General features: G+C 39.5%; 3 protein-coding genes across 15 annotated transcripts; all 3 read left to right on the top strand.

Annotated features, from left to right (window-relative positions):
* Positions 1-34,009: 34,009 nt before the first annotated feature.
* On the top strand, positions 34,010-128,074 carry EXOC6 (exocyst complex component 6). 9 transcript variants are annotated; one of them, XM_074907471.1, is made up of 24 exons: positions 34,010-34,128; positions 51,691-51,862; positions 53,138-53,185; positions 53,307-53,397; positions 54,304-54,349; positions 62,897-63,101; positions 64,296-64,451; positions 65,062-65,130; positions 68,291-68,374; positions 68,467-68,513; positions 68,916-69,036; positions 70,952-71,023; positions 71,684-71,781; positions 72,886-72,991; positions 76,513-76,622; positions 77,644-77,755; positions 79,366-79,500; positions 84,594-84,773; positions 87,847-87,876; positions 93,725-93,866; positions 101,937-102,010; positions 125,931-126,043; positions 126,479-126,490; positions 126,963-128,074. In XM_074907471.1, the coding sequence occupies exons 1-24, from the start codon at positions 34,046-34,048 to the stop codon at positions 127,093-127,095; spliced, it is 2,439 nt and encodes an 812-aa protein (XP_074763572.1). In that variant the 5' UTR covers positions 34,010-34,045; the 3' UTR covers positions 127,096-128,074. The 9 variants fall into 9 exon arrangements, 8 of the variants coding, with proteins under 8 accessions (XP_074763572.1, XP_074763567.1, XP_074763568.1 ...); XM_074907470.1 differs by lacking the exon at positions 34,010-34,128 and adding an exon at positions 34,939-34,964; XM_074907466.1 differs by lacking the exon at positions 126,479-126,490 and having other exon boundaries at positions 34,035-34,128; positions 76,516-76,622.
* A 763-nt stretch (positions 128,075-128,837) lies between these two features.
* On the top strand, positions 128,838-136,791 carry CYP26C1 (cytochrome P450 family 26 subfamily C member 1). 5 transcript variants are annotated; one of them, XM_074908392.1, is made up of 7 exons: positions 128,838-129,033; positions 129,109-129,333; positions 129,466-129,741; positions 131,415-131,570; positions 134,997-135,136; positions 135,353-135,491; positions 135,774-136,791. In XM_074908392.1, the coding sequence occupies exons 1-7, from the start codon at positions 128,842-128,844 to the stop codon at positions 136,134-136,136; spliced, it is 1,491 nt and encodes a 496-aa protein (XP_074764493.1). In that variant the 5' UTR covers positions 128,838-128,841; the 3' UTR covers positions 136,137-136,791. The 5 variants fall into 5 exon arrangements, with proteins under 5 accessions (XP_074764493.1, XP_074764492.1, XP_074764490.1 ...); XM_074908391.1 differs by having other exon boundaries at positions 134,997-135,142; XM_074908389.1 differs by having other exon boundaries at positions 134,997-135,179; positions 135,351-135,491.
* A 3,048-nt stretch (positions 136,792-139,839) lies between these two features.
* CYP26A1 (cytochrome P450 family 26 subfamily A member 1) lies at positions 139,840-143,268 on the top strand. Its single transcript, XM_074908387.1, has 7 exons — positions 139,840-140,183; positions 140,370-140,594; positions 140,696-140,983; positions 141,109-141,258; positions 141,591-141,725; positions 141,935-142,087; positions 142,273-143,268. Exons 1-7 carry the CDS (start codon positions 139,995-139,997, stop codon positions 142,612-142,614), a joined length of 1,482 nt encoding a protein of 493 aa, XP_074764488.1. The 5' UTR covers positions 139,840-139,994; the 3' UTR covers positions 142,615-143,268.
* Positions 143,269-144,179: the final 911 nt, after the last annotated feature.

Raw genomic sequence — 144,179 nt, 5'->3', positions numbered from 1 at the left:
TTAAGGAAATTGCCTTTATTATATTGTTTATGGTATGGAGGAGGTGCTCCTGCCTGAAAGAGTTTGGTTGTGTTAGATCTTTTAAGCATTCCCCAAGTCTGGCCTCAGGATGTTCTTCAGTGGGTTATGTTCTGCTCTTGGTCATGATAGTGGAAGCACAAGGCTCTTCCATTGTTTCTAGGTTGTTTATTCTGAATTCTGAATATTCTGAATTTGTGCTAATGCACCTGAAATCAAGCTGTAGTGAATATCTGTAGAAATTGCAGTTCAACCAACTTCAGAGCATAAAATCACATACGAAATTTTACAGTGTTTATTTTATATTTTATTTTATAAGGTTTCATGATGAATACGGTTTTTTTTAAAATTATTATTGTGACTTCTCTCATGATGTTTGCTAGTGCCTGTGTCTGGGGTGTATGCAGTGGGAAGCTTAAAGAAAAAGAGCAGCTGTTAAACCCTGTGGCACCAATGAGATGTTACGGCCTACATTTCCAGCTCCTGTTCCTGTCTGGGAAAAGCCCTCTTAACATACATCACTTCCAATGGAAATCCATGCCCCATGAATGGTTTTATCATTGCTCAGCTCCCTTTTGTGGCCTTATTTTGTCTAAATGTCATGGGTCAGTTCCATGCATGTCCTGGTATTGGAACTGAGAGGAAGCACTTGGCATGGCAGCTGGTTGGAAAAGACTGTATAGCATTAAAATCAAACATCCAGATGCTTCCTTGATTAGAATCTCCAGACTGGTGTTCTCCTGAAGTCTGGGAAGCGGTGAAGAACTGACCACAGGCCACAGGTTTCCCTTCTCCTCCAAAACACTTTTGTCCTATCCTTGTCATTGCTCCCACCTCAGGGCTTCTGCTGAGGCAGAACAAGAACGACCATGGAGATGCACGTCCATGGCAAGCCCCTCTGAATGAGCTGAACACAGAGACCCTGAAGCAATGCTTCACCAGAGCCTTTGGGTCTGTTGCGTGGCAGCATCCCTGTCCTCTGTGGTTGCCATCGCTATTGTTCTGCTACATCATCCTCAAAGCCAAAATACCTGATTCTGATGAGTCTCTTGACTTCCTGGCTCAATAAAACAGCTCCTATATTAGTGGCTAGCAGTGATTCTGGGGAGGCAAAAAAAGAAAGTAAACCTTTGCATAGCATCAACTGGACAACTGGTGAGACCAGATATCTAAGATATGTTGAGGCAGGCAATTGTGGTCACATTGGGGAAGGCCTGCCCACTCATACATGCAGCAAAGGACAAATGCCAGGGAAAATAAATCTGCCAGCAGTGTTAGGGGAAGGAACTGCATTACGTATTTTTAGATTTAGATGCTTCAGTTCTGCCCAAGTCTTTCTTGTACATGATATTTTTCAAAAATGAACAGTAGACATTGCCAAAAGTCTGGAGGAATGAAACCTGGCTATCTGGAGTTTGCTAAAGGAAGAGTTTGGACCCTTTTAAAAGTTAAACGTATGTTGTAAATAACTGGATTATCAGCTGGAAATTTATGAGAGGTGAAAACAGAATTTAGTTCAATCTGTGTTAAGATGACTTCTCCAAAACAAAATAAATATTTATAAACACCATTATTAATACTTAAGACAGGTGAAAATGAGTCAGCACACACCAAATCTTACCTGGTGGACCCAGTTGCTTTGTGCTCATCAGCTCTTGCTACCTCTCTGATGCCAGCTCAAAGGCTCATGTTAACTCTGCAGTCTTCATGGTTTCAAGGGCAGAGGCATCTCGTTCACTTGTTGTAGTGGAGGCTATAAAACCACAAGATAAAAATACTTAACAGCCAACTAGCATCTGCCTTTTGGACAGGTGAGATCTGAATATCCATTACCCCAGAGTGTATGCCATCATTCTTGCCAATACATAGTGGTATAAAAGAATGTCAGAAGTGGAGGGTCAGAAACTATGCTAAATTGGGTGTTAATCTGATTTTTACTTCTCTCTACAGTGAAGTAAAGCATTGCTTTCTCCATAAGGCTTACAGGAACACTGGAGGCTGCAACATATATTTTTGCATGGCTTCATACAGGCTCTGAAGCAATGACCAAGATTTTTCCACCCTTATGTAATGTGTGTTTTAAAATGGAATAAGATCAAATACCTCCTTCCTCAATAGCATTATAGTTGTGGGTTGATTTTTTTTTCCATCTGGGAGTGATATAACTTAACAACAGGCACATGGGGCTATGGACACTCTTGACTTGCTAGGGACAACAAAATAGTTCCTCTCTCCTGCACTTCATGCCCAGCAAGATCCTGTGCAGGGTGCAGAGCCCCAGCACGGATGGGAGAGGGTCAAGACCAGCCAACACCTTGCACCCCCAAGAACCTGCTGTTAAAATCCACTGGTTTTGTATCCATGTCTAAATCCTATCTTGTGTCTTTCCTGGGTTGCCTACCCTTGTTCTCACCAGGCTTCCAGGCCACCTCCTCTGGAAGAGTGCACAGCCCATGGGTGCTGTTCCTGCGTGCTCTGCCGTTCCCTGTCTGTGCAGCCGAGCAAGCGCTGATGTGGCTACACAGCTGCTCATTTGCCTAACACACTAGCAAATGCTCAGGGAGCATTTCTTAATGTTCTGCGTGTTGGTCACAATTGATTTATTAATTAACATAGTGGTGGGAATCAAGGATCAGTGGTTTTGTTTTTCCATGTGTCTTCCACTTCCTTGCTTTTTCTTCAGGTATCCAAGCTCTTCCAACATCCTTATTCCTGTAAAACTGGAGTGATAATGCCTACCAAGAAGCTGTTTGAGAGGTTTGCTGAGCTCTTTAGCATCCTCAGCAGGAGGCATCACAGAAATATATGGCTAACATACTATTTCAAAACAACCCAGTTTTAAATCATTGCAAAAACCTCCTGCTAGCCCCATAGTAGTTCGCAGTCCCCCCTCGATGGTTCTACCACTGCTTTAAGAAGTTGCAGCCAAAGAGGTTTTCTGGCCCTTCTCTCCCCAGTCATTGTGTCCACATGCTCTATGAAAACTTACACTAGTGAAAACGAACCACTTTATTTGTATTTTTTCAGGTTAATTTTCAGCAGAAGTTCCCTGATCTAACTGGCCGCATAGTTTCATGACTGCTTGTGTGCAGAGAACACCGTAAGAACACTCATCTGAGTAAGGGCAGGACTGCCTCTTTCCCTCACAGCATGCATTTAGATTACCTTAAATTTATTGGGAAACCCAAGTTTCAGCAAAACTTCTCCAGGTAACAGTAGGTAACCTCAGTGAGTCCTCTGAGGCACATAACCTCACAATATTTCAGCTAACCATGCATCTTGCCCTTTAGCACAGATAAAAATTTGATGTTATGGGTTAGGTGAAATTCAGTGACCTATTTACTGCAATCATATAGTCAGTCTTTTCCTGGCTATCTGGCTAGAGGTAGCAGAAGTGAAGCATGTCTGGCTTGTGCTCTGACCCCATCATCTTTGTATCCCTGCCTGAGCTGTGGCCTTCCAGGGGAGGAGCAAGCTTGGTATCTCAGCTGTGTGCTCTGTGTAAACTTATTAAAAACTACAACTCAGCTGAGGTCTTCTGTAATCCCCAGGTGAACTGGAAGATAAATGGGATATACAAGTTTGTGAAAGCCACAGAGTTAAGGAACTTTCCTGGGATAGTGACAGACTTCACTTAACACCTTGGAGACATGGTAAAGTTAGTTAAACAGAGTATCAAGAATGTCTCACATAGTTTTCTCTACTGTTGAGGACCCCACTCCCAGATAAAAGGGTAATATAAGATCAGTACTTGAGTCAGCATTCCTGGCTGATAAAGTAAAAATCTAGTAATAGTGTCTATTACACAAAGTGGTATTTTTGTCATAAAAGGTTGGAAAAGCATTGAATTGTGTTTTTTATTACTGAAGTATCTTAACACTTTCAGATTTTTTATTTGTTTAAAAATATATATCCCAACAGCAGTGGGTAATCTGCATCATAAAGTAATGCACCATTAAACATATGTAAATGTGGAGAAAAAATTTAAACAAATGCTAAGAGGTTTCTGAAAATGAAATTGATATGATGGGTTTAATAAGTAAGTGTCCTAATTCAAATAGATGTTAATGAACACTCCCTAGTAAAGGAAGAGAGAGTGCTAAGGGGTTTTTTGTTCCAAACAAGTTGTGTATCCTGTAAGTACCTATTTGTGTGATGCTCTCTAGCTTTTGTTCAGCATACAGCTCTGAATAAAACTACCAAAAACAGTGGGACCTAGAAAGAAAGAGGTCCATGTCTGATTAAAAAACACTACTTATGCTGTTCTGGCTCAAACTGCTCCTGGGTAGTGATGGCTGTTTTCCATAGTTAAGTGTGTCCATTAGTGTGCATAAGAAACAGCTGAAGGCATTCAATTATATTGTTGAGGGACTAACCTCTGTGACGGGACTAATGTGGTGCTTGACCAAGAATTGATTTACTTCAGGTTCTCTTCAGGTTTCAAAAAAAGAAGTAAAAAGTAGTAGAAGATGACTCTTATAGCAACAGTTGGTAGATTTTCACTGAAGTTTAAAGAAATTACACTTGACTGATCAGTGTCCAGAGAATCCCAGAACTTTTCAAGTAGGCGTTAAAAACAAACCCTGCCACTACTTTTGGCTTTATCAGGGTAAGTCTGTAATAACATTATCAAAGTCACTGCTTAGGAAGTATAGACAAATACATCAGTTTTGGAGTATGCTTTTCCACTGTGCTGAATAGTTCCCTAAAGCCACTGGATTTATGTGGTCCTAGACGTCTAGCTTACTTCAAGGAAGAAGTTCAAAAATTGTCTTTTACTTTGTAGTTATCAGGAGATCCTGCCATGTCTCCCAAAGTATGTGAATCTTACTCAGACTTATTTTTAAAATATATTGTTCCCTTTTCTCTACATATCTGATGGGAAGAAAGCACACTCAACTCAAAGGTCCTCTTAAAATGACCTTTGGAAAAGTGTAAGATGCTCTTGTTTCTTTGGTATGATGTAATTAGGTTAGGTTTTAGTCCTGAATGAAGATACTGGAGAGACAGGTTGTATCACAGTTGTCTGCATTGTTCTTTTACTTTCTTGATTAGGAAATAGAGTGTGTCCCCTGGGAGCTTCAGACAAGAAGTGCTCTGGTAGAAAAATACACTGAATCCTCTAGATGGTTGGTTTTTTTCACAGGTAAAAATATGTGGAGAGATGAGTCACTGGAGTAGCTGATAACTTTTTTAAAAAAAAAAAACTTGTACACAAGGCACAGGTTTACTGGATTTTTTAAAAAGCAGCTTATTCAACCGTGAAGATTTGGGGTTGCAGTTTAATTAACTGGTTAGAATTGTACACTTTGCATAATCACTATTTGACTTCAACTCTGAAAAAAGGAAGTTCAGTCTATTTGTTACTCAACTAAAACTATCTAAAATGCGAATCATACTTTCCGATTTCTCTTCCCTGTGCTGAAGTTTTGAGGTAACTGATTCTTCCAGGGAAAGACACTGTGACTTCTGCCTGATCAGTTGTTATTGTTTCAGTCTTGTGCATAGTCTTAACTTTCAAGGAGAATTTTCCATAAGTAGAAGTCAATACATTCCAAGATGCTGGGATGTGAATAGTTTATTTGACTTGGAGTGGTAGAAACTGTAATCTGCTCGGCAGTGTTAAATATAAAAAATCAAAACACAAACTGATACATGAGTATGTATATGAGCTTTTCATATCCAAGATTTTCCCATATATACCCCCCCACACACACACATAAAAGTGTATGTGTATTTATGTATATAAAAACCTCTTTAAAATGTTTTGTACATGTTACTTTCCACACTGCAGTAGGATCCGAGCATGCTTGTCAAAGTTCTTATTCTATCATAGCAGAACAGAAAATGAAGAATACTTTTCCAAAAAGTTTTAAATGCATACATATCTTTTGTGACTGATAGCATAGGTAGCTTTATATTATCGGCATTACTCCTGCATTCCCAGGGGCTCTGAAATGTGCAATTAAGATTAGCAGGACAGATCTTGCAGTCCATTCTGAAATCCTCTGTCAGACTGTATTTGAAAGAAGAACCTTCATAACTATAAATGCCAACCAAAATGGTCTGGGGGTGTGAGATAGGCATTTCCAAGAGACATCCTAGCAGAGCTCTTTTCCTGCCATCCTTGCACCCAGAGTCCCTCTCAACCTCATCTCTCTTCGTCCTTCCACTTCCAGACTCATTCAGTGCCTCCTGCTTGGCCCTTGCTTTCCCCAGAGGGGTGATACCAACTGCCCTCTGCTTTGCTCTTGTGAGCATTCAGGGTACTGGCACTTGCTGAAGACATGAACTGAAGGGGGACATAGGGGTGGTACTGGGTCGCAAGCACTTCCAGGTAGGTGCTCATAAAGTTTGCAGCAGTATTCCTGAATTCCTGTTTTGACTGTTGTCTATAGATATTGATGAAAAGCTCCTTTCATGACAAAAGCAGGAAGCTTTTAACATGAAAACGGTCGAACTGTTGTCACAATTCAAAGCAAATATGAGGCCTGGATAGAAACACAACATAAACATTCCCAGGAGATCTTCTTGAGACTTGTTATGCAGAGCAAAGCTGGCACAGTGTCCCATTTGCAACACTAAAAATCAAATGGGTTTTTTGTTTGTTGATTTTACAATATTTAAGTGACATTTTATTTGTTTTAAGAATCAGTTGCTGACGCAAAAGAGTTCTCTGTCCACTGATTCACATCAGATGAGCAGTCTTTCTGCAGTCACAAGTGTCTGCTCAGCAGACTTGTTTTTGCCATTGAAAAATCAATAATTCATTCATAGCCAAGATAAAGAGCACAAGCCAATTATACGATTACCACCACTGTGAAGACTTTCAGTTGTACTCATACTAAAACAAGAGGAGACTGACAGTATTGACTACTTAGAGTTTAGTCTACTACCTATTTTCATTTTATCTAAGGTGCCTATCACCAAGCTATCTAAGTAACAATAAACTAGTCACTCGAGTGTTATACTAAATATTGCTTTCAAGATAACTTAGTATAATGAAAACCAAACTTGTTTTGACGATGATAAAAATGTTTGTTCAATAATTTCTACTGTGATTCCCAAGTGAACAAGCAGCTTTGTATTCATGAAGAAAAGTAATTTCATTAATTGTTATTCAGTAACATCTGAAAAATACAAATTGCTGTCTAACTGATTACATTAATTTATCTGCAAGAGAAATCCCTCTAGGGGAGGGAATGTACAAGAGCTCAGAACAAAACTAGCAAATGTGTAAGATTAAAGGGAAGGCAATAAATTTTGAATTAGATTACAAATTAACAAATTTTGCAATATATTGTAGAAACAATGAAAATAGGCCAAAATTGACAAGCATTTCTGTATTTTATAATTTATTTTAAAACTTTTTAATTGCTGCTGCCACCATGATAGTTACTGTCTCTTAAATCCTAAGAAGGCTATAGTCATCCATAGCATTCAATTCTTTGCCTGAGTGCGTGGCTGAGAGGCTATCAGAAAAATAGCCTTTGTTAGCTCCTGCTATGGTGAATCTATGGAGTGTGTGAAAGACCACAGTTTTAGGCCTAGTATTTTCTGCAGCCTGTTACTCTGACTGCATAGTCATCAGCAGGCACTGGGCTGTTTCCATTTACAGTTTCTTCAGTCAGATCTGATTCTCCTCTTCTTCCTGCCTGGCACACAGATTACTGCTGTGGCCACTCCCCTGTTGGAGAGGCTGTGCTCTAACCCAGCCTTCTGAAACAATCCAATTAAAAAGACTGCTGAAAAGGTGTTTTGTTTTTAATAAATTGGTATTTCACAGACTGAGAGCACTGATTGTGCTGGCTTGGTTTGCCTGGGCTCAGCACAGTTGTCCTAATGACATCTTCAACACTGCTCTGGTCGTAGCTCACTGCATGGCTCAGGGTAAGGTTTAGGTCTGACCAGCAATGTGTGGAGTCCAAAAGGGACCAAAAGAAATGCTCATCTTACAGTTCTTTATGTGTCAAGAAACACTGTACAGGGCAAATATCTGGGACTATCACCACATAGCAGTCATATTGATTTAATCAATCCTTGTGTTTCCTCTGTTAATTCACAAACTTGCAACAGAAGCAGAAGTTCTAAAAGTCTTCAACAACGGGTAGCATTTGATTGCTTTTTAATACACTACAGTTGCTTCTTTCCTGACTTGTTACAGTCTGAGCTTCTCAAAAAAAAAAATATAAACAGCAAGTATAAAAAGAAATGCAGAGAACAGGCAAAAGTTAACAAAGACCCTTTCTTTATATCAGAGTAGTTTGTCATGTGCTGGTTCTAGGACATCATCACGTGAAGTTAGAGTAGATGTCTGCATAGAAGGTGAGCTGTTGTAGAAGTACCTGTGGAATCGCTTCAGTGATTTGCCTGTGCTTTTGACAATGAGTAAGTCTATTTTGCAGGTGTTACTCCCCCGCTACCCCTTAACTGAACAGTTTATTATGAATTCTTTATATTTTGTATTAGAAATTGCATGTGCTTTGGACCTTTAACTTTCATGTATTTTTATTTTGTGTTCTAGTCAATTTGTATATGAAGAAATACTTCTATGTTTCAAACATTTTCTAAATTCTATTTCAAAAAACCCCTTTCGGTGCATGTTAAGTACTCACATTTGAAGCTCATTTCCCCATGACTTCCAGTGTGAGGAAAACTTGGCTGCTCAAGCATTCACAATCTGAACTCGAAGTAATTATAAATATATTAAATTTCTTGGAGTTTGAGGTGACACTGATGCAAAATTGAGAGGAAATTCCATGAGAAGGAATTAATCGTGTTTCCTACAGGATTTTTTCCTCGTTGGACACAATCTAGCCTTATTCTTTAAACAATCCCTCCTTATTCCTTCATTTTGACTAAACTTTTTAGTTTAGCTTTCTTCAGAACTTTCTTTAAAATTTAAGTAAAAATATTAGCTGGGAGGTTTCTGAGTTTCAGAGCTCCAGCTGCAGCACAGGAGCCTTTGGGAGAACATGGATCTGGAGCTAAGAATTAAGTGTAGTTCCTCAAAGAATCACTTCAGAAATGTGTGAGTAGAACCACTCTGCAGCATACTGAATCTTAGTCACTTGTGCTTATGCTTTTGCAATAGCCACGTGAAAAAGAAAGGGTTATTTATTAAGAGCAGAACAGTTCCCTTTTAGTTCTGTAGCAATCATGTCTCTTTTTTTCCAGTCCATGGAAAGTGTTATCTCAGGCAGCTTTGTGCAGGAAGTTCTGTTTATCACTTCCTCACAGTTGCAGTTTGTCTAGGACTTAAATATATGATATCAGATTGCATCAAAATGTGGGCCTTTGTGTGCTTAACTCATCAAAGGAGTGGACCCTCAGGACTTGATATCACTTCGCTGCATATGCAGTCATGTAGCAAAACAAAGTCTATCTAAACAGGACAGGACTATTTCTGTTGGTAGTGTAGCAAAGCTAGCAAAATTGGTGTAGTTTCAGGTATCTGCACTGTTTCACTTCTTGTTTTTAAATTTATCACTTTTTTTAAAAGTGACACGGTTTGCCTGTTTTTACTATGTAAACTACAACGAAAACCAAAATATTGCTTGTACAATCAAAAAAACAAAAACCCAAACCCAGCTGGGATTCACTTGGTGTACGCTGCTGCGGTGTCTGCTTATGTTACAAAAACACCCTAAAATTTTGAGTCCACATGTTTTCAGCTAGCTATTGTTCCAGCAAATCTGTAATTTTAGACAACTATGTGTCAAATAAGCTTAACAGGACTATAACAAATAACAACCGCAGTTACTGTAGGAGGTTGGCTGCAGCTTATGAACCTGCTCTCCCACCTTTGTGGTTATGTTTCTATTTTCTGTGCCCTTGATAAAGGAGTTCCCTCTTCAGTATAGCAGGCTGCACTGCCAGATGTTAGTCTTTCTGGGCAGCCACAGGAAGCCTATTCAAACTGTGTAGCAATACTTCTGCTCTAAGCAACAGCTCCTCCACGCTGACTCTGGTTTTTAATACCAACCTCTCCCACGCCCCTTGCAGTATCTTACTTAACTGTATTGGCCCTTTTACTCAACACAAGTTGGTTTCGTGTTAGTTGATAAGTGTCCAGCCGTTGCAGAGCCTGATACCCGCTTGCCAGTCTGGGAAGCTGCAGCTTCAGGTCCATTTCTGCTTCTTCCCACATGCTTCTGGTGCACGTTTTAACCACATGATAGACGCAAAATTGAGAGTATGAAGTTAAGCCGGTAGCCACCCTCAGATCCATGATGTAACATGCTCTCTGTTTACTAAAATCTGTTAGTACTATAAAAAGGGGGGAAAAAAAAGTTTCAATTACTCGGCAGTAAAAGACAAAGTAAAAGTCTATTCTTTCTTCATATGTCTCTTCTTACTTGTGAAAAAATATAGAACATGGACGGAAACAGGTTGAAGTTTGTTTTTTTTCCTTTTTCTCATTTTAACTGCTGTCTGAGCTGGCGAACATGATGAAGAGATTATTCCAAATCCCATCAAGTAACTGCTGGGGGAGCCAGTCAGCAATGTGACCTAAGCAGAGCCATTCCACCTGAAGGAAGGAGCCCAAGAGTCCAAATCTGTAGGGATGACTTGAGCTTCTGGCAGACCCTGGCGGACTCTTTCCTGTCAGTCCTTGAGAGCAAGCTGGGAAAGAATCCAGTTTTCTAATTCCACTGTTTTCCACTCTACCTTGCTATGCCAAGGAAACCCTGAGAGGCATTTTACTGTGTCTTCCTGCCTTCAACTGCTGCCTCTCACCACTTTTTCCACAGGAGGGGTGGTGTGAGCCCCAGCAATCACTCAGTGGAGCTAAGGAAAATTTTGAAAGGCATAGGACATGCTGCTCTGTGCTGTAATTTTGAGCACCGTCAGTCCTTTGCGGGGAGCAAACTCTCACTGTTGACCAGAAAACAGGAAAGCGCTTAAAACCAAGGATTTTATTTTAAAGAAGCTGAACTTTCATTCCCTTCTCTTTCAGTTTGATTATATAGCAAAAGTGAAAGTCACAATCCCACCTCAAAAACTGTTCTGTTGCTCCAAAATAGTTTTACTTTGAAAATAACAATACTTTGCAGGAAGCAAATGCATGCTGCTGCCTCATGAAGAATACTTCCATTTCCACCGTGGGGGGGAAAACCCCTGCTTTTGTTAGTCAATACGGATAATCAGGGCTGTGAATCAAGTTTACAGGTACTAATCAGCCATATAGCTTTTTACATGAACGCATTTGCACAGTGAAAACTGGAAGTTTTGTGTAGTTCTGCTTTGTGGAACCTCGCACCACCCTAAAACTGCCCTCTACAACTCAACTGCCCTTTTTGGGGGGTGGGGGGGTGGGATGACAACGAGGTGTTGGCAGTTACTGTCTTAATAATTGTAATTACATCGATGTTTGTAATTACAGATGTTGCTATTGTCTATATTGATTAATGCAATACATTTTTATTACATTTTAATGTAATAATGTAATGTAATTAATGTAATAATGTTACATTATGTTATGTAATAATGTTACATTATTACATTAAGTCTTAAATGTTCAAGTAGGTGATGGTACCCTCAGTGTCACTGAGGATGTCAAGAGGGTCCACCTCTCCTAATAGTCTATGGCTTGTGGACTCTAGTGGACATGAAAGGTCTAATCAACTGAATTACTAGATTCACTTTTTCAATTAAGGTGATGCTTTTAAACAGAATTCCTTCAGTTTTTTCCTTCTGTTTTGTTTGTTTGTTTATTTGTTTTTCTTCTTTCGTCGTGATTCAAGGTCCTTGTGTCCCTGCTCAGAAAAGTATAGTGAAAAGATGGTGTCCACTTTAAAGTTCTCCTTAAATCCAACCAAGGTCAACCAGGATGAGGAAGCATCAGTTTAATGATTTCTTGTCTTGGGGCTGCTACAGGACTCCCAGGGTTGCTAATGAATATTAATTTAAACTTCTTATCACCACACTAGCAAGACGGTTCACACATTTTCCAGAGACACCACAAGATTTAGGCTGTTGTCCTAATTGCTATTGTTCAGGCTGCTAGCTATTATATTTACCACAAGCTGTTCTCATCTTGTTGGGAGCCTAGTGCTAAACTGAAAAACAACACCTATTTTAGCGATTTGTTGCCTTCTGGAAGCTGAAGTAATTACACTGTAGTATGCAGACAGCTTCTATACAATGTGTGTAAATTTTTGTCTGTGGTTCCAGTAGATGGTTTTAGGGAATCTTTTACCTGATTAGAAATTGAAGGCTCTATAATATAAAGCACAGAACACAGTCTTTCTGTATTTTATTTTGTTGATTTTTTTTAAAGGTTAAACATAGCTGATTAACCAAGATGTATGTGATCATGGTTTTTATGCTTGATCAAGTCTGAACTTATCCTACGAGATAGTCTAATAGTGCATCCACAACCTCATTTTGTGTCTGTTTAGCATGAATGACTCTGTCAGAGGTGGGTTTCTCTATCCCATAGAATTTTGGCTGCTCAGAAGACCACAACATTTGTACAGTTATGGTGGTACCAATCTGGAAAAACACTCCAAGCAAGGAAGACCACAGGAGAGACCCTTCTTCCTCTCAGACCAAAAGAAATGGCTAGTTTAATCTGTGACCGAATTTTTCTCATTTAATGTGGTTTTATGTTAGATTAGCTTTGCTGTGGCAGCTATGCACAGTCCCACTTCTCTCTCTGTGACATAGTTTCCTGCCCCTTTTCTTGTACCAGGAGCAGTGGTTGTCTGACCTGGCAGTCAGCCAGATAAGACAGAGCTAAAACAGAAGAAAACTAACTCTATCAAGAAAACTAATCAATTTTCTGCTGTTCTCATTCCTTGATCCAGTCTGGGGAGAGGTCAGAACTTGTGTCCTGGGCAGCAGATCCAACTTTTTTGGGAAAAATTCTCCATAACACTATACTCAGCAGTAAGTTAAGACTGAACTTCAGATGACTGACTTTCTAAATTGCTTTATTCTTTTTGTATTTTAGGTACAGTTATTAACCTGCTTTAAAAAGGAAATTCAGATCAGAAGTCATAGACTTTTAGTTAGAGATTGATTATTTGGAAAAAAAAAAAAATCCTAAGATTTGTCCTCAATTTAAACCCAGTTTGAGGTTGCAAAAAAAGTTTGGTTATACTTTTATTTGTTTCATTTTTCACACTCTTCTCCACTTCCTTCTTTTACTGGAATACTTCCAGCCCCGTCAGAACTTGGAAGTACCAGAAATAAACCAGAGGCACCCATTTTTGCAAAGCATGGGTCTTCTTGTGCTGAATGGCCTAGGCTGGGATTTGGGAAATCTGGATTCAATTTTCTGTTTTGCCACTCATTTGCAGTTTAACATTGGGTAAGTTATTTAGTAAAATAAGTCTCCACTTCAGACTCCCATCTGTGAAACAGCTGACATCTCCTTACCTCAAAGGAGCGCAATAAGTTCATTTGTGGTTCTGTGATGCTCTGATGCTGTGGCGCTTGGAGTCGTTTGCAAGCACAGAGAGGCTTTTAGAACAACAACAAAATGCTGTCATGTTTAAATAAACATAGGATTTGTTTTACTTTCCCAATTCATTATTTTTATCTTGTTTTAACCTGCTGGAGAACAAGCTGTTGTGTTTGTTTCTGGAGACATATTATTCCAGTCCTAAGCAGCTTTGGACAGTGTCACTCCTGGCCAGCTAATCTGGCATGGGATGTGCTAGACACCCCATCTTCAGTGGGGCTTTTATAAGGAGTTGCTGAAGACGTACTGTTTTCAGTAAGGCATTCATAAATATTTTTTTTTCTTTTAGAACCTAAATATTAGCAAATCTTGAGCAATAAGCATAGTCATGCTTTTATCTAACAGTGTGACCTACTGGGCAGTGCATGTATATACTCTATGTCTGGCTTCATATTTAAGCAGGGAAGGAAGGATTTGACCCTAAGTTTAGAGATCCTGGGTCTGTAGATCAAGTTAGCATCTCACATACTCAGTTTCTGATGACCCACTCTGACTCTTTTGCACATACAGAACTGTATTCCAAGATGCACAAGAGGATGGTGCATTTGAAAGATGGGACACAAATGACTTATCTGAAGGGTAGCCACAGGTCTAACCAACCTTGGCTCCAGTTAATGATTTGAAGACTATGCTTGTTAAGATGGGGAATGGTGAACCAATTCACTTGTCAGTTTTAATGAGGGATTTTTGCTCTCTAGATCCTTTATTTACAAAAATGAATAGAGTAAGAGTAGCACAGAGCCAAGTGTTGATGAGGATTCTTCAATGCTATAAGAATCCTCAGCTATTACATTAAGACCACACAAGTCCCTTAATGTTGCTTCAGTCAAAAGATATTAGGAGTCAATGATGTAGTTTATCATACCGTTACAGATAGTAGGTGTGAATAACAAATTATTAACCCATTACCCCTTTTTATGATTTAGCATTTTGAATATGCTGCAAGATTTCATGAGTCAAATTTTTGAAGTACAAAAATTAAAATATTTAATCCCGGATTTGGCATATGTGCCATTAGTTAGAAATGCAAACCATACAAACAGAACTATTTGTGGCAAACTATTCAGCAAAATACATTGCAAAAGAAAGCCCTACAAGTAATTAGATTCCCAGGAAAAATTTCATCACAGCTGCCTCAGCAGCTGTCAGATGCCAGCTCAAAAAAGACAAGTATTAAAGTCTATGAAAGCATTACTAACTAATGGTTTATATATTGGCTTCTCCATTGTGCTTAACAGGAATCCAGACTTTTAAAATTATTCTCAAGCAAATGACTAAGCTTTTTATTAAGTAGCTGCTGTATGCACTGAAACACAGTCATTTTTCTTTGCCATTACACAATGAGTAAGCTGTCTTTTGAATCATAGTATATACCTGTGTAAATGTATTACTATGATACAGATACTATGCTATTCTATTTTTATTTTTTCACAGTATTCTCTGCTTTTATATTAAGTGGTCTTTGAAAAGACTATCTACAATCAGAAAGAACATCTGTATTCAAGTGTGAGTTTAGATAGAAAGACTGAAATTTAACTCAAAGGCATTGCAGTATGCTCTATGAATTATTTTGAACTTGAAGCCAAATTAACATCCAAAATTAAGTATTTTTCGTTTTAGATGCAAAAACTGGGAACTGAAATTGTTGCTACCTGTTTCAGAACTTCCAAGAGATGCAAAAGCTGGGTGAGTTGGAGTAAGATGTAGATTTCAGTACTTGGCACATTTATTATTCTTAGATGAATGTTTGCCAAAGGCAGGTATGGTTATTGGTTACTGTGGTGTTAAGACATTGCATATAATTGACACAAGACTTTTGAAAACATATGCAAGCTTGTTTTAGGTATGACTGGATATGTTATGTAGGCACAGTTTTCTGAACAGCTGCACTGGATGAACAAAGTATATTGAGTATTGAATATAAGCCAACTTTAAGGAGTTCAAAGACAGTTTGAAAGAGCTAGACAGTAGTCCTTATCTAAGTAAGTTCATGTCTTTAAGTCCTTGCTTGGTGAACTTTGTATTTGATTTAGATAGGCCAGTTCTGTTTCAAAGGACTGATAGAAAGAAGACCTATGTCTGTATGGTTGTGTAGAATCTGATTTATGAAAATGTGAGGTTTATGCTGGGTGACATACAGATGTTTTTCACACAAATAATTGTTTCAAAATCTTCTTGCAAAGTTGTTTTGAGGGATTGGGGTGGGGTTTTGGTTTGATTTTTGAGGGTTCTTCCCATGTTGGAGTAGGACTCTCAGCTTCTGAGTAGGATGCTCCTTAGTCTATAAAAGCCAGGACTCACACTTCTACTCCCTTCTTTACAGCCTCTCTAGACCTCTAGAAATTGGGAGTGTCTAGTGACCTCTTAGCACTTTAACAACTGGTGGCTGAGTGTATGAGTATAGGCCTTGGTTAACCACATAAATGCCATAAGGAGAGACAACCCATAACCCTCAACTCTGAATTCTTGGCACTAGTCAATGAGTGATTGACTCTTAAATTAACCATCAAGTGCGATGAGGAATATCTCACCAGGTCTGATGTACTGTGATGTACTGCCAGAATCATGTAATTGTCTTTTGCTATGCTTCATTATATTCAGTGTAGGACTTGCTTTTTTCCCTCCAGCTATAAGATGGGCTGCCCAGGGAGGTGGTGGAGTCCCCATCCCTGGAGGTGTTTAAGAGTCAGGTCGACATAACGCTGAGGGATCTGGTGTAGTTGGGAACTGTCAGTGTGAGGTTAATGGTTGGACTAGATCATCTTCAAGGTCTTTTCAACCTAGATGATTCTTTGATTCTGAGATACCAGTTATGTCCCCTTGCACAACTGTTCTCAAGTATGATATCAAAATTATCTAATTAATATATGCTCATGGGTTACCTGCAAGGGACTTTAGCAGAGTAAAGTAGTTCTGGTCTGGTCTAAAAGATGTCAGCTCTACCTATATACCCTAGCCTGTTTGCTAAACGCTACCTGGAGAGAGCTGAACATAATTTTTAAGGACAAGTGCTTTAATACATTTGAAAATAAGTATAAACTTTCATTTTTGGAGTCTGTGATTTGTGATTCTGTATGCTGTGGTGTATGGGGAAGAAGAGTTATGAAAACTCCATGTGCAAAAAAAGTTGATTTGATGAATCCTGAAAAATATGGGATCTGTTGATATGACTTTATTGTTGAATGAATCGTTACTAGGACATCACTGATTCAGGCATCATAAAACTAGGTAGAACAACTTCTAATTTTTTTAAGAATTGTTATACAAAAAAGGCAGTTAAAAAAAAGGTGAAGAATGGTATTTGATACCAGTTATATTACTAATAAAATCTGAATGTTTTATCTTTAAATTATTTCTGTATTTGGATAAATTTTAACAATTGTTCACTGGTTTTCAGAATTGTCACTACATTGTTTTGGCAGAGAAGATTGCAGCTCACAAGGGAGCATAAAGGGAGTAGAGAGAAGAAATATGAAGTTTCTACTTTCTTAACAGGCATTTCTGAATTTGACAAAGTGCTTCTATGTCGCTTTCCTAAGAAATTTAAGAATTAACGTTAATTAACCAGAACAGACCAGTGGCCTTCAAATGTGAATTCCACTGTCTCAAATCAACAAGTTAAAATAAGGGAGAAGCAGATGAGATCATTTGTTGAAAGAAAGGACAGGTGATGAATATATTTCTTTGCATTTGGTGCCCTAAAAACATTGATGAATCTGGATGTTAACTTTTGGGAACATGAGATGTGAGAAAGTACACTTCTAAGGCACTGAGAAGTCATTTAGCATCTTCCTGACAGTCTCACAAAATCAGAAGGCATTACATCATTGCTTCTTGTGATAGAAATCAGAGTGACCAGAAATTAATTTTTTCAGTATGAAAAACAAGAACTTCTCCTAATGTACAAAACGAGAACTTCCAAGAAGAGACCCAGCAGGGAGAGTGCTTTCTCCATTGCTGAGTCCTTCAGCCTGGGAAAACCATGCAATTCCCAAATCCATCTGCAAGTCATGCCCTGCCCAGGCTGCAGTGATGTGTCCTGGGTGGCCACCTTGGAGGTTTGGCTTCCCCACCGAGAGAGGAGGGGGCTGTGCTTCCAGTGCCGCTTCTCTTTCCTGCCCCTGCTTCACAGGTGTCTCTTACTGTTGCATGGGAATTTTAAATATTGTTGGGCAAATCTTTTTTTTTTTTTTTTTTTTTTTATGGCTGGACTGTGCAATGTTTTTGAGGGAGGAGATCCCAGCTACTTTGTGCTGGGACCTGGGGAAGTTCTTGACCTGGTGGGCCAGGGGCTGTGTGGGTCCATCCTCAGAGAATCTTTGTCGCTTCACCCTTTGGGAAATGCTGCCTGTCAGTGGATTTCTTGTGGTCACACTGTTATCCCAGGCGCAGTTAGGACTCAGGGTGCATCACAGGGCCCATGGTCATCTGCCTGGCTGCACCTATATGGATGAACACTGGACGGGGCACAGGCCTGTAATGTCTGTTTTATTGGCAGTTGTCACCTGTAACCATGAGCTTTCCTCATTGCAATGCCCAGGCATGTCTCAGGGCATGGCAGAAGCCACCACTTGGTTCCCAGCAGGCAGAAAGAATGAGGCCATACTGGCATAATGCAGGAGATTGTTTAGATACATGGATGGCAGCTGTGCTGTGCCATTTGCTCACAGAGCCACAGAAAAGGTCCAATTAGTTTCCTAGCAAGTGCAGACTCTGATGCCTTACAGAAATAGAAGTCAACTGTACCCTGACAGTGAGGGAAACCAAAGATGCAAAAGTAGGGTTCCATAATTCACTAGGCGAAACCAGCAAATGTTGAAACGGCACCATGTGTGTCTCCTCTAAAATGTATACCTACCTAAATGCAAAGTTTATGCTGGGAATGCCCAGGTATGGTATGTTCATCCTGCAAATGGTGCTGCAATGACCCCTGTAGCTAAGGAAGGAGAACTGAAAGGCTCAGTAAAAAGTGCTCCTGAGACTATCTCAAAGATGTTGACTGCCTATGGCATGGGACTTTAAAAGACTCTAACAATAAGCAGCTCTGTTTTGTAACTCAACTATTTAAAGTGATCTTAAAATGCTTGCTATCTTGCAGCCAGTAGGAATGATGAAGTAACTGGCAGGGAGCCTGAGTCTCTTACTTTTCTGGAAGTTTTGGAATTGTTTGGACTCTGACAAAGCAAATCCCACTTTGAATCATGAACATTCTTTAACTCTGCTTGAAAGGGCTCATCCTAAAACTAAGGGCAAATCCTGTCTCTAGCTCTCTTGCTAAGGTTTGTATGCTTCAGTCCAGTCACAAAAAAAAAAAAAAAAAGGAGGGGAGTTTATCAAATTTGTTAAAATACACCAAAATGTTCATGTTCAAATGACTTTTTTTAAACACTAAACTGATTGTATTTGAACTAGGTGCTTAGCAGCCAAAGAATTTTTTTTTTTCTTTCTCATTTTTAATCCCACTGATGTTAAAGTATTTTAAGCAGTATTTGTTAATGTCTTCTTTCTTATTAGAACATTAAGTAGTAATTTCCCTTCCTCTTTCCCCTCTTCACCTCATGCTTTATATTTACTGAGAACAGCAGGTAACAAGGCAAGCCTGGCATCTGACCAAAAAGGTTTTTTAGCTAGGGATTCATTAGCGTGTATAAAAAAATAGCTAACCTTGTTTAAAGGCACTTCTTACACAACAAGAAAGGGGTTCAATTACCATATCTCATATAAAGTGAAGATTAAACATCTTTACCAGGACAGTGCACTAATCCCATGAATCCCATTTATGTTGAAATGTAGTGCTATTGGCAATAAACAGCAATTTGAGAAGTCATAACCCAAGAAAATAATTGTCAAGTGACTTTGGAGTTCCCTATAAATTTTCTCTTCATGGCTTTGGTGGTAGTGTTCAACAACAGAGTTAAATATTTGTATTATGTGCTCCTGCCTTTAACAGACTAATTAAAAAGATGGAATTCTTTGATTGTATCTCAAATCATTTCAGTTCTAATCTCTCTCAGGCAAAGTCAGCTCTATAAATTGAGCTAAATGTATTTTTTCTGAATAGAGACTTTACAGTGTAGCAATAAATACAAGTACTGGGAAAGAAAATGCAACTGAAGTAGCCTTAATGATGCTATTGTGTAGTTGTTGTGGTTATAATCCCATTACACAGACCTTTACCTTGAAGGCTATAAATTCTTTGAGAAATTATTCTAATGGGAAGGGGCATTACTTAAAGCATTGTTTAAATATGATGAAAAAGGGGATGATTTAAGTTTGAAAAACCAAGTCACACAAACTGAAGTAGTAATAATAGAGGAAGATTAAATTTTTGCCTATCATGCAGACTTTATAAATTTGTCTTTCCTATGAAACCATGCAATGGAACTGTCTCTGGGGGTACTTCTTGTTACTTGTATCACAAGCATGACTGGAACTTGCCATTAAGGATCAGGACCCCATTCTGCTCTACACCTGCAAATTTAAAAACCAGTACTTGAATCAAGAATTGTCAATCTAAAAAACTGATCTAAAGCCCTGTGAAGTCAATGTGAGACTTTCAATTGATTTTAATGATTTGGTTTAGGAACTAAGTAAGTATTTCTAAGACAAAAATCAATATTGTCCCACAGTGGTAATGTTTTCATGTGCTTCTATTGATCCTTCTGTTATAGATTACAGGATACTTTGGCACTGTCAACATATGAGGTTTTAACAAACTGATTTGATTAACACCATTTGATTAACATCTGCAGTAGCAAGTATTTATCAAATGTCAGCAAACAAAAGTTCAACGGGAGGATCACCACAAAAAATGACTTGTTGCACAATGGGAGCTGAAGTTCAATAGGAACAGGCTTTCATTGAACCAGCTTGTCAGAGCCCTACATGATGTGCTCAGCATAAATTGGGTCTTCAGAAACTTGATGGTTTTTAACCAACTACATCATCATCAGGTCTAAGAAAAGCTCTTACCTTCCTGGACTACCTTAACTTAGCTCCTTACATGATCACACTGAAAAGAACATTGCCATGACAGTATGGCTATAAAAATTATGCCAAAATTCTCAAATGAAATTGTACTTGCTTAGTCTGTCAATTGTGCTTTATAATTTTAATAATCCTTCTTGTTCTAAATAATTACAGTGAAATGCATCATTCTGTTTCAGAAATACACTGCAATGCATTGCTGTATCCACAGCATCTGACTTACAAATGCAAGACCTGGGGCACTGTCAACAGGACTGCTTATGTAGGTCATATTTACAATGTGATTGTTCAGTTGACAGCCCTGTCATTTAACTCTGCCACCTTATAAACCAACGAAATGCCTTCAGTCCTTTCTTGAGAATGATTCTTTGAAGTCCAGGCCTCTAATTCAACTTGATTTTTGTGTGGTTATTTGAAAAATAAATAGTTCATACAATTTAACAATTATATAGTAGTAGTCTAGTAGTGTACAGCTTTCCTACTACATGACCATAATCTATTATTTTAGTACATCAAAATCCTCAACATGATAATGTTTCTCAGTTTACTAATAGTCACCAGAAAAATCCCCAAGTTTAAAATATAATTTCCTCCCTTTGAAAGGATGTTTTTTCCTGGAAGACTATTTAAAACTTTTCAGAAAACCCAAAACTACAAGTTATATCTGACATAGACTAGGATGGATTACATTCATACACATTTTCCAAACCAATTAGCTTATTTTGCTAATTGAATTTGTAATAATTTATCACATAACCTGTTACAGTGTGAATATCTCTAACAGTTCAATCAATCATAAAAAAATGTGGATATCCCGTAAATCTTATCAGGATCACTAAAATAATGAGACTTTTGTTTACAAGGTGTCGATTGGTTTTAAAAGCTTTGATAATGACTCCAGACAGTCAATAAATACAGAGACTTTTACATTGCCAGTAGGAGCCGAACTAAACTATCTAATCTTTTTAAAATGACAGACAACACAATGAACTCTGAACTTAATCCCCTCCAAACATTAAGGAGACAGTTTAGTGCTTAAAGTACTATTCAAACTCAAACCCTACATTAAAAAAAAAAAAAAAAAAATCATTAAGTGTCTGATTTAAACACACAGGAAAATTGAGAGTTAAGACTGGTTTTCTATCCCATTGTGCCTGGGCAGTGGTCTGTGGTGGGCTCCAAGTCTGTCAGTAGCTTGTCTTGGGCAAGGAAAACACCTGTGTGCCTTTTTAAAGCAATTCTGTAGTCAAAGCATTAAAAAAACCCCCAACCAACCCAAATAAAAAAAAAAAAAAAAAACACAGAAAGCTGAAGCCTTAATTTTTTTGTGTCTATATTGAGCAGATTTTCCCCTAAGGTTTTGAAGAAGACATGGGGGACAATATTATACACTACATATCAGGTGGCAGAATTTACACTGCAGGGCCCATAACCTCTGAAAATGACACGTGGCCTTTAAGAGGAAAAAGGAACTGTAAATGTAAAGCTTACAGCAATGCCTAACATACAGGCTTTTGGTGGGACAGCATCTCCAGGCATAATTAGTCACTAAGAAGATTGATCATGAAAGGGTCATTTCTCCTTTACTTGAAATATGTGAAGCAAGTCTTGTTTTATAAAGTGACACCCACCCCAGTTAAACATGTCTCTAATGCCTGTTAATAAAGAGAAAAGATATATGTTTATTTGATAACGATCTAAAACTATAAAATATTAAATAATATGATTATATAAATATATTAAATAAGCCTTTATTTCAGCTTGGTAATTTTTAAAACAAATAATAGGACTGTCTGACTGCAGAACTGTTTCTTTTTTTCTAGTGATAAAGAAAGAGGAGAGAAAATAAAAATATCCTTAAGTTATCTTTATAAATTCTTCTGAGTCAGATAATTACTTGATTTTTAACTTCTTTAGAATCACTATATACAGTGAAAATCTGAATCTTCCCAGTACTGGTGAAGATTCAATGTTACCTTGTTTTCCATGGATTGCAACTTTCATGTGTCTTTTATTGGTTTGTCTTATAAATGTATCTCTGGCTAACGAATGGAGGAATTAATCCATTCTAACCTTTTCAGTGCATCCCTCTTGCTGCCTAATGTCAAGCCTGATGTGACAAATGCTTTGGTTTTACTCTTAACATGAACCAGATATCTTTATTGTCTTTCCTGGATAATTGGAGATAAGTTGTGTTAAATCTTTGTATTTGTTATTAATTAATTCCACCAAATAGATAATATTTCCTGAGATCTTTCTGATGCCTTTCTATATCTCAGGGAGATTGCTGTATGCAAAGGGGAAAATACAATTTAAATAATTATTTGGACATTAAATAATAGATTTTTAATTACCAAAATATGTTTACATTGTTGAATGCAATTTGTTGTTCTGCAATTTTGTAAATTATTTTTGCTTAAGGTATTCTCATTGTCTTGGTAAGTTACAGTATTTGCATGTGAATGGTTTCAAATATTTTACATTATTAACAACTGATTCTCAAGTCAGGAATTTCTGAGATTCCTACTATCTGTGTTTTGCCATGATTAATTGTTTAATCTTGTTTTCCCTGCAGTGCTGGTTGGGCAGTCTATAGTTATTTCGCTTGAGTTGTCACTTGGATGAGCTACATTATCAGGACAGCCTCAATCTTATAATGGATTGTTATTGAGAGATGTGATATCCATGTTTTCAGGATGAGATCAACCAGCAGAGGTGAGAGTGTAAGTATTTATTTGGTATCAATGTCTGATATTTTAAACCATTTTCTGAAGTCTGTATTTACATTAACTGTACACAGGCTGTATCTTGATTGCAGGCTTCAGTTATGCTAACTAATTTTGCTGACTTATCATAACAATATATTCTAATAAAAAATGTCAGAATACTTTCTTTAGAATCTTTTTTATAAGTTGGACTGACAGGGTTTTGATAATCAGTAATTTCTCTGGTGGTCATTTGTGGTAAAATTAGTGGAATTTCATGGCATTTTATTTCATGGCACTTTTCCTTTGCAGTGGTATATTTCCATAGTTAGCTAATTATTATTTCCTGAGTCAGAGAAGAGCTATATGTTTTATAATGAAAGAAAGAAAGATGTTGAACCAGAATCCTGACAGGTGCTGTGTTGAATGAAAATCCACAACTGCTAACTTATTTGGATTTTGGGTCTTTTCCTTAATTTCTTTAAAAGTTTTATTAGTCATTCTAATAGATTCCTTTCTAAATCTGTTTTAGTTACTATGCATTTAAGGATAAGTACTGCAGAAAATCTTATCATAGGAAGGTCTGTGTTAAAGAGCTACACAACTGGTTTGAATAAAGTCTAACTGGTATCCAGTTAGAGCAGAACCTACAAGCACCTATAAGATATACTGCAGCATCTTTAACTCTCCTGGGCTCCTTGGTACATATACTGTCCCCCATCCTCTTTTCTCCACCACATGCTCCCAAATGCATTATGTTTGGGCAGTCCCATCACAAGTCACGTTATAACTAAGATTAATTATAGGCATTTGTATTTTTTTGTCTGTTTGTACCAGTGGTGGCAATGAAAGAGTTTAAGAAAGCTGAATGACCCCTGCTGGCACTGTGGGCAACTATGTTCACCCACTGTGGACTGCCTATAATGTAATATATATAATGCAACCCCACCAACCTCTCCTTATCTTGGCCCGCTGGCTTGGCTTGTTGTGCTGCTGTTGTAGCTGTCTTGCTCGTAGGGCCAAGCTGCCACTGTGCCATGGTGCATGCCCTGGTAGCATGCTGGTGGGCTTGGGCCTGGCTCCGTGACATCCGTGTACTGGGATGTTGGAGCTGTCCCATTGTGTTGGGTCTGCCTGTGGTGATTCAGTTTCCATTTCTGAAGCATTGAGCTCCCCTACTGTTTGTAACACCCTTCCAGCATGCTGCTAGCCCCCAGTGTGGCTCAGCTTTGGTGTCCATGGAGGTCCTGGTCTCCGAAATGGAAACCAAGTACTGCTTTCTGGAGGAAATCCCAGCCATGCCATGGCCAGTGAGCTTCCTACTGAGAAGGTATATAGAGGCACAGACTTCTTTCCTCTGACAAGAATAGCAGTTACTGTATCTTTAATTCCCAAATGTGCAGCAATTTCACAAGGAGTACCTACCAGCTTTCCAATTTTTTAATTGATCAGACCCTTGCCTTACTTTGCCAGATTGCATGTGTATTTATAGCCATGTAACACTAAACCAGATCTGCCTTTGTTTTTGTGAATTATGGGGTTTTTTTCTTAAACAGGAAAGCATTCATTATCAAATGTTGTGAGAACAATACAGTAACTGGAGGTTATTTTATATGAAAATATTGTTGATTGTTCCTCCCCTAGAAATCTCTCTTGGCAGCTCACTTCCTGCCAAATGAATCAGCAAAAGCTGCTCATGAAAGTTGTTAATATATAATACAATTACCCAGCACCGCACTTGCTCCTTATCTATGAAGTCCTTTTGTGATCAATGATTCACATCACCTTTTGATTATAGTCTCTGAGCACAAACAGTTTCTTAATATAAATTAATGGCCTTGGAATTTCTAAATAAACATTCCCTTTTGTTTAGCATCATTTCCTATTTTCTTACCAAAACAGAGTCTTATTGTAATTGTTCAGTTTTCACTGGAAAAAGTGTTTGTGGACTGGAATGTTCTCAAAAAACAAGCAGTTCCTTTCAGAACTATTAGTGTTGATTTACAAGGTCATGTTAATTGAAAATACCTAGAAAATATTACCAAAACACAGCTAATATGGTGTGATAATGATACTGTAAGTAATGATTACCTGCATTCGTTTACTGGGGAAAAGATTTTCTCTTGAATTATAGTACTGTTTGGCAAGGTTGGGGGTTTTTTGATCCTTCACAGTAATAAAACCCAGGTTATCTAAGCAGGAGACATTGTCAAGACACTTCCTCTAGATTTTCTTACTGTTGTTAACAGTACCAAGTAGTTAGGCATGGGCTCTTCAGCAAAATTAATTCTAAAGATTTCCTCTGGCCAGATCTGACTAGTAAGATAATTAAAAGACCAGCCATCACACAGTAGTAAGCTAATGTTAATTATCTGCTCTTGCAAACTTCAGTGAAGCATGAGTGGAGAATGTAGCAGAAGCAGAAGCCTGACCTGCAGACAACTGGTGCAGAAAGCTGATAATATTCCTTTTTTTAAGGCAAAGTTATTTCACTTAAGTCAATTAAGTGGAGTTCTAACAAAAATTGAGAACCTAAAAGACTGAAAATGTCTATGGAGACATTTAGTTGAATTCATTGTTACCTAAAGTGGTCCAAGTTTATATTCAGACAAGGGATTTTTTTTTTCCTAAGGGTATTTAAAGAATATAGACCATGATAAAAATGATCAAATTTTTGAGTGGGTTGTTTGTGGTGGTTTCAATTAAAGCATTTTAGTTTGCAGTGAGGATAGGCTCAGAGCGGGCATGGTGTCTGTTAGTCACTGTGGTCCAGCTGATAGAGCAATTTGCCAAGCTTGGATCACTTGGCCATCACTAGTCAGATGTCCATCATACACTTGTCCTAACCTCAAAAGTAATTTAAATTTCTGACTCGCTCATACCCCAAACTAGAACAGGGGCTGGTTTTCTCAGGAAAGTTCTCCTGCATTATGTAAGGAATTTAAACGCTGTAGTTATCTAAGACTAGATGCTCTTAATGTGGGGAGAAAAAAAGCCCCCCTGTTCCAGAAAAGTGATGTCCTCCAGGGCAGTGTCTGTAACATAGCTCTTTACTGCCTACAAGGAAGCTAAGCCCTCAGAGTTTTAACTTTAACCTCTTGACTCAGAGTTTTAAACAACGCCTGTTCCTTAAAAGTGCTAGTAAGCAGAAAAATTTTTTTTTAATGCATCAGTGTTTTGTTCTGGAAAACAATAAAGAAGCTACTTTGTAACCTATTATCCAACATTATTAAGCAGTGACTCCTTTGAATCTGAAATTCAACTGCTGTGTTAAAATATAGTAGATGTATTTATGTAGTCTGAACTGCTGATTAGTTTTTCCATGTGCCCAAAGATGGGACTGAGAATTATTTCATGGTCTGTATGTTGCAATGAAAATGAAATAGTACTTGTTCATCAATGGCACCGAACATTACATAAACATGTATGATGAGAGTGATTCTCCTCTCATTGCTGCTGCTGTCAGACAGAAGTGCCTCTGTTCAGCCAGTAGTCTCAATGGCTTTATTGACTTTTACAAAGACAACATCAGCACCAGCTGAGGATCTCTCCTGATATTTTTTAGGCACTTGTAAGATGTCATTGAAATGTCAAAAGTGGTTACTGATGCACTGCCCTCCTAATGGAAGAGGTGTGTGTTGTTTTGACCAATTTACTATAAAAATAATGGGTGTAAACGTGCAATAGAATGTTATTTCCTTAGTCTCTTGGTCAACATTGTTATATACACTGTCCAATCCTTAAATCCAGGGTAGTTAAAACAAAAAGCAATGTATTTACAGATTTTGACTACATTTCAGGAAGCATAATTCACTTAGACGCTCTGAAAAAAACAAAGTCATTTCCCTGATGGTATGTAATATACTGGCTGTATGGAGTGATCAGGGAAGTCAGCAGACTTAAAATAAAACATTTTATCAGATGCTTGCTAAAGAAATGTTTTAGTAGTAATGCACTGTAAAGAGACAGTACCAATTCACTTCTAGAAAAGTCGATTTTTAGTGAACATAGTGCTTTGAGCACTAAACCAGTTCCTAACACATTTGCCTTGGCTTATGGTGTGTGTGTATATATGCAATACCTGACAACAAATGCTATTTTAAAATAGAAATTACAGGGTTTTATGCAATAACCTAAAGCACAGTTTGTCCTGCAAATCCTTATCATAATGAAGTGCATTTGGGACAATCAAAAAACATTAATTTGCAGCAAATGGCTGTGAATCATAAACAGAGGCCTTCTACTTAATCTAGGAAAGGTTATTTTATAGTTTCTAAGGTTAACATCAAATTTATTAACATGTCCAAGACGTATTTAATCTGAAAAAGCAGTAGATTATAAAGACCAAAGCATAAGAAGTAGGTAACAACTATATGTTTAATTAAAATTATTTTAAAACTCCTATTTCATACACAGTTGCATGATTTTAATCTCAAAAAAATGAAAAATTCCAATAATATTTTTGTGTATAACGAAGAGGCCTAGAAAGGTACCAGAGGTCCCTTTTACAGAGAAAAGTTTGCTGTCTTCAATGTGTTGCTGCGAGCTCAAGTTGATACTCTCCAGGTACTCCATTCAGCCCAGTCTATGTTGTACATTGGTTATTACTGCATAGGTTACACTAAACTATCTGTTCCTGCATAGCTACTCTTGCTATATTTGCTTGGGCAAAGGTGCCTGATTCCTAGTGGCACAGCCTTGAGCACTATATTAGTCTGAGCTTCCCATTCTAAACTTTCAATGGTATATTTGAGAAAAATAATTTTATCCTGATTAAATGGGCCAGGTTGAGCTAGATGCAGCTGTACTGTTGATGGTGAAGTACAGGTAAGTGCATGTTGGTGATTAGAGGTATTTGGGAGGGTAGAGAAAGGAACAAGAAACATGTTAGAGTTCCCTTCTTCCTCCTGATAAACCTCTGGCAGTATTCATCAAGAAGCTCAGGTGGCTATTCGGGTTACAAATTAAATAAAATTTCTTCAAGCATGTATGCACCAAGGCAAAAGATGGCAGTGGTAATTCCAGCAGCTCCTTATCTACATGTCCCTCCCAAGAACCATTTGACAGGGTTGTTGCCACCATGCTTCATCTGAAAGGCAGGCAGAAATGGGTCTGGCCACCAGGAAAGAAACAGGCACAAGGGGAACAGGAGCAACCAGCACAGGTTCTAGGGAGAATGAGCTTGATCACAAGGGTCCAGTTTGGGGATGAGCCCGGGAAAGAAGTCAGCACCAGAGCAGGAGATGCCAGAGAAATGACTAATACTACTGTCGTCCTCGTGGAGGGATGTAAAGAGGAGATATCCCAGCAATGACCAATGAAGTAATTTGTTATGGATGGCATTACATGTGAAAATTATCTATAGTAATTCCATTTGAAAGTGGACATTTTCCCCCTCCCCTCTTTTCCATGAATCACTCAAAATGGATTCCAATCCAATTGGGAAAGAAAATGAAACAAACCTCTGATGACCTGGTGCTGCTAATCTGGCATTGGTAATTTGAAAGAAATTGAAATTGCATTGGAAATTTAAAAGTAATCTACATTGGAATTACAAATCCAGTAGGGATGACTCTATACTACAGCACATGCTACTCTTTTTGTAATTGTCATGTGGGTAAAATGTATTTTTAAAGCATTAACATAGGCAAGCTAGATTTAAACCAGCAGTTCTTGGTCCTCTGGTATCCTGTTGGGGGAATTAGGGGAGGAAAGGGAGAAAGGACATGGAAAAGGTGGGTTTGCTCTAGATAAGTCTCTGCATCCTGCTTCACAATCTCCTTGATATTTGCCTCAATCTCTCCTCTTATTCTATATAGAGTTGTGAACCATTTTTACACCTTTATCAAGAAATAGGTGCTTTGGCATATTTTTTCAAAGGAAAATCTCAGGATGATTGGAAGGATGACAGCAACTGTCTTTGCAGCTCACAGGCCCTGAGACTTCTGCCTGTCTAGGCAATGAAATGCCTCCTTCACAGAAATAGTGAGAATTTAACAAGCACAGAAAATAGCTTCCCTTTTTCTGTCAGGGACTTCTAGCAGATGAATACTTTCTTAGGCTGGTTACATTTCGACTATTACAAGCATGATGCCTCAGAAACGACAATTCCCACTTACTCTTTCAGCATGGGGAGTACCATGATTATTTTTTTTTAAAATATTTAGAACTGTCTTTGCTGATAGTCTATTTAGCTGCAACCTCCGAGCATGTTATGTATAGTTGTGAAGTAAAAATACACTGTTCTGCCAGAAGCTGATGAATGTATCAGCTTGTGTCATGTCATGGTACTGATTTTGCCCTTTTGTCTTTTTGCAAAAAACGTTTCTTTTCCTGGACAAGGCAGTTCCCTAAAGCCTTTTGAGAGTGACCCTGAACTCAGCTGGAAAAGGGAAAAGCCTCATGTCTGACTGAAAGACGTAGATTTTAGGCACGTCTAATCAGCACTGGGATTATGGAAGAGGTGGGGGGGAGCAGAAGACAGAAATGGAGAGGGGAAGTGCAGGCTGGACAGACAGCACGGATTACCTGCAGCAGAAAGGGCTTTTGACAGGTGTTAACAGACTCCTGCCCACAGATCTGGAGTTGGCTACACATCCACCACTATACATTAGATCCTTGTCCCTGTGTCATGGTCTTACACAGGTTCAGCATGGGTGTAAACTAATCCGGAGAAGCCAAGCAGCCAGGCCTGGTGCAATTTGGTCAAACCCCATTCAGAGAACCAAGGTACCTTAACACCCGCTTCTACAACTGAACAGACTATACCTATTTCTTGGTCATTTACTTTTGTATTTGTTTGCTTTGTTTTACATTGCTTTGGTTTGTTATTAAACATATTTATTTCCAGGCATCTGCGACACCTACAACAACATTTACACAACAGAGTACTGTTTATTTGGGGTGATTTATTCCTAAAGCAAGCTTCTGTGTGATATTTTGGGAAAGAAGGAAGAAGAAATTGTACCCAAAGCCTCTCCAAGTGTTGAACTCACTTAAAATCACATAAAAATATTCACAAAAGCACTCTGTATGAAGCATCATGCTCCCATCACTGCATCCTATTCTCCTTGCAAGCCACGGTGTGTAGTGACTGGGTGTAGATGTCCAAGGTGTCTCTGATTTACCTGGCTTGCATGTGCTCTGCCACAGTGGCAGCAGATGTACCACCTTCTATCACGTGAATAAGTTTAAGCTTCATCTTATACAGTGTAATAATTTTTGCAGTTTACTTTCACAGTGTCACGTCATAATTGATAGATTAATACTAAACCTGGTTTCTGTTAAGATTAGAAGTAATGATATCCCTTCATCTGCATTTGTGTGACATCCAGTGGCTGGATGGGTCAATCACAGGCTCCCGTTTCTGGTGAAAGGTGTAGAAATGGCTCACAACTCTGGTTAGAACATGAAAGCTGCTTTCCCACTGCTACTGATGTGAACTTACCTCCTCAGTGCTCCCGATGGGCATGAAGTGAACAAACAATACATCATCCTTGTCAGAAATGAGTAATTTCTGTTTTCCTGCATTTAACTGTTGACTGCACCATGAGTGTTAGAAGTCATCAATTCTGTCAGAAGCAGTACTGAGATAGAAGCCAAATTTTGATTAAAACCTTTGAAATATCCAAAATATCCAAACATAGTAAGATTGACTATACCACATAATATTGAGTTAGGCTTCTAAAAAGTTGTTCAAATTGGAAGATCTAGAACTCCAGTCTGGTGTTTGAGATATTTTAATTTCAGGCAGTTAGTTGGTGGCAGTTGTGCAAATTACATTCTTTTCCACCATCATAATGACAATGACTTGACAGCAGCACCACTCTCAACATTTGTATTTTATCCATTTTCTTCTTCTTCCACACAGGTAATGGATTAGTAACAATTTCGTTTATCACACACTCATACAAAAACCACAGTTATCCCAGAGCATTTTTTGCACTCTTACTATAAGTAGCATCTGCTAATGTAGGAAAAAGACAAGAATGTATGTTTCTCTGCTTTTCCAGTCTGCTTTACACTATCCACAAACCTGCTTCATAAAAAATCCAGGTAATTTCTTGTGTGTGCAGGCTTTTTATATAGCAAAAGGAAAAATACAGTATTTTTTAAAAATATTTTTTAATCTCATAAAATTTAACAGAGAAATTGAGCACTTATGTCTAGTGTCTGAAATGACTTTGAAATTGTGTTTTCAAACTGACTAAATTTCAGGCTTAATATTTATTACTGGTAAACTACTATAGGGATGTAAAAATATCATTTTTGCCAGTAAATTTCCTGTTAAGATAAATAAATTGGACACACATGCAAAAAAGACTGTGCAGGCCTGGGTACTGCATACAAGACAAATGTTACCAGCAGAGACAGGAAAACAGCAGCTGTGCACCATTCCTGGACACAAAGTCCTCAGGAGTCACGAGGTTAGCGCAGGATCCGTTTTTTCATGCCTGGTTTTGCTGACTACAGAGTCACTTAGTCAACGATAATAATCAGAATAAAAGTCCTCTCCTAAAGTTAGGCTAGTTTTATGCTAATCTATGGCAAGGAGAAGCAAGTCAAATATGTCAGAATTCTATCTAGAAGAAAACAAAGATCAGATATATGAAAATGCCCTTGCTGAGATCCAGTCCTTTGAGCTGCCTCTTGGAACCACCCTAAGGTATGTATTTTTAGATAATAATATATTGTTCATGATGGATTTGTTCCATTCTATAGCTATTCTTTCAGCCAGTCCAATATATTAGCAACTTTCTTTTCCTGACCCTGAAATCTGCAGGAAAGTTGAATTTAATTTCAATGTGCTTGGTCCTAAATGAAAAAATACAAATTAAGGCCACCTACTCAGCTCTTTCTTTTCACCCGGACAAAGCTATCTGTTACTGAAGGTTGGCTGCTGATTCTCTGTGAAGAAATAAATTACTCTTAAGCATGAAAACAAGGGGAAATATGTTCTTTTGTATAACCATTTTTAGCTTGATGTTAACAGCTACAAGTTTAAAGAATTGCTTCTTATTCTTAGATTTTTTAATAAATGCATCTTCTTTTGAATCACTAAAGCCTCAACTGCTTAAGGTTTTACTGTTGGTATTCCTAACTATCTGAAGATTTTAATATTTTTTCCATTTGCAGCTTATGGAAACTGTTTAATGGTAGAAGCGCAACTGAAAAAAATTTCCTCTGCATATTCATCCCTACAAAAAAGTAATACATGAAAGATTATGATGCTATGTGTTTAAGTATATTGTCAGTATCTGTAGAAGAGTTTTAAAAATAGCCTGCCTGGCACTGTAGGTGTCAGGTTGCAGTGACTATCAGGCTAAAGAAAGAAAATTTAATTTACCCCGAAAAATGTGTCAATCTATTACTTCAGTAATTTGGTGATGGAAAAAAAAAAAAAAAAAAAGAACTGTGGGAAGATTGTTACTACATTTGAGTAATTTCTTGAAGGAAATACGACTGCAATGGTAGCCTGTAGGATTTTTCCTGTTTTCTTTCTGCAGCATGCACTTTGTAGGAACTTGTCTACATTTGGAATAGTCCTTGTTGATTTATTAGGTGGGATCAACAAATTCATCTGAATCAACAAAGAATATGATAAAACCACAAGCTTAGACAAGCTGTGCAGAGTCCTTGGTGCCATTTATTAACTAGCATCCAGGTGTAGTTGCACCAGGGCAGGAGATATAATGAGTTTGATTACAATAACTGGAACGGCACCAAACACAATCGTAGCTGGCTGTTGTCTAGACTTTGATGCATTCACGGTTGTAAACTGCTGTCAGTTCCTCACTGGAAAAGTAACTAAACATCACCCTGAAGTTTTACACTTCAGGCCTATTTCTTCATGGTTGGCTTCCCACTTGTGTGCAGGTAACTTTGCCCAGAAAGCAGGTGTATCCTGTCTCCTGAGCATGCAAAAAACAAGGACTAGCTCATCTTTGGCCACAAACCACAAAATGTATAATTTAAATAGAAAATGGGCTATTCCTCCTTCACTGAAAAACAAAGCTTTGCTGTACACACGCTCCAGGGCACTAGGAAACAATATTTCAGTTTCCAGTAAAACACAGCAAGATAATACATAGAAAAGGGCACTTTTTGGTTGTTCTGTTTTTACCCCGACCCCCCAAATTTCTGAAGAAAGGGAGGAAACAAATCGGTGACCGAACTTGAATGCAGAAACCCCTGCAGAGCCCCCAGGTGTCAGGGGTCGGTACTCCGCGCCCGCCCCGCCGCCTCCCTGCTGGGACTAGCCGCGTGTATATCAGCGGGGGCAGTTAAAAGTAAAACAAAACAAATAATTTAAAAAGCCCCCCAAACACCCCAAGAAACAAACCAGAACTAGCCCAGAGGAAAAGGCCCGTTTCGCCCCTGTAAGCCTCCAAGGCGTCTCTGCAGCGCGGTGCAAAAGGGCGCAGGAAGGGCAGCGGGTCCGTCCCTAGCGCAGCCGGGACAGGTGGGATTTCGGGTGTCCCTTTCTGTCACAGGGCGCTGAGAGGGGCAGAGCTGGTGGCTCCTGGCAGGGGCAGCTGCCCGCAGTCTCCACCGGACACTACCGCCCCGAGATGCCCAGTGGACGAAAGGGCTACACCGGGCTTCCAGCGCGCTCCCGGCCCAGCCTGTCCTCTGAACAAGGGCCGCGGGGCACGGATGAGCTGGGGCAAACGGGGCGGGCGCGGCCCGGTGCGACCTGCTCCTCCTCGCCCGTCCCTTCCCCTTTCTCCTCACCCCCGACCGGGCCGGCTGTGCCCCTCCACGGCGGGAAGCCCGCCCCGGCGGCTCCCGCGGCCGCCTCCGCCCTCGGTCCCTCCCCGGCGCCTCCCGCAGCGGCGCGGCCGCCGGGTCCCTCCCATCCAAGATGGCGGAGAGTCTCCCCGAGCATGACCGGATCCTGCAGGAGATCGAGAGCACCGACACGGCCTGCGTGGGACCCACCCTGAGGTGAGGGGCGGCGGGGGCCGCGGCGCCGACGGCGGGCCAGGGCCACCCGCCCCGCCCTGCCTGCCCGCCCGCCTGGGGAGCCGCGGCTGGGCCGGGCCGGGCCCGGCCGCGCTTTCTGACAGCTCCTCCCCAGAGACATCTCGGGGCTGCTCGGCCGGCGGGAGCGGCCGCTCCGGGTGCGGAGGGGACGCGGAGGCCCGACCGCCGCCTCTCGCCGCGGGCCCTACCCCCCGCGGGCGGCAGAGGGACAAGGGGCCGGTGCGGCCGCGGGCGGCTGTCACCCCCGGGCCGGCGGCTCTGACAGGGAAGGGGGGGCCAAGCGGCGGCTGCGGCCGTGGCCGTGCCCCAGCCCCGGGCCGGGCTCCCCCTGTCATTGTCTGCCGGGGGCGGGGGGCGCTGCCCGGCTTCCGGCGGGGGCGGCGCGGCGGGGCCGGAGCGGGGCTTCGGGACGGGGCTTCGGGACGGGGCGCCGGGCTGGGCCCGCCGGGGCGGCTGATGGGGTGTGCGCGCCGGAGCCCGGTACCGGCCTCTCCATCGCCCGGGCAGGGAGGGCTCTTGCCCCGCTCTTGGACACGGGGCATCTCCCTGGGTTGGGCCGGTACTCCGGGTCCGTGCAGAGAACGGGACCGACACCGTATTGTGGTGGGTGTTGGCATCAGTAACTGCAGGGCTCGTCTGTACGCAACCTTTCCTCATGCAGTCGGAGATGTCCTGCCCTGGTCAGGTTCCTTCTGGAAATGTGACAGTGGTCAGAGCATTTCTGAAATGCCATGACCTCAGTGGATTGTTTTTTTTCTTTTCCCTCCAGTTCCACATACTGCTAGATGATGGAGTCTGTATGTTGAAGAAGAGGTTTTGCTTAATCTTTCTTGTTAGAGAAGAACGTGTCAGTGCCCTTCAGTTTGAGCTGGGGAGAGAAGGGCAGGGCCTGGAGGGAGTGAATCGGGGTGTGGAGGAGGCGCAGAGGGAAAGGGGGTCTTCATCCTGGAGCTGTGCTGGTGCTTCCCTGATTAGAGATGCCTGAAAGAAATGAAAAAGCACAGACACAAGCCAAACTGGGGAGAAAGAACTGTGAATTTTCACGTTATCTCTTTGGGAAGATATGGAGAGCCTGTGTTCAGGGAACTGGAAAAGGTGGTTTGTGTGGCAGCGTGCCGCAGGGCGGTGAGCAGGGTGCTGCCGGCGTTCCGCGGGGAGGGGATGGTCTCTGGGGAGCGTGGGCAGGGCTGGGAAAGGGCGAGCGCGGGGTACGCGGGTGGGGAACCTGGTGCTGAGAACTGACAACAGGAATGTATGTTGCACATGAAATGTGCAGTGAATGATGTTTGGTTGTCCGTGTGTGTCTGCAGTGGGCCCTCCAGCCCTGAGCGCTGTGTGGGAGATGGGAGTCTGTGCGTTTGTGTGAGGCTGGGGCTAATCGGTCCTCAAAGAGCCCAAATGGGGAATGTGGTGGGGTGGCCCAGACATCACATCACCCAGGGGCTGCTTGTGGTGCCAGCCTGATCACGGAGGCTAGCTTGGAGCAAACCGCGCTCTGATTTCCCCTTACTGTTCCTTAAACACAGCCAATACTGGGAATACAGTGTGGAGGTGTTGAAGCTGAGCATTACAAGGAGCTTCACCTGTGGGAGATATTGAGCTCAGGTTGAGAGAAAGTAGCTGAGATGCTTTCAGACTTGAGTTGTCCCTGGAGGTAGTTTAGCCGTGTTTCAGCTAACAAGCCCAGGCAGGTTGGAGTTGATGTCTGCAAAAACCACACTAAACCAAAAAACATAGCAACAAAATATTAAATATAATTGCAGTTTTGCTACCATCTCCAGTATAGAGCTTGTATCAGAGCAACCTCATAAAGGACATACAGAAAATCAGGCTGCGCTGTGGAAGAAGGCATATTTGGGAACCACAAGTGTGGATGGCAGAGGGATGTAAAAGGGGGAAGGGACAATATGAATCTCTTATCCATATGAAACATTTAAAATGTGTCAAAGTTTTTATAAATAATAACATTTAATTTCTTAATTTCTTTGCATGTTCCTGTCCTTTTTCTATTTTTATCTCATCTGGCTTACCTATCCTGTTATCTTACTGACTTTTCAGAAGGGGAGTTTTGTACTGCTGACTTCAAGAATTTTTAGAAAACAAGTGCACATTTGTCTGATTTAACCTCTAGTGTTCATTTAAAAATCAAAAAAATGAGGCTAAAGAATGGTTACACCTGGCTGAGTGTTTGGAAGTAGTCCAGCCAACATCACAGAAATATGCTGCTACTTTATAAGAATAGCAGTGTTTAAAATCAGAACTGTAGCTATCTGTTCAGCTATGCCTGTTAAAATTTGTGAATTGCTGTGTGAAACTGAAAAGTCTAAAATCCCACATCTAATTTCAAGATCTATTTCAATGAACAGAAGTGTGAACATAAAATGGAGCATTATTTTCTGCACAAGATCTAGCTTTTACTCACTAAACAATATAAATCAAAGAAATTAGTTGAATAATTCTATGTGCAGTTGTGTAAGGCTACAGCATAAAATGATCCATCGATTTCCAGTTGTGGAAGCCATTGATGTCAGTTGTGTTATTACATGAATTACATTAATTCCATTATGTGAAATTGAATATTTTTGTAATCTATGGTCTGTAATGCTGGGATGATATTTATAACATCATGAAATGAAATAAACTACCAGCATACCTACTTAAATAGCAGAACAAAAGAAGGGGCTTGAGGTGAGCGGTTCGGATAAGTAGTATGAGGTAATACCAAGTGCTGAAGATCATAGGATATGCAAGATCTGACTTATCCTTAATTGTTCATATCAAGATCTTAATATCCTTCTAATACATCCATGCTTCACAAAAGGAAGTGTAATTTTTTTGTGGGCTGAATGTAGATTCCATGGAAACATGTTTCTGCTCTTGTTTTTCTTCAGTGTTTTATTTGCTAGTTTGGTATATCTGTCTCTGCCAGGGTGATGTTTCCTACACTGTTAGAAGAATGGCAGCACTTATGATACAAAAAATAATAGCATATATTGATATATAATGGTTTTGTGTGAAATTTAAAGATAAGGAACAACACACAAACTGATCCTGCAGGTGATTTTCTACTGCTGAGATTCACCTGTGCATAGAAATGTAGGTCCTTTATAGGAGGAACCAAGCTACAGCTAGTACAGTTGGGATTATTTACTATTTAAGAGAGGGTAAATTAGCTCCTAAAGATTGCTCTGCATCTCAAGAAATATAAAATGAATAGGTCGTGTTTGATTAAATTAATTTGTATTGTATTTGATTAATTTATTTTTTATTTTACATGGATTAATGTTAAAATTGCTGGTGTTTAACTTGCACCTATAAATTTAGTGACACACACTGAATCTTTATAAATGAGACTTAAATCAATTGTATAACATGTTTTTCATTAAATAGGCAGACTGTGTATATAGCAAGCCAGGATTAATTTTTTTTCAGCAGACTCTGAAACTTACGAGCATCTTTCTAGCTTTAATGACTGACTAAATGAGATTAATGACAACACCTGTTAAAAGCTTGTCACTCTCACCTTTTTATATAATATGTTAATATCTTACAATTCATGTCATACACATACTGTTGGACTTCGCAAAACCAGGGAGAATTGTCAGTGCATTTCTAATCTGAAAAAAAAAAATATTAAAAAGTTAATAATGAAAAACTTTCAGGCCCTCACTGAACTCCATATAAATACATATTAACAAAATTTAAAGAGTCACTTTTAAAGAGTGTCTTCACACTTCTTGAATAGTCTGTTAGACATGCCAGGGTAATTAATAAGATAAGTTATATTCAGAAGAAAATAATTGACCTCATCTGGTTGGTTTGCTTTATATTGGTCGAAGTAGGTCAAAGTAGAGCTCAATAAAGTAGAAGATTTTGTTTAGCCAGTGTCCTGATATGCTATACTTATGAGTCTCTTTGAGCTTGTTGTAATGTGTAATAATTCAAAGCCCCTTTTAAAAAATAAATTAACTCTTAATATCTAGCTTGGCAATGTATTGTGTAAGCACGTGGTAGACTTTTTCTGAACATTTCCTCTCATGAGCTTCGCATCACTGAGTCTGCAGTGTTCTGTGATCCCCATGTGCAGCTTGTCAGAGGAGTACTTCCATGCTCACAATCAGTTGACTAAACAACTAATACAAAAATAAAATAAAATTTTAAAATTATGGGGAAATTGATGATGGCCGTTTTTGTAGCTAAGGTGAAGTCATAAGGAGGTGCTACATCTGTTGATGTATCTGTAAGTAGGATGTACTCTGTGGCTCACAGCTCAGAAAGTGCTTCTCGAAACTCTGTGTGAAAATGCTCTTAAACTACTCTGTTTCTCTTCTCCTGAAACCTGTTATCACCAAGCTGTTGCCTGGTAGATATTAGAGCATCTTCTAGGTTGCTGTAAGTTGTACTGGCCATGAAACTTCTTTGCAGAGTTATTATAGGGCCCCCTGTGCAGACATCTGAGTGGCGTGTTGTCTCTGGCTACAGGAATCATACCGACAGGAGCTGTTAGGTTGCTGCATTTCTGTCTGATGCTGCAATATGCTGTGGTGACCTTCCACTGACCGAGGACTGCACTGGTAAAAGCAGCACTGAGCCACCCAGCTGCAAGGCAAAATCACTTCTGCATGGTGCTACTTTTTTCTCATTTAGGTTGAACAGTTTGGAGGTAGGATGTAGGTTTGTTGTGAGTCTCATTAATTAATATGGGTGAAGTGTTAGAAGCGATTGGTAACTTTATCCTGAACTTCTGTCCTTGTGTTGCAGAAAAGCTGAAGTTAAAAAGCACTCTTCAGTAAGGCATCATTAGAGGAATAAATTGAGAAGCAAAGGTTGCAATAGTGGTCCAAGAATGACTGTTTTGTCCTTTCTTGATCAATGTTTCTAAGGAAATTCAGAGGTAGAAATATGGAATTAGAGTCTAATTCCACTGTTTTTACTGAAGTGTGGTACACTTTGCAGCTACAGGTACTTTGCCCAGACTGGGGGCTGTAATTTGTGTTTTAAAGATATTTCTGTATCCATTAAGGGGGCCTGTCCAGAGGAGAGTGAACAAAACACCTAAAATACCCTTTGGAGTATGACAGGATACTTTGAAGCACCAATGTATCTTGTTTCACTGGAAGTAAACGCTATTATTACTAGCAGGCATGATTTAGTTATATGGTTCTATATCTTTAGCAGAATAGTTAGTAAGCAGTAGCATAGGCAGTGTGAATGACTTTTCTAGATGTGGGAAGATAGTACAGCATTAACAGTCACAGGCTGGGAAATGCTTTTTCTGAGCACTTGCTTATGGGCTGTTGGGATTTGTGATGTGGTTATCCAGTGACAAAATGTGGTTGCCCTCATTTTTGCCCTGTGGTCTTACTTGTCAGGTATGATTATCTAAAGGCATTTTTCTGTGTTTTCATTATTTTGGTTTTGGTTTATGAGACAGCAATTCGCATTTTTGTTTATAGCTTAGCCTTGTTTTAAATATAGAGCAAATGTAAGAGGACTCAGATCATCAACCAATGCTTTGAATCAGAATTGAAATGCTTTGGTCATGTATTTCAATTTCCAATAATATGATAATGTTTTACAATATTGTAAGCTATTTTTATGATTTGAAAATCAGTAGTCTCTGTCTTCAGTAGTGGTCTATCTTCAAGCCTTGCTCAGTTTTCAGGTTAATATGTTTCATTCCTGGTTCCCTTTCAATCTGAAGTTACAAAGTAGCCCAAAGAAACTAGAAGTTCTTTGCATTTTAGCTGTGGTCTTTTTTTGGATCAGGTCGGAGTGTACTTTGATGTATGTTTATATATCAGTTTATCTTTATTATAATAGCTAGCTCCTATTTTGCAACTGGGTTGCTGTAGAGTAAGGAGAATGGCATGCTCGCTGAGAACAGCATATCCTGAAAAACCGGTGGCTGACTTGTAATGTCAGTTGCAGATTTGTTACTTGGTGCACCATTTGGATGATTTTCGAAGTGTTTAAGATGAAAGGCAGCAGTCAGATAAAGCAACTGTCTATGTGAGCAGGTCTGTCACCATGTATATTACTATGAAGGAGCAATATTTTTTTTATCACTAGTCCATTTCATAGAGTCAAAACAGCATAAGAAGAATGCGTGCTGTAACTGATTAATCTGGCATTTATATATTCAGCAGCAGAACTGCAGCTCTGATTTTTCTGTAGGCTAGCCTGATGTTTCAGGCAGATTTGTCAAAAACTATTTTAGTGAATCCTCACCATCTTCTTCTATTGCCGCAAGTTTCAACATAGTTCTCTACCTTTTATAAAGCTTGAAACTGTGGGTAATCATATCTGCACTGCATTTTTCTGTTGTGCAAAAAATCTTTAGGTTCAACGCTGATTAAGTTTGTAATGAAATGTGTGTCTGCAATCAGGTTATCTTGATCTTTTCAAGTCAGCTTCTGACTCAGTTCTTGCAGTATTTTCCAAATGGGCAGCTGCCAAGTGAAGCTTTAACCTAACTAGTAACCTATGTGAATAATGCTTATGAAATAGCTCTCTCCAATTTCACAAGCATTAGCAAAGAGCTTGAGATTGTTCCTATGTTTAGGAAACATGTTTCAAAATACATTAAAGCTCTTAAAATAGAGGGATCATCTGCCAAGAGATTCAGAATAGTGTACTTGATAGGTGGTTCATGCAGTTTGTATCATTGTGTCTCACCTAAATTTAGCCTTCTCATCATATGAACGGCTTATCCACTGTTACATCAGTTAAATTCAGGAAAGCCAACTGTTATTCATGTCATTTCTTCATCAACTTATTCCTCAAGCTGATTTTATTTAGTGTCTGTTGACCCAGATTTTGGACCCATATGCATAGGAAATGCATAATTTTACATTCTTCACAAATGTCAGTCACATGGGTACTTAATTTCTTGCAGATTTTTTTGGGAAGCCAACAGCATTACACTGTACTTTAGCTTTCTGTGTGTGTTACTGAACTATTGCTCTGAGACTGCAATTTCCTCAGTACAAATATCTACCTGAGGAGCCTTAGAATAATTGAATTAAATATAAGCTTGTTTTTGACCTGTAGGTGCTAGAGCATTTGCACATACAAGGTAGAAATCAAAGTGACTGCAGTTAAGCAAGTTTTTTCATGTTGTATTTTATGGTTTATACTACTAAAATGAGCTCATAAAAATCTGTGAGGATTGGTATTTCTTAAATAATGCTTCTAAAATAATGCCAGGAGTGGGTTCGCAAATAGGAAACTATTTCTATGGGTTGTAGTAAACTATTAAGTACAAACTTGTTCAAAAAGATCAACCCAGCTTTGCATCAGCATCAAGTAATCACATTATCTTACTGAAGGGCTTGCTGTGGCTAGTTATAAAATCTAGCTGTTGCCAGTCTTTCTGGCTATTATATGGTGGTTGTTGAAATGTCCAAGTAATCCCTGTCACTACAGACCTTGGTGTATCAGTAACATCATGTTCCATTTGATGTTCAGCTTAAAGTATGCTCAACAACACATCTCTTCCTCGTCTTGTCCATGTCTGCTAAGGACTTATTTGTATACCTGTGTCCTGCGCAGGAAAGAGTTAATAATCTCACGTGGTGACTGACTGAAGTGATTTCTGTACCTCAGTCTTTGCCAGTAATACCAAACTAGTAGGAAACTTAGTCACTGACAGAGGCATTAAGAAGGAAAGAAGTAAGTTTTAGAGTGCATCAGCCTTGATGGAAAGACCTGGTGTTTGACAGAGAGGACCTAAGAGAGGGCTGGGACTTTTTTTTTTTTTTTTCTTGATACAGTGTGAAAAAGGTGTTCAGCTCTGATACTGTGAGTGGGATTTTCACTATGTCTTAGAGAAAGTAATTTGCTTGCAAAACTGCAGTGAGTGTAACTTGCAATTCTCCCATGAATCAGAGTAATACAAAATTAATAATGCATATACTGTAGTATGTGTATCTAGGGGGATACTTTTGAGACATTACAACTTCAAAAGGAAGTGTTCAAACTTTCAATATCGCATACTTAGTATTTAATACACTCAGATTTTAATACAAAGTCCTCTCTATTAGATGCATTTAGGTGTTTCCATTGGTAGCAGCTCTCATTGGGAATTTTACAGTTTGCACACTTCCTTACGTGTGGAGTGACTGAAGAATCTCTACCCCATTGATTTCAGAGAGGCGTTTTCTTCCGAGTTTTGTTTTTAGTTAATTTCAACATAAAAGTAACATAGTTGATAGTGTTGTATACTGCATGGTTGTTTTGTTTTGTTTCATAAATTTAGGAAACTATAATCAGATAGCCAATGCGTCCTGCCTCCTCTGGAAATGCAGAATTTCTGTGGTGTGTTGGAGTGTCACCTTTCCCTAAAGCATGAACAGATTTTCTGCAGCTTAGTCTGTTTATCGAGCAGGTAGAGGACTGCAGTAAGGTAAGGAAGAGTAGTAGAAATCAGTTGCTTCAATGTTGTTAGTTGCTTCCCAACAGAGAAAAACACTTTGCGTTAGTTTTAGTTGGACTTTTGAATTAAAACCAGACTTTTTTTATGTCGTCTTCCATTTTCTTCAGTGATCCTGGGAGGAGATGTGCATGTGCAAAGGATATATAGTACAGTAAATTAAGAATATAAAATTACTGGAAAATATGCACTTTGGTTATATGTTTGCAGAGGAATGTGACACATCAAAGAATTATCTGGTTTGATCTGTATTGAATAGAATACATTCTTAATCTGATTGTGTTTGAAACTATAAAATACTATATTTTATTTAGTCTGGAATTTACTGATTTATAAAATAATATATTTACATCTATGTAGTGTTGGTATTTGAAGCCTATTGAAATAAGCACCCTAGTCATTGTGACATTAAATGTTCTGTTCGGTTTCATATGTCTCACACAGGCTCTACCAAAACAATTGGGACATATTTATCTTGAAGATTATGTTTAAAGTGCCCCAGATAAAGACAGATTGGCTATAGGTTGTAATAGATGGGTAATTATTTCTTAGACGTGTAATAGAAAACTAATCAAATCTTTAAAAAGAACTTAGAAGCTTACAATTTCATTTATGGATGACTCCATTGCTCCTAAAATGGAACAATTTATGTTACAGTCTGTGGAAATATTAAGAGAGGATTGCTATATGAACTTCAGTTTCTTACTTTATTTTCTGTGAAATAACAAAGGTTGCAACTATTTCCACTGTATTTATTTAGGTATATGAAACAGATGACCAAACTTGTAATTTTGTTACAGGTGATAGGTAGTACCAGAGCGAGTGAAGGTGGCATATTTTTTGCTGTTTTATCTACTATTACAACACAGAATTAGGAAAAAAAAAATAAATAGTGCAGCACTTGTTTTTCAGTTTCTTGCTTCATACCTCAGTAAGTCACACAAAGGCTTAGCAGGAAGAGGCATCTCCTTGGTCAGCAGTGTAAAAACAGGAAGGAGGAAGTCTATTGCAAATCTGGGTTTACTGATTATCAGTTCATGTTTCGCTGCAGAGGATGTCCATTAACAGCCATCAGCGTGATCCATTGCTTATCCAGCATGACAATGACTGCTGTAGTGCTGCTACTACAGAATATGGACCCTGCTTATAGGAAGTAATGTTAACTAACAAACTGTACTCAGCCCTTTCCTGCTCATAGAAACAGGATACTATTAGTGAGAACAATTCACAGAAATTGCACATCCAGGAAAACCAGGCAAGCAAAGCATAACAGCTAAACTAAGATTAATAAAATCTTTCTCTGATTAGGCCATAGCTTGAGTTCTACGTTGTTCTGGCATGTAATGCAATCTTTTAAATAGAGCAGTGAGATGTAATTATGATTAAGGATGGCAGAAATGGCCCCTTGGTAGTGCCTGGCATAGAAGGGCTGCTTAGATTTTAAGAAATGTGCTTATTACCATAACTCCAGTTGAATTACAGGAAACACCTGGACATTATTTTATAAAGCCTTTTAGGGTGTATGCAGCAACCTATATGAAATTACTCCATGGAAAAATCCCTACAAAGTTTGGAGTTTGTGTAAACAGAAAATATCTTTGTATATTGTAGGACAAAGGAAGTTTCTGCAGTGTTTCCTGTGAAATTGCAGCTTAAATGGAGTGTGTGATACAGTATCGTGGTTAGGGATGCCATGGTTATAGTCACAATGACAGGTCTGTTTTAGGGGCAGAATCTTAATTTGCATGGTCAGTGTTTTGTGCTTGCATCAATCCCACTGAACTCATAATGCAAATTTGAATTGTAAATATTTTATTTTATAACTTAGTTTAGTCTCTCTTTTTTAAAAATTAAATAAGAAATGGAGGGAGAGGACAAACATCTACTGGACCACTTCTTACAATGTATGTATGGGAGCTAGTTGAGAGCATCTCTAGCCTCAGTACAAAATTGGCTGTGGTAGCAAAATACAAATTCTAAAAACCATGATCCTCCACAAGCACAGTTTCTTAATTTGAAATTTGGTTTCTGTGTGTATTTAAAGTATTACTTTGAAAAAATGGAAAAACTGTGTGTCTGAGTTTCTTTTCTTTGTAACTTGGTTTAACTGATCAAAGTGATCAGTTAAAAATTTATTTTTTCGCACAATGAAAGCTCTGAAGCTCTACAAATGAATATTTTTCTCTTGCATCCCTTCGAGTTAAGAAGTGACATGAAACATAACCTGGACCATGCAAAACTTGTGCAACTATTGTGCTTCCCATCATTGTCACAGCATTCATAGAGATGCGATTGATTGGCACTTACTAAGTGGTTATCAGTACCCTGGAAAGAATGTGTGTATACAGTTTTTAATTGCTTCATGTGTCTTGTGTAATCAGGAATGAAAGACTTTGTGGCAATGTAGGCAGGGGTGGGGAACCTGCAATTCGTCCTAGAAATGGGACAGAACGAGATGGGTTGGGGGTGCGTGAAAATGGTGGAAGGTGGCAAGTCATTAGTGAGGAACTACTTTGTCCTGTAAAAAGATTGGTATTTTCTTCTCTATTTTATGACCTTTTTTTGCTATTTTAAAAAGAAATTATCTATTTTAAGAGTATTTGCTGCTGTTAGAACCTATTATTATAAATAATTACTAGGAAGAGAATTGTTCACTCTAAAAATTTACAGTAATGCTTCATAAGCTCAAAGATGTTTATCCTGAATAGGGGTTGCAATTAAAAAAAGAATAATTACCCATTAAAAAAGCCACACACACAAAAAAAAAACCCCACCCCAAAACCTTCAAGGAATAATATATATTTTTAAAACCCAAAAGGGATTTGTTAAATATTGGTTTTTTTCTTTATCTAATAAACCGTTTTAGTAATGCTTTTTAATTGACAGAGTTATTTATCACCAATGGGAAATTCATATTCTGAATCAATATTTTCTTATGAAAGTATGGAGCTTTTATTTTTAATAAAATAAATTCTTCAAGTTAATTTTTGCTTGAAGCCTGAGTACCTGAGCAGTTGTGCTTACCATTGAAAAGTTACAGCTATTGCTACAAATATAAGGGAAAAAATGACTTTATTTCTCATTCTGATTACTCTTGCAATTCACTTTTCCATGCTAAACTCCCACCAAGGAGATTACGGTGGAAGTTGTGTTCAGTTTTATGATTCTTTTCCTTTTCTAGTGGGAAGATGACATAGGTGTGAAGACTGGGCATGAGGAGGGGAAAAAGCAAATTTGGGGTATTTGCTGAACTCTCAAAAAATATTTTTAAACTTCTCTCCTTTTATGCTTACTAGTCTATATGCATTTCCTTTGCCTACCTTTCCAGTAGTCCGGTCAATGTATTAAATGAATTTCTGGGTTTAGGATTCTTCTTTTGACCTGGAACTTTTAATTTCCCTCCTCCTTAGTGAAATGCTGATGCTCTTTTAATACCATTTCCACTCAGGCATTTAATGGCATGTATCCTGCTTGCATGCACAGAAAATATTTATATGAAATTACAGCAGAAATATATTTTTGAAGCTGTGCTGTAACCGTTTATGAAGAGGTCTATGACTTAGAGTGGTAATGCATATTTATGTAGTTGTCGCTATAGAATGGATCAGATTATTTGAGGATAATTGATTTTTAAAAAATTGTTATTTTGTAAAGGGTCAGGTCGAATTCATGGCAGGTTAGGTTTTACGATTCTTGGCTCAATTTTAGCTCTCTGGAGATTAGCATTTTTGCTTACTCAGTGGCTGTTCTCTTTGTGTGTAGAATGGTGCCCTCTGCTGCTTCAATAGATTTTTGCATGTAAACACAAAAAGTCGCCTATAAGACCTATTAAATACATACTTTTTCATATAGTGTTTCAGTTTTGAAAACAAAAATTTTAGGAAGATTTTTTTTGTGGTATAAAGTAACCTTGTTTGATTTTCTTCAATTGGAAAATGGTTGCATATCTGAAAATTCTCCTACATTTTTTTTATTGAGAGCTGAATTCACAACTGTTTATGCTTGTCTTTCTCCCTTCAGCCCAGCTGGTAAGAAAAGTTCAAGGTAAAAATATCCCTATTGCAATAAAATTGAGCCAGTGACTGAGACATCTTTCTCCTTTAGGTGAAGCTCTCTCTAACTATTCCTAATTATTTTTTTCCCCTTTTCAAGTACTTTCTGCACTATACTGTATTTACTTAGATGGCATTAATATGACTCATATTGTCCAGTTGTTGGGATGAGTCAGAAAAAAAGTGTCTCTGTCTATATACAGAGTTCTGGGAAATACAGACAAATAACCTGCTACACGTTACCAAAAAAAGTCCTTCAGCTCTGCTTGTGCTCTTCATGGGTGCCTTGCTTGCCCTATCAGTTAGGAATGAAAATAGTACCTGCCCTGTCACTGATTCGCAGTACTGACATCTAACTAGTCACTCAAGTCAATGTTCTCTCATTCCAGATTGAGAATTAAGATGGTATGTTGAGGGGTTGGAGTTTTTTTGGTGCCAAAATCAAGTACAAACTTCTGTCTCCAGCATCATTGATTTTTCTCCCCCCCCCCTTTTTTTTTTTTTCCAGTTTGAAGACTCATACTGAGAAATAACTTGCTCTTCAGAGTTTCATGGTGTGAATCAACCACTACTAGTCTATATATTCCTATAGCTGTACAGATCACGGGTTGAAAGCAATTGTAATACAAGCTGATCATGTCTTTTAGTTTGGTTCAGTTCAGGTTTGTGCTATATTTCAGACCACCAGCATCCACTTCAGGGATCCCATAAAGCTGAAGAGGATCCTTGGGCTTCTTCATTCACAGGTGTATAAATGTAAAAAAAAAAAATAAATTTGAAAAAATTATATGTTACGGATTTAAAATTTCTCTTGATAGCCTAGACATGTTTGCCCTTTTTATGACACTTCCTACTGACATATGGGAAGCAATTTAAAGTGAGAGTGAGATTTTTAGGGTAGACATAATTGCATGCAATAGTCGTCATCTGAAGAGTTATCACTTCCTCACTCTCTTCCCAACAGAACTGTGTGCGTGTGTGTGTGTGTTGCAAATTCTGTTAATTTTGTCTTGTAATTTAAAAGAATTAGCTATAGGATGCTTTCAGGATTCCATATCTCTCTCCAAGATACTGCAATATGGTGATTTATCTGCCTGATAGTTTAACTCTGAAAATACAGAATTGCTATCCTCAGGATTGCTTGCAGTGCCATAATCTGTTGAAATGTACACCTTCAGATAAATATTCAAAGGCGGCTATTACTTTATTTAGATAAGTATAGGTAATTTGTGAAATGTATGTATGGAAAATAAAGCTTCAGTATCAGAAATAAACCATGCTGTACTCTGTGTGATGTTCCATAATGGATAAATCAAGCGTACATCACCTCAGCTGTGTTTGCAGTTTTGAGAAAAAGCCTGATTTCTGTCCATGGCCAGAGATGGCATGGCTCTCCCGAGTAACACACTTTCAAAAGGGCTTTAGGTCAGACTTCCTTCTGAAGCCTCTGAAATAGCTTGTGTGTAGTGTTCTAAGAGTACAGCATCTTAAGTTAGTAAACTTGTTTGATTTGTCTTTTCACCTAGATCAGAGAGTTGTGATAGAAAGCATGAAATTTCCTTTTAAATACTGTCATGACTTATTTCTTTAAAGGTTAGCATTTCTGTCTCGGGAGTTTTTTTCACTAGTGTGCTGAAGAGGGTTGATTTGTTATTGTTCCCACAAGATGGAGCTGTCTACATATGTAATTAATGTGGAATTTATACTACTAGCAAATCTTAAGGACCTATGTCAAAATGCTGTTTTAGATCACAGATCACCATTTTATTAGTATCCCTGCAGAAAACAGTGCAATGTAAAACATAAAATAGTACTATTATTTTAATAATGTAGGGTAATCTTGTGGTTAAGGCAGTGCATTGGGACATACACAGTATTTATTTCTTCCCCCCCCAGTTTTAAACATCTATTTCCCATATGATTTTGAATTAAATATTGTGATAATACCCCTGAGAATTATCAATCAGTACTTTATTGTAATTAAACTGAAATATAAGTAGCTTTAATAATGAGAAAAAATAATACTGATTTTTATAACAGTGAATGCTGTATTGCCTATGCTACATCCTATGTGCTTTCAGAATTTCTGGCTGTATTGTCTGGAGTTGTTTGATAACATTTTAAAGAGAAATCTCCTGATGACAAATTATTTCACTTTCTCAGTATTATAACATGTCTGCCAGTGTTGGCAGATCTGAAATTGATAAAAAGGTATCAAGACAGCAGTGCTGAACTACAGCTACCTGATACCCCAAAAATCGTCAGGCAATAGCTAAGTCCAAAAAGACAGTCTATTGCTACCACCAAAGAAAGTTTGGTGGTACAAACTCAAGTTTCTCTTGCACCATCTTTTTACAGTCTTTTTCTCATTGTAGGTATATTTAATCTAATGTGTTTCATTACTGTTTCCACTTACAGTTATGAGTACACAGCGATAGAAGAAGTCTCCTGTCTTTGTGATAGTGATACTCCTTTCTCACTTCCCTTTGAGAACATGGGAAGGAGACCTAAACTTGGAGACTCTTTCCACCCTTAAATAAAAGGCTCAAGGAAGCCGTAATAAATGGATTTTTTTTTTCCTGGTTTTTACTTTATCATCCAGTGCAATATACATGGTGAGTCCAGCCCGTTCAGTGGAAGCTTTTGCATGGCTGATATCTGTGAAGGCACTATCTGATGCCTCTGGTCCTCCTAATCTTTTTATTTCTTCTCCAGGGATGGTACTCTGGAGACAGGTGGATGTCTCTCTGTGTCCACCCTGCAGGTTCCAATATCTCTGACCCTTTTCTTACAGAGACAGAGCAGCACTCATGTAACCAGCTTGTACTGTGAATTTTTGAGCAAACAGCATCAGTTGTTGAACCTTTTTCTCATCTCTTCCCTGTTTCTTTACAGATATTTGTGATATGGTCTACATGCTTTCCCCTGTGTCTTCAGATGCAGAACATTATGTTGCCTACTGAGAGCTCATTCAATGTGTCTTGCACCTTTCTTTCCTCCCAGGCCAGGTTGCTGCTTCTCCTGTCCATCAGCCCCAGGTTCTGGGTGTAGGTGTTTCCCACTGGCAGGTGTGGGTCACTCAAGATCTTCCACCACAGCCCTTTAAACCTCAGTTGTGCTGGACAGCCTTCAGGGGTCCCTTTCAGGCAGTCTGACAGGAACCTCAGGAAGAGAGAGTGATGGTCACACACATCTGCTCCTTCCAGCTGTCATTTCAAACTGCACTGGTGGAAAGGGTGAGGGGTATTTTTACCTTTGTGCACCACTTCATGGGTCAACAATCTTACATTATTTAGTGCACTGGTGGACTTTCAGAGGAAGAGCCTGCCTTTCAGTACCATGGCCTTATTTTCCTATCATAAGCAAAGGGTAGATATTCTAAGCATATTTTATTGAATAGATTTTTCCCTAAGAAACTATCTATAGCAAGCAGGCTATCAGAAGTTGGCTTGGTTTCTTTGGCATGTAGGACAGCTTATTTCTTTTCTCATTTCTCTGACTTCAGTTGCTTCTCTGAGTATAGCATGAAGAATCTAGTTACAAGAGTATTTTCAATCTTTCTTCCTTGAAAAGTCAAGTTCTTGTCAGACACTCAGCTATAGGTTTGTTAAATGATTGATGATGACCCCCAGATCTTGGCAGAGCCCCATTGTCTGGTTAGAAAAGAGGATCTTGAAGAATATGAGAAGTCATACTATGAGAAGACTGGGAGGGAAGTACTTTCTCTCTACTCAAGATTTTTAGAGGCTTTGACTCACTGTTGCCTGGGTCTTGAACTTAAGACTGTACTTCTACAAGCAACATTGAAACCATTGGAACTTCAGCTTTTTTTTTTCTCACGTTAAGATTATTATTTTTTTTTTAAAGCACCTTTTCCTTATGGATTTCTAGAGAAAACTTTGTAATTATGAAAGAAAATTAGAGGCTAAAAAAAGCAATTTAAAGATTTTTTTTTTTGATCTCCAGATTTTTTTGAACACTCATAGGTTGCAGTACAAACATGTTTGTGTATGTATGACTGTATCATCCTCATATTGCTGCTCTTATTCTATCTGAAAAACTGCTTCAAAAATTATCTGTCTTTGCTATTGCTGCTATATCAAAGTATTAATCAAATTTCTGAACTGTTTATGCCTTCTGTTTCTTGGAAGACTTCATACCTTTGATTTCCAGTACAGTTCTCTGTAGCTTCTTCCTTCCTCTTCTAAAGTCTAAAGCTTTAAATTGCCACCTGTCTCCTTTGTTCACTCTTATACTTGGGCATTTTTACACTCAGCTTTCTATTTCTGATGCAACTCAACAAGCTTTACTGGTAATTTATCCAGGAGTTGCATTTTCTGCTTGAGGTTTATAAGTGTACTATTCAAACAATTAGTAAAATAAACCAGAAGACCTGATTTTAGTCGTTCCTGAAAGTTAGATCTCGCTGAGGTAGCAGCCTTAGGCATGTGCGTGTCGTGGTTTTGCTTTGGGAGATGTTGAGCACAGGCAGGAGGAGTCAGGGAGCAGTGGGGATTGCCATCTGCCGGGGGTCCGACTGCTGCTGCACAGTGCTCTGGGCATTCTGGCTGGGAGCATCCAACCCTGATTTAGTTGGGTAACTCTGCATTAGGAATACCAGAAAAGCAAATTTGTATGTTTGCGCTTCTTTATATTTAGCAAAGAGTGGAATTTGATGGAAAAGCGATCCGTGCTATTTGAGGTGGTCGGAGAAACTGATTCTTTTGTACGCGTATTTGAGCAGTAGGGCGTAAATAACAGACCAGTGAGGCTCAGGTCAACCATGATGTAACTGGTTAAGCACCTGGATTAATGCCATAAGGGCTGGGTTCAGTTCTCAGTTTTGCACCATCTCTTTCTTTTAACACTGATTTTGGTGGAGTGGATCACAAATGATGCCACCATAACATCAAGTTTGCATGCTTTTATTTTCTTTTTAAGAGAGATTTCAATAAAGATCCTTGTGTAATATTTTTACAGGGGGAAAAAAAAAAAAAAACATACACCAATTTTGATTTTCTTATTTGTATTTAACAGGTCTGTATATGATGACCAACCAAATGCACATCAGAGGTTTATGGAAAAACTAGATGCCTGCATACGTAACCATGACAGGGAGATAGAAAAGATGTGCAATTTTCACCATCAGGGCTTTGTGGATGCTATTACAGAACTTCTTAAAGTTAGGGCTGATGCAGAAAAATTAAAGGTAAGGAAATAGTTTTTCGGAGTTTTATGTATCATTGAATTTAAAAATATTAAATTGACTCTTATACTGAAAAATTTAGTGATTATCACATACATTCTGATGTATGCAACAATTTTAAAAAAGTTGATTATTTAGGATTTGTGATAAGCCTGTGTTGCCTGGTCCAATAATTTACATTTACAAGGCTGAATATTTTATTAGGTCTAAATCTTTTTTTTTAAAATGTATGTTTTTAGAAAATGTTGCCAAAATTATTTTATCCTTTTTAAAGGCTTTCTCAGAAGGTAAAGAGCAACATATGGTAAAACCAATCTTTCTTATGTAGATCTTTTTCTAATAATGTGTTTATATGTCAGACCCTAGAAAAATTTAAAATCTTCATTAGAAAAATAAAAATAATGCGACTATACAGGAAAAAAATTTTCTTTACTTTGTCATGTGTAGGAGAGTAGGTGGAGTTAGTAGTTTTCATTAAAATTGAGAACTAAGATTTACTACCAAATCAGAAAGCAGAATAGTGAATTATGAGATCCGTCCCTTTTAGCTCTCTTTACACTTTTGAGAGCAAAATATGCGCACCAGACAGAATGAGCATAGTTCATCAGAGGTTATGATTAGAAGAGCATTATATAAAGGATATTCAGATAACAAGAGACCAAATACAGCGTCAATGAGGTCATTGAGCATCTTTGTTCAGAAATTAATGAGATTTTTAATAAACTAGAATGTGCTTCCTTATTATGATGACCTAATGAGTCACTTACTATGTGGGAAAATCTGAGGTCGAGCTTTGCCTGCACCTGCAGCATTAAAATGTTGCTGTGGTTTGGAGATTTCCACGTTTGATGTTAATCAACCACCCAGTGTTTGCATTCAGCAAAGTATGAATGTTTAATTACCATAAAATGCAATCACCATTTCTTACAGACAATGAATGGCCCATAGAGCTCATTGAGGTTATCAAAAAGGGACCAGTGGTCAATTGGGTCAATGATTTGAATTGTTTGACAGACCTACAGAAACAAGGAAAGTTCAAAAATCCCAAGTAAATTTGAGAAGTTTGCCACAGAATCTGTTAGAAAGAACTGTCATAAGTAATTGAAGTTAACAAAAGCCCTTTGCGATCAAAAGTTCAAGTTCAAGCTGTAGAGTTAATTTGAATTTGCATTTCTTTGTTCTAAGTTTCTCATGAAGCATGATCTGATTACAAGGGTGAGCAGTCACATCAGGGCAATATATGCATATTTGTCTAACAAAGGTGAAATTATTTTTAAGGTCCAAGTTACTGATACCAACCGAAGGCTTCAGGATGCTGGGAAAGAGGTGAGAAAGTAGTGCTTCCTATATGGGCATTATGAATATTTGTAGCAAATTAAATTTATTTGCATAATTTAATTTTGATTTTTCTTTTTTTCTTTTTTTTTTTTAATTTTTAATCTCTAAGGTGATAGCCCAAACAGAGGAAATCATCAGATGTAGAGTTCAGCAACGGAATATTACAACAGTTGTGGAAAAATTACAGTTGTGTCTTCCAGGTGAGTGACCTATAGTTATATGTGATGGCAAATTAAATAAAGTAAGTCACAATAGCCAACATGGAAAATAATTATATTTTTTAAGTTGTGGTTCTGTAACATCCATTTTAATAAAAAAAAAAAAAAAAAGGGTTTTAAAAATATGTCTAAATGTAAATTCCGTGTCTTTTACAATATTTGATGTAGAGCAGTTATGATGCTTTGTGGGAAGACAGACAGATAGAAATGTTGCAAACAACATAGCCACATACAGCTTTAAATGAAATAATGTTTTTAATGTGATAAACAGTGAATATTAAGGTGTTTTTTACTGTTTGAATTCTAGGGAAGATACTAATGATTCTATTTCAACATTGTACTTTTTTTAGCTCTATGTCACGACAGTTTGGGGGATTTTTTCTATAGAAAAACATAAGGACTCTAAATGATGTTTCAGAAAGGCAATATTGTAGGATTGCACACAGCTCTACAAGGGTTTTACCCTGTTTGTGATATTGGTGTAAGTCGGATTTGAGAATTTTTCTTTGTAAAGTCTTGCTGTTCACTTGTTATGAGTACAGTAGGTGGTACTGTTGCCATTTAATGGAGACAGGTCATAGACTGATGATGCAGATAAAGTTATGGTATGCAGTAAGTGAATGAATATGCTTGATACATATAGTGTCTACTGTTTTGTTTTATCTTAATTCTTTTTCATTTAAAAGCTGTTAAGAATTCAGTTCTTTTTAGCGGCCTTCTGGATTTTTTTGCTAGTTTTATCACATTTGTGTTACGGTAGGTATAAATAAGGTAAATTTAGTATATCCTTTTCTATGATTTATTTTGTCCTTTACAGTATATATTTTCCTCTTTTATTAACTAAAGCCACAATAAGATCCATGGGCTAATCTGCTTGTTTTTATGCAGTGCTGGAAATGTACAGCAAACTAAAAGAACAGATGAATGTAAAAAGGTGAGTGAACTTATTTCTATGAGTAAATATAACATATGTAAGTAAACTGATAGAACAGCAAACACTACTGTAGACAAGTAAGTATTTTAAGTCCAGTAGCTTGGTACATGCAGTCTTCATGTTGTAATACCTTGTCTGTGTTTCAGTAATGTCACTGCAAGTGAACAAATGTTATATTATGTATAAAGACTTCTAGGAACTTAGTGATTGCCATCAAAAATGTTTACTTAAATAAGCATGACATGCAGTTAAATTATGGTTATAAAATGTGAAGTGTATTTTTTTAAATACTTTTAACAGTTTAAGAAGCAAGAATAAGGTGATCCTTAGGGAGTAAAGGTCTTTCAGAGTACATTAACACCTGTTTATTCTATCATAATGTATTTAAATCAAATTCATAATCCAAGGAAAAAAGGACATTTCACTTCCTATACCTTTCTTTAGACCTGTCTGGTATCTCTGTACTAATCTTTGTGTACACAGGACTGTGAGAATGAAGTGTGAAAAATGTGTTGTGGTTTTGTTTTTTTTTTCCTCTGTGACAAACTGACTTGTAAAAAAACCCCATTAAAACTATAATTAAAAACACACTTCTAGAATAATGGTTTCTAACTGGTACGTGACCAGCTGTAACCCCAGTATCTCCAGTTCTCTCTCTGTGGCAGCTTGACTGCCTCTGACCCCCCATAGCTGTCATCCTATCCACAGGGGCTGCCTTGCACCTCACGCACACCCACTCCAGGAATACCACTGCTGCTGTTTTCTTCTTCCTGATTTCCACAACATCATTGCCATCTTCATCCCTGCCTGCTTTTCATACAGCCTCAGTCACACCAATTGCTCTGTGTCTTCCCTTGCTGGATTCATGATCGATTTGTCACTGGCCCTTCATGCACCTGGCATCACTGCAGCGAGCTCCTGCTAACAAGTCTGGACCCGAGTGTTTCCATTTGGAACTAGCTATGTATAGCCAGGTGTCTACAGGGCTACTGTGTAATCTAGATTTACTTTTGGACCATTTGTCTGGATTTCTATCTGGGTGGCCAACTCCTGCCATACCACTGGATATCTGAAAATCCTCAGCAATGGCCACTGTATGAGTAAATCAGCTCTAAAGCCTGGGTTCAGACATGTGCAACGTGCATCAGATCTACTGTACACATCAGATCAATCAGCATTTCAGCAAATCTGGTGCATCTTTGACAGTGGTATATGTGCTACATGATACCTATGCACACATGCTTTAAAATAACCTAATAGCTATGGCACTATACTGCCTCTTATTACAATCAAAATTTGCAAGATGTCAACTAGTGTAGTAGATCTTATCAGGTTGACTACTATTTGCTGTTTCCTCTGAACAGGACACTGGTTTGACATCTGCTTAGAGTAGCTGGCAGCATGTTGCAGTGCTTTTGGAGCAGTTCAGCAGAAAGATGTAAACGAAACAGTGGCCTTGCTACTCTGGTCAGAGAACAGACTGCAGGGTGTGCTGTCTGAATTGCACCTCCTTCTGCAAGGTAGTCTGTAGAGTGTGCTGTATTTGGCACATTGAAAATACAGAAACACTGGGATCAAGGCCTGCATTCTGCCTTTGCTTTTGTCAGACAAGCAGCATTCCGGTTTTAGAACTTCAAGGGAAGTTATAGTTCCTAATGTCATCATGGAGAGATCACTTAGGTGAGATAACATTGCAGATGGCTTTTAGCATTTTGACTCCTTGTTCACTAGTGGTTTTGTAGGGTCCACTTGATTGTTGATATGATTTCTGAAGAATCATCAGTACTCTTCAAATGTAAAACTAAATTTCTGTTATTTAAGAGATTCAGATCTGATAATTTTCTTGTGGAAGGAGTTCCCAGACAGGAAGTCTTAAGAGTCAAAGGACAATATACTGAATTGAGGGGTTTGGACATGTCATTGTCATACCATAGAAAGATCTAAGGAAGAGGGGAGATGTCATGGCTTTGATGTACCATACCTTGAAATCACATGGAGTGCAGAAGATTTAGACTCTGCTGCAGGCTACTGTTTCAGCTCAGATATCTCTTTCATTAGCTATGCTACAGTTAATACTTTGCCTGTAACTTACAATTTCCTATAATACAGCCTAGAGGTGGCTATCCTGTGGAACTTGCAGGTAATTCAAATGGTAATTTCCTTGTGGTTTAGCGGGCAACAAATCCAAAAGAGTGAGTGTATCCTGGCCTTTATCACTAAGTGATTGAGCAATAGCAAGGACATCCATAGCATCAGTGCACAGACCTGATAGCTGATGTATGCAGACAGAAGGAATTTCAAAATTAACCTTCCAAAGTTTTGCTGTGAAGGTTTCCTGGAAGAGTCAGAGAGGAGCGTTCACAGTCCCTGTCTTAACAAAACAAGAACGTTTATTTTGGGCAAAGATAATTTTTCTCATAAACCTTCTCTGAGGTTTGTTAATACAGCAAAGCTTTCATTGCTCTTTGTGAAAAAAGACCACTTCTCTTTTGACTTGCTTTGCTTGCAGTCTTTTAAAATATATTTTCATTATTCCATTGTTTTACAGTCTTGCACTATGAATAAAACTAGCATTTCTGATGTTTAAAGGCAAACAAAAGTGTGGATATTCGATATTTTGGGGGGACAGTTGTTTTGGGATGAAGACTAGGTTTCCATTTCCTTTTCTTCACACGAGATGACTTTTAAGGTAATGCAGGATTTGGGGTCTAGAATACATATTGGTTTATACAGATGGAATGGAGCCTTACTGAGGAGTCCAAAAAGCCAGCTATTGATAGCAACTTTTGGTCCCTATGAACATGGGCTACATTTGAACTGATGACCTAGAGGTGAAAGGCTCTGTATCCTATTAATCTGTCTCCTGAGCCATGGATAACACAAGTTGACAAGAACTGTATTTGTGAGAGGAAGTAACTGCAGAATCTGCTCTAAACAGACACATTTGACTGGAAAGAGTTATGGAGGGTTTGAAGTCTTAGCTGAAGAAAGAAGCACAGGGAGAGGCATGGTTTCTTCACTACTTTCCAAAACACCTAGTGGGGGCTATGGGCTTAGACTACCTAGATCTTTTAGTCAGAAATAAGATCATAACACATTTTATACAGCTCTGTTACCATGGCCTGTGCATTTGGATTTTGATATGTGTCTCTAAAGAAAGTTCCAGCTGCTTCAAGTGATTGTGATCTAATTGGGAATTGTTAGAACTGGTGGTTTTGCAAAGTCTTTTTCCATGATAAGTATTACCAAAAAAACCATATGATAAAAATAAATAAATAAATCTGCTGAAGTTGTTGCAGAATCTTCTTGAATCTACCATGAGAAGAACTAAAGAAAGTATGATCTTTCAGACTGAGTTTTTTGCCTTGAAAGACTTGGGTTTGTTTTCTGACCTTACTATAAACTTTCTTCCAAACTGTGGGAAAGACAGAGTGGATTTCTTATTTATGCTACTAAGTCTCACTGAGAGAGTCGTGCAGCCTTTCTCTGCGTAAACCTTCCAAGCATTCAAATAAACCTTAAGATATAAAGGTTGCAAATAGGAACACTTCCTAATTTATATAATTTGGTTCTACTCTTGTCTGTATGGAAAGATATTGGAACAGATAAAACTGATGGTGATTTGATCTTGATTTTCTGCATTGTCATGGAATCATGTCAAAATGAAGCACTGGATTTTACCAATTGCAAATCAATACTACCCAGAGGTACCATGGATTTGGCGAAAACCCCCTCAAAATATATGTTTGATACTGAACTGCCAGCTGCTTTCTTTCTCACTGTTCTCACAACCCTATTTGTTTGATAACTTCTGTTTTTAAAAACACCTACCACACCATTATGGGTGAAGAAGGTATTCCACAGATCTTGGGTTTTTTGCACAGCAACTCTTTAATCAGATTTTCAGAAATACTAAAACACTTTACAGAAGTTTCAGAGTTAGTAGTGCCTTGATATCAGTTTGTGGTCCTTTGAGGCAACTGATAAAATTTGCATGCTGGAGAAGTTTAAATATTAGGTTTGGGACTGTTAAGGCAACTAGATTTAAAAACAAAATAAATAATAGTTGTTCCTATGGTGAAAGGTTTTCAATTGCAATTTCAATATATCATCTTCAAGATCTCTGTGAATGTGACTTTTCTGCAGTAGTATTGAAAAATTCCAGTGATCTCCCTTACATTTGTTTGGTAGAGTACAAAAAGGTTTTCATATTTACTCAGTGGAAAGTAGTAAGCAGGAATATTTGCCTCTGAGGGAAGCACAGAAGTTGGAGAACACGGCTATTTTTCTTTGTAAAATAAGTTTGTTTCCTTAAATAAAATAAAATGAGAATATAAAGGTTATTTTCATAGAATCATAGAATGGTTTGGGTTGGAAGGGACCTTAAAGACCATCTAGTTCCAACCCCCCTGCCATGGGCAGGGGCACCTTCCACTACACCAGGTTGCTCCAAGCCCCGTCCAACCTGGCCTTGAACACTGCCAGGGAGGGGGCAGCCACAGCCCCTCTGGGCAATCTGTGCCAGTGCCTCACCACCGTCACAATAAAGAATTGCTTCCTTATATCTCATCTAAATCTGCTTTTTTTTTTTTTCAGTTTAAAGCCATTATCCCTCATCATATCCCTACACTCTCTGATAGAGCCCCTCCCCATCTTTCCTGCAGCCCCCTTTAAGTACTGAAAGGCCACAATAAGGTCTCCCCAGAGCCTTCTCTTCTCCAGGCTGAACAATCCCAACTCTCTCAGCCTGTCCTCATAGGAGAGGTGCTCTAGTCCCCTGATCATCTTCATGGCCTCCTCTGGACCCGCTTGAGCAGATCTGTGTCCTTGTACTGGGTGCCCCAGAGCTGAACACAGAACTCCAGGTGGGGTCTCACAAGAGCGGAGTAGAGGAGGAGAATCACCTCCCTCGACCTGCTGGCCATGCTTCTCTTGATGCAGCTCAGGGTACAGTTGGCTTTCCTCTTGGTTTTTAGGAGGAAATTCTGGGACATGAGTATATGTTTCTTTACTCAAAAGGCTTGTGTACAAATATGTTATTCTCAGTAAAATTCACAGCCTTTGAGTTCATCTTGCTTCTGATCTGGGTAGCTTCTTGAATGCTCTAATTCAGTTGATGGGTCTTTTTTAGTAAGTTATGGAATTTCTCTTAACTTCCTCCAAATGACACTCCTCTGATAAAAATCTTAAAGTTTTCTCTGTTATTTAAAACATTACTTAATACTTCATGTACACTAATGTAATGGTCACTTTCTTTTTCTTTTGGATTTTTTGTGTGTTGATCTTTCTAATACAGACCTGACTACTCTGTACCTGGGACTTGGACATTTTGTAAAACACCAGCTCAATTTTAGAATAAGATTATGAGAAATACTAAGATTAATCTTTGGGGAGGGGTGGGGGTGGGGGTGTGTTGATGTTGTTCTTGTGTTTTTCCCAGTCCTGCTTCTTACTAGTTTTAGAAGTTTCTATTCTTACAGTTTGGAGATGTTAGTAAATGCATCTTAAGAGTTTTCTGCTTCTGATGACAAGGTGGATCAGTTCTGGACAGTCTTATCATATAATCTCTATTGGTGTTTCAAACTTAGGTCTTCAGTTTCAAAGCTTACCTTATAAATTTTGCATTGGGGAACATATTCTTACTAGTTTAGTTCAGAAGAATAAACAGAGGACTGCTATATTTGTATGAATAAAATAACATTGAAGATACTTTTAAACTCATTTGTAGTCAAATGGGCAATCTTCACCTTATATGATTGATACTATATGATGGGAACTAATAATGTCACAATTTTCAGCACTGAGTTAAATTTACGGAATGTTTTTAAAGCAAAATATACAAATACATCATTTCATGAAATGATATGCAAAACTTTTCAGTTTAAATCCTGACCTGCTGATGACCTTCAAATTAATAAGACTTCGGTGCTTTATCGGAACAGATGTTAAAAGGGCAAGGTCCTGAGCTCTGTATATATATAATTAGTAAGGGACTCTAGAATGGATTTAAAATGGATTATGTTAATTCTGATCTTAGAGACAGCAGTCAAAAACCTTCCAGATGAACTAACAGTGTTCTGATAAGCTGATCTGTATAATTTAAATGAAAACCTTTTATACGATTTTGATGCTATTATAGTTCTATTCCCCAGAAGTCTCACCATGTGGCACTCTTGCTCATTTACTATTTAAAAAAACAAAAACCACACACATAAAACCCCCAGACCCCTTCTTATCTGCAACATTCCCATTGCCTTATGTATATTTTATATAAACCAAGTATATAATAAACAAAAGCTCCTAATTTACACTTGAAACCTCTTTATTTGCAGTCTCTTGAAAGCAGTTGTGTTCTGGAATAAAAGAGAAGATTTTTCCCATCCTCCAGCTATGCTGAATTGTTAGCTTAGAAATGTATTGACTGACAAATTAAAAACAATATATTTATTTCAGAATGGAACAAGTTATGTCTGTAGTATTAATAATTTATTACTTGTATACAGAAGGGGAGACAGCAGCTTGAATTGTAAAAGTATTTATTCAATATATCTACAAAGTAATATCCAGAAGCAAAAGAACTGAGAAGCACACTTTTCCAGGTTTTCTTGAACATTTGAAGGGACTTTACTCATATTCAGCTTTCTGAATCTTTTTCCTTTTCAAAATAATTTGATAATTTTCCAGTACTGATTGTGTAGAACTTTGAAGAAGAATAAGGAACTAAAGTTATAGTACGAAAAGCTAAAAATGGACTAAGGATATTGCTCTGTATTTGTGAAAATAAAGGATTGTAACTAACAGCCAGATAACTCAGTCTGATCTCAGCTTTTCTACTTTCCTATTCAAGACCAAGCTAGAAGGCATTGGTTCACCTTTTTCTGTTCTAATAAGCCAAACTAAATGCATTTTTTCAAAAGCCTCCTGGGCAGAGTGGCTGGTAAGAATACTGTGTAAAGGAAAATTATTGTCGCATCTATGACTAATTGCTGTCCTGTTCATCTTTAACCTGTTTCCTGCACCTCTCTTTAAAATGTTGACATTATTGTTGTTCATGGTGTTTCTGTTTATTCCCTTCTTAGTTTAGATGTCCATCTCAGAATTATCCCACTGCTATTTTGCTTCATCTTTTCAGTAAAGTAAAAATTTTCACAAGCATTCTTCCTTAGGAGCCTGTGTGACATTTGAAAATTAAGTAGAGAAGGGTATTGACTTCAGGAACAGGCATATAGAGCCTGACTCAGCTCTGAATCACCTCCTGGTGATGTTCATCTCTACTGATTTTAAGAGGAAGCATGGAAAATTAGTTTTCCTGAAATAAAATGTTCTTCTTTAAATGCTTCCCTAATTCAGCTGAAAGCATCAAAATTTTACATATATGCTACAGGCCTGAAGTTGCTAAATGGTTTTAACAAGTAAGTCTTGACCCCACAGTGCCTGTAACCTGTGAGAGAACTGAGAGTGAAGACAGGTACATAACTGTAGTAACAGATAAGAGTTGATGTCTCAGTATTTGGTAGCTTTCTGTTGTAAAATTGTTACTTTCTTTTATTTTTTAATTTACTTTACAGTTAAATCATCATTTTTTAAGCTTGGTTTTAACTTGTGTGTTTCTTTAAAGTCACTGTCCCTTATGTAAAATTTCACAGCATAGATATGAATATACTGTACAACATTTTCATAGTGTATGGACATGAGATGAAGTATTTGGTGTTTTGTTTTTTCCCCCCTCTCAGCCCATATCTTACATATTTTTTTCTACAAATAGTCTGTAAGCTAACAGAACATGGAATAATAAAGAAAATTATGGAGGTTTTGTTGTTTTGGTTTTCTTTTAAAACCCTCTGACCTTAATGCTTGTTCAAAGTAGTTGTTTTCTTGGTGGGATCTACTGTATTTTGTCAGAAGAATGGACAGAGTCATGATTTACAGCAAAATATTATATACTGCTGGAAAAAATACTGCTTGAGATAAGTGTATACATGTTTTTTCCAGCTAAGGGTGGTGGAAAGAGGGTGGGTGTGGATGTGTGTATATGTGAACATATACCTAAAGAAGACAGATACATACAGGCACACTTTCCCAAGATATTTTTCATTGTTTGGTGCATATACTGCAATGTTGAGTGATTGGCAATTTGTATTTCAGAAAAAAGAACTTACAAAAACCCTAACAAACTCAGTCTAGAAGGGGAGATAGTTGTTATGACTTCAGTGTCTCCATTCTGCAGGATGCTCTGTGTGGTGTTAGGACTCTATTGGTCAGAACACCTAATATCATAGGAGCCTACTTAAAATACTGACTTGACTGAAGCACTATGACAGTTTTTTCCCAAAAATGACATACTGACTTGACTGAAGCACTATGACAGACTTTTTTCCCAAACTAAAGCGTTATGTAGATGACCTTTTGTGTCTTAATTTTTCTAAGAACAGAGTAATTTCATTAGATGTATATTGGTTGCATGCATGATATTGATATCCTATATTTGATAAGTATTTGATAAAATTTTATAAGAAGATACATAATTTGATTTTAATCTCTTTGTAGATACTATTCTGCTTTAAAAACAATGGAACAGCTAGAAAATCTTTATCTACCTAGAGTTAGCCAATACCGGTTTTGCCAGATAATGATAGAAAATCTTCCAAAACTGCGTGAAGAAATAAAAGAAATATCCATGTCAGATCTCAAGGATTTCTTAGAGAGTATTCGAAAGCATTCAGACAGAATTGGGGAAACTGCCATGAAGCAGGTAAGCTGACCTAGCAGGATGACTTCAGTCCTGTTATCTGCTGAAAATATCAGTGTTAATAGTCTCAGGATAGCCCAAAAGATTTGTCTAAGGGTTATAGTCATCACATAGACCTTTGAGTAAAGATGCTGAGCTGTGAAATGCTTGCTAACATCTTGGGTAGTTTCTTCTCCTGGACATTGTCACTTCTAGTGGTCTCTGGCTAACACAGGAAGCAGCAGTGTCACACCTCAGTAGCATCAAACTTTTTTTCCAAATTTATATCTGTTGTGCTAGACAAGAAGTAGTTTCCTCCCTGAGAAATGAAGAAGAAATGCTGTATATCTCAAATTGGAAAAAATTGTGAAATACTTTGAGTAGACAACTCCTAGACAGTCCACAACTCAGCAGTTACTACACCAAAACAAAAAGCAGTCTATCTGGCCAGCTGGCAAGGGTGAATAAAAGAAGTATGGAGATAACTGCCCAGTTCTTTCTAAAGTACTACTAATACAGAGGACTGAGGTGAGAGCCAGGAGGAGACTGGAACAGGTGGAGACCTTACCTGTTCCATCACAAAACAGTCTGCCACTTCAAAGCGCTGCTACTGGGCAGGCTTTAAAGCAGTTAATGCTTTTAAAATTTATTTGGAGAGCAAGTAAAGTTTCCATTTAACTTTTTGCTGGGCAGAGTTCAGATTGGGTTGTCAATTTGTCACCTAAGGTTCTTGTAAAATGCAGTGTTACTATAAATGAAACTTAATCACAAGATTGTACTGTGCTACCTTGTTGCATTTCTTTCATAGTAAGGACAGTATAATGCATTTGACTTCTGCATCTGACTGCTGACTGCGGCTTAACTGAATACAGCCAACAAATAGCTAGAAACTGTTTCTGTGATAACTGTACTTCATTTAAATATTGATTTACTGTTTGCAATTTATGATCAGGAAAATTACAGATTATTTATACAATTTTTTCTGTTTTAAAAATTGTTTCCTGGGGATTAGGAAAAAGTTACACAGAAATTATTTATATTTATCATTCCAAACCAATTAAAGACAAAATCATTGGTGTAGGATGAAGACACACATCCTGCAGTTATAGTGATACGTGTTCAAAAGTTCAAAAACCTGTTTTTCATGTCATAGCATACACTTACCAGTGATGAAATTTGCATTACATCCTTCTCTGTTGGTACGACTCTTATAAACAGGCACAGCAGCAGAAAACCTTTAGTACCGCTCTTCAGAAGCAGAATAATGTCAGCTATGGTCGGAATGTGCATTTAGGTAGAAGCAGATTTATGGAATCCAAGAATGAAATTACATTGAAGCGAACGTTTGAAGATGATGATGAACATGAAGAAGAGGTAACTTTATACTAAATAACTACATCTTATTTAAAGGGAATAGTCTATATTTATTGAACAAAACTTGCAGTATGCTGTCTGTAAATGGTCAATGTTAGTTAGGAAGAAACAGAGAACAATTTCAAGGGACACCAGTCCAGATTGGCATTTTAGGGGATGTTTGGGGACATTGAATTGGATAGAACTTGCAATTATTTTGGAGTTCAGTTGCAATTTACATTATACATTACCTGCCCACTGTAAATGGCCCACTAGGATATTCTGCTGTTGCTAAAGCCAGCATTTCTGTGTTGAGGACTTCAGCTTGTGTTAGAACCCTTTTAGCTATCAAATACTCAGTATTCATAACTTGAATAACACAGCAAGTATTTAGACCTTTAATCGGGTTCTCTGAAAAGACAGTGAAAAGAGTCTGGTCTTATAACACAAAATCTAGTACTTTAGTACAAAGGGAGGTGGGAGTCAAGCAATTAATTTACTCTTTTGTGATAGAACCTATCCGTTTTTTGGTCCTTATTAAGTGGGCAAGTTCTGTTGGTAATGTGTCACATTTTGAAGATTATATGCTTTTTATGCTCTATATACTTTTCTTTTACCTTTTCTTCTTCAGGTTTTAACTGCCCAGGATCTTGTAGACTTTTCTCCAGTCTATAGGTGTTTGCACATCTACTCAGTTTTGGTATGTATTAAGGTGACCTCAAAAAGATACTTTATTTTTTGAAGTTGAATGTTCATTTTTGTATTTTTCATGTTCTTATAGTTCCCAAGCAAGCAATCCTATTGCTGCTAGTAGTAGTAGTTATGGATGAACCAGCTGAGATGGGTAGCTTATGGAACTCAGGGCATGACTGTATGTTTTATTTTATATGCATAATAAAGGACACACAGCAAGACATTAATTACCTAAGTGTTCTTTGGCTCTTTTGCAGTTCCCCCAAGTGTTCCACGTTACCCAGATGTTTGGGGGGATATGATCAATATTACAAAATGTAGGAATATTCAGTCTGATTCTTGTGGAAATCAGAATAGTAGAGCAAAATAGCAAGCAAAAAAATGGAGATTGTGACAGGCTGTGTTCAGGCAGATTAGGTTAGATTCAAAGGTAGAGACAAAATAACACATTTTAGCTGCTGTAAAAGAGATTACAATGCACAAGCTAACAAGGTTGAAAACTTTTTTGAGGATACTTGGTAAGAAATTATTTATTATTTTCTCAGCTGGTGTGTAACATGGAAGCTGATGTCTTGAAATAATATTTAAAGTGTTATTTCACTGTTACTTTTTTTTTTTTTTAAGAAGAAATCCAAACAAAAGCATCAGTATTTATTCATTTCAATGAAAGAACAGGAGGGACAGAAAGACAGGCTGCCAGAACTATTAAAACAGAGTCAACCGTTTCTCTTTATGGAGGAAATAAATGTGCAATAACATATAAAAAAGAATGTGCAAAGTTAAATACACCAGTTAACAACATCTGCTTATTCTTCCTTTATTATAGTAAAAGAACAGGAAGTAAAATTGATAAGATGACATTTTAAAGTAATATGTGATTGTCTTTGACAAGGATCCTGATGTATCCTTGATCCAAGGTTATGCTCTTTGGGTGTGCACAGAAAGTTTGCGAGTTCTCAAATTTACTGAAGACAGTCAACAACTTTAGAGTGCTTTCTGATACCAAAAAAAGTTGTTGATGTCTTCAGAACAGGGCTTCTGTCTTTTCTGCCGGCATCATTTAATTAATAAGCCATGGTAGCATTATCAAGAACTGTGCATTAACCACTTCTTGGAGTCCTCGTTTACCTCCTATTGTAAACCATCTCTTTTGGAGTTTAGAGAACTTGATGATGACAGCAAGGGAAGGGAGTTGATAACAGGTGGCTATTCATTAGGAGTTATCCCCCAGCAAATGTAATATTCTAAGTGAATACTCTGTCTGCTATGGAGTTGTAGAAAATACTATGCAGGACAGACCTTTTCTACTCTGCTTCTTCATATTAAAGCAGGATTTTATATACCTCAGAATACTATGTAGTATTGTGATTGCAAGATACATACGTACCAAACATAAACTGTATTTAGTGATGAGTAACTTTTCTTTAGAGTAGAAATTTCTGGGCAACATGTATAAAGAGATTTTTTTAGCCCATATATTATGTGAGATGCTGTATATTTGAAGTCTGGTGAAAACACCCTTGATTCCTTTGGCATGTAATGTTACCTTTTAATTAAATGCTATATAGCAGTATAAAATAAGTGTAACTATGGTGTGAAACAACACTTAATATATGACCAATATTCCTAGAATTTATAACCTAACATGAAGTAATTTATTATTTCTATTGATAGAAACTCATGAATTTTTGGAAGCTGGGCAAAACAAATGCATTGCTTTGGTATATTTTATCTTGCCTTTCCTTCACTTACTCAGTGAGTGAATCATCAGGGTTGTTGCTGTATTCTGTTGGTTCCTTTAGAACATCTGTTTAAAATAGTTGTTTATGCCCTAAGTGCTGATCTTGACTGCACAGGATAGCATGGTCTATAAATAATCGTAAGATATTTTACATCTCAATTTTTGGTGTGGATTGGAGAAGAACAACTACTCTTTTTCACTTGAGAAGCTTCTGTCAGGACTGAGTAGAAATTTGTCATTGAAAGTAGAATTCAATAATATCTTTGTGCATCTGAAAACTGCATTGAATATTTAAGCTGCAGGTGAATGGTTAGTATGTTGATCAGTATGTGTTAGTATGAATTAGAGCACACTGTAAAATTCTGCTGCAACAGAAAGTGTTCTAGTAAATTTGCATCTCAGTTTCAAGTATTGTTTTTAAGACAAGTCTCTTTTAGATTGTTAGGTTAGCAGTATTTCTAAATATGATGAAATATTAGTTATGTCCTTAAACCACTAAATTTAAACTTTATTTGTTATATCTTACAAAGGAGTTAGGCAAGTAATGCTAGCTTAATACTATAGATCTTTGTAATAATTTGAAGATTTTTTTGGAAGCCCAAGTAATGGAATTCTAGCTAGCACTGGCCAAATAACAGACTCATGAAGTAAAAACAAATCTTAAAAATGTTAAGCTGCTTTATTCTGCTTGCGTATGAATTACATTACCTTCAGTAGGTAGATGAACTGGTGTAGCACTGATTTAAAATGGACAGATGGTTTCTATTGAATGGTCATCTGAATGAGATGGGCAGGATGTCACTTGAATTCCTCACAATATGATCATGAAGCACAGAGGACATTGTATTTTTCAGGACCATGACAGGAGAAAAATCCAAATCCATAGTCATTATATTTATACCAGTTCCAAAGAGAATAAACAAATATTAAATAAATATCATGTGTTGTGTTTTTTTTTTCCTTAGGCAAAGCTAATGCAGGCAGTGTTTAGATGTATCATATATTCACAGAAACATTTTTGTAACTTAACTTTACAATGCAGTTAGTTCCTTGAATAACCCAGATAAATGTTTTAGGACACAGTGAGTTTCAGTTATAGAATAATAGGTAATATGTGTAATAGGTCTATAAATACTAACATACTCTGAAAGCTGTAGTTTAAAAACATAAATATGACTTAAAATGCGTATTAATTTTTAGCAAAATGTAGGCACATGAGCAAAATTTTATTTATAGATCATTCTCTAGGCTACTTTGGAAAAAAAAAAAAGATAATTTCTGCATGCTTCATGCATGCAAAACTTTGCTGGTGTCAGCTGGAGGTCTACGTGTGGAATAAATGCAAAATGTGTGGCTTAGTTTAAGAGAATTCTACCCTTAATTTAAGAAGTTCCTTTTTCATACTGAGACAGTGTTCTTGTTTTAGGGTGATGGAGAGATATTTGAAAATTACTACAGAAAACAAAGAAGGAAACAAGCAAGATTAGTTCTACAGCCGCAGTCAAGCATGGTAACTGATACTTCTGGTTTTGCATTGGCTTGGGTTGTAGCTAATACTTTGTGATTTTTTATTCCTAAACTTGTTTTCTTTTTCACTGAAAGCATGAAACAGTAGAAGGCTATAGAAGATACTTCAGTCAAATTGTAGGGTAAGTTTTCTAAACAAAGATTTATTACAGTTCTACTGTATTGATGCTTAATTCACCCTATGTTCTCCCATTGTCCAAAAACTTGTTTCTGCAAGATTCAGTTTCTGCACAAATCATGCAGGTGGTTGTTGCTGGATCTGAGAGGGGAAGAGCATCCAGATCCTCCCGGTACAGTGCCCTACAAGGACCCTCGAGCAACCTGGGCTGAAAACAAAAATCAAAACCAGAGCTGAAAACAAACATTTCACATTTTGACTTCATGCTGGGCAAAGCAGAACACCAGACCTACCAAAGTGCCGCTGCTCAAGTGGGGATGGGTTTTACTGTGCTTGTGTGAGAAAGGGTAGAATTTGTTCTAAACTGAGAAAACAACTTAATAATTTAAGCATTATTTTGTTTTAGTTTCTTTGTAGTAGAAGACCACATTTTGCACGTAACCCAAGGATTGGTAACTAGAACATATACTGATGAACTCTGGAACATGGCCCTTTCCAAGATCATTGCTGTCCTTAGAACACATTCAGTAAGTGAGAAGTCTTATCAGTATTGCAGTGTAAATCCTCTTACTTCAGAGCTCTGTATATTTAAAGCTGGGATAGTAACAAAGTGAAAAATTACACCTCTCTCGTGTTTTCTTTTCCTTGTGATTAAGAATTGCTCAGATTTGGGAGGGAGCCTGCCAAGCTTTTGTTTTTCCCAACAGTATCAGGCTGTGATCCACAGGCATGGGCTATTTGCATAATCCTCCACTGATTTACAACTCACTGGGTCTTCCAAACCTTCTCTTAGTCCAGCAGTTGAGAATATGCAGAGTTAATCTGCTGTTATTATTGCAATCCTTCCTCATTAGTCTCAACTGACCTCTTCATTAGATCAGATTGAATAGTTCAGCACTGAAAGCACCACCAGGAAATAGTTCCTAATTATCATTCCAAATGCAGTGTTTCCAAAATAAACTCCACCAGCAAACCCCTTGGAGCTATGTCTTCAATGCTATAGTAGTAATATGTTTATGCTGAAGTAAAGGTATTAGAAAAATTCTTTATCAACTGAGTATTTCAGTGCATTCAAAGTATGTCTCCTAAAGTTACATTCCTATCTGATGCTTAATACCTGCATGCTGATTTTATTCCTTTGTGAAAACCAATGGAATACCATTGTTCACTCAGACCTGACTGACAGTAAATTTCGTCAGAGTTTACTAGTGGTATAACTTTTACTATTGGAAAAAATAGAAGAGTTTTATCTTTCCCTTTTTAATGTTTGCTCGAAGCAGTTCTTGTATGCAATGTTATTTTTATTTTTATTACAACTGATCTTTAATTCAAGGAATATTTTATGTTTCTTATATACTGAAGAAAAATGGGGTAAAAGTCCAGATTCCAACTGTAGTTTTATCATAGGACCTTTACTGATCAGTGATACATGAGGTGTTCTTTTACTTTTTAATTAATTTTAGAAGATTGGGATAAATTTAGTATACTAGTAATTTTTTTAAGCTAAATGCTTTACAAGTTAATTGTCTGCGTATGGGTTTATACACCTATGTAAGAACGTGGTAATTTAAGGAGTAAAAGTAATGTAAAGAACTCTTCAATATCTTGTCATGTGGTTGATCACTATTATATTTCTTCCCAAAATGCTTAACTCCTGTCAAAACCAATTCTATCACAATGTCTTTCTAATGTCATCCTAGCACAGACTAATATTAGATAAGTGTACATTGTCTTATGAGGTATTGTAAACCAAACCATTACTTTATTAAATTATGTGAAGTGCAAAAATTAATGTGAAATGGGCATATATAGTCTAACCAATACTATATTCTCATGATGCTTTATTTTAAGATAAATATTTTTTTGCTTTATCCAGTATTGCAAATAGTGAAGCTGAGGCAAAAGCCTTAGTTGTATGACTCCACACTTATGAAAATCAAATTTTGGTCATTTAGTAAATTAATGTTTTGACTTTTTACCGTCAAATTTGTAAATTGAACTTATTTAGAAAGTATTTTGTAGTGTTTTCCACATACAGCTGGGAAACTGTCTGAGGTGGCCCAGTTAACACTAGTTAGACTCAGGCTTAGAGTTCAAAACAATGTCCTTTGGAAACTTCTGACGTTGATTTAGCAAAGCATTTTTATGTGTGCTTATGTTCCACTGAAATAAATGGAATTTGCTGATTTTGAATCTCAGTACAACATACCAGTATTTATTGAATCTCATATTTTAGATTACTTTTTCTGAGCTTTTATAGTACTGCTAGTTCATACAAAAATTTAACAAAACTTTTATGTAGCTGGGTTAAGTCTAAGTTGTTTTTTACTAAGTCAGGTAAAGGGATAATACTGGAGAGTTTAACCTTCTGTGATATACTCTTTGAAAAACATATGTCCCCTATTTTAAATCCTTTTTAAAACCAGAATTTCTCACTTTCAGTCATATTGCAGTGATCCTGACCTTGTTCTGGAACTGAAGAATCTCATTGTAGTATTTGCTGATACTTTGCAGGTACATACTATATTAGTAATTTAACTGAAATTCCTAGAGTCATATTTTTACTTTAGGTGAGTAAGTGCAATGTTTTGGGTTTTCCTGAATCATATATACAAGTAAAGAACAAAATTACACAATAATACTTTAAAAATATGTGTATTTCTTGCCTTGGTTCCTCCTTTTCAGTATTATCAACTTAATGTATGCATTCTGGGCTATCCAGTTATTCATATCTGTGCAAAATTAATGTTAACTTTGTAATTTGTGTATGTTTTTGTCTTTTATAAATGCTTTACTTCTGATCTTAAGCAAGAATAGCATTCCAGTTATCATTCACTATCTAGCTGAAAGACCAAATGAACATCATTGACAAGTATTCTTGCAATGTTTAACAGACTGATAAAAAAAATTAGTCATATGCATAAATAGCAAGTTAAAATGTTATCGAGAAATGGGACAAATTTCTGCTTGAAAACCAAAAGCATAGGATAGAGTATTTGGTAAGAATTCAATATATAATCTTCTAATTGTAGGGGTGTATTTAAAGGACTATAATTTGTTTTACGGAAGTGACAAGACTGAATAATAAGTCTCATCTCAGAGTCCTGAAGTGATGTGATAGGAATTGAGTGTATTAGTTCTTGAACTAGCTACTCTTTTCATTTTTATACTTAGGGCTATGGTTTTCCTGTGAACCGACTATTTGATCTTTTATTTGAAATAAGAGACCAGTACAATGAAACACTTCTTAAAAAGTGGTCTGGATTGTTCAGGTTAGTGTTTCAAAATAATTGTGCCTTTTGTATTGTATCTATTGTTTTTGTCTAACTTCAAGTTTTTTTGATAAAAGTTGTAATTCTGGAAGAATTTATTAACTCATAATTGTGTATGAATTTTGGTTTGGATAGGACTAAGATACTCATCATATGTAACAAATATTTAGGAGAAGAGCCACTGAGTGTTGCTTCTGTAGTTAATGGGGAGAAGGAAGGTTTCCAAAGGGATGTTATTGCAGAAGCATGGAGGAGAGAGACGTCTTTCACTTTATTAGGAACCTAATAACTCTAGACTATTGCATTAGGTCATTAGGTGCCTAATTTAGTTTGTCTTAATGTTTACAGTTAGCTGCTATGTGTATCTTCCTGACAAACTACTGACATTGCCAGTACATCTTCATGGTTTTTTAATGCAGGTTGGTTTTTGCCTATTCCTTGGAATCATTTGATTGAGTAGATTGTAAACCCAGGAGTATGGCAGCCTGGGACTGTCTTCCAAAAGTCTATTTGCAGATAAATGTGCAGAAATTGTTTACTGTAAAATAAGTTCTGTTGTATTACAGAAAACCTTAAAATTAAATTGACCATAAAGCTCTCAAGCTCTCTAGAGTCTTAGTATAATAATTTGACTAGTAGAAAAGTCCAGAGGGTTCTTAAGTAACGCTGTGGCCGTATGCCTAGTTGAAGTTCTCTGAATCATCTCCACTGACTACATGTAGTTGTGGTACCTAAGTGAGACACTCTAAATATCTGCAAAGTGTAGGCTGTCATAATAAGTATCTCATTATAGTTTTCTCTGGAGTAAACTAGTTGATTTTTAAAGTTCCTTTGCTGTATTATGTTTTGAATCATATATATTAAAATGCTTGCAGCTATTTTTTCTCTGTGATTAGACACAGTATAAAGATATAGCATATACAAGGTACTTTCAAATTAATCTAAAAGTAGTTTGGATGTCTGAAATTGATTGCAGCTCATAACTTTTTGAAGCTGCACGCCTAAGTGTGGTAGTAAAATTTATGTTAGTTTACATGTTTTAACACTGGAAGATACTGTAAATAAGTCCTAATTTTTTTTTCACTTTACTAACTAATTCACCAGGGATATTTTTGAAGCAGACAACTACAGCCCTATTCCTGTAGCAAATGAAGAGGAATACAAAATAGTTATAAGCAAATTTCCTTTTCAAGATCCAGAACTCGATAAGGTAAGGAAAAGTTTTATGCTATTAAAGTTTGCCAAAGTCCAGTTGCGGATCCTTTGATGAATTTTATAATTAAAAAGCAATTAGAGTTTGAAAAGCTAGGTAAATTAAAATGCTAAATCACCTTCTGTGTGTGTAATTATCTAGTCATAAGTTAATATGAAAATTAAAGCTTTAGTCATTTGCTCTGATGTTTGGGTAAATAATGAAACCCATCATTTTGTAAACAAATTAATAATACAGTTTGATACAGTCTTCATGTAATTATAATACAGTCTGTCTTTAGTTAAATTTTGTTGTAACTCATTGGGTTTAGTAGCTCATAGTATATATGCTGTAGTATTGCAAAGATACATGTAAAACAGGAATCAGAGACAGCAAATTTTGTATTTCACTTTTTATATTAATTATTTGTGTTTGAGCATCTGGGGCAAAAATAGATGTGAAGGGACTCTGAATAATTCTGCTGCACTAGCATTCCAATAGGATGTACGTTCATAGCCTCAGCCATTCTTTCACTCCTTATGTTCTGCTATTCAAGTATGGTTTTTGGTAATACTGATGAAGGTATAATAGCAGGCTCATGATGGAGTCTGTAGAGGGAACTAAATCTAAGAACCACATGATAGCAGGAGTAGCTGATATAGAGGGAAGCTGGTTTATACATGGTCCATTGCTACAGATATCTGCAAAAGTCAAAAAATACTTTAATTCTGTGATTCAGCAGGGATTTACCAGGCAAATGTAACAGCTACATGTCATTAATACAGTATTGCAGTGAAGATGAAAAATTAAAGATGGGTTTTATGCTGATTTTTCAGTAAGACTCCAGAGTGCTTTCTGGATGTTTTTCTCCATCAAATTCATTTATTTAGCCATTATAATACTAAGATTAACAGAATGGAAATCCCTTACAGGGTTGGAAGTATACCGCACCCTATTTAGCATGCCATATTTTGCTAATAAATTGCAGAGGTTTTTAACTTGCACTAAATAATTTTATCTGCTAGCCTCCCTCACTCTGTCTGATGTATTAGCATGCATGTATGGACGTTACTTGTGTGGGCATGTATAGTTACATATATGGATGATTAATACAAAGCTTTGGCTCTTATTTCACCAGAAGTGAAATGTATTCTCTGAACCCAACAGTTTTAATTTTGGTTTATGACACAGAGAGGGATTGCTATTTCATAATGAGGAGCACTTTTGGTAGATATTTTATGAGCAGAATCTGACTGATGCTTAGTTTTTGGGCTGGTGAGCTTGAGGGTAAAGCTGGGAAAGAGGCTGGATTTTGTTCCCAACTCTATCATTGACCAGCTGCGTGGTGCTGGTAAGTCACTTCGTATCTCTTTGTCCCTGTTAATTCATCTGTAAAGCAGAGAAAACATTTTTTTTTTAACGTATCTCTGACAAGAACTTTGAAACCTGTATGTAAAGTGGAAGGACATCATTAGACATAAAGTAGTCTGAGGCTTTTTCTTGTGTCCTAGCAATTTTTGAAACAGTTTAGTTGCCTTCAACCAAATTTAACAAATGGGTAGAAGTCTCAACGATAAATGAGTTACTAAAAGTTTTGTCAACTAGGCAGTAGAATAGAGGAGAAGGATACTTAATGATTCTTTGCTGAAAGAAAGACTGCAGTATTACCTTATGTGTTATTAGATAGCAGGGAATCCACATGGAGGGTAAACTTTATAAATGCTCCATCGCTTCTGTTGGTTGCTGTTTATAATCTCATCCACTTCAGCTCTCTGATGTTCCCTCAGGCTATAAGGCACTGGGAGGTCCTATTGGGTGGGTCAATTCAATCTACATTTTCATGTTTTAAAAAAGAAAGAAAGAAAAAAAAAAAAAAAAAAAGATGTGCGAGTTCAGGTTGCTTGCAGAAGGAGCCTGTGTAGTTGATAGAGAGGAACAGACACGCCAGAGGGCTAATTCCATTTGATGCATCTCTGATGCCTTTTACAGATTAAGGGGAACTTGAAAATGTCAGTTTCTCTCCCTTTAGTATAAAAAGAGACCAACATGAGTTAGTGTCTCATTTTTAACTATAGGTTAGGATGAATCACCCTCACATTTTACAGGTAAGTTTATCATAGCAGTTGCTTGCAGCACATTAGGCAGAATTATGACCAGAACCTACTAGATATTTAACATCAGCAAATCCAACCTGACTAAACAAAAGTCTTGTCTGTAATCTGCTGTTTAGATGGAGTGTGCCAGACTATAATGGTTTGATAGAATCTAATTTTACTCCCTTCTGCATTCAGAAGTGAAACAATTGGTTGTAGCTCTGATTTTTTTTCTTGCTACCTTCTCTAATAATCAGACAGAAGCTGTTGAATCCTTCTGTATTGGCCAGATGCTCTATAGGATAAAGAATTGCTTCTCTTAGATCATTGAATATATGAAGGTTGAAACTCAAGTCCTGCTGAAAGAATATTGTGATGATCCAAAATAGTTGTATGTGATAGCACTTGTTCTATCTGTAAAAATTAATTGCTTAAATCACATGAACACATATTTGAAGTAAGTTTCATTGTTAAAAAAATGTTTGCTAGCGTTGTTAAATGACACAATAGCCTGGCACATACACCACGTATTTGTCACACCACCTAATCTTAAATAAAGAGATATAATTAGGAGAATGTCACAGTAATCTCTTTTGTCTTGGCTTTTTAATATACAAATATTGAGCTGCTGTTGATTAATGATTTTTTTTTTAATAAATTGAATTCTCCACAGATTATACCAGTTGTTAATTACTTTTCTCATGCATTAATCATAGAGTAAACAGAAAATTAATTGTTTTGCAGATTTAAAAAATTAAGTATTCAATGCAGAAATACCTATTTGGTATGTGTAGATTTAATGGAATTTATTTCTTTTTGTCATCCAAAATCAGCTTTAAAACTGAAGTAAGAAGCATGATTTTATTCTTACAGAGTACTAGTATTTCCCACATGTTAATCCAAATTGTTGAAAAGAATTCAAACTGCTTTGGTCTTGTGAACCATTGAGATAAAGTAAACATATGATAGTAAATGTACATGCCTAAACATTCTCAAGATGCTTTGAAAATCCCAGATGTGTTGAACTTCTCAAACCTTTTTTTTTTTTTCACTGCTTTTTTTGGAAAAAAAAAATGTTTGCATTTTTCAACCTCTCATCCCACTTACATCTATCTTGCTCATTCAGATTAAAAGCAGTTTGAGACCTGTTTTTTAATGCGTGTTTGTAAATTGCTTTCTACAGAGGGTTCTTAAAGTTTGAAGACTTTGTGTCATTTATTGTAATTTAAATAAGTGATAAAGTACTATTTTGCTTATAAGCTATTTAAACAGATGTAGAAGTCAGCTCAACACGTACCACTGTTTGTATTTGATGAAAACTAGAAAATCTTAAAATAGATTAAAATATTGGTAGTGTTAAGTGGCTTTCTAATTGTTGCATTTAATACCAAGCTCTCCTTAGAATCAGTTTCAAATGTAAGATAGTGTTATCTTTTATTTTCACAGCAGTCATTTCCAAAGAAGCTTCCAATGTCTCAGTCAGTGCCTCAAATCTATATCCAGGTTAAGGAATTTATTTATGCTAGCCTTAAGTTTTCAGAGTCACTTCACCGCAGGTAAGCTTAAAGTATCAGGAATGTGACTATAAGGTAACATATAACTTCCGGGTGACCGAATAATATGTATTAAAATTAAAATAAATTTTCTTGTGTACTTGCTAGTTGTGCTTGTTTCAGGATTTGCATATAATTTACATATAAAATTATTTATATTTAAGCTATGATTCCCAATGCTACAGCATATATTTCGTATGTGTATATATATATGTGTTGTGTACAATATGTGTATGTATGAGCAAATGTAGCTTGGCATCATAAAGCAGTCTAAAACACTGCTGGGGTTTTCGAAACAGTATTGACTGGTTTGAATAATCTAGATATTTTGTATATTTAACAAAGCATGTAGGATTTTAAAAATATCCTTCGATACTGGCCATTTCAGAAATAGTTGTGTAGCATCTCTTATTACTTTGAACAGTCTTTCCTTTCTCAGTGCCTTGACTTTCCTTAGCAGTAATTTCTCCTGCAAAAAAACATTCTCTCTGCATGTTCATTCCTTCTTCCATCCCACCTTTTTCTGATGGAAAATTCTCCCATTTCCTTTCTTCCTGTGGCCTTCAAGAGTTTAGTTTTAATTAGATAAAATAACATTCATAGATGTGAAATCTGGAAGGTATTTGTGGCTAGTCACCCACTTCTTCACTGTTAAAGATGTAAATGACTCGCTTTCACACATTCTTAATTGATACTGTTTATAATTTACACGTACTAATGAGCACTTGTTGACCTCTTTGGTAACTCATTAAAACTCACAAATTACTCTTTCTGAACTGCTGTGTTAATAAACATGTCCAAAATCTAAAAATAACAGGTTTTGCTTCAGTGTTGAAATTAATTTAATGGATAATTTGGTAAATGAACTGTGTGTTAGATCATAGAAGACTTGGAGCAACCAGAATTTAAATGCACATAGGGAATTCTTAACATGAAAAGTTCTCTTTGCAGGGAAAAAATTAAGTATTACTGTCAAAATATTGTCATGTACAGCATAGTTATAACAATAAACATTTTTTTTCAGCTCAACAGAAATAGATGATATGCTCAGAAAATCTACAAATTTGCTGCTTACAAGAACTCTAAGTAGTTGTTTACAGAACCTAATTAAAAAACCTCATATAGGTTTGACAGAGGTAAGTTTTAAAACATATACTCAAAGCTGGTTTTAAGACAATAGTGCTAAAACTATTCTTGTAAATGTAGATATATTGTGGTATTAAAATTGGTGTGATAAAACCAAGTAGTGTTTGCTTTAAAATTGAAAATTCAAAGAGGTGAAAGATGAAGTATAAAAATATCAATATCTGTTACATAAAATATAACAATACAGTGTTGGGTCTAGTTGGAAGTATATTTACACAGGGATGCCCTTTGAGAGAGATGACAGAGTTCTGTCTCCTTTATGATAAACAGATTTTCAAGAAATAAGCCAAAGACTCTTACTTTGTTTGCATACAAAGCATGTTTCATGTGTTCTGCTCCTGTCTAGCAATTAGTAGCAGATTGTTGAGTTTCTTTTTCTTCCTATTACCAAAAAAAAGGTGGGGGAGAACCTCCCTCACATGAACTGTGAAGTGTCAGAGTAAACATACCAAATCAAGAAATCTAAAATCTGAAAATCATTCTAACACATGAAACTTTCTATAGTAATTGCAATGAAAACATTTTAGTAGGTTTGTGCATATTTCTTCTTTATGACTCTTGGTTTGTTTGTTGGACCGGATAAGACAGGGTGAGACAGTGAATCAATCACTGAACATTCACTGTAGATAGATGCAATGTCAGGAGACGGCAGGTACCTACTGAAACATGCTGAGAAGGACTTACACTGTAGCTCTTAGAGCAGTGTTATGTTATACTGAACATTGTTTTTAAACTGCAAGAACCTCTTGTATGGACTAAATACTTGTATAGAAATCAAGAAGATGAGGAAAGAGCTCTATAAATCATATATTGCCATGTTAGTAAGACAAGCCATATGGTTTTTCTGAGACATAGTTTTCTGTGTTCTTGAAATTGGTACAGGGATGTTTTCAAGGATATGAAAATAAGTTCACTAGTATTTTTTGAGGTGTTTCATTATTAAGTTAATAAGTTTTATGAGAAAAATGTTTAAAAGAGAAAATTTATTTTACCAAGCATTACATTAGTGTTCACTGAAAAAGGCAGTATGCAGTGACAATTAAGATATTTCAGTCTGTGTATTGTGTATGTTGTCTGATTTGTGAACTGAATGTCAATGCATGTCCTGCGTATAAAAACATTTATGTCATGTACAAGCAGATTTTTAAGCACTGTTGGGGAAGAAGGTCTTGACAACCTTATTTTTTAAATTCTGTAACTTCGGAATGAGTACTTCTGCAGACAATATTGTGAAATACTTTTTTTTAATAGCAGTAATTTTTTAAAAAATAGGGGTACAAATTAGTGATTTGCTTTTGGCAATATATTTTACTTTATTTTCTCTTTTTTCATTCTAAAATATCAATTGGATTTATTTCACTAAGTAGGTGTTTGCAGTCTTCATTTTTTAAATGGCATCATTTGTATGTAAACTGTAGTATTAGTCCTTAGTGGTATTTGAAAGCAAACTTGAAAACTAACAGGTAATAATAGGCGGTAACCTGAAATACTGTAATTAATTTCTAGTAGCATTGTTGCTGAAAGAAGTAACCATTTACAAAATTAAATGATGAGGAGTGATACAAAAAGGATTTTTACAAGCATTTTTTGTCTCTTGTAGCTTGTTCAAATCATAATAAACACAACTCACCTGGAACAAGCCTGTAAATACCTTGAGGATTTTATATCTAACATTACAAGTATTTCACAAGTGACTGTTCACACTGCAAGACTTTATGGACTTTCTACATTTAAGGTATGGTACATGTCATCTGTTATAGGTCTGTGTCTGAAAACATTAAAATCACTATAAATGAAGCATTTTAAAACAAAAGGAGGTAAGGACAAAGCTGCATGCTTTCTCATTTTTGACTCTAAACCAATTCGGAACTGTTAAGAATTCAGTTGTAACACTCAGCAGATAAACACTGGTTTTTATGTTATCTGTATGATCTGAAATATGTACATATGCGAGAAGGATCAATATTCTTCCCGATGCATCTTTTATTAAGTTATGAAATGACAAGCTAAGCTTAACTGCACTGGCAGCTTTCAACAGTTTAAGGTGCAGTCTGTGTAATATCTCCCCTTTCTGAGCAGAATCAAGCAAAACAGCTAGTTTAATCTAAAATGTTTGTATTTATTTGTTTTTATTCTACAATAGAAATATTTTGTGGTATATTTTTGAATTGTGTCATTTAGTAATATAAAAGCAGTATTAAGAATGTGCTACAAGGCATAAAATAATTGTCTTTTTAGAATTTATATTTTACTTACATGTCTTTTATATACACAATAATACTTGTTAAAATGATTACTAGGAACTTGACTGTTTCTGATGTATGGCAACTGCTTATCTGTGCAAGCTGTATCTTCTCTGACATTTTTCATAAATGGCAGAAGTACATAAGCTCATAGCTAAAAACCAAGTAACTCATTGGTGATGCATATGTAGCATAGACAATTGTAATTTCAACAGTTAACATGGCAACATTTGTAAGCCAAGTATAAAATAACACTAAAATAAAAAATGTTTTCATTTTCTTTTTATGCATGGCTCCTCATCTCATTAGTAGGTGGTGTTCTCCTAGTTGTTCTTGTATTTATCTGTACAAAAATGCTGAAGGCTTTTGGAAGTAGGAAACTAAAGCAAAAGTACCAAGTGACTTGTATAGTTGCATCTGATGCCCTTGGTAGACCAAAAACCATACCCTCAATCTGTGAAGTCCCTCTCCACAATATTACTCAAAAGACCTTAGTCTTTTTTCAGTTGTAAGGCAGCCATGTATGTTCTTAGTGAGAAACCTACATATAAAAATGAAATTGCTGAAGCCAATTTATACACGTGATGCCAGGTAACTCAAGATGACTTAGATTTATCCCTAAGATAAATTAGTCAAATTTCTGATCCTTGCTCAGGCTGGTTTATGTTAGAATGACGAGTAAGCTCTAAAAGAAGATTCCAACAGCTGGAGTAGCTATGCTGAGTGCAAAGATGGTTTGGTCTCAGGCCACTGCATGACCCTACACCAGAAACCCTCCTGTGCAGTGGCTCTGGGAACAGGTGTAGAGATGCTTAGAGATTCTTCATGCTCTGGTGGTAGTTGAGTGCCAGGTACTTCTTTCAAGCACTAGATGGTTGTGTACATCAAAGAACCAAGTTTTGGTATTCATATACATAAAATATGGCAGAAATTATTTCATTGACCAAGTCTGGCTGAGTAGCTTTTTTTTTGGTTTTGAATAGAAGCAAATGTGTGTGCTTATGGGGTGGTTTGGGTATTTCTTTCTGAAGAAAACATTCTCACAGAAGAATAATCTTGTATAAGTTACTTTGTGCTGTTAATTCAGCCAGTGCATTGCCTTCTTAGTCACTTCTATACAGAAATTTTTGAAAGAGAAACAAGACAAAACAACAAAAAGTCATCAGGGATTCCAGAGCAGCTGCAACTTGAACTTTAGGTATTTGGGGTTTTTTCAGTGTACCCTGAAACAAAGGAGAGTGATTTCTTGTATTTATGGGATAAAGAGGACTAATCCTATTGAGAGTAGTTCTGTTTTCTGTACTTCATTTTTTTCTCTTGATGCAATATGTAGCCTATCCTATTATAATATCCCCTCTGGCATAGATGTTAAAAGGTGGGTGAGGTGGAATAAGACATCATCATTGCAAGACACTTCATATTTCCAGTTGATTACCAACAATTTTCCCATTAACTGTCATTTGTTTTGCTAAGGATTTAATAAATAAGGCCAGACAGTAAAGTTCTGGCCTAGCAAGTGTAGTTAGGTTGCCATTGCCCTACCAGTAGTTTTACTAATTTTGTCCTGTCCTAAAGATCTATGCTGCCTAGCCTGCTTGTTGTGTACTGACAGTGCATGTGTGTCTGAATTTGTGTATCTGTAGATATTGTTGTGTAGTGTTGATCCAGAATCTTTCTAACATTCAAACAAAACACTTAATGCAGACATAGTATTTGATTTAAGAGGTAAGATGTTCTTTATCTTTGAATTTCATTTAATAAATGCAGTTGAAGGTTTGCATTATATTTTGTGCTGATTGCTTATGCTGTAGGTTATGTTTAACTATCCTATAAACTATCTAAATTGTATTGGAGGAAATCACAGAATATTATGTGTGTGTTTAGTGAGCTTAGTATCTGTATATTTTTTAAAAATACAGAATGAATGCTGACAAACATGTAAGAATTATTTTTTTTATGGTTTGTCTCCTTTTGTCCTTTCCTGGAGAACATGTTAGCACAGCGTTCTCCACTTATAGCAGACAATTCTGTTCTCGTTAATCCCTCTTTTTTTTCCTCTATTTTAATGAAAAAACTGCTTGCAGTTCCCCAACTGAGCCCTCACGGAGTTTGGTATGTTCAACTATTATTAAATTCATCTCCTGGTGGCAAATCATGTCAGCTCCATTCTTTGAGTGGTTGAAAATCTCCTTTTATTAGCAGCATTGATCACATTTACATTCCATAAGGTGATCTTAAAAGTACATCTACAGTGTATTTTTTTAACAGAAGCCTTCAGACCTAATTCACAGCTGCTATTTTAGAGGGCTGTTTTTCTCATTTTATTATTGTATGTAAGATCTCATGTTAAAAATTTTCAAACTCTCCAAGCATTGTTTCATGTGGGTAGAAATTAAAAAAAAAAACAACACAAAACAAAACACCAAAATTTGTTTAATTTTATTGTATTAAAAAACTGTGTCACTTTTGATATTTACAGCCACATTTTCCAGCTTTGAGTGACCATTGTTTTCCTTTGCTTAAATCAGCAGTCGCACTAAGCATAAATAGGTGTATTTGCAGATCTAGTTGATAGAAGTTCTTGTGCCCAGGGTCTCAGCATTAAGCTGTGTAATGGCTGTTGGAGAGCCAGATACACAACATCAAATCCTGCACAGGATGTCCTCTGAGAGAAAAACCCTTTTCACTTTATAACGGGGAAAATCTGGTGAGCTTTCAAAAGGATTTGATGCAATTCTGTCACCACGTTAAAAGAAGAGATTGAGTTAATTCATATGCCTCTAGGAGTCATCCCAAGTCTAAATACTGCTAACTCACTCTTTCTTGACTTGTGCATGGATTCATAGTGCTGTTTCTCAGAAGTAACTTCTGGGTTTGAAATCCAGATGCTCGGCTGTTCACTGTTTTCTTAGGGAATAGAGCAACATGCCTTGCTTAAAGTACTGGGAGCATGCTGCTCCAATTGTAAACCAATAACCAAAGCAAAGTAAAAGGTAGCCAAAACCAGGCTTCCAAAACAAAAACTGAAGGACTAGTCTTGCCGCTGCCAGTAACTCAATGTTAACTGGTAAAGTTGATACAACCTCTCTGTAAATTACTTAGTTCTTAAAAAAAATACCTCAAACCCCACCAAACAAAAAAATCCAAGCAATGGCACTAAACCTAAGCAGATGTATTTGCAAGTTCTGCCATTATAGACTGTTGAAACCGAGGTCTTATTGTTAATTAGAAACTTTAAATATAGAGTTGACTTTATTTAAAGCTTTTATAGTCACAGCCATCTAAAAAATTGTGGATGTTAGCATATTTATTTATTTGATGTGCTAACAGGTTGCCAGGTTCTTGTGTGTTGGATTGTGAGAGCTGTTCAGTGGAGGCTTTCATGAGTTGGTTTGGCAGTAAGAACACTATTTTTAGGGAATTGAATTCTGATATTGATACATGGCAGGGCCACATGCTTTCTTGCTTCCTCCTGAAGTGCCTGGCAGACTAAAGACTAAATTTGACACACTCATTGTGATGATGCCACCTATAAGCTCAGATCACTTTGATTTTTTTTTTTTCTTTTTCCTTTTTGCCTTTCTTATTTACAGCTTTCTGAAGTGCTGTGGTTTTGGACTGCTTTCTCCCAGAGGAAACTACCAATGGGAATTTAATCTACTTTTATATTGCTTCATTATATCCAGCCTATTTTTACTCTCTAAAAACCTTCAGCAACTGACTCGTTCACTTTAAATCAAATGTCTTTATTGAATTATTTCTCCAGATCAGTGAAGAAAGTTTCATGTTGAGCTCAAATTAGAGCATAGAATTTATCAAGTGTCTTTAAACTCAAGGTTGGCAAAAGCATGACTTTCTAGCAACATACACCTTGTCAAGCATCTGTACATAGATCTTGTTGCATCTATAAGGATGTCCTCTAAACAAATAAGGCAGATAGATAGCATCATAAGCTCATTTCGCAGTAAATGCTAGACTTTACCTCTATACTGTTCCATAAAGTAGAATCAGGGTGGTGGCAGAACAAAAAGTTAAGGGTGGGAAGAAGTAAGGGAGTGCTCTGAATCACGATGTGTGATGATCAGGATTTAAAGGAGGATGAAAAATGATGAGTATTCTTCAGGTGTGCAGCTTTAAGGCATTAGTTACATAAAAATCATACAATTGCTGGACCTCTAGCCATAACAGATAAAATAATTAGGTACTTTTATTATTTATTTGTAAAAGAGGCCAAATAAACTTTGTGTCAGGGTTGATAAATTTGTAAGGCTGAATTAAAGGTGATTGTTTTGAAGAGAGCAAAGCAATTGCTTTGTTTCCAAATTAAAATTAATTTAATTTGTCTCTGAGAACTTAGATTATTCTACAGACATATTCTGTTACAAACAGTCATAGTATACATTATAGGAATATTTTTAAAACCACAGCCTCAGACTTATTGTAAGACAGAAGTTAAAATATTGATTTGAATAAAATATTTTTTGAATCTGAGAAAAAGACTCCAGTTTTGTTGCTTAGTATAATTTTATCTGCATTCTAATAATATTTTAGAGTTCTGACAATTACACATGATTTTTTTTTTCAGGATGCAAGGCATGCAGCAGAAGGAGAAATATACACAAAACTTAACCAAAAAATAGATGAATTTATTCAGATTGCTGATTATGATTGGACAATGTCTGAATCAGATGGAAGAGCCAGTGGATACTTAATGGACCTTATTAACTTTTTAAGAAGCACGTTTCAAGTTTTTACTCATTTACCTGTAAGTGTTCAAAATTAAGTTTAGTTTCAAACTACTGGAGCATTATTTTATTTTAAAATACTAAGATTTTTAAGGTAGATGTGATTTTTGAATTGTGCATGTGCTGGCAGACATATTTTTAGTTTTTTTTCAGTACAGATATATTTTCAGATGTATTTTAGTATGCCAATGATGCTTTACTCATGGTAATACTTAGAAAATACTTTCAAACACTCCAGTAATATTGTTAACAACAGCTAATTTGCAAATAGTATATGAACTCATGCAGTTTTCTAGAGCATGAGATGGCCTTTTAATTAACCGTATTGGTTCTGTGTACACCCGCATTGATTCAAACAGTGCAGAATTTGTGCAAATCCTGCATTTGTGCATAAGATTATGGAGGTCTTGGATTCTCCAAAGTTGGTTTTAGCTAAATAGTTTTGATCATAAAAAGTCATTTGATTATAGTTAACTGAACTTCATTGAAATGAATCCTTGTTCATACTCCAATATATCCTGTGTTGTTTTGTCCTGGGTAAAAGGGTACTGTTAACCTGTTTTGTGTACCAATTGTTATAGTCCGTTATGTGATTTCCCCTTGTTTTAAGATAAAAAAGTCTAGTTTGACTTATCATCATAATATTTTATAGCTTTATAGGTCTGGAATAACTTCAATAAATCTTTCAAGCTACATCTGCTTTTCATCAGTTTGTCCTTGGTTGCTACTGTCACACTGATAGATATCTGAGTGCTTTACCCATGTGCATTGCCTATAAAGAATAAGTCCTCAATGCATAGAATGTTTTGAGGCTCCAGACTGGAAGTAAAATGTAATTTCTTTATGTGCACAGCAAGGTGTTGAAGTTGTTGGCACAGTGGGCTTATCTGGTCTTCCAAATCACACGTGAAGAGGCTGTGATTCTTCAGGCTCCTGGGTTTTTACTGACAAAGACATAACCCACTCAAAATGTATCATGTAATATTGATGTGAATGCAATGGGTGAGGCATGTCCTTCTGTGCCATATCAGTTGAGCATTTTTAGATAAGAATAACAAGTTTGTTAGTTAAATTCATTGTAACTTACCATACAAAGCAGCGTGAACAAATGGCACTGCTCCTCGATAGTCATATGCATATAGCAGTTAAGGGATGCAGCTTCTCGAGAAGGGATGTACAAAAGTCTGTCATGAATGTATGTTGTGATAGAGCTGGTTGGAAATGAGCCACAGACAGAATGAAGCATTGTGTTAAGGGAGATGGAATGAAGCAGCTGTGGTGTTAGGACTTGAAAAATGTGAAAGGAATAGAAAGAAGTATGTGCCTGGGGGCACAAGTCAGCCTTTGGAGAAAGCTAGTCCCTATGAAGAGGTTATTCTGTACTTTCAAACTCTGGTCAGGTAATGGGCAGGGTGTAGAATTATATGGACAGCTAGTCTGGTCTGGCAAGAGGGTTCTTGTAATTTTTGATTTATCCTGTGTATCGCTTCCTATTCTGACTTGGCCAATTGTAGAAACATACAGTCCTGTGAATGTTGTTGTGCATGAGCTGTGGAGGTTATATGAAAATGTGTATACAGTTTCATTATGGTGATTCTGGTTAGATATGTAATAATAAGTTATTTTCATTAGAGGAAAATTTATAGTAAAAGCATTTTCAAAGATAAGCCCAAATCTATGTTCCATAACTCATTAAAATAGTAAGTGCTTTGGAGTGATTAACTAAGCTAGATTCTTATGTGCCATAGTTAAGATCTGGTATAGTTTTAGTATTCAGTTTCATTAATGGATTATTCTGTTAACGTCACAGTGTCATTTCCATAATAATTTTTATATGGCTGGAAACATTCCACTACTCAAAATAGTTTCTTGGAACTTCTTCTGTAATTAGAAATCAAAGAACAAAAGTCCTAGCCACTGGCTCTAATTCTAGAAAGGAAAGAGCAGGACAAGTAGAGGAATCTCTTCTTACCTTAATATACCTGATCATGTTAGAGGGCATTGTGCTAGGACTAGGGGCGCTGGTTGGCTACACTAGTTCTCCAGTCTTGTTCAAGGGTCACTGACTTTCTCTTTGATGTTTTTTCAAACTCTAGTCTTGTAGAAGTGTTATAATATGTTCTTTAACAGTTTTCTGTTGTGTTCCTTGGGTACCTGTCATTAGGGTCTCATTTTATTTTAGCTGTATGTATAAGCTGTGTAAATGCACAGGGGTGTGTCTCCTTTCGTGCTTCTGTATGCTGAAGCATTTCTGTACCAATGTAGACATAGCTTTTAAAAAATACATCTTATTAACATATCTGTTTTATGCCATTTGTATTATTTTTATTGGAACATTAGAGATCTAAATCAGTAGACCGTAATCTCAATTTTACTGAACCTACCTGCTTTGTGGTACAACTTAGTTGGGGTCTGATATCTCTGTTGAATCACTGGAAATGTCTTGCGTCTCTGAAGCTTTTTTTTCTCTTAAGTTTTACATCTTGGTTTTCTCCTCTGTGTTTGTTTACTGTACTTGAGAAGCAGTTTTGGAAAAGAAAAAGCTTTATTCCACCCTGCAGTTATATTACCATTAGATTTATGTTAAAATTTATTAATGGGTTGTGTTACATTTAGATTCTTATTGTCCTGAGCCATTCTAAGTCTTGCTTGAACAAAGTATGTTAATGACATACAGATAGCCTTTGTAAGCCAGGATGATAAATATTGCATTTATTTTTTAAACCCAAATATTTTGGAATGTATTATTTATCATGAAAGCATTCTGGAAAGGAATATCAACAGATGCTTTGTCATTTGAAGTTTGCTACTTTGACATTTTGGCATACAGTTCCTTATTACAGAAAATCAGTTTATTGCTGAATTAGTGTTATTTAAATTATAATCTCTTTGCTATGCCTCAACAAATTATTTTATAAGTTCACAGGTTTAAAAAAATAATTTAAAGAATTATGTAGCTGTAATTGTTCTTTTTGGAAGCTTTTCCTTACCATTTATTGCTACCAATTTTTTATTCTTTTTTTTTTTTTTTTTTGATGTTGACAGTACATCTTAATTTTTTTGTTTTGATTGCCTTACTGGTTTCCTTCTCAGAATAACAACAATGACCATGCAGCTATGTCGGTAAGTAGATGCAAGATGAAGAAAAAGCATGTGAACTGAAAAACTATGAACTGCCTGCAGGCTTATTGCTTCAATTTTTAATCATTTAATAAAAAGATCCGTCTGTTTTGCTGATGACTTGCTGTGTACCTTGTGTGGTTGCATGCAGGGATCTGGTTAATGACTAACATCGGGCTTTCATACACGGGGAGAGCAGGACCCCTAAAAACCTTGCAGAAGGTTGGTGGGGTGTGCCTTGCATCCCAAATGAGATAATTTAGAGGAGACTATGAGACCGTTTGGAAGAGAGGTCAGGTATCAAAATGCAGCTATGAGACATGCATACAGAGTAAGGGTAGAGTGATATAACAGAATAAAGAATCAGTGAAAGTTCCATCGTTTCTCTGCTACATCTGCCTGGGGTCAAGGGAATGTCTGTGCTCATTTTTTATTTTTTAAGATGACGATGGATTGAGTTTATTAATTCTTCCAAGCCCTGATTATTTTCAGATCATCAGTTTTTGTTTAAGGCGTTTATTTTGATTTGGCATAAGCATTTACATGATAATGACAGTATTGAAATTAATATTATTCTGTTGAGTGGCTTCTGAATACTGAATTTCTCAACTTTTACTAATTTTTTCTAATATGGTTGAATCTTGTTCACTTTAGTATACAGCAACAAATGTATACTGGACTGTTCACTGTTTAAGTGAACAAATGTGTAAGGCACTTAGAGTACAGTGTGGGAATAACCATGTTCATTGCTACAGTCTGGAAAGCAATTGACTGAGTAGTAGCTCTGTGGATGTGGAGAGAGGATCTAGCAGTGGACTTCCAAGTCATTAGCAGCCTAGAGCACATGAGTTACAAATGGAGATTTAGGAAAGTGGATTATTTAGTTTGTTAAAGTGAAGGCTGGGGAGAAATCTAGTGGAAGCCTCCAACCTCTTAAAGAACAGATACAAAGGTCATGGAGCGAAACTCTTCTTGGTAGGACTGACAAATTCACATGTGGCTATGGTCACAAGTAGAAGCTTAGGAGATGAAGCTTTGACATTAGGAAAAAGTTTGCATGAAGAGAGTAGTGTGGTGTTGGAGGAGGTTACCCAGAGAGGCTGTTGAATTCCCATCCTCAGTTGTTGAAGACTCAGCCAGAAGAAAGGACAACAGACCTGAAATACTGTTGGCAATAGTGCTACTCAAGTAGAAGGCTGGACTAGATGACATTGGTAGTTCATTCCAGTGAACATTTCTGTGATTTGAATACTTAGCACATGTTGAACTGTCAAGCTAATAGGTGTCATGAGCACTAGAAATATTGAATATTTTGTGTAGAAATATTTCCTGTTAATGTTGAGTAGGTGTCAGTATGCTGGTTATGTCATGACTAAGCACTAGCAGAATTTCAGAGATGCAGAGCTCAGAGGCTGCATTGGTTTTTGAAGGTTATAATTTCAGACTCATGCAGTTTTTAATGGTTCTGTTTTCTAAAGTTACAAGAATTTAGTCTTTTGAGATTACTGCTGTTTTCAGGGTTTTCTACATCCCATTTTAAGTTTGTATTGCAGTTTATAGTGCCATTAGATACTTTGAATCAGAAAACAACTTAAAATTTCATTATGTAGCCATTAATCTCATAAAATCAATTGAATGGTCAAATTTATTATTAAGGACTTGCATTTTTTCATTTTCATTTTGAACAGTTAAAGAAAAATCATAGCTTTTAATTTCAGATCAATTAATTTGAAATTATAGAGGGTGTATATATAAGTGGTTTTAATCTAATTTAGAATTAGCTGAATTTTTATTCTAGATATGTGCTTGGTCAGTACAAAGTTACTATGGAACAACTCTTTGGAAACTACTGACTATTGAAAAGTAACAGTTACAAATTACTTTCAAGTAGGCACTTTTTAATTATTGCAGTAGAAATTGGGGCAGAAGTAAAATCGATTCTTAAAAATTTAATTAGTGTTTTTTAGTATACTTATATTTTATCAACAGTTGAAAAGTTGGATTTTAGTCCTGATTTTAAGTAACATAATGCTTTAGTTATTATGACTGATAAAATTTGTATGTTTAGTTTCTTTGCATTTTCTGGAAGTTTTTAGTTTCATTTCATATTGTTAAATTAATTCTTCATCTTAATTTCTTAGATGTAAAAGTTTTGTTATTTCCTTTTATGCTGAGGATGGCAGTTTCTGTTATTTTATTGTTTGTGTGATTGGCAGCAAATGCCTAATTTCACAGCTTGCAGTGAGGGTGAAAGAGTGGTGGTTTTCTGCAGCTATATTCAAAAACTGTCAATCAACAGCCTCCACAGGCTGCTTAGAGAATGGGTTTTCTTACTGATTTCTCCAAATGCCACTTCATGCTGTCTTTGATTGGCACAGTCTGGCAGGGAGGATGGATGAATCTGTCACTGGCTGGTTAATTGTGTTGCTGGTCTCAGCCTGACATCAGGTCTTTGACTCTTAAGTGGCTCAATACAAAACAAATTAGCAGATTGTAGTCATATTTCTCATTCTATATGCTTTGACTTTGTTGAATGCAGTCCATAAATCATATTGACTGACACTATAGTGAATGATGAAAGCTGCTTTTGAGACAGCTAGCATGGGTCTTAGAAAGCAGTACCGCGAAGGTGCCGTGGAAGGATGCATATGGCTGACCCTTTGGGAATTTCCTAGGAGCCAAATGTCTCTTTACTGCAATTGTTCTTCAGAGAAAAGCTTTTGGGTCCTATAAAAAAGGATTTAATATGTCAGCAGATTCTCTTTACAAGCTCCTTTGAAATATAAGAAGTTTGTCTAAGGGTTTTCTCTTTTTACAAACTGGTATTTCAGCAAAATGGGAGGGCTGGGTGAAAAAACAGTTGCCTTTAACACTGTTAGCAGGTGTTTTTGCTTATAGAATAGAGTCCTTGTTTCTTAAACTTTACATTGGATGAGTGGAAGAATAGGTTTTGTAGATAGCAGCAATTAGCATAGGCACAGCAGAGATAATAGTAGTGTCTCCAAACGGGAGGCAACTGGAGCGAATGTGAGAAGCCTGCTGAATCTCTGCATGCTATTGGATATAGGTATTTATTTAATTGCTAAGTACAGAAACCATGGCCACCACCCCCCTTAAAAAAAAAAAAAAAAACAAAACCCCAAACTGGCAAATAATAAACATTAAGAAAGCTTTAAAGCTAACTGAGATTTGTTTAATTCTGGAAAATAAATGTTATTACTATGTTTGTCCTTACATTTCCTCTTCAAAATACATTATGAAAAAATGGTAAGGAACTGATTAATTGGTGGATGGTGGAATTTTGGAGATAGATTTTTAACTAGATCTCATTTGTCAAACACAAATTTGAATTTAATTATTTTCTGAATATCATACATCCAATGTATTTTGAACTGGGAAGCACTGAATTTTGAAGAGGATAACAGTGAAGTTTACATTTCTCTGAGTTAAAGTTCATCATTTTGATTAATATATGTAGCTTCATTTTTTTCTCTAAATTTAAGAAAATCAAGTGACTGCATTAAGTATAAACTGTGTGTAGTAAACTTCTATATCTGTTGATGTGTCATGTGAACAATAAGCCTGTAGTTCAAGTTACATAGTTCGAAATAGTTTAAATGTTAGGATGTTTCCATTTTATGAAATTTAAAAATAAACATTAAGTGTACATGCATTGATACTTATTTAAAGTCCAAGTGGCTTTTACCATGTCATTTCTGTATTGTAACCATTATCTTGTGCTCCAGTACTATTGATATTTGCCAGATTGTAACAATTAACTACAGATTCTTGTTAGAAATTAAAAATTCTGTCTTTTATTTAAAACAATAGAGGAGTACACATTATTTGCATATGAAATAAAACAAACGTTAACATTTTTCTTGACAACCTATTAATCTGGTTGAACTTTTATTACATTATAGTGGCAGCATAAATAGGACATGGAGCTGATTTGATGGAGCAGTACATTAAACAGAGATGCACTAGTTGTTCCATTAAATCAAAATGACATTTCCATTAAGTACTTCAAACCTGCTACACTGTAATTAAATGAACTGTGGTTCACTGATTCCCCTTCGCACCTCCTTTTTTCCTTCTTTTCCCCCCTTTTTTTCCTCTCTTCATTTTTTTTTTCCCATTCATATTGATATTGTTCTGCTTGGGGAATAGAGCTGCATTTCTCCCAGTATAATTATCATTGCATTTGGGAGACTTTTAGGCATGCTGTTCTTGCATTGTTTCTTACATTCCTCCTTGTCAGTTCATCTATTTTGGTCAAAAATGTTATTTGCTTTTCTGAGATTTTTCAGTTAAGAAACTGACATCTCATTTTAGATATAAAGCTCCTAACAGTTCAAAGTGTCCCAGTGCTAAAGAGGTATTAGCAAAAGCCATTTAATGTTTCAGTGTGACATGTGAGGAGATTGAATGCTTTCTATTGTATTGTCTACATTTTAATTACGTTTTAACAAAGAATGGATTTTTAAAGTACAAAATATTTAGGGCCAAGTTTTCTTTCTGTTATATGTATACGTGAAAATTCAATGATATGAGCAAGTTGTCTTACTCAGGACAAGATCCTGGCTCTTCAGGTATTGAAGCAGAACTTTCCAAACTTTTTGGGACAGTGAACTGCTGTGTACCCTTATTATTTTTCATTGCCTCTATGTATTTCTGTGAGTCAACAGTGAATTGATTGACCTGACTTTGCAGAAAACAGCTGGGGAACCGTTGGTTTAGAGAAATAGGTGTCATCTCTTAACTGATGGATAGAAGTAAAACAATAGTGATGTGTGCTGCAGCAGGTGTATTATGTAATTATGATTTCTTTCAAGTAAGCGTGCTAATAGTTACCTTTGTTTCAATACGTATTGTAACATAGACACCAGTTGAAAAGCATGGTTTAAATACATCAAACTGCAGAGGTTTATGTAATTGCGTTTGAAAGCCAAGATCTCTCTGCTCTAAAAGATTGCAGTGCTATGAACAGAATGGTGTCACCTGGTTGAGTATCTGGTCTTAGTTAATTTTCTTAGTTCTAAAGTAGCATTTCCATATCTTTCACTTTTTCTCTACTAAATTTTTAATAATTTATCCAATTAATGTCTGAATTTGTGCTTTGTGTTTTGTCTCATGTTTGGAAAATTATTTGTCTCAATTACATATATATTGTAAAAAGAAATGTTTATAACTAGACTGTGATTGGAAAATTATTTCTATTTTGTACAGCAGAGGGCTACATTTCATTTTGTAAGTAGTTGATTACTGACAGCACTGATTTATTAAGCACCTGAAGGGATGATGGATAAGGTGAATATTTAAAGTAATTTAGCAACAAGCTTTGAGCTGGAATTCAAACAATTAAAGTGCCAATAATTAGCACAAGCTGTTATGAGAATGCCCCAACTGAAAGCAATGAGTTTGGTTTATGTAAAGTTTGGGGGCTTTTTACTGGTTATTGTTACAAATATGCAGCATGTTGATTTTTCATTTCATTCTTGCTTTCATTCTTTTTGAGTAAAAAAAAAATTAAATAAATCCACAAATCTGTTCATATCAGCAACTTATATCATTATTAGTTTGGAAATGTCCTTATATTCATGAAGACTGTTGGATTTCTGGAAGAAATATCAATAATAGCTTTAACTTATATTTAATTTAGTTCCCTGTTTGATTTAATAGAAACAAAGCTAACAGGTCAAAGAAATAACAACAAATGTGCTCTTTCTTCTTCTAATCTAAGTTCTGCATCATTAAGACTTCAAGTGTATACTAAAATCAAATCAGATAAGCAGTTTTTTAGTGATGTATTATTTGTTTCTATATTAAAACCTGTTGCTCTTTCTGCTAGGGAAAAGTGGCCCAGACAGCTTGCATGTCAGCCTGCCAGCATCTTTCAACGTCCCTAATGCAGATGCTACTGGACAGTGAATTAAAACAAATAAGCATGGGAGCGATTCAGCAGTTTAATTTAGATGTGATACAGTGTGAATGTAAGTAGATGTTCCAGAATTCCTATCTATATCTGTCTTAACACTGCAAAAAAGTAATTTAATGTAAACCATATATTTTTCCATAATCTACTAAAGCTTTGTCTTTTTTAAAAAAAAATTACAGTACAGCTTCTTGTAAAAGTATTTATGAGTAAGTATGTTAACATTTGGGGGAAATTTTTTCATGAAAGTGGTTTTTTTTTTTTTAAATTCAAGTATCTGATTGAAATGGACATCTGTTGTTATTCCTAATGGAATCATAATCACTCTATCCAGCAAAAAGACTACAGTCTAGTACAGAATTGCCCAAACCCACTACATAAATAGTATGCTTTTATAGTTGAGAAAAACAGGTCAAATGTCTGTGAAATTTTAATTTTTCCTCTTAAGTTTATTTATTATGATACAGATTTCAAATGTACTATTACATAGCATTTCCTCCCTCCTAGAACTACTGCTGCCTTAGTCACTGTGCAGAGTGATAGTACTCATTTAGAAAACTTCAGATGTTGTTTTATTCCCACTGTTCAAAATATGGCATCAGAATTATTTTATAAAACTGATTCAATCCAACACTGAAGGCAGGATTAATTTCCTCAGGTTTTGCATAGAGCTCACCGCTAAGGGTGAGCTGTTAATCTGTATGAAGGAAGTTAATTCCATGACACCATGGTGTTATGGATAGGTTTTAGATTGGTTTTTATAGTCAGTGACTGAGGTACAGTGAAAAGGCATGCTAGAGGTTTTTTTCAGTGCATATTTTTAGATTCTTATGCTCTGTTTTTTCAAAGTATCTTTCGTCTTATGTGTTTGAAGCATCGATCTCAATGATTTTGGTGACAGCTGTAAAATGGGTCAGTTCTGCAAGTCATACATATCCTGAGGTTTTTAGTTTGGACACATGAAAAAATTGATGACTACACGATTAGCAGCCACCTATGGAAAACTGGGAAATCTAATTTCAAGCAATTTGTTTAGCATCACAAAAGGTTCTTGTGGGAGTCCAGGGACAGAGTTAAGGGGTATTTTTGACATTTTAGCCATATGCTTGTGTTTCCTTCTTCTGCCTTATTAATTACATTCCAGCTAAACTCTATAACAGGTAGAGCAGGCATCTTTATGGTAGTCCATTATACAGTCTTAAGGCCTTTCAGTGCATGTAATGAACTGATGTGATTATCAGGGTCTGATTGAAAAAATACTTGTGATCATGACATTAAAGTTTGTCTTGTGATTGCACAAGTTGTCCAAGCAGATGATGATTTGACCTTTTTTTTTATTTTTAGTATGCTTGATGTTGCAATTTAATAGTATTCTTTTCAGGTAGGTGGTTGAGTATATGTGTTTGTGTAGTTTCCTAGATGTAAAAAAGATCCCAGTTGTAAAAACAGAAATTCCATAGTATTCATAATACTGACACAATAATCATTCGTTTAGATAAACTGAATTGGTTGCACCCAATAAACAATCATCTGCCTTCTGAACAAATAGTGGAACAGGGAAGAAAGCTTGCCCACTACCATATTATTCTGTTTCTACTATTTAAAATACCATCTGTGAACAATGCAGTACTTCGCTACTCTGTGTAGATTAACCAATTCACTGTTTCACTCAGGGATTTCTAGCAGTACAGGGGATAAAATGCATGTCTTGAAGGTGACTGTGTTCACAGCAAAGTAATGAGAAGTTCCAGCAAGTCCTGCTGATATCTGGTCTCTGGGTTGTTCTCAGACCATTTACTTCTCAGCCTTTGCCATGTTATGTACCATCCTAATTTGTGTTACCACTCTTTCTACCATCTTTGGTTGCTGCACAGTGTAAGCTTCAATCGGTGAAGAGATCTTAGCAGAGTTTTATTTAGTCTAACGTGATAACACTTCATTATTTTAAGATTAAAATATAACCTTAAGACAACATATTTTGTTATATGTAGCTGTTATACTAACCATATGGCATAGACAGGAGATGGGAAACCTTGGGCCAAAATGAGAAAGTTTCAGAAAACTAGTAATTTGAAGACTGAAAAATACATTCTTTCCACCATTGCATAACTTTTAGCGTGGGATGTACATTTGCAAATAGAATAAGCTTTAATTATTCCTTTCTGCCTTTTAAAGCACATTAGAAAAAAAATCTGGTTTTGCACCAAAACCCTTTGAGTAGTTTAAATATAATTTATGGAAGCTTGTCAGAATGTTGCAACAATGACTTGCAATCTGTGGAATAAGATATCGACACAAGATTTTGGTCAGACTGCTTTGCTGTTGTGATTTCATTCATAAGGTCCATCACAGGCACATTCCAGCCCTCACTGTGATGCCTGTGATTTATGTTCTTGCTCATCACCCTCCCCCAGCTTTATTCTTTGACACTTTGGGATTAATGGATACGACAGTGACATTTCAATTAGTGCTTAGAGTGTGCAAATAATTCACAACTGTTGGATAGTTTCCTACTGTATTGTATACATGGGTTTGACATTTTATTTATAGACACAGTGAAGTACACTCAGATGCATTTTGAACTAAGAAGTTACGTGAGTTGTAGAAAGTTATGAATTATACATTGTTTTAAATTCTTGGCAATATTCTAGATATATATTATGATATTTAACAGTGCATTTTTATTCTTTCTAAAATAAACTGAAGGAGATCTAAATAAAAGCAGGAAACATTTTTTCTTTTCCATTAAAGAACAATCAACAAACCAACCAACAACCCGACAATCTGTTAATGGGCAACAATCTGTTAAAGTCAGTAAATGCTGAAGTTCTTAGTCACAGCAAATAGGTGGTATAAGTGGACTTCTAAGAAAGGAAGGTGGAAGGGAAGGAGGTGATCTTGTGATGAACTGTGGGATTTCATTATCCTTCACCACATTTCTGGGCAAAGTACCTAACTTTAAAAAGCAGAGCAGAAAATGTGGAAGTATCTGATACTTCTGTCAAGAATAGCAATAGTATCAGGTGGTCTTCTCATATGGTTTATTAAAAAAAAAAAAAAGTTATGACCTTCTCACTCTGCTTTTAATAACTTTTCTGTTTTCCTTCCAGACATTCCAAAAACTTAATTTTATTTCAGTTTGTCCTGTTCTAATTGAAGTATTTCTTCACTCTCTTTACATATTTTATAACTTAGTGTTTTACCTCTATATTTTACACCATTCTCAGTGGTGATCTTCCACTAGGGTGACTGGGTTTCTTACAGCAGTATTCAGAAAAACAGAATGTACTAGATCCCTTTGAATAAAATCTAATAGTCTTTTGCTTGGACGTTGCATTTCAGTGCACTGAGGAGGGAAATGGATGGGGGAGGGGAGGCATTTAATGAACATGAAATTAAATGTGGATGGTTATATCTTGCTTTATGAGGAGCAAGGTGTACATAATATAAAATAAACCTTTCAGAGGCACCATCCAGAACTAGATACCTTACATCAAATTTTTGTTAAGAAATTAGAACTTGTCAGAAATTCTAATTGCTAGAAGAGTTAAATGTAATTTTTATAGTTTATGTGTTTTAACATAGCTGAATTGTGAGACAGAATTAATTGGCAAAAGGAGGTATGGTTGAATTTGCATCCTTCTTCACCCAGACATGAATCTGTGCAAGGATGAACAGGTTTTGGGTCCTGCCTATAAATGAGCATGGGTTAGTGGAGAATTAGAGCAAAGCAGGATGCAATATTACCTTCCTAACCAGCCCTCCGTAGGGCTTCCTGTCAGTCCGTCCTTTTTGCCTCACTGTTTGGAAGGCTGCAGTATCCAAGAGCAGGAGAGATCTTGACCCAAATGTTCTCTGCTGAGCATACACAAAGGTGATCTCCAGGTGGGCATGTCAGAAGCTGAGGAACCCAAATTCTGGTTTTCCTTGAAAAGGCACTATATTCTCCTCTGGAGGCCCCTCACTTTACCTGCTTCCTCTCCCATCTGGGAAGTCAGGTTAACTTAACTCACTTGAGAACATCCTTCATCTGCTGGTCACATATGGCGGCACAGGAGTGAGGGGAAGGAGCAAGATCTGACTGGTGCTGGGGGCAGGGCTGGGGGCTGCAGAGGCCTGGCCAGCTGGCAGCTCCCTCTGCGAGGCTCCCCTCCAGGCATGTTTGAACAGCTGGAGCATCCAACAGGGCTGCAAAGTGGCTGGTGGCTGCTGAGATAGTCACCTGATTCTCCACTCTTCCTTTAAAAATATGTTTGTAGCTTTGCTGCTCTGACTGTAATTCAGTGCTATGAGGCTAAAGTAAATCTCCAGAGTTCTAATCTAGCTTTTGATCCAAAATCTGGACTCTGATTTTTAATTTCTGCCATTGAGCAGCAAAATTATTTGTCAGGAATTAGGTAGTGAATTCCCAGACCAACACAGAGGCAGAACTGGATGATGGCTGAAAGATGGTCTTTTGAAAGAATAACATGAAGAGACCTGTTAACAAATCCAGCAGTGCATAGAAACACAGTACAATTTACAGTTAAAAATGTCTTCAGTTCCATTTTAGCAGACAGTCTTTTTCTTAAGACACCCATTAACATACATATACATCAATTCACATATATCCTGTATGCAAAATGTAATCAAAATGTAATGAAAAGATCAAATCAGAGTATTCAAAAGAAAAGGGACTGAAGTAATCTTTACAATGTATAAATTTACCATTCTCATGTATGTGTTACCTCCCAGCCTGTTTTTGTATTATTACTTTTTTATTAGATCATACCTCTTGTAAATTCCCAGGCTGGCTATTGTAGGAAGTATGTTGAGATTGCACATACTGTGGACACACATTGTGCCAAAGATCCTGTTGTATATACACAGAAAAGATCTACACAATATCAGCAAAGTTCAGGAAAAGATGATGTTAACAAAAACCTTGTGAATACCAGATTCATGTAATACATAGTTGCAGCTTATTTTCCCAAAACCGTTGGAGTTTCTTATTCAAATTGCCAAGCAGCCAGTTGTTTGCCCCATATGTGACAGTTTAATGGTGACTTTTGCATTTCATTCTCATATATGATAAAATTCCTGAATACTCTTATGCACACTCAACCAGCATCCTACCCCTCCAAATCCTCTAAGCCTAGAATGAATGTAGGGGGTGAACATTTTAAAAGATGTATATATGATAATGTTTCATTACTATCTGGAAAAGGACCCTTAGGACAAAGACGTTAAGAATGTTAATCCTGTTCTTATAATATCTTCCTAAAATGCTGTGCAGAAGAAAATATTTAATTAGCTTTGTAAAATTGTTAGCAAAACTTAAAAGCCCTGAGCTGAGGGTGGAGGGGGAACTGTCTGTTACCATAAGTAGATTATCTTTTTGCCCTTTGAACTTATGAAATTGTAATAATGAAACAAATTCTACTGTAGTCACCTGTCAAATATGACCCAAATGTGAGAATAAATGCTTGTGCTATAATGAGTGTCTCTGGTGTTGTAAATGCATTCATAATTTTAAATTGTAGTTGGAACAAAGGTTATACAATAATTGTTTGGTTCCTTGTGTGCTTCTTGTTCTGTAGCTGCAATGGTAGTAGGTACTATGTAGAGAAACTAAATCATACTACATTATTTAATGCATGACTATAAATTCCAAACTATGTTCTCCTGATGAGCTGCAGAAAGGATGCAAATATTTAACCTGTGGCAAGTATCCCACTATAGGAAGGTACCTCCCAAAGTATCAAGTGCCGATAGTTAGCTGAAAAGTTTTGCTGCAGGTCACACTCTTCAGTTATGTTCGCTTTTCAGTTCTGTAGCCGTTCCTTTGCTGTAACACTTTCTTCTCACAGTGCTACCACTGTGGAGTGGCTGGAGGAGCTCAGATTCTAATGGGGGAAGCTGGTCTCAGCGTACTGTGTATGAACAGAAAGTTACACAGGATCAAACACAGATGGGCCTTATCTTTCAAGAACAGTATAAGTTCTCCTTTCTTGTTTAGGGGATGTAGAAAAGACCCCTTCTGACCATCATACTTATCCTTCCTTATTAGTGTTCTGATGTAGCTCACAACCCTTGTATCTCTTTTTAGCTGTTTGTTATGGGGCACTGCTAAGAATTGCCTGCTCTACTACGGTGTTCCCATTTTAAATGCTCTGTTTGGCTGACCACAGGGGCCAGCATCATAGACCTGTCTGTCCCTGAAGAAAGGGTGGTCCCAGAGGCCGTGAAATACCTGCAGAAGACAGCCATGGATACACCCAATCCTTTAGCCTAGCATCTTCAGAAAGGTGCTTTCATAGGCCTGGAGATGTTTTGTTCTTCTGCAGGTTGGTGGTTGTGCAGGCTGTCTCCTCATTGCTGCTTTTAAGGAGTTTATTGCTAAGCAAACTCTCTCTGTAAAATGCTGTGTATAGGATATGCTTTTTCTACTTATTTTTTAATCTTTCTTCTTTTTTATTTAAAAAGTATCTTTGTGGTAGATTGAAACTTCCTGAAAACTCCCCTAGAAAGTTGATGTTACTTACAAAGCAGGAAAACCACACAATTTAAAATTCAGACTTGAATACAAAAGTCAGTGAACATTTGCCAACTGTTATCAGTATTTGTCTGTGACATTACACTGTTCTCCCTAGGTCATTTGATTGCTATTTTTTATTCCTTTAGTTGATGAAGAATCAAGTCATATTCCAGTTTAATTAATTCTCCTGTAATGTCACTGTCCATAAAAATTTGGACAATACTGTAATACAAGTAATTATGCCTCTACTGGTAAAGCTGCTATTCTGATACTGTATTCATCTATCACTAAGCCATTCTTAGATATTCTGAGATCGTCTTAGTAGCTTCTTGTGCCACTTAAGTAAGAATCTTTGTTGTTTTCATTTACAATTGCATTCCATATAATAATTTTTAGACTTTTGAATAGTCTATCTGAATTCATTGGTCCACTTTAAGTCAAAACCATACATTCAGAAGTAAATGATTGAGCCTGTCATGTTAACTCAGACACCAGTGTCTTTCTGGATATTACTTTCACTTGATGATCAAAATTTTCTAATTAGCCATTAACAAAAAGAAAAAATCTATTGAGGATTTTATATTACTTTTAAATGTTAGTAGGAGTCTGTGTAGCATTGTAGAGTTGAGCACTGGATCTGGAAATTTTTTGGATATGTGGTGTTCTGTTTCCTCTACCATTGAATGACCTGTTTTTCAAACTTGGAAAAAAATGTTACCTTTCACTGCCTCAGGTGATACTTCTCTAAAACTATTACAGTAAAACCTACTTTGTTTTGATAAGAGCTCTAACTGAAGAGCATAAGAAAAATTCTCTTAAGCTCTTCTGAAGTAAGGTGTCTACCTTGAGTGGGGATGTGTGGCAATGGGTGTTTCTGCAAGTGTTAGTAACACATGACTGGGATATGAACAACAAAAAGTATTTATTGACAATTATTGATCATTTACTAATTTTAAAAAATAGCTAACTTCTTTCATTACCATAAGCATTACCGTTTCTTTTATTTTGAATATAGTTTTGCCTTCCAATTTTGACAGCCTATTTTTGGTTCAAAAAGAGCATAAATTCATTATTGATAAGCTGACTAAAAGGCATGAACATGCATTTCAGCTCTGCTCTGACTGTTGGCACATAGAGCTTTCCACCTGTTGTCTACACATTAAACTAACTCCCACCTTAGTGTTTGTCTTTTATGGTGTTTGGCTAGAGGTGGTGTTTTTATAGGGCGGATGCTGTAACAAAAGCAGATGTTTGAAAATAATGTTGACAGCCATGGAATTGGTATTATTCCGAAATTCTTCAGTAATCATTCACCTCGGGCCAAAAAAAGATGATGGTTTCTGTGGCTGTAGCATTACTACTGGATTAGAATTTTAAACAAAATTCCTAATACTCCTAAAGGTATTATTTTATGGGATTACTGGAAAAATGATGGGAAAGTTGTTTGTTGGTTTGTTTAGTTTTAATCACTGAGAGATACTGGTTTAATCTATTTCTGTCAAACTAGTTACATTTTAACACTAGCTAGCATTTGTGTTGCATAGAGCTTGATTTTCTGTTAGATTTTTTTAAAAAATCTACATCCATAATATTTTTAACCTTTCTTTTCAGTGTTTGCTAGTTCTGAGCCTGTGCCAGGATTCCAGGGAGACACCCTGCAGTTAGCTTTCATCGACCTCAGACAAGTAAGACACTAGTTGTTGTTTCTTATCCTACTAATTTCCCCTCTTGACCAACGCTGAAGTTATTAAATTCAAGAACCTTTCATGTTTTTGCATTCCCATGTAATTAGTTTTGAAAAGCAGTTATTTGAAGTGTTATTAGTGGCACTATTCCCTGTAATTTAGCATAAAACTGTTTCTCCAATGTGTTGTTAGGGGGCACTGTGCTACTAATGGTACTGTTACATGGGTATAAGATGAAATTTTGGTCCTGACAATTTTGTAAAGATCCTGTGACACCTTTTTGCAAGAGTGTACTTGTTAACCTTGTGTGTGCTGGCCTGATTCCATTCAGAGCAATTGCTCCTATCTACAAAGCTACTTCCTGGAGAGCAGAATTGGGCATAGTATGAAACATTTCCTTTCCTTAATTTGTTACATAGAATTATTTTAAACTGTTAGAAAACAGCTTTATTCCAACTGGCTAATCTTTATTCGATATAAAATTTAATTTTAAATTCCTTAGTATTGGAAGCAGTTTTTCACAGTTCTTGCCAAAAGGAAGGTTTTTCCAGACTAAAATCTAGTTATCTTAATTTCACAGTTATTTCTGTTCGCTGCTCTCTGTAAATTCTGACACTATGTCCACCCATAGCCATTCGTTTTCAAAAACTTTTCATACTTGAAGTAAACTTTTAGAAAGGATTTATTATTTCAAAAAATTGTGAATGTGTCATTTAAATAGTGAAATGAACTATTAACTGCATGTGGAGGGTCTTTAGCTTTCTGCAGATGTTGGTGATATTTTTCAGCACCATTATGAGCCTGTCAAAGTTACCAGAAAAGAAGAGAAATGTAGAAAGAATTACATACCAAATTATCTATATAGTAAGAATATTTTTGCTTTAAATAATTTAGTAGGTTTTTCACAGCAGGCTAATGAAAAGGCATTTCAGAAGGGAAAATTCCTGGGGCAAAAGCATTCCAGTTTCTCCTAATAGAAAGGACTTCATTAAAGTGTCTTTTTAACTGAAAAATTTAAGAGATAGTTTTCTGTTACATTGTCACAGTAATATAACAATGAACAATATCCACAGTGGGATAAGCGTGAACTACATGAGGATATAAGATGGTGGCTATAAGATTTGTTCACATGATACTTGTACATTAGGAGTTCCAGAATTCAGTATGTAAAGATATTCTCTGCCAGACTTCAAACACCACAAGTCTTGACTAGCAGCCTTCCTCTTTTGGATTCTTTTTTATTCTCCTTTTACTATCAACATCAGAAGTGACTAAACATCTTCTAATTTGTACTAAGTCAGTTTCGTTGAATGGAAAGGATGTTGAGAGATTTTGGCACCATTTCTGTCATCCACCTAAGTGGTATAAGTCCTTACAGAGCCTATGTTTGTTTCAAAGGACAGTATGATTTCCAGCTATACAGGAGGGCAGGAATGTGTACATGCTTGCTACAGGCAATAATATTTTTTAATGTTTTAAACACCAACTGTTGGGCATGTCACATAAATAGGGATTATGTTGCTTATGATAGCTCTCAATTTATATTAGAAACTTAGATTTAGAATCCTCCTGATGTAAGTAACTCTTTATAGAGGATGCTCTGTATGCCATGGGAATCTAATCAATTTCAGATACTTTATAAATAGCAGAAGTCTGGGCAACTCTCTTTATTGGGTCACAGTTGGAGATGTAGAATAGTTCTAGAATATTTTTTTTGTTTTGTTTTTTACTATATTTTTGCATGGATCACCAAAAGGTATTGCAAGCACACATTAAAAACATTTACTCTTTAGTAAGGATTTGAAGTGTTTTTCCTCTCTTCCTTATTTGTGATCCATTTCTATCTTAATAGGGTAGATGACAGTTCTTTTCAAGAATACTTAGAAAGGCAACAGAGCCTTTTTTCAGAAAGTTCTTATAAAAGGTCATGCTTCTGTTTTTTAGTTTGAATTTGATACTTCTTCATGAATTGCAGGATATGAAAGATAAGGAAGTAGGTCCAGTGGTCAGGTTTTACCTGCCCACCCGGAATGTGCCCTGAGGTCAAACTCCTGATATTGGCTGTTTGGTACAGAGGAGCTGATGACAGGTAGGGGCTGATACAAGGGGGAAAGCTTGAACCATATCAAAGCTAAAAGGCAGGAGATTTGGGACTCAGTGAGAGACTGTAGCTAAAAGATGGATCAGCAGGATTGCCCTCTTCTTAAAAAGCAGCTGACCTGCAAGCGAAAAGACTTTATCGTCCTGCCAATCACATGGTTGCTAATGGAAGCCAGTTATCTCAACAACAGCTTACTCTCTCTCTGTTGTATTACGGCAATGTGTAAGATTAATGAGGATTGGGCAGTAGAGTATTGCAGCACGTTTTACTAAAGAAGTGAAGTCATTTACAAGTAGCCAGCTTGGAAGACAGAAAGAGAAGAGCTACACTTGGATGATTACCATGGGGTGAGGAGCAGCTTTGAAAAGAATTGCCATAGGTATTTTCATCCTAACAGTTCTTGATCCTCCGTCTTGCTCTGAAGACAATGTATGGACAGCATGTTATCCTTACAAGCCCACTTCTTTCCTTCTTCCTTCCACAGACATAGAAGAGCAAACAGAAAGAGAAACAGTTGGCATGAGAAAGAGTATCTTCGGAGAACAGTAGTTAGCAGCAGGAAGCTCTGAGAGACCAGGAATCAGAAAGAGGCAGGCACTTGCCAGTGTTGTCTTTGATGAGCCATCTCCTTCTCCTTTACTATCCCCTCTTATGCTCCTCATACTTAACGTGCTCCTTAAAGATCTTAGTAATCTGTAGAAACCATAGTCAATAAAGATCTTTGTTCTACTTCTGTAACCATAGTATCTCAGCATCTTACAGAGGTGACTTGGTGTGATTGGCTAATCACACATAGTGCATACTAATAGAGAATCACATGGCCATGATCATCTAACAACTAGTAGCTCCAGCTAGTTTAGCAGCTGCTAAGAAAATTGGGGTAGATTCATGGTTCTGTACAGCTGCAATAATTGCGTCATGCCTCATACCATTTGTCTTAGTGTATGACCTGAGGTCATATCCATGTGCACCCTTTCACCCCACTTACTTAAAGCCACTGAGGGGCACGCCAGCTCAGCAAGGAGATTATCAAAGTGTATTTGCTGCTTTAAAGAGACTGGTCTCTGGCATCTCGTGAAGATGCCCCAGCTTTCCTGCGACCTGCATCGCGCTCTGAAGATAATCTCTTGCTACTGTATATAGGAAGCCAGGGTAAATAGTGCAGTGGCCCAAAGTGAGGTGGAATGAACTTTGGGGATTTTGCTACCAATTCAGATCCTAGGTCAATTGGAATTAACCTTCAAAAGTAAACAGGTCTTAGTTCATCCTACTTGAATCTCAGCCTCTGACATGAATTAGTTTTGTACTGGTTATGATCTGTTCTTTAGTGCCTAAAGACTAGGGTTGACATTCTGGAATGTGAGGCAGTTTCTTGGATGTCCGGGACACTTAAATACTGTGAGGAGAAGGCCTGAGTCTTACAATTTGTGCATTACTCTTTGGAGAGCCAGTGTAGTGTGTAGCAGATGGGAACGATAACCTTGTGGTAGCTGAGAAGTCAGCAGCTGCTGTCCTTGGGCAGATTTCCTGATTCTTAACCAACAGAGTGGTAACAAATGGCTATTCTTGAAATAAAATCATTGCCTGCAGAGTTATAACCTAAGATGCAAATGTAGCTTGACTTTTTTTTCACTTTTGACTTCACAAGTTGTTGCTAGTGTTTCTGTCTGCCACAAGCACTACTTCAGTTTCAAAATTCCTCTGCCTTCTTCCTCTACTGTCTGATCTCAGACAAGTACTCAGCTTAATGATTGTGGAATCTTATTTTTCCAGGCGTGAGGAGAACTGTGTCTCATCTGTGTTCTTTTGGCACTTAAGTACAAGTTGTTCATATCCTCCAGTTGCTATCAGTGCTGGTCCTGCAGCAGAGGCAGCCATCTCAGGTGAACATAATCATATGTTGTTGGTAACCCCAGAGTTCAGCAACCACCGTAGGAGTATCACCACCCACATGGTAACACAGAGTTTACAGTCTGACAGTGGTGTCTCCCAGTCTGGGCGACCAAGGGTTGTGAATGACAAGGTCCATAAATTCTGTATAGGTGTGAGAGAAAATTCTTGAAGATTTTCAGCAATTTCTGTGAATGTTCTGCTAACATTAGAGATAAATTAGACATAAGGTTATAATGCAATAAATGTGATTAATATACAGAATAATGTACCGTGGAAACATTAGAAGATACATTTTTGTCAGATTTATGTTTATGATATAATCATGTGGATAAGCATTTCTATAAGATCAAGTTATTGCTAATACACATTATGTATTCCTTCTAAAAATTGATAGCTGATATTTAAAAGTATAATACTACATTTTCTTCTGATTCCAAAGCATAATGGAAATTACGCTGATGGTTTCTTGGGTTGCTTGTCCATTTACTTTGTAATTCATTCTCTGGTGTATTGTTGGTGAGAAATATTGATAACCTTCTGAACTGTAGTGTTGCATGCAACAGATGTAAGTTTATTTGGAGAGAATTCTTACTAGTATTTAATGTAGTCCTCCTCTTTCTTCTTTGCTTCTCATTCATCACTGAGAGATGGTACTGTCCTTCTGATAAACTCAGAAGTAACTCATGGTAGGTAGGAACTGTGTAACAGATCACTGGGCTTCAATCCCAGCCATGGGATTATCTGCCACTAAAGGCAGGTTGACAGCTCAGTCTTCCCCACTGTTTTGTTTGCAGTGTTTAATTTGAATTCATTTCCTGTGGTAGTAACTGCATTTCAGCTCTGGTTTGTCTCTAATTCCTCCAACATGGAGCATGCCGAAGCTCTCACCTTCGCTGTTCCCCATGAGGAATGCTCTTGAGCCCTTTAGTAGACTTCAGAAAATAAGTTGCATCCTGTTGCCAAGCCTATCCACCATGGCTCTTGGAGGTCCAGGGCTCTAAAAGTGAGCTGTGGTTTCCTTCACAGGCTGCCAACCCACACAGTGCCTAGGCTTTGAAATTACAGGGTACCCCCACCCCTGGCCTCTACTCCAGAGAAAAGTCTGGAACTGAAAAAATATCAGGGTTTTCCAAGAGGGAGAAGTCCCTAACAGTATGTTTAGGAGTAAGTCTTAAAAACTTCAGAGTTTAAAGATAAAAGTAAGCCTTTCTTTCATAAGGCAACAGTTTGAATTTTTAATTAGCAAGTAGTATAGAATATTTCATCTTTTGCTTCCTGAGGGAAATGGTTGTTGAGACTTTCATCTTCACAGAGGCTCTTTCACAATACTTACTGATCCCTTTCCCCCTGCCATGCACTCCCCAGCTTCTCTGAACAAGCAAAGGAGCACATTACATCTGTAACATGAAGCCCAGCCTCAGGGTGCTATGTAATGGGATTTGTGCTTCTCTAGTTTTCAGTGCAATGCTGCTTATTCAGCTAAAGAAAGGAGCTCGGATTTCAGACAGCAATGAAATAGGAATTGCACTTCTCTGGATTTCAAACCATAGATACTCACTTTGCTGGGGGAGGAAGGCAACGCTCTTGCTGGCCTTCCCTTCTCCATAAATTGACTCTACACTAAAGCAGGAGTGTGGCTTGAGGCACAGTGTGAGCAGAACAGGGATACTTCAAGGTTCAATATCTCATGTATTTGCATCACACAGGAGGAGCATGCATATGCATACCTCTGTTCAAAATGACAGTTACTTGAGTATGACTGCGTGCTAGATGTGTGTTATCCGGGTTGTAGGGGACGCACTAGGTCTTTTCAGACCACTGTATTCCTACAAGTGGGAATCCTTCACACAAACATGACAATTTGTTTGTAAGCGCTTATTCCCCAATGGAATCTATTACTTTTGGTTTCTCCTTTTCAACTAGATTCTGTGAAGCCCGTAGGTAATCACTGTAGGCTCAGATCACAAGTTGTGTGTATAGATATTTGTGAGGAAGATCTCACTCAGTGCTCTGTGCACAGAAACAAGCCAGCTCGTTACTGGCATGGGATTTATACCTTGCCAGCTGGTAAGAATTAGGAAGCTTTGGAAACAAATGCACAGAAATTAGCAGTGGGGGGTCAAAACTAAGCATGGCTTTAGATACACTGTCTTGATAAGGATTTTGAGAATCAAAAGCAGGTTGGCAAGTCAGTCATTTCCTGGCAGTAGGTATTCCTGCCCTGTTACTGCCAGAAACTAAGAGCACACATGCCAGGTATTAGGTGTATGTGTGTTCTTTGGGACATTAAATCATTCATCAAATTCAGTGCAAAACAGGTTGTGTCCAGTTCAACATCTGAACACCCCTTTTTCAGCAGAGAAGTGCAGATAACATGCTGATAGCATACCAAGTTTTCACTCTAGATCCGGGCTTACTGACAATGAGGGGTCATACCTGAAAACAGATTTGAAAAAACTTGCTGTACAAATGTTGTTACTTCACTTCAGTAGCCTCATCAATACCTTACTTAAGTAAAATGATATACATATGGCCATTTAACTACAAGATACACTACTCCATCTGTGACAAAAACTGTAACAGTTTCTCCAGAAGAAAGTATAGTAGATCGTGTTCAACAGACTATGTGGTGAAAGCTATAGTGCTTGAACTGAATATTATCTCCTAATTGACAGTAAAGAATGCTGTAGGTACCTAAACCATGGACATTATCAAAAAAAAGAAAATAATTTCTTGTTGTTTCTTTAAGCTAGTTCATTTAAGGGATACAGTTCTCTTAGTTCTCCACTTACCAAACCAGATATATGCAAGAATTAGATGAGCTGACAAGAAATCTATACTGTGTATTTAGAAAATGGCAGAATTTCTAAAGCACTGGGTCTATCTGACTTAGAGACCTGCAGATAACAGCCTTTGCATAGGAACATAAGCCTTAGTTGAACAAGGGCAGAGGGGGGTGTTTGTTAGGTGAATTTATAATTTTGGAACTGAGACGGGAGATGGCATTTATTGGTCTCATTTGTCATGTGCAGGTGAAACACTTCACTTCTGAGAGAAGTTCCAGCTTGTAAATACTACTATCACAGGAATTCCTAAAAGTTTCACTGGAGAGATTGATGAAAGCAGATATTAAAAAAAAAAAAAAAAAAAAGTAGGCAAAAGCTGCTGTCCAGACTATTTAGATGGACATATCTACGCCCCATCTGAATACTACCATTTGTCACATTTAATCAGCTGTCAGCTCTTCATCATCAGTACTTTCACAAGACAAGGTTTAGAAATAGTTAATCAATTAATTCAAAACCTATGGAGCTGTTGAAAGATGAAAACATCCTATCTCTGGAAAAGCTTTCTGTTCAAGAAAGCTCATCCCATAGTTATAGAGAAAATTCCTATAAGATCATGACCAAATGGCACTAAAATTGTCTCCTTGGTAGTTGAAGGGCATGTCCTGATTATACCCTGTGCATAATGCCAGAATCCAAAGGCTTCAGTTTTCTTGAGCGACATACTAAATTTCTTTAATAACTGGCATACTTTGTGCCTGGGAGGCTATGAAGCAGTACTTGCCAAGGACATTATGAGAGAAAACACTAAATAACCTTTATCTGGAGAAGCTTTTATTCTTTTGCAGAAGGACCTGTTGGTATAGAAATGTTTTAGAAGGTTCACTTTCAGATAATTTCTTAATTAACAGATCTCTTGCTTGAACTAGAAGAAATTGATCTGTGTGCCAATTATATTTGTAAACTCATACTTACCCTTGCTTTGAGTCATTGATACACATCCCATTCAGTGGAAGTTATTCAGTGGAATGAAGTTTCTCTTCTTCTGTTAGCAGTTTTGCTTCCCATCTGATCCTTGCCTTTATCTTTGTTATGTAAGAAAAGATGTAAATGCAATGAAAGAAGATTTGGGTACATGACTTTCTTGAAGTTTGTGAATACTTTATATCAAGCTGTTGTCTTCCTGCTGACAGCCAGTTGCTGCAGGATCTCTACCATTGTGTCTGAGCCCTTCTGTAGCCTTGAGCTGATGGATGGAGTTCAGTTTTGGAGCCCGCAGCTCCACGGGACTTCCTCTGAATCCTGTGGGTGTATGTGGGTCCTATGAGTAATGAATGAACATTGTTAACTGAAGAACACAAGAGAAGAAAATTATTGTTTTCCTTCAAGTTACTTGTTATTTGTATTCTCTTAACATTTATGAGTCCTAGTCTCCCATCAGGGAGCCATGGGACTGGTAGCCACATTAGTGTGTTCAATAATTTCTGCCCCAAAATTGCTTACATCTTTCAGCCTTTGCTAAGCTGGTAGTATCACTGGTATGTAGTACATATTGAGCACCACTATCAACCCCTTAACCCTACAGATTTGCCTTCAATATTTTTTCAGTTGCATCAGTCAACATACTTAGGTTCCATTCCTTCTATAAGTTATCTGTCAATCACAGGCAGCAAGCAGAATGTCCCATTTTTTTCCGTTCTTCTGTGAAAAAGAAAATCAGTCCATCTCTTCTTTGGAAAACGTAAAATCAAAGGAATTTTTTACAACAAGAAAACAGTTGTTCTCTGCTTCAGAACAATAACAACACAAGGAAGGAATTGCATAGACATAGTATGGCAGGAACTTGAGTAAATGAAATGTAGTTAATTAATGTTTATTCATTTGGATCATAGTATCTTAGAAAAAAGGTTGTATCTTCAAAAATGTTTGTACAACATCTACCATAATGTGACACTGATCTTCAGCTGGGTGTTTTATCACTGCAGAAATAACAAATAAAAAAATATTATTCTGACGGACTGCCTTCAGTCAGTCAGTGAAATCTGGGAGATGAAACCCTTGTATTTTCTTTCTGTCAGTACAAAGATACTAATAAGTGGTAAAAGAAATGATTGAATTTCATACTGTTATGTAAATGGTTTCTGAATGAAGTAATTGTACTATAAGCAATATGACTGAACTTGCATGTTCTTAGGCACGCTTTTATATCATACTGGTTTATACCGTGTTAACATACATGGTTTGGAGCAATTTGTCATCTTGCAAGTCGCACTGTTTTAAAGAATATTGAAATAACAAATAAAGTTTACATAGAAGATTCATATTTAGGTTATGCTTTAGAACCTAAAGAAAAACTCTTGCAGAAGATTTTCTGTAAGGCATTAGTAGCAAAAGAGCAGTACAACTTAGAAGACCCTGCAATCATAGAAAGAGTGACTGGGGGGGGGGGGGGGGGGGAAACGACAGAAATACAAAGAAACGAAAATGAAAAAAAGTCAAAACATGAATAGATGGAAGCAGTAGATGATGGGGAGAAAAGAAGAACTTAAACATATGGGATGAAGGACAAAAAAAAAAGTCAGTTTCTGTCTATAAATGAACTTTATTGTTCTTATCCTTTTCTTTCTATGTTTATCATTTTCCACGGTTTATGCTGAGATCTGTTAAGAACATTTCTTTTTTAAACAGCAGAAATTTGAAGATATGTTTTTACCCAAAGAAAAAAAGAATTTTCAGTACACAGTTAATGGTGTATAAAGTCCATGAAACCATCAGGTTGCCTTATTCCCAGGAGGACGCAAGCTTTGCTGGTTTCAGTAGCGTGCCTCCAGGAAATCGTTCCAGGACACACAATTAGCCCACACTCTTCCAGAGTGCACAGTGTAACGTGATGCAGTTAAACCAGAAGACAGTTTTCATCTTTTGACCCTGTGTCAAACATGTCAGTTCAGTAGTTTACCTGAGATCTGTAAGAGAACGTGGGTCATCAGATATTTTGCCATAGAAAGGAACATGCAGTAGAGATACACTAAAAAATGCAATTTTAAAACCTCACTTACTTTCAAAGTAACAGAAAAAGTGCTGAGCCAGCTTTTGTAAGTGGCTCAACTCAGTGCATTCCTTTCTGTCTGCCAGTCTAAAGTTTAAATAAAAATCTTTGCCCATGCTCAGGATGTATGAGAAAGACGTTAAAAATGGCTCTTTCATTTTAAGCACTAACAAGATATTGAGCCCTGTAGAAGGTAGATTTGATAGTATCATTGAAATGCACATCCAAATGATAGTTTTGGGAATGTTTATATGTTCAGTATAGTGTCTAAGTCTTGCACCCATTGACATAGAGGATAGTTTAAAAAGTTCACAGTGAAACAGAATAATATTGAGTAATTCCTAGACAGAAATACACAAGTAACTGGGGAGGCAGGGGGAACCTGCCTAACTAGTAGATTGAAAAGGCACAAGCTGAAAACTCAAATGACAGTGTAAAACAGTCCCCATAGCTTAATTAAATAAAACCAATAATACGATTTAAACTTCTTTGAGTTAAAATTACTTTAATAAGGGTGTTAATTACTAGAGGATTAACACTGCTTACATGTGATAATAGATGTGGTCAGTCAATAAAGGGTGAGAATAATGTTCGTTTAAGAAGCAAAAGAATCTAGCACAGGATTACTCACCAGAAAGGGATAACATTTCAAAGTGGCAAGTAAAATCAGGGGAAGAGGTTTTCAAATTGCAGGAGGCATTAGGGACTGATTTGTGCCATCATTACTCAGCAAAAGTTCCATGTACATTGGGATCTGTTGGAGCTAAAATATGAAGAGTAATTATTACAAATTATGTATTACATAGTTTGGAATTATTCTGCCTTCCAGAACAATAGTAACAAATAATTTTTCAGATGAAACATTTTAAGAAAAAAATGAGAAGTGAGGAGAAAAGGCATATTCTAAAGGCAAAAGGTCACCTACTAAGGAGAATAATTTCTTGAAGATGTGTTTCTTACAAAAGTAGTATTGGACTATTGACATCAAGCAGAAAGGGTTTTTCCTAGTACGTTTGCAAACACAGCATCAGGAGAAGAAAGATCTTTTGCAAAATGCCAACAAAAAACAAATTCTGAGTTATCCAGGTTTCTTGTTACTGCAGCTTACTGGGCTCAGAAGCCTTTGCTAAACCAAGTTATCTAGACAAGAAAAACAAAAACAAGTACCAGGATTTTAATACAGGCTGTATTATTTGCTAAAATGTTTTTAGAGTCATTTGATAGATATAAAAGTGGAAGTAATTGTCTTGTAGTAGCTGAAGAAGAAAGTGAAGGTTGTCTGGGAAAGAATATGAAACTTTTGTCTAGTGATTTTGGCTTTGCTTTTAACTTGTCTATATTTACATTCCTGAGCTACTCATTGTGGAATTCCTTGTCCAGTGGTTCCCAGATCTAGTATAGCTTTCCCTAAGGGATGTAACTTCATCTGCTATGAAGGGTGGTTATGCAGCCATACCCTGAATGCACTCCTTTGGAAGAAATAACTATCTGTTTACAGTAAACTCATCGTGAGAACATCTGTATGTGCCTGTGCATTATGGATTGCACTGGATTTTTGTTTCTGCAAATAAAATGATGCTGATTTCTGGCCTATTATGTCTTAGATTTCAGTGGCTTTCCACATATTCTAACTCAGCACCCAAGATCAGCTGAGATACTTTATTGAACAGTTGTTATATTTGTATTCCCTTCCTGCAAAGGCTTTTCTGAGAGCTGCCTTGTATATAAAATGCTGAGGGTCTTGATGGCCACCTAAGAGAAGAATCTGGAGCACTTTTTACTTAGATCTGCAGCTTTCTGAGAACTGCACAAATCTTAAACCAAAGCAAACCAAAAAGTGATAGATGAAAAAATAATTAGACTTGTGTTGAAACAAACTATTTTCCCCTCCTGCTGCAGAACCTCAGTGGAGACGATGTGTTTCATAGTGCACACTAGAGATCATGGACCTCTGTGAAGGCCAAATGCTGAAGATTCATAAACCTTACAGACATGATGTATATCCTCCTGTTAGTTGGAAGCCTCAATCTCTGTAACAGTGTAGTTTCAGTATTTTTCTTAGATGTAATTTCCTTTCATGTTTTGGTCCAAGTCAGAATATGACAAATAACTGGAAAGTTAGGAGCAGGAAATATCCTGTTCTGCCGCTGAATCACTAATTCCCAGTGGCCAGGTTGGTGGCTTCCTGGGTCAGTTCTGGGAGCTGCAGCTCCCCACAAAGCTGGTCTTTGCCTCCTTTGTGAGCACAAGGCTGTGGAGCTGTGCCATGCTTACTTGTCTTCCTGTAGGCATCCATTTACATTAATGCACCAGAGACATGTATCTAAAAGTCCTTTCTTCAATCTTAGGAGTAATTGGACTGAAATTTAAACTTGGGAGTTGTAATTATACTTGGGCAGACCACTATAGATGTTTAGTTCTAGGGTACAGCAGCCTGACTTTATAGATTAGATGTGCGTGTGTACAAGGACAGTTTGGATTAGTTCAAAATGGCATTTGTCAGATAATGACTTTTCATGTTATAGTATAGATCCTGATCTCTGGCAAGACTGCAGGAATCTAGAGTTACTCACGTGGATACTGCTAAATTTTTAATTTGACAGATGGGACAAAAGTGTTCAATTCTAGAACACAGTATGGAAGTTGAAGTGAACGTATTTTTTGTTTTTAGATTTTATTCCGGTTACACCAAGTTAGATGATTTTTAATTAGTCCTACCTTTTCTAAACCAGTGAAAGTGGTTAAAATCTGATTTTAACATTAAATTTTAATTTTTTTGAATACATCTTTTTAATGAAATACCTCAAATGGATTTTTACAGGAGGGATTGAGACAAATGATACAGTTTTAATTACCAATTAACTTATTTTAAGGTACTGTGCCACATCACATGCTATTTATGGCATTATTTCATAGATGAGCAAATAGTTTAAAGACCGCTTGTTAGAAGTCTCATGCAATTGAAAAAACAGCTTATAGAAAATCTAAGTTTAAATAAACTAAAATGTAAAAATAGCCTGTTCAGTTAATCATGGTTTTGGTAAATGTCAATGTTTAAGTACTACTGTCAAACCTGTATTTAAAAAAAAAACAGAAGCCAAACAAAAATGACATCTTAAATTTAACTGTTCTATAGTAAATACTTCATAATTTTAACAGCTGAAATTGTATTTTGAAAGTCTTGTTCAGGTCAGAGGCAGATGTCCTGTTCCAGTGGGCTGCACTTGTCACCCTTGCGTGCTGTTTGAGCGTGTATGCCTCTGTGTTAGAAGCTCAAAAACAAAAAAATGGGTGAATGACCTGACCATTGCATAATACACAATTTTTAATCCACACACATTTTACCATTGACATAGTTTTACGCTTTGTCTAAAGGGACTTCATGTACGGGCTAACGGGCTTGACAGGAGCAATTTGGCCTGAGCCCGTGCCCTCTGGAGCCTGACTGTCTGCCAGGCTCCTGCTTTTCAAACTCTTCCCTGTTTCTAGACTCAAAAGACGGTTGTTTTGCTACTAGTCCAGCTTATTCTTTAATGATGAACAACAACACACTTCATAATAAACATTTGCACTGTAATTAAACAAATCTTCTTTGAAGAGGTATTACTTGTTGCTGTATTGTGTATTGCATGGAGCCTAGCTATTTATATTTGCCTTAGTGACTATTTTTCATTGACTTTCTTTAGATGTTACATTTTGGGCTGCTTGAAGTTTTAATGGGATTTGTAAAAATTATATGTTGTGAGTGTTTTTTCTGGTCATGGTAACAGCAACAAGCTTGTCCATGTGACTTCAACAGCAAGCACTCTATTTTGTAGGCAGGCCTAAGTTCATTTGAAGTGCCAAAGAATAAAAAATGTATTTGGGCTTGCTTATGAATATAACAAGACCAGGCATCTCTCAGAGTATACCTCAGGGTCCAAATTTTAGGAGAGAATTCTGCACTTGGGAATAATTTATGTTATAAAGGATTTCTTTGAATACAAATAGCTTCTGTTTTTTCTTATCATAACAATTCACAGTGGTTCAGCTGACATAACCTCTGAATTTATACATTGTACACTTATGAATATGTTAAAGGTTGTATCCCAACGTTCAAGATAGCGACAGATATGATTTTAACTTATAAATTTGAAGCAGAAACATTTAAATATAGAACTGTTTCACTCACAACATTTAAATGTCCCAAATTTAGGCACAATTTCTAAATGCATAGTGCTTTACAAAAAAAAAAAAAAAGAGGCACGTTTTAATGCAGTGGTTTAAAAACGGAAAGACACTGCCTTTCTAACACAAACTATCCTTCCTTTGAAAATCCAGGGCTCAGTTTTCAAAGCACTGCCAAGGAATTTAGCCTGCGACCCCCATTGACACTAATGGGAATTGCATAGCTAAGTCCCCATAACATCACTTTGAAAATGCATTTGTTATACCAATCCAGAAAAACGTAGCATAAACTATAGGGAGACACAGATCAAGAGATCAATTTACACTTTGAAATACAAGACCAATGTGTGTTATTCCAGTTATGGGATCAGTAGGGGAGATTTTAAAATTCCCCCCATTCACAAAATAAGTCACCAGGAGTAAATAAAACAAAATATTTTGGCAAGTGGCAGGCAGACTTGCTAACCAGGTTAACAAGATATTTGTCAGCAGTAACGAACACCTACTGATTAAGTGATAATTGCATTTGGTTGGTACGGTGTTGTTATTCTACAGTTAGCAAACTCCGTCTTTTTTCCTTGTAAACTGGATTTAGATATCTATATTTTAAATACTTCTGTTGTTCTTTTGTGACAAGAAAATATTTAGAGTGAACAAGACTTGTCTTTGTCCAGTTCTGATTCTGGTCATTCATGTTTTAGTTCCAGTCTAGAAAGTGCTTTCATGCTGCACATACTTTAATAAACAGGAAGATAACATTAGGTGAACTAACGATGGTGTTATCTTCATGTTCATGCAGGAGATTTTTGTTAATTCGTTGGAAGTAAGTGTATACCTGTATAACCTATATTCTTGTGCATTTGTGCATGAAATGTAAGCAAAGACTTAAAAAACAAAAGCGTTGCAGTTGTGTAGCTGTGTTACAGGAGTTGCCAGTGAGTCCCAGTCATGAACCATGGTCCCATTATGCTGGGCAGAGTATAAGTAAGTGTTTTAACAAAAGGAAGACAACTTTGCCTCACAGTTCACAAACTGATGAGCTTATAGCTCCATTCTATGTCAGAAATTATGAAACAACAATGATTCTGGTTGACAGGCTTCCTCTTCGGTCATCAAACCTGTTTGTTCTTCTGAATACAAGGTGTGTATAGGTACAGTGTGAGCTCCTTGGGGTGAAAAATATTGAGGGGTGAGATATTTGTGAGTGGCTTTTGTTAGTTTACTGTGTTTAAAATGTAATAGTCTCTTTAATCTTTGGAGCTTTTCAACTCCAAACCCCAATAAAATTAGTAGTAATTGAAATATTAATACATTTGCTATTCCTTTATCCTAATGACTTAAATGATACATAGCTAACAAGAGTCATCAGACTTTTTTTCTAGGTCAAAAGCTATGCATTGTCAAGGAAAAATTTGTAATGTTACTTCTGTACTCTTTCCTAAGAAAAGCTTTGGTGTAGCTTGCAGTTGTATATGCTTGGCACTGTTCATTTCCCAGAAGAGTTCACCAGTATTCTAGGCTTTGGGATTTTTTTAATTAAAGAGGTCAAAATCCATTATATCAAAATTTCAAAGAATTTACCAATTAGCTGTAGTCTGCGATGCCCAGCAGGTGGCTTTTATGCTATTAAAGGGAGATTGTTTCCATCTCTGATCAAAGCAAAAACAAAACAAAGGAAAATATAGAATATTTTGCTGTACACAGTGCAAACCACATGCTGTGTAAATTATAGGTGAAAACTGTACATGAGAGACTGTTCAGTCATACCACTTAAAAAAAAATTCTATATTATCACACTGTTCCTCATGAGGATGGTAATGTCTAAATCTATTTAGATTACTGATTAGCTGAGAAGATTAGACAGTTTACTGTCAGTTGAAATGAAGATTTTAGCATCTTCCTATTTAAAAGTAAAAGTAAAAACGCACAGTTAAGTATATTAATTAATTTGCTAGAGTGAAAGTAGAAAAAGCTGATTGTGCTGGAATGTGCAAGATGCAAAGAAGTTTCAATTTGCACTTTTCAATGAATCTAAACTTTCCTGATTTTTGCCTACTTAAAAGAATGTTTGTGACCTCTTGACCCTTTTGTTATCCCTTACTCAGAAAGGCCTTTATTCTGTAAGGCTTAGGTATAAAAAAATAAAAAGAGCGTTAATGGCATAACAGTCCTTTCTGATCACCCTGTGTAAGATGTTTATGCAAAGTGTCAATAGAAGCAATTGGCCTAACAGTGTGACAACCTGCTTTGCTTGGAAATGGGCTAATCTCCTGTTTGGGTTATCCAGAGGTCAGGTAAGGATTTCTTTTTTTGCACTCCCTGTAGTGCGCGGGTACATAACCTGCAAACACTACAGGGCAGAAATCAGAAGCAACTGAGCCCAAGAATGCCACAAAGCTTTTTTTTTTTTTTTTTTTTCCCCCGTCATTTTTTTTCCTCTGCCTTTTAGTTTTCCATTTCCTGGTCTCATCCCAGAAAGCCTCTTTGAGTGTCTAACACACAACAATGCAGGGACTCCACCAATATCATTATCTGCTGCTTCACTTTTTTGTTTTTTTCTTTTCAAACAGGCATCATCCCACTCTTTTTTGAAGTTCACGTGGAACCCTACTTTAAATCTCAGTTTTTGAGGGCTGCCCCTGTTGCCCTGTCACAGCAGGCTGGAACTCAATAAGCGCTCAGGCAAGCATAGCGGGCCAGGCAGTGGGCCTTGGCGGGCTGCATGCTGTGAACTCCTGCCTCACTGAATCAGCTTCTGTGTGTTTTTATAACTGCCTTTTTTTTTTCCCTGTTAATTATGCCCCAAGGCTGTGGAAAGACAGCATTTATCTGTTTCAACAGACTAAGCAGCAAGTGTTCTGACATGTTTATCAGGCAAATTGTACCTGACAAAAGGTAATTACACATGCAATCAAGTACAGAAGTAACTGGGTGATTAGGGGTTAATAAACTGTTTAGCATATGAAATATTCAGCTTGTGAGCAAGGAGAGTGGACCAGAAGGACAGAACTGACAGTGATATGTTAAAAGAATTCCTTTTCTTTTGATGGAATATCTGTCTTTAAGGAACTGTAAGCAGGATATTGTGTGCAATTCCTTTTTTTATCTCCAGCTCCTGAATCACTGGTGCCTGTTGTACAACCAAAGCTATTTGCTGACACTCTCGATACTTCAGAAGAGATAATGGCACCATTCCTACTTGTATTAAGCTACCTGATAACTTACAATTAGTATTTTTATAGTATAATCAACACAATTGGTGCCGTCTAATGGACACTGCCCCCATTTCCTTCTGCAAAGCCCTGGTCTCCTCCTGTCTCTCTTGCTGTGTTAGCTCTGTGCATAGCTAGTTCCCAAAGTTGTGTTTCTCTTCCAAGATTATTCCTGACAGTTGCCCAAAAGTAAAAAGGAAAGGGCATCTGTATGATATTTGAGGATGTGACAAGAGGCTCAAACAGCATTGAAAGGGCCGGATGGTCGATTCCAGCAGTTCCCAGTGCACAAAATTCTCACATAATTACAAGATGGCCTAAATACAGAACTACGGCTGAGCTGCTCAGGACTTTAGGTAATACAAGACAAAGCTTTACTGAGTAATAATTACCAGTAATTTCTATCCAAACGTGGTCATATCACCTAGATACTGGGAAAAAGCAAAAGTGCTGACATTGAATAATAGATTCAAATATTTCAAATTTGAAACCAGAATTCTGCCCCTAAAATATTAAGAACCTTGCCCCAGCATCAATATTGTAATGTTTTGTGTTAACCAGACCCATTAGCAATCAGGGTCTTAAAGTAGGACCACTTTTAACCAAAAAATAGTTTAGTATCTTTTACAATAAAATTGTTGTGTTTAAAATAGAAGTCTTCTGATTAAAAAGTAGCAGTTATCTGTATAATGTAAGAGATGGCTATAGCCTTTTATATAAATATATATAAACACCTTTTTTTTTTTTTTCCAAAATGGTGTTTATTTCAAGCAGAAAGAGCTAATGTTAGACATAAAAGGCATTTATAAAGTACATAGACATGAACAAAAAGTTAGAAAATCAAAGTATTGTAGGGCATTATTCAAAATGCAAGTGCAGAACAGCAGCCAGAGTCTTAAGTAATCTATGATCTTAGAAGTATATATGTGACTAATAATGTGATGATTTGAGAAGGCAACACTTTCATATGCAGTAAAAGGAACATGCTACTCTCTGATCGTCAGCCCTGATGATTCCAAGATGATGGAAAAAGGTTCCCCTTCTATCACACCTTTAGAAGAAGCAAATCCTCTAAATAAGGCAGAAGTTTTATCTTGTAAATATAAGTAAGTGGACAGTCTACTGGACACTCTATCTGGTATACTAGTAAGGATAAAGCTTGTTCCTTTTTTTTTGGTAATGACTTGGACACACACACAGGTACACACACGTCTCTGCAAATCATCATCAGAAGGGCTTCTCTTGCTCCTAGGAAAGCATATGCTGCTTCATTATAAAATTATCAGGTATAATATTGCCCGTCTTAGCTTATTCTTATTTTTCATGGTTGTTATGGGATAAAGAGAGTACAACAGTGCCATTGTTCTTGCATGGTAGAGTTAGTGTATCTAGTTTATTAGGTGATTCACAGTGTGTCAGCTGCAAGCTGGTTCTGACAGAGCACCCTTGCGCGGCTCCTTAGGTGGGGTTAAGTGGTTGACTAATTGCTAATAGTCTGCACTGCCTCCAGTCTCTGAGAATAGCGATGCCTTTCTGTCGGGTTTGAAGTATTTCCCTTACATGTTAACTTTGGAAAGATGCATGTGCAAAATGAAATTACAATAGGAAAAACGTTTAAGGCAAACAATGCACATTCTAACCTTGAAGAAGACACAGCCAGCAGTGTCGTCGGTGTGATGTGCTTCACTGTGTGGATTTTGATTGATTTTTGAGGCAGGAAGATATTTATTGCCAGGACATAGTCTATGCACATATTTCTCTTACTACAGTGCATGTCATTGTGGACCATTCTTTGCGAGACAATACATCGTATTTTCCGTTACTGTCTTGGTAATAGCAACAGTTCTATTGGATAAAATAATAGTAGGGAAATGTTGCTTTAATATGGCCTTGTTTAGGTTGATTCTAGTTCCCACAATAAGAAACACTGTACCAGAACCAGCAAATTCTCCTATACTTCATGCTTCACAACTGAGAAGCCGTGGGGTGAGCTCACCTGAACTTAAATCCCCTAAATTATTAATTTTTTTTTAACTGTAGCTGATAATCTTTTTGGCAAAATTAACGCTTTTACGATTAGACTTGCTCTAGGTACAATTTTTCTTTTTCCACATTAGTGGTAATCACAGTATTTAAAACTGCAGAGATTTACAGCCACCTTTTATTTCAGTGGAACTTAACATATTCCTCATATTAGATCTCTGTACTATGAGTCATGTCAGCATGTCAAGCCAAATCCACAAAGTATTCCCATTATATCTTCACCTTGAGTACCGTGTAACATTACCAAAGGCTGTTCCCTCTCCTTGTGGTTTTGCACACACCTAGTCCCTGTCACATTATAAAATCATTTTAAAACACGTCTACTGTGAATGAGAATACAGCAAAAATATAGGGAAAAAGTTGGGGGGTTTTTTCCTCCTCTATTGAAGAGTTGGACAGATTTTTGTGATGAATTTCACGTAGCTATCTGTTAGCATGAATTAAAAAACTTGTATCTTCCAAGTTCTCTTATTTTCAATAATCTTTATGCATAAATTTCAATATATCTTTATCCTCTACTAAAATAAAAATCATCTACCAAAGGATTAGGTGGGCTGCTGTTTCATTAACAGCTTTGTCTTTCCAAGAGTATGTTCAAATCACATGAAGTAGCCCAAATATTTTTCTGTATCTTTGAATGGATAGGCTGTCTTCTAGATCATAGGCCTGTGGCCCAGACAGTCCCACTTTAATAGAGGTCTTTCTATACAAGGAAGAGGAATTAAAGTGCTTCATTTAAATAAGGCACACATTTTTGTAGCAAAAGGCAGTGTAAGTCAGTGTGCCAGTTTTGGCTGGAATAAAGTTAATTTTCTTCGTAGTAGCTAGTATAGGGCTGTGTTTTGGATTTGTGCTGGAAATGGTGTTGATTAATTCAGGGATGTTTTAGTAACTGCTGAGCAGAGCTTACACAGAGTCAAGGCCTTTTCTGCCTCTCACACCACCCCACCAGCAAGCAGGATGGGGGTGCACAGGCAGTTGGGAGGGGACAGAGCTGGGACAGCTGACCCCAACTGGCCAAAGGGATATCCCATACCATGTGATGTCATGCTCAGCAGATAAAGCTGGGGGAGGAAGGAGGTAGGTGGACATTAGGAGTGATGAAGCATTCACCTTCCCTAGTAACTGTTAGGCATGACGGAGCCCTGCCTTCCTGGAGATGGCTGAACACCTGCTTGCCCATGGAAAGTGGTGAATGAATTCCTCGTTTTGCTTTGCTTACACATGCGGCTTTTGCTTTACCTATTAAATGGTCTTTATCTCAACCTACAAGTTTTCTCACTTTTACTCTTCGATTCTCTTTCCCTATCCTACTGGTGTGGGGAGGAGACCGAGCAGCTGTGTGGGCCTTCACTGCTGCCTGGGGCTAAACCATGATAATCAGAAAGGAACAGAGTAGCAGAAGTTGAAGCGGACTGTAGGGGCCGATTCCTCTGAAGCGTGGCAGCAGAAGTGAAGGTGAATTTGGGGTTGTGCTTGAGAGAAGCTTTGTATGGGTGACTTGAAGTTTTCCCATACATGTGTGGTGGTCCTGGGAACAGCAGCTCATTTCTGCTAGACTGTCCTTGCTGCCGTTGGCTGCTCGCCAACCTGCTCCCCTTGCAGAGTGCCTGCATTGACTGTACATCCACCAAGTGCCAAGTCAGATGCAGGTGATATGCATGGCCAGGACACAGATCCAAAGAGCTGCACACCAGGCAGCCCTTGCCCACCCACAGCATACAGTATGTGCTGTCAAAGCCCATTACGTACAGCAATATGCCACAGCCCAGAACTGCAGCTGTAAGGGAGACAAAATGCTCAATGTATAATGGTGCACCGCAACAGTCCGGTCTCCAGCAGTGTCTGCAGCTCCCTGTCGCGTTTATTCCAGCAGCAGGGCACATTTGTCACTGCAGCCCCTGAACATGTGTTCAGAAGGAGGGAAGGGAGCTATGAGTGGCATGTGTCATTTGATTGCATGTCCCTGGTCCTTCGTGTTACCTGCCACATGTCAATGACACCTGCTTTAACTTAGGAGATTTATTAGCATGAGGCTGGTTGTGTGCAGCTCTTTGACCGAGTGTGGAACAGGGAGGAAGCTCTGGGTACATCCCCCTTGCTAATAGTGTTTCGCAGTGTGTTGTTCACTCTTCAGAGCCAGGACTGTCTTGGAGTGCACAGAATACACGTCATGTTCTCTTAGGACATTGTTTTACCCTGTGCTGAAAAGCAACAGAGTCCATGGTCTGTTTAGAGCCCTACGTGCCTACCTGTGTCCAGTCAGGTGACAAATGAGGTGTAATCTTCCACCCCATCTGTCACTATCACTGAGATGTCCCAGAGCCGTGACACAATCAGATGGTTGATTCAAGCACTAGAAGTATGGTATGAAAACTGTTCATGCAATATTGCCAGGAAAGTTCCTTTGAACTTGTCAGCACTGAGTTGTATCAGTTGTCAATGGCTTTGGGCTGCACGGTGCTAACAGCATATAGAGCTTCAGGGTTGTTTAGGATTTACCCAGAATCCTCAGTTTCCATGTTACAATAGGGATAAGAAATTAAATCTTTCACCTTTGATTTACTGAACAAAACTGCTTCTTTTCTTAAGAACCATCTCCCATGTGGAGCCCATGACAAGTGGCATTGTAATTAGCAATAATTTATTAATACATTCTGTTTGTTTTTTCTGTAAGAGAGGGGACATGAAACCTCCAGATTATGTAGTTTGGGTTCCGAGTGGTTGCCAGCTTTATCCTCCCAGCTTGTGTTGTGCGTCTGCCTGTCCTCTCTTCCCACTCCTTTGATCATGCTTTTGAATATATCATACAGCCCCTGTGAGGACTGGGCACTACCAACCGTTGTAACACAGGTAGTAAGAAGGGATGAGTAACATGCAGCAGCAACTGAGGCTGTGGGTTTCACACATGCCACTAATTCCTGAGTTATCAGAGCCTTCCCAAGTCTATTTGCTTAGTGACTGAAGGCATGTTCTCTTCAGCTCAGTAGAATTGATGGTGCCCATCCTGAGAAAGCACTTTGTGAGAAAGAACCATTTGCATTTGACCTTGGCAGCTATCATGGATATGTAGTCAGCAGAGAATGAAATAGCCTCCTTGCTTTTTATACACCTTTCACCCATATGAGAGAGTTAAAATGTAGGTGTCATTGAGGTTTGTAACAGTCCCTGGAGGACATTGGAACAACAGAGCAGTAGCTGTGTCAGAAGTCTGTTAGAAAGCCAGGAAATGTTACTACATCTTCACAGAAGCCTATACTACAAATATGGGAGGAGTAATTGATTAGACAATAATTTATTTAAATTAGGTACTTTATTTGAAAATAACAAGAAAGGGGTTAGGAAGTGAAAAAAGTTGAAGATGCTATGAGGACCAGGTGTATGTTTTTATTCTGTAGTTCAGTTGGTGTTATAATTTGGGGGATGAGCATTGGTGGAGACCTGCGATGTTTTATCAGGCTGAGAAGTTTCAGTAAGGCAAGGCTCGAGGAGGTGCAGTCCTTCTGTTCTGTGGTCAGAAGGCAGAGAGGCAGGCGCCTGCTGCAGCTCTGCCTGGGGGAGCAGGGGCTGCTGGCAAAAGCTTGAAGTGAACAGGGTTCTTTATTTAAATAGGAAAATGATATGACTTGCAGTAGTCTGTTATGTTTCTTAAAGTGGTTTTGTTACAGAAAATCCTGTTCCACCCCACCTTCCCAGCATTACTGATGTAGCAAGGCCTCCAGGCAGGCAGGGGCTCTGGGTGACGCTGAGGACCCAGCTCAGCAGAGCAGCCCTGGGCGCTGCGAGCCAGGGCAAAGTGTTGCTAATGGTTCCCCATGCTTATTCAAACAGTAGGTTTGGCTAACTCAGGGCAGCCTGAGAACAAGCCGGTGTTAGCCCTCAGCGGCAGGACAAGGCCCGACATCAGAGGCGGGGGAAGCTGGGGGTGCCCCGCCATTGACGTCAATGGGAGCGGGGCAGCCGGCCGCAGGTAGCCGTGGGAAAGGCTCCACGGAGCGGGGCCGCCTGCGCCCTGGCCCCGGGCAGCCTGGGCAGGGTGCCCGGCGGCGCCTGGCCTGCGCCCGCGATGGCGGAGGGGGAGTTAGGCTTTGAGGGCTGCGAGGGTGCTGGCTGCTGGAGGTCAGGCATCGCGGCCGCTCGTAAAAGCGGGCTGTTTTGCTAACAGCAGCTCCGGGGTCGTGAGTCAAAGGCCTGATTTGAAACTGCGGCCAGACTCAGGACTGCGCCTGGAGGCTTTGTGTTCCCCCGTTTAAGTGTTCGGGGTTTGTTTGGGCCAAAGTATGCCCAGGGCTCGGGGCTGAGTCACGGGGATCAGTCACCATGGAGAGTGCAGCAGGGGTTGTTTAATTCACTTAATTGAGACTACCTGAAACTCTGGTTTAAATTACTGTGAGCAGCAGCAGACACGAGTATCCATCCCCTTCTCTCTCCTCGCGGTAAAGCAAGCTCCCGAACACTCCAAAGCGTGAAGCCGTTGGCATCCCCTCCTAGGGCCGAGCCTGCCCCGCCGCCTCCCGGCGCACGGAGCGGGGCGAGGAGGCGTTAAGAAAGGAAGGGACGGGCAGGTGAAGGGGCTGCCGGCCGGGCTGCCGGCGAGGGGCTGCGGCCGGGCCCGGCCTCCCCGCGGGGCCGCTCCGCGCTCCCTCACCCGCCTCTTCCCCCCCCCCAGCTCCTGGACCTCTTCATGGTGTGGGACTGGTCCACCTACCTGGCTGACTACGGGCAGGCCACCTCCAAATACCTGCGGGTCAGTCCCAGCACGGCCCTCACGCTCCTGGAGAAGTAAGTGCGGGGCCAGGGCCGGCGGCGCGGGCGTGCGGGCGGCGGCGGGGCGAGCGCGGGGCAGGGCCGGGCGCCGCGGCGCTCCCAGCCCGGCACCCCCGGGGGGCTGCGGGGCCGGGGCCGCCCCCCCGGGAGCGGCGGGAGACCGGCGACAGCGCGTCGCCGTGGCGGTGCCGAGAGCCGCGCAGGGGCGCGGGCGGTGCCGGGGCCCCGGGAGCCGCTGGCGGCCGCCCGAGCGAGTGCTCCCGGGAGGGGAACGCGAGGGGCATCGCCGTGCTAGAGCCGGTGCGAGCGGGCTGGGGAGGGCAGGGCGCGTCGCCGCCGGCCGAGCGTCAACTGCTTTTAAAAACGGCACCAGTATATGCCGGGATTGAAAGGCGGTTTCTAACGGTGTTTCCTCTCCTCTCCTGCCTGCGCTGAATGTGTGTTTTGCAGAGTTCACAGAGGGTACGTATCGCCTATGTTGTTACAAAGTATTGGTGCTTCGATTTCTTGCCTTTGCCTAATTTCGTTTTTAAATCCGTTGATGCGGGAGATCAGCAAATAACGATGTCGGGGAATTTGACGGTGAACAAAACACGCCCGTTCGCCGAGCCTGAACTTCCCATGGACGGAGAGGATACTAACGGGTTTTCTGGTTTGCTTCTCTCCTAACGCAATTGGTAGGGCCAGTTTCCTGCCGAGGTGATATTTGCTTAATACTTATGGGCGATTTGTGAAAAAATATCTGTTAAAACGAGTTCCACATTGTGGAAGTTTAATTTAAGAATACACAGATAACAGCTTTTGTAATCTTTCAGTTCTTGCTAGCAGAAAGATCAAAAGAGGAACAAAAGTAAACTTCTTCAAATAGTTGGATTTTTCCTTTTCAAGTTATGTTTCTAACGCGTCTGTGTCATTTGCTTTTTTATTTCTCCAGAATGAAAGACTCGAGCAAAAAGAACAACATTTTTGCTCAGTTCAGGAAGAATGATCGTGACAAGCAGAAGCTAATAGAGACTGTAGTAAAGCAGCTTAGGAGTTTAGTCAACGGTATGTCCCAGCACACATAGGCCTGTTAAATCAATGGTATCTCATCACGCCAAGAGGTATTTCTTAGCCACTATTTCTACTAAGCAAATGGTGATATCAGCTAGGGCATTCGTTTGACTCGGTAAAGGAAAAATGCAGTAAATGGCTTGTACATGGAGTCTTCAGCAAACAATTCTTTGTACGTATTTTTAATGGATCGAATACTATTTTGTATATTGTAAACAAATGGTGAAAAATGAGTCTGTACAATAAAAACCAGCTCAATCGTATTGTACATGGAACAGCTGAACTGTAAATACATTATTTAAATATCTGCAGACATGGTGTCCAAAATTTTGCTCTGGGTAGGAAATATCTGAGAAATGATCTCTTAGTTGCTGTTTTCTGGACGAATCCTAATTTAATGGTTTTTAAGCGTTGAGATGCCGCCTGTCGTTTTCCTGCATTAAATGTATATTAGCCTTAAAGTGATTTGACATAATTTTGTATAACAGATTTTGTAGTCTGGAGGTATGAAAAAATCTTCTGATTTTCAGTACCTTTGAAAACTACCTGAGAACTAGACTTGATATTTATTTAGCATTAGGGCTTAGAGGCTTTGTTCTCCAAAAAGGTTTGATCTTGAGGTTGTGAATGTAAATAACCATTTGAGTTCTTTATAACGTGACATTTTGGTTTGATTTGGTTTTGTTCCTCAGGGTTACTATTTCTAACTGTACTTTTGTAAGATCCCGGGTTCTTTTCCCCAGGTTGCAGTAAGGAATAGATTTGCCACTGCTGGTTTCGTGCCGCATCTGTTTGTCAGTATGTGCTTCCAGACCCATCCCAGCGATTAGCATTTCGTCCCACCGCGGTCTCTTTGCACTGTCCCCTCCTGGCTATTTTAGACACAAAGCGAATGTCTAATAAATCCAAACCAAATGGAACATGTAAAAATAATGTACATTTTCGCTGTATTTTTAAGTTATTGACGGTCTAAATACAGTAATATAAACCTCAGCCGTATTCCTGTTTAATTTCACGCCCTGGAAGGCGCCTCAGAGTTGGTTTCGCTGGGACCTGTACCGGTCCCCGGCTCTTTGGTGATTTACCCCCGGGGCGCGCGGGGGGCCGGGGACCCGGGGCAGCCCCGACGGCGGGGGACGGGCCGGGGGGCTGCGGGTCCCCCCCCGGCTGCCACTGCCGTCCGGGGCGGCGGGGCCTGCAGAGCGGGGCTGGGATGCGCCCCGGCTGGACTCGCCGCCTTCCCCGGGCGGTGGGGGGGGCTGGCCCGGGGGGGTCCCGCGGAGGAGAGGGGGCACTCCGCGGCGGGGGGCGCCACGGCCGGCAGAGCCGTGCCGTGCCGTGCCGTGCCGTCGGGGGAGCGGGAGAGGGGCACCGGCCCCGAGGCGGGGGGGGGCTGCCCCGGCCGCCCCCACTCGCCCTGGCCGCGTCCCCGCGCCCCTCAGTCGCTATCCCCGGTTCTCCCGCTCCAATCACCGCACTTGGCCGCGCTGCTTACATATGCAGCGGATACGTCATCTCCGAAGGTGGATCGGGCGTAAGTGGCCAATATCTATATAAATGTGGCAGAGGGGCGAACCGGCAGCAGGAGGCGAGCGGGGCCGGGCGGGCAGCAGTCGGCAGGGCCAGCCGCGGAGCGCCGGCCGCCGGCAGCGGAGTGGCGGGGCGCCCGGCCCCCCTCGGCGTTTGACAGCCGCCGGAGCCGCCCCCCGAGCCGCCCGCGCCCCCGGGGCGGGGAACCGCCGCCGCCGCCCGGGAGGAGGATGCCGGCGGGGCTCTCCTGGCCCGAAGCGGCGGCGCTGGCGCTGCTGGCCCCGGCGCTGCTGGTCGCCCTGTGCCGGCACCTGTGGGCGCTGCGCTGGAGCCTCAGCCGGGACCGCGCCAGCGCCCTGCCCCTGCCCAGGGGCTCCATGGGCTGGCCCTTCTTCGGGGAGACCCTGCACTGGCTGCTCCAGGTAAGGGTCAGGGGGACGGGGGTGCGGTGGGAAGGGGCTGGCGGGAGCCCGGGCTGACCCGCAGCTCGTCCCCAGGGCTCCCGCTTCCACAGCTCCCGGCGGGAGAGGTATGGAAATGTCTTCAAGACCCACCTCCTGGGCCGGCCCGTGGTGCGGGTGACGGGCGCTGAGAACGTCCGCAAGATCCTGCTGGGCGAGCACACGCTGGTCAGCACGCAGTGGCCCCAGAGCACCCAGATCATCCTGGGCTCCCACACCCTGCTCAGCTCCATCGGTGACCTGCACCGCCAGCGCCGCAAGGTGAGCCTCGCAGCCGCCCCGGCAGGGCACGCAGCCCGGGCGGCACCTCCTGCCCAGGCCTGGGCCTCGGTGCCACGTGGGACACCCCCACACTTTAACCACCTGCCTCTGTTCCCCCCCTTCTCCTCCTAGATCCTGGCCAGAGTGTTCAGCCGCACTGCCCTGGAGAGCTACCTGCCACGGATCCAGAAGGTTGTGAGCTGGGAGCTGCGGGGCTGGTGCATGGAGCCGGGCTCCATCGCAGTTTATTCCTCCGCTAAAACCTTAACTTTCCGCATTGCAGCTCGGATTCTGCTGGGGCTCCGCCTGGAGGAAAAGCAGTTAAAGGACCTGGCCAAAACTTTTGAACAGCTGGTGGAGAACCTCTTCTCCCTGCCCCTCAACATACCCTTCAGCGGGCTGCGCAAGGTACTGCCGCCTGCCCCGCTCCCTCTGCCTGGGAGCAGGGGCCAGCGCCCTGGCAGCACAGACCCCTTGTCCTCAGGCCGATCAAGGGGTACTTCCAATGGGCCAGGACATCTGCAGCACCCCATTCCAGGTCTGAGGGCCTGCTGTCTTGCCACCCCAACCATCTCCCTTTCTCTCTGCACTTCTCACTTGCTTCTGGTTGGCTCCCAGCACCTCCCTGTGCTGGCTCCAGCTCACTGTACGTCAAGGGGCTCCTTTCCTATCTCCCCATATGTTGCCTGTGTTGGCTCTGGTTAGTCCATCACATCTGATCCCGTCGCATCTCATCCCGCCTGGACTCATGTCAGCCCACAGTCAAGGGGTCTGTGGGCATGAGCACAGAGGGCACAGTGCACCTCAGGTCAGCACCTCAGAGCAAGCCAAGGACTTGAGACCCTCTTATGGTCCTTGGTCCCTTGTTCTCCAGCAGCAGAGAGACAGTGAGGGCTCCTGGAGGGGAACATGGCAGAGGAACAGTCATCTCTGCATCTTCCAACCCAGTGTCATCCCTGCTGTCCTGCCCCTCTTTGCCTGCCTCCCCACACTCTGGCTCTAGGTATCCGTCCTGTGTCCCACCCCTCCTCTCCCATTTCAGTCTGTGTACCCTCCTCTGGCTTTGGGTTCTCCACCTTTACCACAGCTCAAGTCTCCTGCCCCTTTTAGCCAGGTCTTGTTCAATCTCTTATTTCCACTGTGAGCTCTGCCCCACCGGATCGCCTTACCCAGCCAGTCCCAGTTCTCCCCAACCTCCCTGCTGCTTTTCTCCACCAACTCAAAGCTCTTGTTTTCCTTGTCCAGTTCCCCCTTGCAGGTTGTGACCAATGCAAGCTTTCACCCCCCATCTATCCCTCCCTGCCTTCTCTCAGGTCAGCCACAGCCTGTCTGGCCCCAAACCAACCTCTTCAACTTGTGTTTAGGTACCCTTGTCTTTTCCCTTGCTCACTGTCCTGTTTCTTTTGTCCAGTCCTTCTCAACTCACAGCCTTTGTATCTTCTTCCCAACATCTGGTCATGACCATTTTTCATGCCAAATCTCTAGTCCTGGCTTTTGCAGGAGGCATCTTGCTACAGAGCCCCACCCTCTGTGACTCCATCCATCTCCGCTTTGCAAAGAAATTCTCATCACTTGACTCACTGAGATCTTCCTAAATGTTTTGCTGCACAGGAGTGCAACACAACTGGAGACCAGCTTGGTGTGATTAATGTGTCTTTATTAATATTCTCTGGTAAAGCCACTCATTTGTTCCTCTCTCAGATGTTCCTTGCTTCTTGGAATCAGTTTTATTAAGTTACCTCTTCTTGTCCCTTTGGACAAGCTTCTTTTGGACCTGACAAGACAGTGGGTTTTTTTGACACAGGCACCTTTGGACTTGGTACTGTGGGTTTACTGCTCTTTTTCTCTCAGAGTGTTTCTTGGGACTTGCTGTGTTTGATTCACAAAGCAAGACAACAGAATTTGCAGTAGTTCTCCCCAAACTGCTGCCTCTTGCAAGGCTCTGGGACTGGGCAATAGATTAAACAGTTCTTGCTGTTACAGATCCTGGGATTAAGGATTGCCATACTTGGGGTCCCCCGGTCTCTCTGGAGAGGGGGGTGGTTCCTCAGGCTCTCCTGAACTGTGTCTGCCTCCTGCAGGGAATCAAAGCACGGGACATGCTACATGAGTTTATGGAGAAGGCTATACAGGAAAAACTGCAGAGAAACAACCCAGAAGATCACAGTGATGCTCTGGACTTCATAATAAACAGTGCCAAGGAGCATGGCAAAGAATTCACCATTCAGGAGCTAAAGGTAAGGAGAACCCCCACTTGCAGTGTCCCTTCTGACTCGGTGGCTGTTTGAGACCTGGGCTGAGGGGCAGGAGAAGGGTTGTGTGGGGACCCACCACCAGCTGCAGTCTCCTGCCCTCCCCTTACCAACTCTGAGGACACCATCTCCAGCGCAACCAAGAGAGCCTGGACTCAGTGTGCTCATACACTCCAGTAGGATTGTATCTCTTTGCATTAGAAGAGAGCTGGTATTTAAAATGGGATTAGATGCCTCTTCTACCTTCCCTCTTCATGGCCACGAGGCTTCAGCCTGATTTAGGGTGCTGTTAGGGTTATGTGGCTTTACTAAGGCTCTGTATGTCAGTTTGCACTTGGTAACCTCCAAGGTACTATCTTGGAAATATTTAGAGCTAGTTGCCTGTTCCACAAACCTCCCCCAGCATCTAGCATAGAGCGGTGTGGAGATCATGTCCTTAGGGCTGCGAGCCCAGAAGTCTCAGAGACAATACATCAAAATGGGTCCAGGGATGGAATGATGGTCTCTGGGTCATTCCCTATCACCTCATCATTAATTACATCATCTAGCTTGTGGATTGCTATAATGCAACATGATGCATTACTGTGACTTAGGGATGAACCCAGTAGTCCTTACTGAACCAAAACTACCAACCGAATGTAAAGATCTTTTGGCAAAGATCTTGGGAAAAAATTGTCATTGGTACTGCATCATTCATAGCTCTGGGTCACTTGGTGTCAGTGGATGACAGATGGTACTGCATGTGTATTACAAGTTTTGAAGCAGTTCTGCATGGGTGCATCAGCCGAATATAGTTTGAAAGTATTGAACATACATAGTTTTACCATTCATTTAGGTATTTAAGAAAAACTATCTAAAGAGTGGTGTTTTAGAAATATTTTTTAAAGTGTAGTCTCTAAGTCTAAAATATTTGAAAGACTTTACAGTGACTATAAGATACAATTAGAACTAGCATATGTTCTTAAAGTGATTTTATTATGATTATTTATTATTTATTCTAATATAATGGGGGGGTTATAATTATTTTTGAAATAATTGCCAGACTCAGAATGTGATTGATTAAGATTGATCAATCTCTTGTTAGTATTCACATGGATATTACATTCAAACAATTACACAGTCTCTCACCAAGTACCTATCTCTGACCACAAATGGAAATTTAACAGTAGGAATAAGGGGATGTTAAATGTAATGTGGAGTAACATGGCAGTGACCTCGGGCTAGCTGATTCAGTTATAGTATATTCATATGCTGTCCTGTATCTTTACAATTAGAAAATTTCTACCTTGTCTGTATTTAACAAAATGACTTGCAAACAAAACTACCTGTGCTTGCAATTATGGCAATAGTCTCCGCTTTAATAAAAGAGTAGTAGAGCTCTCATCCAGTGAAATGGTGTAATTGGCTAAAAATTCCAAAGCTGTCCAGAGTCATCAATATGTCTGACTTTGAGAGACACTCCAAACACTGGCACACACTAGTTACTAATTTGCTTTTTGTTCAAATTATTTTGAAGGACTGTTTTCCCAGAAACTTACCGAAATACACTGTGATTTGCATTGCTGCCATGAACTCAGCAGGACCCATGAAATGTAAAGGTCATTAAAAAGATATCACTTTGCCAAAAGTACTGTTTTAAAACATCTAAAACCTTGGAAGGATTAAAAACCCACCATCCTACATAACAGTGCTGTCACTGGCTGGATGGGTAGAACTGTAACGCCACCAGTCCTGCCTCTAGACAGGGACTTGGGCTGTAGCACAGGGACAACACTGACGACGCTGTGGGAGGATGCTGCCTCCCAGACACTGGTTATGTTGGCCTTGTAAAAGGGAGGGAAAATCAGCAGCTCAGAGTCACAGCTTAAGTAGCAGCACTGTCAGAGGTTGATGCAGGGAGTCATAAGGGCTGTTATTTCAAATCGCAGAGCCTGCCCTAAATTCCTTGCATTGTATTGAAATGTCTTCGGTTTTAATTGCAAGTAGTGGAACTGAGAGTTTTCATCTGGGTCTGCTACCTTGTGAATGTAAAAATTCCTGCTAACGCCTGCAGGAGGTGTGATAGGGGTCGACAGGGATCTGTTATTTCAGAGGTTTTATTTCAGCTGAAAGATGCTCTTGAGAGCTGCACTTTGGCAAAAGCCTCTAGTCCAGTCAATATATGACACTGGGGATGGTAGCAAAGAGTAATCCTTGTTACATTACCCTTGACCTTACCAGACTTGGCTCCAGGTGCATTCAGGCTTCAAGTGTCCTTCCCTGTGTTTTTGACTTCACCTCTCCAGAAAACATTTGTGACAGAACCATTTAAATTCCAGACACGTAGCTGTGTGAAAGGAAACTGCTCTGTTTCCCTGGGGGGGTTTGTTCTGCTTTGCCCCTGGACTGGAGCGATTAGTGCTCTGTAGTGCCAGCCAGGTCCCAGCCCCTCCCAGGGTGGCAGCTCCCTGGTCTCCTCCCATGAGCTTCTCCCGTGGGTTTTGGGTCTGACCTCTAGCCTCAGCGCTCCCAGCCCAGTGCTACAATTTACGAAAGTTGATCACAGGGTGCTGCAAAGAGCCCACAGCAACCTGGCATGTGCTGTGCCATACAGACCCTGCAGACGTCCCGGAGGGATTGAGAGGCTGCGTGAGGATCCATGAGCCAACCAGGACAAGGCACGTATTACAGATTTGACTGTGCTGTGGTCCGTCAGTGGTGGTTAACCTCCTAATTTGTTATGGACACATCTGCTACGGAGCTATCAGGAACACTGTTGTGCTTCAGGCTGTAAAGCTTGAAAAGCAAGTCTTTTGGCTAGTGTGCGCATCCCTACGAGAGAGCTCGCTGCCGGCTACAGCACTTCCCAGGCTGACCTGCTATAGCAGGGAGGTCTTTCTGCTTTCAACTCTGTGGTTTGACTCCCCTCCCAGACAAGCAAATGGTCAGTTATAACTGGAGATGGATCAAATGCAACTCATTTTAGCTGCCAGCACATCTAGGATTTATGTATAAACATACAGACTCATAACCCCTGGCTGGGCAGAAAGGTAAAAGCTGGGCACAAAGAGGAATTGGCAAATGAAGGTAAAAAGCATAATGCTTGAAATGAACTTAACTCAGTATGCCAAAATGCATGTTAAAATACTTCTTTAAAATTTGTAAATCTTGGGAGGAAAACTCAGAAGAGCTGACTTGGAGGTGATGTGTTCTCATCTCGGTTGTGTTTCTGCATCAGTCACTTGGCAAGTGGATGTCCAGTTTGTACAGAAATGGAAGAACAAGGGTGTCTTGTTTTGGTCCCTGCCAACCCGGGGGGGGGGCGGGGCAGGGCCCTCTGCACAGGGACAAAACCTGCAAAAGGTGGAAACAATCTGAATCACAACCAGTTTAAAATGGCATTCAAACTTGTCACCTTCCTTCCTCTCCCAGGAGTCAGCAATTGAGCTCATATTTGCTGCTTTTTTCACCACGGCTAGTGCCAGCACCTCTCTGATCCTCCTGCTACTGAAGCACCCCTCAGTGATTGAAAAAATAAGGCAGGAGCTGATGTCCCACGAGCTGTACCAACAGTGTAAGTGCTGTCCTGGAGGACCCTGCCCGGACACCCTGACCGCCCAGAGCAAGGACAGCGAGAAGCCACTTCTCTGCCCCATAGCCAAAGATGCTCGTGAGGACCAGAGCCAGCCCCGGAGCCCCACGGAGGAAGGTTCCCTCCAGCCCTGTGCCCCGCTGGAGCCCACCCTCCCCTGTGCTGGCCCCCAGCTCCGGGCACCGAAAGGGCAGAGCTGCTGCTGCCCCTCGGACATCAGCCTGGAGAAGCTGAGCCGCCTGCGCTACCTGGACTGTGTGATTAAGGAGGTGCTGCGGGTGCTGCCCCCTGTCTCCGGAGGCTACAGGACAGCACTGCAGACTTTCGAGCTGGATGTAAGTGTGCCGCATGCCAGCGGACTGCTAGGGAGCTGCTGCCTGCCACTGCCTGCAAGCTCAGTGCCTGGCACAGTGATGGTGCCTGGCAGTGTAGTTCAGGGGAAGGTGGCACCCAGCAACCTCTGTGGGTCCCAGCTGGGCTGGGGAGAAAAGAAGCTGCAAAGCAGTTGGGCAATGTGGTGGGGCTGTCCCCAGGCACCCTCTGCTCACCCTCCACTAGCACAGCTGGCTGCACAGGTATGTAATGCTCCTCTCCTTCCCTCTTCTCTCCCCACCCAGGGCTACCAGATCCCCAAAGGCTGGAGTGTCATGTACAGCATCCGTGACACACATGAGACAGCTGCCATCTACCAGAGCCCCCCCAGCAGCTTCGACCCAGACCGCTTCAGTGCTGCCCGGACGGAGGCCATGGGCCGCTTCCATTACATCCCCTTTGGCGGTGGAGCACGGAGCTGTATTGGCAAGGAGCTGGCACAAGCTATCCTCAAGTTGCTGGCCATCGAGCTGGTCAGCACAGCCCGCTGGGAGCTGGCCACCCCCGGCTATCCCACCATGCAGACCGTGCCCATCGTGCACCCCATCGATGATGGGCTGCAGCTCTACTTCCACCCCTTGCAGCCCAGCCACGGCAGCAAGGCCTGAGTCAGGGGTACGCTGTACCCCTCAGCCCTGGCATCGGTGTCCCTACACTGCTGCTGGGGGCAGGTCTCTTCTGTCCCAGGCTGGGTATGACACTGGTCGCTGGAGAGCAAAACCCCAAAGGTCTTTTTATTTTTCCCCTCCTGGTGTGGAAGCTGGTATAGAGGGGGTCCTGCAGAGTCCTGCTCCTGAGCATGGGGGTGACCCTCAGCCCCAGCCTGGGGGAAAAAACCTGTTGAAACTGCTGGCAGAGACAACCCCCCCTTGGGGGCTCAGCCTGCCCCTGCCCCACACAGGTCTCCAGCTACAGGGGATGGGAGGCAAAACTCCCAGCCTGACAGCTAAGGCTCCCAGAGCTTTTCTGTCCCAGGGTTATCTCCTGTGGGTGTGTTATAGGAGAGGCCGGACAGATATCCTGCACACTGTAGCTTTTTAGATGTATGAAGAGGGAAGATTAGGGGGGGTCTGCAGGAAAACACAAGCCAGGGCTGCTCAATCTATGGCATCAGCTGTAGCTAGAATAATAGGGTGTAAAGTGGTTTTTATTGTAAATATTTAATCTCATTCCTGTACTTCCTATTAGAGCTGGCACAAAGAGGACATGTCTCATTCACCCAGTAGTAGTAGCTGTGTATGTTGTGTCTGAGTGCTGTGCTGCTGCTCGGGGTCTGCCATGAAGCCCCTGTCTGGGTTCCCCACAGGACGCACTCCCCAGCTGCAGCCTGACCGAGGGATCAGACTGAAGCAGCAGGGGGGGCTTTGGGGAATAAATATTTGGAAAATGGACATTTCTGAATATGTATGATTTGTGGTAGAAAGTCCCCTGTTCCTGATGATGCTGTTCACATTGCAGAGGGGGCGTTTGCAAGGTGACACAGGCCAGCCTGACCATGTCACCTCCTGCAGCTTAGCTGACAGGGAGAGTGCCAGGACAGCAGCTCTGTGGGTCCATCTAAGGGGTGGTACCTGGAGCTAAGCCTGGTTGCTGAGGGCACCTTTTTAGGTGGCTTTTGAGTACAACCTGCCTCGCTGAAACACAGGGTATTTCTCGGCCATGCAAAATGGAGTCCTGTTGCTTCTGCATTCAGAACAGAGCTGAGCCCAGATCCTTGCCCCACTGCAATGTGTTTACAAGCTCCTTTCAGCTTCACCTCTGTTCCCCACTGTCATGTGTCCTGCGTGGAAGCAGTGGGGGAAATGAGGGGACAGACCTTGTCCCTCCAGTGCCTCCTGGTCCTGGTGACATGGTGTGCTCTGGGTGAAGAACCAGCAGCAGCCTCACCTGCGAGGGCAGAAATGTGGCATGAGGACAGAGTCCCTCTGGCAAGGCTCAGGGGAGCTCCCCCATCCCCTGAATCTTTTGTCATCATCCTGCTCCAATGCCAGGCTACAAATGACCTTGCCTTGGCCGGTCCCCCTTGCAGGTCTGTGCCGGGGCACTGCAGCAGGGTGTGTGCAGCCGTTAGCTGTCAGAGGGCTGCACAGCGAGCACAGTGCTACCTGGGGCAGAAATGTGGCTCCCAAATGTGACAGGTCAAATCTGGAGGAGGTTGAACCGCAGGGCTGAGTTAAGTGCTGTTGGCAGGTCGACCCCGTAGTGAACCAGAGCCTCTGCCCCTCCCGACCTTGTCCTGAAAGGTGAATCTTTCTGGCTATCAGAGGTGCAATCAGGTGGTGGCTGCAAGTGGCAATGACTAACTTCAATTAGCAAGAGCTACTGGCCTGGCGGCTGTGACCCGCAGGCCGTGCAGGCTCCCACCACAGGCAGGGCTGTGGGCAGGGCTGGGCTTGCAGCACCCAGCACCGGGTGCGGTAGGGCCGGGGCTCCTCCAGCAGCGCACTTAAAAATTACCCTGAGCGCTAACAAGCCCTGTAGCCACCCGCTGAAAAATGTAACATGAATCTAGTTAAAAAAAAAAAAAAAAGAAACTGATAAAAGACTTGAAACTGATTTTGTTTGCAGATAAACACAAGCATTTACAAATGAAGTGTAATAATTGTTACTTGTAATCAAAGTTTGTTCATATTAGGCTGTTAATTTTCTGACCCTCTTCCAAGATGTTTTTAATTATCCCTTTCACTCTTTACCATTTGATTCTTTTCGAGCCGATGGCTGGGGAATACACAGCTGGGGAGATAATAAAGCCTTCCTGTGGCAATTATCGGTGCTCAGGCCACCGTATCTCGTTATTTTGATAGACAGTGAACTTGGCGCAGTTGCCGGCCGGGTTCACGCAGATGTCACGGTCCGTGTTGTAGGTCACAAGCAGGTCAGCGCCCGGCAAGGGGAGAGCGCCGGGTCAGGGCGCGGCCGCCGCTCCGGGCCAGCGCCGGCCGGGCCCCGCGGAGCCGCCCCGTCCCCCGAGGGCTGCGCGCCGCCGGGGCGAGGAAGTACCCCCGGGGGGAGGTGGGGGGGTCCCCTCCCGGGCGAGGGGCGGCGGAGGCGGGCAGCCCCGCTCCCACAAAGCATCGTAAGAGGAGGGAGGGTCTCGAGTGGTGCGCTGTCAGAAAAATAATAATTAAATGTGACATCTCCCCCTCCCCTACACAAACACACACACACAGAGCTTCCAGCATTTATTGAGCTTCTCTGGTAGCAAGAAAGCAAAAGGAACGGGAGAAGAAGAAAAAAGCGGAAAAACAAAAACAAAAAAAAGCGACCACGATAGGTTAGTGGTAGCAGCCGCGCCCAGCGGAGCGCTCGGCGGCCCCGTCCCTCTCTCCGTCCGCGGCCCCGCAGCCGCGCTCTGTGCCGGGCGCCCCTTCCCCGGCGGCCGCGTCCCCCGGGCGGCGCCTCCTGTGCCGGGACCCAGCGGCAGCCCCAGCGAGCGCAGCCTCCGCGCAGCCCGTCCCGCTCCTCCCGGCCGGAGCCGCCGCTCCGCGCCGCAGAGCGACCGCCGAGGCCTGCCCGCCGGCTCCGGGAGGGAGCCGCTCCTCGCTGCGGCTGCAGGCGGGCTGCCCGGCCGGTGCCGAGCGCCTCTACCCGGCCGCGGCAGCCCCGACGGCCCCGGGATGCCGGCGAGCCCCGAGTGGGGGCGGGCAGCGGATCCCAGAGAGAGGAGCCGGGCACGGCGGGTTGGGTGTTTCCTTTCCGCGCTCACCTCCCTTTCCCTCCGTGACCCGCGCTTGAACCTGCACCGGGAGGCTGAGTCGGACAGCTGCCCGCGGCTCCTTCCTCCGTGGCCGGCAGAAACACAAGCCGGGCCTTTCGAGGTGAATCAGAGGACAGCAGAGGCTCCTCCGCCGATGCGGCGGCACAGCTGAGGCTCTGCCCGGCGGGCCGCGGCGCTCCGCCGGCACCGGGGACCGCCCGCCCCGTCCGCCCCCCAGCACCCGCCCGGCTTCTCCCGGCTCCGGCCGCTGGCTCGCCGTTCCCGGCCGGCGAAGGAGAGCGCACCGGCACCGGCCGGGGAGCGCCGCCGGGGGTAGGTGTCTCCGGGCAGCCAGGCTCCCAGCGCTGGAGCGGGACGTTTCTCCGTACAACCTGCTGGTCTCTAACGAGCATCGGCGATAAATCCGAAGGGGCGGCCGGCCCCCGGCCCACAACTGTTGGCGGCGGCCCGCAGCCCGCTCGCTCAGCGAGCCCGGAGCCGCCGCGCCCGGCAGCACCTTTCCCGCCCCGGCGGCTGTCTGCGGCGGGCAGGATGCGTCGCGCAAAGCAAACGGTTAAAGATTTCGGGGGGAGGAGCCAGGCCGCAATCCGCAATTAAAGATGAACTTTGGGTGAACTAATTTATCGGACCAAGGTAGGGTGGGCAGCAACCTGGGAAGGGTATAAAAGGCGGCCCGCGGCGAGCCCGGCCCGCGCACTCGGAGCTCCCGGGGGGCCGGGCTGGACCGGACCGGACTCACTTCCCAGCCATGGGCTTCTCCGCTCTGGTCACCAGCGCCCTGTGCACCTTCCTGCTGCCCCTGCTGCTCTTTCTGGCCGCCGTCAAGCTCTGGGACCTGTACTGCGTAAGCGGCCGCGACCCCAACTGCCCGCTCCCGTTGCCCCCGGGCACCATGGGGCTCCCCTTTTTCGGGGAGACGCTGCAGATGGTGCTGCAGGTAAGGCGAGGCGATGCCGCGGGGAGCGGAGAAGCGCCTCGGCTCCTCCTCTGGCTGCAGGGGAGGGGGATGAGCAACAGCTTCGCCGGGCTCCCGTGCCCAGGTAGGAAAGAACTGCTCTCCCTGCCCCTTCCTCTCCTCCTTTTTAAAATTTAGTTTATTATTTCTCCCCCCTTCCCTGTCCAGAGGCGGAAATTCCTGCAGATGAAGCGCAGAAAATACGGCTTCATCTACAAGACTCACCTCTTCGGGCGGCCCACGGTGCGGGTGATGGGCGCTGAGAACGTGCGGCACATCCTGCTGGGCGAGCACCGGCTCGTCTCCGTGCAGTGGCCCGCCTCGGTGCGCACCATCCTGGGCTCGGGCTGCCTCTCCAACCTCCACAACGGGCAGCACAAGCACCGCAAAAAGGTACGGCCCCGACGGCGGGCGGGGAGCGGGTGCGGCCGCCCCGGGCGCTGCGGCTGAGCCTGTGTCCCCTTCCTCCTCCTCCTCCTCGTCCCCCCGGGCAGGTGATCATGCGGGCCTTCTCCCGGGACGCCCTGCAGCACTACGTGCCCGTCATCCAGGAGGAGGTGAGCGCCTGCCTGGCGCAGTGGCTGGGCACCGCCGGGCCCTGCCTGCTGGTCTACCCCGAGGTGAAGCGCCTCATGTTTCGCATTGCCATGAGGATCCTGTTGGGCTTCCAGCCCCGCCAGGCCAGCCCCGACGGCGAGCAGCAGCTGGTGGAGGCCTTCGAGGAGATGATCCGCAACCTCTTCTCCCTCCCCATCGATGTGCCCTTCAGCGGGCTCTACCGGGTAGGGCTCCTGGCGGGCCGGGAGGAGGGGGGGTGCTCCTGATGCTAGGGCAGTGGGGAATGGGTGGGAGGAAGGGATGGCACCACGGCCTAAGTCCCACGTTGCTCTCCCTGCTGCCTGGCTAGGGTTTGCGGGCACGCAACATTATCCATGCCAAGATCGAGGAGAACATCCGCGCCAAGATGGCCTGCAAGGAGCCTGAGGGTGGCTACAAGGATGCGCTGCAGCTGCTGATGGAGCACACACAGGGCAACGGGGAGCAGCTCAACATGCAGGTGAGGTTCCCCAGGATCAGATCCATCCCTTTCCCCCAGCTCCTCTGTCAGCAGCTCACTTATCTTTTGAGGCCAAAAGGAGAGAGCAGGAGGTTATCTCTCTCCCCATGAAATAAACCAGCTTGTGTTGTGCACTGGGGTGCAGAGGCTGCAACCAGGCTGTTGGATGGGGAGCCATGTCCACAAGGAGCATAAGCACCACCCATCCCACCCTGGCCCCTGAGTGTCCACTCCAGTCTGGGAGTGATGCACAGCATCGTGGTGGTAGAATGGGCCTGGTAGAGATGCAGTGTCCAAGCCCTGTTTTATCCCTTCTTTGTCCTCTGTGTAAGGAGCTGAAGGAATCTGCCACAGAGCTGCTCTTCGGGGGCCATGAAACCACTGCTAGTGCTGCCACATCACTGATCGCCTTCCTAGGGCTCCACCATGATGTCCTGCAGAAAGTGAGGAAAGAGCTGCAGGTGAAGGTGTGTGTCTTACCCAGAGCCATTTCACGGGAGGGGGCACTGGGAAGGTACCTTCAGGAGAGGTGTCCCAGACAGGGCTCCCCTCAACTCAGGTGGTGCCCTACTTTTAGGACGTGACAGGAAAACAGCACTCGCTGAGGTGCACCTGCTTTGCAGTGCCAGGAGCCCTGGCTGCCTGTTCCATGTCACAGCGGCGTCTTCCTTTCTAGGGGTTACTGTGCAGTCCCAACCAAGAGAAGCAGCTGGACATGGAGGTCTTGGAGCAGCTGAAGTACACTGGCTGTGTCATCAAAGAGACTCTCAGGCTGAGCCCGCCTGTTCCTGGAGGATTTCGAATTGCACTCAAGACCCTTGAGCTAAATGTAAGTGGGGCTTTGACTCAAACCCTTGGAGCACCTGCAAAGTGCTAGTGCGTTGGTGTAGCCTCTCTGCCTTAGTGACCTGCAGGAAGCCAGGAGGGGAGATGGGGTGCACCAATGTGTCCTGCGCTCGCACTTAGCTTATTTAACACAAGGCACTTCATGTCTCCTTTCTCTTCTTTTGATAGGGTTACCAGATCCCTAAAGGTTGGAATGTTATTTACAGTATCTGTGATACCCACGATGTGGCAGATCTCTTCACCGACAAGGATGAATTTAACCCGGATCGCTTCATGTCTCCATCTCCAGAGGATTCCTCTAGGTTCAGTTTCATTCCTTTTGGTGGGGGCCTGAGGAGCTGCGTGGGCAAAGAGTTTGCAAAAGTCCTTCTAAAAATATTTACAGTGGAGCTGGCTAGGAGCTGTGACTGGCAGCTGCTGAATGGACCTCCTACAATGAAAACGGGCCCCATAGTGTACCCAGTGGACAATCTGCCTACCAAGTTCATAGGTTTCAGCGGCCAAATCTGAGAGTTCAGTGCTTGCATCCGGCTGAATTTTTATATAGTGTCTAATATGTACATAGTAACTTTTTATAGTAATGAAGGCCTTTAAATATTTAAACTTATAAATGTACAATAGTTATTTATGTCTTCTAAATATTTCAAAAGGCTATGATATTTTTTCCCCAAGCACTACAATTATGGGTCTCTGATTCATAATTAGATAATGTTATTTCTATAGAAATAAGTTTTCCCCTATTTAAAAGTCTTACTGAAAGCTAGCCAGCTAAGCATTTGAAGACATTTCATGACGGTATATGTATTAAGAAATATTCTTAAAGGCATTTGAAACTGGTAACTAGCTACTTATCCAAATTACCTAAAATGGTTATTGTCTGAGAATGTTTTCAGTATTATTTGTGTCTAGATCTTATGTTTAATGTGTGAATTTTAAGTTTGATAATAAAGTTTATTTTTGATGATCCTCTGTATAAAGATTTGCATGTATGCTAGGGAATAGTTTGGCCAATGGGTCTTAAGGATTTGGATGTAAAGTCAGATCTGCTTTTGTGAATGAGCTATTTGCTGTTTCTAGGTTCTTAACTCTATCTCCCACCCCCAAAGTGGTTCTCACTTGTGAATAGGAAATTGTTTTAAATTTTAGCCTTTAAGGGGCAAGAACAGTGCAAAAACACACACCCTCACTGACAAAAGTACGGAATGATAGCAGGTGCTGCAAGTCTCCTTATCAAGCACATAGTTTCTTATTTACTGTCAATGAATACTAAAGGGAAGCAGAAGAATGTGTAATGTGAGTCTCTGTAGCTTCAGAAAACAGATTGAAAAAAAAAAAGTTCCATAAATGTCCTTTCCTGTATTACTACTGACCTGTGTAAACAGACCACTGGATCTTGTTCTGTGTTGAGTCTGCTGGCTATGAATCTTTACTTATGAAGGTGTCTGTTATCAGCTGGTAGAGCAAATAAAATCTGCTGAGTTCTTCTTGAAATGCGACAGCTCTGACTAGGTCAGAGATAGAGCATGCATTTGGTCTAAGAACTTCTTTCCTGGAATTCAGCAAAGTGAAAACTAAAAGGCAGGCACTAATGTGAATTGATTAACAGGGAATCAACTGTTGAGATGCAATTCCCCGGGGGTGTGTAAGCAGGGCAGATAAAATGCCCTAGGCATGACCCCTGTTTTGGCTTAACCGCAAGGTTTTTGTGCTCTTACTATTCCCCCTCCCCATTACCACACCTATTAGTCTTCCCTCAAAAGTCAAACAACATAGGCTGGCTCTATAAACATCTACAAAGTAAGCCAATGTAATACAGTGTCACGAATACTTATAGCAATATATAGACTAATTCAATTTTTTGTTTGCTTCTGGAGAACAGTCACTTTTTCATTGCATTCTCCTAAGGTCAAAATTAAGGCTGGAGTTGCTCAAAATCACTGCAGGTGTTTAATGGCATCTATGAGGTTTTGGATTTTTTTTTAATGAGTGTTTCTATAATACATTTGATGTGTTTCCAGACTGCATTTTAAATAGATAATCTTTTGATGTAAGACCTTAGATACAACCTACATATA

This window comes from Athene noctua, chromosome 5 (genome assembly GCF_965140245.1).
Source record: "Athene noctua chromosome 5, bAthNoc1.hap1.1, whole genome shotgun sequence".
NCBI classification, from domain to species: domain Eukaryota; kingdom Metazoa; phylum Chordata; class Aves; order Strigiformes; family Strigidae; genus Athene; species Athene noctua.
Note: the sequence above shows the minus strand (reverse complement) of the source record. Positions and strands in the feature narration are given on the sequence as shown.

Coding starts and splice junctions, on each gene's coding strand:
- CYP26C1 (XM_074908388.1), top strand. CDS start 128,842: ATGCCGGCGGGGCTCTCCTGGCCCGAAGCGGCGGCGCTGGCGCTGCTG. Junction 129,334..129,465: donor TGCACCGCCAGCGCCGCAAG/GTGAGCCTCGCA, acceptor TTCTCCTCCTAG/ATCCTGGCCAGAGTGTTCAG. Junction 131,571..134,996: donor TCACCATTCAGGAGCTAAAG/GTAAGGAGAACC, acceptor TTCCTCTCCCAG/GAGTCAGCAATTGAGCTCAT.
- CYP26A1 (XM_074908387.1), top strand. CDS start 139,995: ATGGGCTTCTCCGCTCTGGTCACCAGCGCCCTGTGCACCTTCCTGCTG. Junction 140,184..140,369: donor CGCTGCAGATGGTGCTGCAG/GTAAGGCGAGGC, acceptor TTCCCTGTCCAG/AGGCGGAAATTCCTGCAGAT. Junction 141,726..141,934: donor GGAAAGAGCTGCAGGTGAAG/GTGTGTGTCTTA, acceptor CTTCCTTTCTAG/GGGTTACTGTGCAGTCCCAA.
- EXOC6 (XM_074907471.1), top strand. CDS start 34,046: ATGGCGGAGAGTCTCCCCGAGCATGACCGGATCCTGCAGGAGATCGAG. Junction 68,514..68,915: donor TACTTCAGTCAAATTGTAGG/GTAAGTTTTCTA, acceptor ATTTTGTTTTAG/TTTCTTTGTAGTAGAAGACC. Junction 72,992..76,512: donor AAGATCCAGAACTCGATAAG/GTAAGGAAAAGT, acceptor TTATTTTCACAG/CAGTCATTTCCAAAGAAGCT.